The sequence below is a fragment of the Ascidiella aspersa genome, chromosome 3 (genome assembly GCF_963924565.1).
Source record: "Ascidiella aspersa chromosome 3, kaAscAspe10.2, whole genome shotgun sequence".
NCBI classification, from domain to species: Eukaryota; Metazoa; Chordata; class Ascidiacea; order Phlebobranchia; family Ascidiidae; genus Ascidiella; species Ascidiella aspersa.
In genome coordinates, this window is record NC_139449.1 from 28,453,482 (window position 1) to 28,594,857 (window position 141,376).

Genomic DNA, 141,376 nt, shown 5'->3' on the forward strand with positions numbered 1-141,376 from the left:
CTACTGCCTGAAGGTGGTATCCATCGTCCTACGGCTAGGTATTGCCTAACAAGTGATAACGTTTCATAATATCAAGCCCAGAGCTTTGATGAAAATGGAGCGATTTTGAATATGCAGCTCCCTTTAAAATATGAGTGACGTTATGCGGGCCATATAAAAGGCCAAGTACATCTTACAAACCTGAACCCGCCATTATAAGTCCAATACAATTCAAAAAGCTCTTCAGGAGATGAAATCCTCCGAGGGTGACGACAACTGGCAGTTGCCATTCTTTAACTATCTGGATTGCTTTAATCCACAATAGCTGATCGATGTTTATTATTACGCGAATATCATGTGAACAGCTAGATATACATTTTCTGGGTGTAGTATAAAAACTGTTGACATCATTTGGGGTTCATTTGGATCATTAAGAATGATCGGCAGAAACTCGATCGTCGACTTCTCCACCAAACCGGTATGATACATGTGCATAAATCCAGCCCAGTTAGGATGACTTATGGTAGTCTCAAGTGCATTAGGTAATCATACATTCAGCCATATAGCATCTGTTATTTCAAATGAAACTCCGTTTTCATATCTATAAGTTGTTTGATTGGAATATACCTCCTAACTGAAAGTAGTCCATGTTTCACAGCCATATTTAAAGCATAATAAAGGTCAAGCGAAACAACACGTGCATAAAAATACATACTTGTACTGATAATAGTAAATTGAAAACAAATTTGGCCTAAATAGCTAGTTTTAAATACAACTATTACAAACACTGACGATCTGAAATCTAAATAAATAAATAAATATTGAATTCCACCTGGTGGGGGATTCCCGCACACCCACACCCCGTCTATAGTCTTCACGATTAGTAAGGCTTAAAATACTCTATTTGGTTCCTTAACCCTCAAACCATTTACTTTAACACAATAATCTCTTTCATAAATGATGTGGAAGCTGAGATATGAGCAAAAACCTGTATTTATGGCGGCCATTTTGAAAATCCAAAATGGGGACTTTCCCCAGGCCGGATGAGCTGGAACATTTTTTTGGTTGATATGTAGACCACAAAAGATACAAATCCGGTGAGAAACACTTGTTTCTAATTTTTTCCAAGATTGGTCCTTTTTTGCTCGAAAATAAGCATACTATAACGCTGAAAAGATCTTCTTGTGGTGTATGCATTTCGCTATTTACTACCTTTTATTGTATTGCAGGATTATTTCCTGATCATAAGCTAAAAGAGAGGAACCACCAGAAATATGAAACACGAAGCACTTTATCTGTCTGGAACATTGATTTTCAACCGCGGTTCTCAACTGTACATTTTGCAGCTCTCACTTACGGAGTGAAAAAATATGTTTTTTTAAGAATTAATGAAATTGTATCAGCAAGGATCCCGAGTACGAAGTACTAATGTTATCGGATTACTTTCGTCCTGCTGTTTAACATAATTTTCTGGTTTGTGACGTCGTAATATATTTAGTCCTGCTCGACAAGCTATGGCAGGGGTGTCCAACTCAAACATCCCGGCGTGCCAATTTTTATCATATAGCTTCTTCCCGTGCCAAAATTTAGTAATATAATTCTTTCTAATAATAAAAGCGCTTTTAATAAGCAATAAAAGCGTGCAGTTTTAGCAGTGCGCATTACTGCATCTAAATGTCCGTCGGTGAGCTGACTTTTGCTTTTTGTTTCTTCACACCAAACTTTATAGTTATTTGATTACTAGCCTTCACTACAATATAATGTTATAGTATTACAGAGGTGTAGCTAGGGCGGTGCGGTGGGGTACATATGTCCACGGGCGCCAAGGTACAGGGGCGCAAAAATGAGGCTTAAAAATGCCAAAATAAGGCTGCTGCTTCTTTAAATACAATGTTCTATTAAAATTTGAATTGTTTTTTCCGTACAAAGTAAGGTATATACATGGAGAAGGGGCGCCAATTTTATAATTTGTCCCCGGGCGCAAAATAGTCTGGCTACGCCTCTGAAGTATTATAAGTAATTGTTAGTTGTCGTGATTGCCGCGACTGTTTTATATTGTGAATAAACAATGGCAATTTACTGTATAAAAAATTAGGTATTTTTTTTTACAATTGGCTAAATAACAATTTTTTTTGGGGGGGGGGCATTTAGCACGCGTGCCTCATGTTGGACACCCCTGAGCTATGGCAATAAGAAATAGCTATTTCAACAGTGGTAATTAGTTAGCTTAAGCTAGCTAGCGTAATGCGTAATGTATATTTGTTGTTTTCTTGTTGCTTTCTTAATGTTTTTTAATTATATGCCTACTGTTGGTTTTTATGCGGCTCCTTAGGTTTAAAATGCGGCTCTGGCACTAAAAAGTTTGAGAATCACTGCTCTGGAAAGTCTTCCAGAAACAAACTGTGCTGTTTTGACCTTTATAATAAATTTTATTTTATATGTTTTCTATGTAATGTAGCTATGTTCACTTCCAAAACAAATGGTAAAATTAGTAAGTCAAAACGTATTTATGTAATTTATTAAATGCGAGTAAGCTGGTTTTACTTAGGAAATTAAAGGCTCTTGGACGGCAGACCATAATCGACATATTAGTGCCAATTAAGCTGATTTTGGTATTTGTGTTTTATTGTTATTTCATGTGAGGCAGTAGACAAATTTATTTGAGGTGTGTACAGTGTATACTTAAAAACCTAAGTTATTATAACTTGCCTGTGCGTGTAAAGAATGTAATCCTTTTTTAAGGGACCATGAAATTACTATGCTGTAACGCAGTGTTTCCCAACCTTTTTTACACTCCCCCCTTGGGCTCAATATTATTTCATATCGCCCCCTCATCTTGCTTTACAGTAAAGTATTATATTGATCTTTGTCTAACATCATATTGTCTGCACTTTCGTTTCGATAATCTGTCAGTCATATTTTAGGTTGTCTATGGGAATTTGTAGATACATTATTTCACGAGGTTATGTCATTACCAGGAAAAATTCAACTTTCTGAATCAAGACTTTAAATCAGGGGTTGGCAACCTTTTCTAGTCGCGGGCCCAAACCAAACTCTGAAAGGTCTCTGCGGGCCGCACAAAATGTTAACAAGAATTGTGTTATTAAAATGTTAAGACAACTGTTAATCAGGCGGGCCTCGGATTTTTTTCATACTACTAATAAAAAGTGTAATAAAGCTACTTTGAGAAAACGTGATAACCTTAATAGATTTTTAATTCGGGGCGCACCTGGCGAGCGAAGCAAGCGCTATTTCATTGGGGTATACCGGCATTTCTTTTAAATTGCCTGCTAGGTTTTATTACTTTGCCAAAAAAAATAAAAATTGTTAAGAAATATATGTCTAATATTTTTAATACGTTTGCCGTTTGTCCGCGACGCACTTGGCAGCCTTCCCGGCGCAACGGTAAAGAAGTGGTGATCATAGATCTAGTCCAGTGTTTCCCAACCTTTTTGACACTAGCGCCCCCTTGGGCTCAATATTATTTCATAACGCCCCCCTCATCTTGCTTTACAGTTAAGTATTATAATAATGGTTGCCTAACATCATATTGTTTTTACTTTCGTTTCGATAAGCTGTCAGTCTTATTTTAGGTTGTTCATACATTCACTATAGGAAGTTATAAATACATTAATTCACCAGGTTATGTCATTACCAGGAAAAAATTTCTGCACCAAGACTTTAAATCAGGGGTCGGCAACCTTTTCTTGCCACGGGCACTAATCAAAGTCAGAAAGGTCTCTTTGGTCCGCACAAAATGTTAACTAAGAATTGTGTTATTGGAATGTTAGAACAAATGTTAATCAGGTGGGTATCGGATTTTTTTCATCCATACTACTAATGAAAAGTGTAATAAAGCTAGTTTGAGTAAACGCGATAACCTTAGTGTCGATAGATAGTATAATTCAGTGTTTGTTATGCTCTTTAAGTCCTGGTGCACCTGGCAAGCGAAGCGAGCGCGATTTTTTGGGGGGTATACCAACATTTCTTACAAATTTCGTGCTTGGATTCATTACATTGCCCAAAAATAAAAATAAAAAAAATGTTAAAAAATATATTTCTAATATTTTTGAATACGTTTTCCGTTTGTCCTCAACGGTAAAAAACACTAATCTATTCCAAAGAGAGCGTAAGTTGGCGACCCCTGCTTTAAATATACAAACATTTTGCCGCCTATAAAATTGTGAAACGCAACAACAACCAGCAGCTTTACATAAGAAAGTCAATTATTACGTAACAATGGTCCGAAAACTACTACAAGTTCGCAGTACGGAAGTTGTCATTTAAGGTTAAAAGTTACCTACAGTCCTGTTTGATGCTATTTTTATGTGAACTTTTTATAAAATTTAGCCTGTAAGTTATTTTATGTAACGCCCCCTTATGTGCATTCAGCGCCCCCCAAATTAGAAACAGACCCAAAACGCCCCCTTGTAACTCGCCAACGCCCACAAGGGGGCGGTACCGCCCACGTTGGGAACCTCTGATCTAGTCCAAAGACAGCATCAAAACGTAAACAAATCGCATTTATAATAATCTTTCGCGCGAAGCGCGAAAAATTTTTGCCTGTACTAAGTTAAAATAGTAAAAAAGTACTTGAAATGGACTCGTGTCTAGTTGTCAAGAAGCGGCGGGCCGAATCCGGCCTGTGGGCCGTCGGTTGGCGACCCCTGCTTTAAATATACAAACATTTTCCCGGGTATTAATCGGCGAAACGCAACAGCAAGCAACAACTTTACATAAGAAAGCCAAATATTACGTAACAATGGTCAGGAAACTACTACAAGTTTACAGTACGCAAGTTGCCATTTAAGGTTAAAAGTTACAGTGTTGTTTGTTGCTATTTTATGTGAACTTTTTATAAAGTTTTGCCATAAGTACATGCATGTAACACCCCCTTATGCGCGTTCAGCGCCCCCCCAAATGAGAAAAAGACCCAAAACGCCCCCTTGTAACTCGCCAACGCCCACAAGGGGGCGGTACTGCCCACGTTGGGAACCTCTGCTGTAACGGATTGAATTTTAATCCGTCTCGACCCTTAATCTAACCTGCCTGTGAAAGGTGCCTGTAGACGGGCTTTTTGTTATACGTTTACAGAAAGCTTGACATCGTTCAAGGGCAGACCAATTAGGTATTTTAAACAAAAGCAGTGTGTGATCTGCATAAAATTTTTTTCTTTTAATACTGCCTTAACCAAGTTTGTTCAATGAAATAATAGGTCAGAGCAATAACACAAACTTTGTTTGTGCGTGTGGATGCGAACAGCAATAAAAGGCTATTTATTCGAACAAACAAACGATAAACAGTACTTACAGTTACTTTGGCGAATACACACAGCAGCCTGGCGAGGCGACGACACAATTCACCAGACTGGAATGGCCAAGAAGTGACCCAATTATAGTTCCAAAGTCCAAATTGCTACATGCCAAAGCTTGTCTAGATTTTAACACATTTTGTAGATAAGAATGTCAAATAATTTTCAGATTTAAAATTAGACAAATACGGCTAGTCCTATGAACAACTATTTATGGCATGTAAGTCTGTATTTAAAATAATTGTCTTAAAAGAATGCAAATTGACAAAGTGAATTGAAATGAGTGTGTTGTTATTTTCTTTCCTATTTTGTTAATGATAAATACACAGTAAGATCTGTAGTGAATCAAAGTATTTTTGTAACTATATTTTGGGATTAGCGCATTTTTGTATTCGGGCGGCTTCCTTTTCAGTAAAACTGTTTGCTATGATTTGGGTTTGACGTTGATGAATAGGACATTTCCTTGTGGCCTGGTTTTTTGGGGGGGTCATACGATTCTGTTGGTGGTTTGTGTTTTGCAGTAGTTTAACTTTTGCACTTAAAAATGATTGAAAACTAGACGGGGAGGCATATATTTCCAGGGGTTAGTTTGGTATTATTGGTTTTCAGTGTCAGTTATCGGTTTTAAGTGAGATTATTTATATCAGCGCAGAAATTAAAGACCAAGGCATTAAATCACAAAATCATAAAAGGGTAAAAAAAATAACAGGAAAAGTACGATGTTATAGAGCAAGGGTGGCCAACACGCGGCTCTTCACCCAGTTATGTGCGGCTCTTACGTTCCTCTTGCACTTATGATTTTTTTTAATTTTTCGATTTTTATGGATTATTGCCGGTTCCGACTCGGACTGTTTGCCTTAAGGCTATTGTATTTGAGTAACACTTTTTATGCGCAAAAACTATACCCAAATAGTATTGATAAATAACACTATATTGAGAAATGTGTATTTTTTATCCAATGCGTTGCGTCTGCTTTTAAATCAAAATTTTGTCTATTTTAAAGAAACAAATGCACTTTTTTCCCGCTTCGTGCGATCGCTTTGTGGGAGTGAATAAGAAATGGAGTTGTAGGCTATTCGTTACGTTTCATGTGTGTAAAGTGTGGCTCTTTGTGGTTAATCAAGTAACAAATGCGGCTCTTGGTATCTGATTGGTTGGCCATCCCTGTTATAGAGTATATAGACTAAATAACACCACTAGGTGTTAAAAACAATAATGGTGCCAAGTTAGTGTCTACGTTAAACTTCGGTTGAATAAAGAAAGAACAAAGATTCCAGTAAATATATAGCCGATATATCTCATACCATATCACAAATATTTCTAGTATTTTGAAAATAAAGATATGTGTAGGATTGGCAAACAGGTGTAAAAAGTTCGATTTAGGCGAGGACTGATGTAACTTACGCGTAGGCCTAAAGGTTGCGTTGCCGAAACGTTTGTGATCAGCGGAATGTCGATTTTGTCAAACTTTTTGGTTGTAGTATTTTTACTGAAATTGTTAAGAAATCCCGTGTATTGTGCTCCAAAGGTAATTATAAAAGCCATATACAAAATAAATTTATTATATTAATTTTACCGTCAAAGTATTAATTTGCTATTTATTCTATTTTTACTTTGTTTAAAAAAAAAACTCACCCCCTATAGCCCACTATCTTGAGCCGCTAAAGTAATGTCATTACACAAACCTAATTGGCATTACAACACCACCACACATTTTAATGATTATCCCGGCAGCCCGCAAAAAAACCTCTGCCCCAAAATTCAACCTCTTCTTTCGCACCTCTGTTCCAAAATTCAAACCTCCTCTTTTAAATCTTTGTTCCAAAATTCGAACCATTTTTTTGTAAAGTTGTACTTAATGTACATCATCCTACGTCATGTATAAAAAAAACGTATTTAACCCACAGGGTTAATTTTCGATTCACCTTATATAAGGCGCACAGATTTAACTATTCACGTGTTATGGAAACGGCCGAAGGCCTACTGGTGAGTAGCCTAACTCCTGTACGCCGCAAGTGTCGGAAGCTCTTAGTTGAACCGTTTTAAGCAATTAAAACACTAAAAAAATGTCTGTCACAGTTTTAACTGCAATACTCATGCGCTATGGATTACGGCATTGTTACTGTTGTTTAGTTACGGATCTGCTTTTATTATTTAGCTTTTTGCTGTTTAAACCTCCTTTATTCGATCGAATTTATACCAGTAACCTAGTTTCGACATGCTGCGCTATTTCGAGTCGGAGAAGATAACCAAAATGTATGCAAAGTATCGTAGGAGCTACAACAATGAAGTTGTGCAAGTCGTGATGGACTACCTGAAGAAGAAGAACAACACAACCCAGAACCAGTTTGAATCATTGGTGGACGTTGGCTGTGGAAGCGGCCAAGCGACCAAGCTTTTTGCTCCGTACTTTAACAAGGTTGTAGGTTGTGATGTGAGCGTTAATCAACTGCGCGAGGCAAGAAAAGCAAACAAAATGGAGCATGTCACCTACATTGAGGGTGCTGCCGAGAAAAGCAATGCTCCCGACAGTAGTGTGGAATTGGTAATTAGCGCTACGGCGGCGCATTGGTTTAATTTACCGGTGTTTTTCAAAGAGGTTAAACGAGTCTTGAAGAGTAAAGGCTGTTTAGCTATAATTTGCAGTCATGATACTATAATAAGACCTGTGTCAAACGAAAATTCGATTCTAGGGATTGTAAACAAAGACGAGATGGCTATACCTATGATAAACTACATTTATAAGGGAACTTACAATGTGGAAGCATACGGTCATATCATGGACAACTATCGAAAGATTTTTGAAGCGATTCCCTCCGAAGATAAGGAAAGGAATGATAGCGTCAAGAATCACTACGATTGGAACCTAGATCAAATCATTGGGTACCTTTACTCGGTTGACAGTATTCAAAATCACATGGATGAAAAAATTAAGGAATTTCAAAAGAACAACATTCGAATAACGGACGATCTTGTTAAATCGGTTGATCTAGCGCAGAAATTTCGATCCGAGACCAGGAAAAAGTGGAGCATCCCTGAGGACCTGGCCGACTGCGAAATCAAAGTAAAAGGAGAAGCTGGTGTGCATATCCTCATGGCCTGCAACTTATAATAAACTACACTTATTTTAACAGCAGCCTTTAGCAATATCGTTTGTTTTTCTCTCCGATTTCACAATCATTCACAATTAAACTATTACAACACTTTAATCAAGAAAAAATCCAATTGGGTTTTTATTAACTTTACGTACATACGATCAATATTTTGTTTTTGTTGGTTCAGCGTTATTTTTGACTTATATTGACTATCAATGAACGAAATGTTTTGTAAAACCCCAGGTTGCGGCAAGCAATTTGTCTGTAAATACGATTGTGCAATTCGCTGTTCCCTAATTGAGTATATTATTTGGAGGCAAAGGAAAATAAAAGGCAAGGAAAATAAGGTGGTACTCTTAACCACAAATTGTATTAAAATCTTGGCAAGCTCTTGTACGAACGTCGAACGTGCTTTACACAGACTTGGACAACTAGATTTATTTTAGCTTTCGAAAGTTAGATTAGAATTAAAATTAGAGCATTTTAGTTTTTTCCAAAAGAATTAGAATTAGATCGCCTTGAGTTTTCTAAAATTGGATTATTCCTAAAAAATCAATTTTCAATTAAAATTTAAACTAGAATCAAATTTAACTTTTTAGGCCTACAATCAATTTGCTTTAATTGCAATTTATTCTTATAAGAACGTGAATGGTAAATAGGTGTGTGCTAATTTATGTGCCTTTTCATGCTTTTTAGACTGTAAAAATTATATACAAGTCGTTCAAACTAAAGAATTAATTGAGATTCTGTGTTTGAGCTGAGAGACAAAAAATGCTGTTGGACAAAGTAGCATTTTTGGTAAAATCCAAATTAGATTAGAACTAGAATTTGAGCAAACGAGCAATTTACAAATTAGATTAGAATTAGACGCATTTTGGTCCAATTCAATGAATTAGAAAACTTGAATTATCTAGTTGTCCACGTCTGCATGGCTTCACAACGTCAAATTGGAAATTTTGTTTGTGCGAAAGCTTGTCTAGATTTTAATACATTTTGTCGTTAAGAATGTCACATAATTTTCAGATTTAAAATTAGACAAATACGGCTAGTGCTATGAACAACTATTTATGGCATGTTAGTATTTTTTTTACATAATCGTCTTAAATACTTAAAAGAATGCAAATTGGCAAAGTGACTTGAAATGAGTTGGTTGTTATTTTCTTTCCTATTTTATTAATGATAAATACACAATAAAATCTGTAGTGCATCAAAGTGCTTTTGTAATTGTATTTTGGGTTTAGCGCATTTTTGTATTCCAGCGGCTTCCTTTTTAGTATAAAACTGTTTGCTATTATTTGGGTTTGACGTTGATGAATAGGACATTTCCTTGTGGCCTGCTTTTATTTGGGTCAAGTGATACGACCCTGTTGGGATTGTTATTTGCAGTAGTTTGACTTTTGCAATTTGAAAACATTAAAAACTAGACTGGGTGGCTGTTGTTATTTATTTTGTCAGCGCATATATTTTCCGGGGTTAGTACAATAAACACATTGTTACGAAATTGGCGTGTGTATTTCGTTGCTTTATGACCTAAACTACGTCATTCAAAGTAATTAGGCTACACTTAGACGCTGCCGTGTAACGTGCGCGGATTTCGCATCGTATTTTGCTTTTGTCAATATTAACGCTAACAGTCATTGATTTAACGCAACTCGGCCATATATGAGGGCCATTTTTCGGCGGAAATGTGTATAAAGGATACTAACGTCAAACGACAAGAAAAGGTAATAATGCTAAGCGTGGTGTATGGGTCCATGCATTTTCCGCAGAACTAAAATTTTAACCCCCGCGGCTGTCCCGCCGAGCAATTTCTATGATCTTGCTCGAAAATTGACATGGAACATTGATATAGAACAAATGCGGAACGCAACAACTATTAAGGCTTTAATAAAATAATACAGCGTATACAAAACCTGACCATGTTGAGTGCAACGTTAGTATGAAAAGCAGTATTAATGGGACACATTAGCCCAAGCAAGTAATTAGATAGAGAGTAGTCATTAGTTCGCTTAAACTAGTATTAAGATCTTTGAAACCGTAATTCGTTTTTTGTGGTATTTCCGTCGGGGAAATCTTAACACAAAACCAAATTTCAGGGTAGATGGATGTTACCAACTGCCAAGTAGATTGATGCTAGGTGCGTCTTTTCAGTGGAGCTAACCCCGATGAGCGCGCGGTAAAAACGCCGTACAATCTGGTGCTAATGTGAAAGTAAGCTGCAACGGAACGGCGTAAAATATTTCTTTTCTACATATGAGTATCGGTGAAAAACCAGACCATGTACTTTTTCACCAGGCCAGCCAACCATCACTATGAACTTATTTAAACTTGGTGTTCAGCAGTTGTATATTTGTGCAATAAATCGAGCGATGTCCTCAAGTTACTTCTTTTAGACGTTCCATTATGACGTCATTTTGTGAGGTCATCTCTGAAAATTTCCACGCGTTTTGGTAAAAAAATCTTTGTAGATGGTTACATTTGTCCAATTTTCAAATAGAGAAAAAATTGAAACCTCGACAAGCTTTCGCACAAACGTGTTTCATCAGGTCAAAGAGGTCAAAGTTGGCCCGATGAAGCACAGTTGTGCAAAAGCTTGTCGAGAATTCAATACAATTTGTCTTTATATATAGTGACACCAGATTACACGGTAAAAATGTCATCGTTTCCGGTAAGAAAATTATTTCACTTTCACCCCCTGATGGTGTATAACTTATCACTCTGCAATCTGCAAGCTTTCTTTGAATATTTTCCAGCCATGTATTGTGAGTGAATGAATCACTCGACACCTCAATAAATGGATTGCTCAATATCCAAAGTGTTTAGTTAGTAAATTGGCGGAATACAGGCTGCAGAGTCAGGACCGGACTCGGGACTCGGGTTATTTTTAACCAACTCTGCAACCCTGGCTAGAATCGTTCTCAATGTTTGATTTTTTACAAATTAGAGTTTTACTGGATATTGCAGAAACCCATTGTTTAAAATGATTTACGAAACAATAAACACATGTTCGTATAAGTATGGGTTTGGTTTTCAGTTTACATATGTTCCCCGGCGCCCAGGTACAGGGGCGCCAAAATAAGGCTTACAACATTTTCACAATAAAAGGGTTCTTCTTTAAATACAATGTTTTCTTAACATTTGAATTGCTTTTCCGTATAAAGAAAGGTATAATAAGTTAATGTAATAGAAAATGTGATTAAACATGGATAAGGGGCGCCAATTTTATAGTTTGCCCCAAAGCAAAATACCCTGGCTTCCCCTCTGAGGAAGGGCATGGGATGATTGTGGGTATACTGTCTGGTATTGACCGTTATGGTGTCGATGATTGGGCGCCCTAGTTTAAAAAACCCTTTTGTGGGCTCCGCTGTTTTTCGGCTATTAGCTACTGTTTGAAGTCAGTGGTGGGTATTTGGTGGGGTTATAATTTGGATTTGAGTTGAAATTATGAGGGTAGTTATTGATAGCAAGGGGATAGGGCGTTCTTACTACAGAGTGTGTTTAATTTTGACCTACTGTTATTTAAATTTAGGCTTATTGCTGTAATCCGAAAAAAAACGTCACATCAACAGCTTGATTTAGTGTAACCCGGTAGAATTGAACGCTTCGTTGCGACTGGATTCATGTTGTTTGTGCTCTCTGCCAATGTGACAATGTGTAGATTTGCCCTTAAAAAGTTGTTTAAACGTGTTTTTCTTTTATACGTTTTAGTAGAACATCTTATGATCCTGTCTTACAGCAATGTCAAAGTTATTCGCTGACCTTAAACTTGTAATACGATCGGAATTAGGACTTTTCTTCTCCATTTCTATTTGTTTTTAACCTTTAAATTTCAGCTTTTATAAGAGCTATTTTATTAAAAATAGGCACATACGCTATACTGTTTATAGATTGTTTGGTATTTCGTAATCTAAGGGATGTGTAATTTATCGGATTAAATAATTCCTGCTAATGGCTTCAAACCATCAATGTTGTTTTAAAAGTAAACCGAATTATTGGCGCTCTTTCACTATTGTACGTAAAAATTAAAAAAAAAAATTTTTTCTTCAAATGCCGCTTACCACAACTCATATTGTTTGGGTTAGCGTTTGGTTGAGGGTAAGTCAAGTTATTATTAATAATAAACATAATATTACTTGACCCACCCTCAACCAAACGCTAACCCGCACCCTAACCCAAACAATATGCGTTGTGGTAAGCGGTATTATTATTTATTTTTTTTGCATAACTTTTCACGTACAATAGTGAAAGAGCGCCAAATTATTTAGTGTATTAATATGAATAGATGTTGACAAAAATGTTTTGAGTTATCTCCCGTTTTAAAAAAGTGTTTATTGCAACTACCAAACCCAGGTTTGAAAGTTTAGTCTTCTATGACAATGATAAATACGCCAATGGGCTCACCTTACAAGTGGAAACAAAATGATTAAAACTTTTGATTAAAGCTTTTAAAATGCAATAGAAAATAATAATAATTGCTTTATTTCTTATTCAAGTTGTTTTTGTTTTGTTTAAACTCAGATAATAGTAACAATGACCAGGACACATTTATTGACTTTAAATTCAGAACCCAGAAATTGAACTATTTTAAGTATTTTTATGGACCCAAGAGCAATGAGAATGGATTCTGAGTTTGACCAATATTTGGTGGATATGAAGCCATATGTCCTAAGGCTTCCACACAAAACAGGTACAAATACTCTTATAATATTATCAAATAATGAATAAAAAATCCATGGAAAATTTTCTTTATATTTTTATATCTGTGTTTCAGAACGACAAAGATGTGCACTATGGATAAAGAAGTTGTGTGAGCCAGTTGGATCATCAGTGGCAAGGTGGGAAAAATATATTGTTAAACAAAGTATAACAATAATTCAGAGTCAGCCAAAAGTAGGCTTACAGTTATTCCACAGCGTTGGCTTGGAAGAAGAGGTAGCATTGAATGGCCACCACACTCACCCGACCTAACACCAATGGATTTCATTTTTTTTGGGGGGGGGGTTGTAAAGCAGTGGTCTCCAACCTGTGGGTCGCGACCCCAAGTGATTGTTCTGGGGTCGCCATAACTCACCATATTTCTGCTGTTGCCTGTTTTTAGGGATTTATGTATTTTGTTTTCTTTAGAATGACATCATACTAATAAACGTGACTGATTACATAGAAAACATAATCTTATAAAAAAACTGTTTTTAGCTCCTGAGAGATTCTATAGGTTACAAAAAATTTATCAAATTTAACAGACTTTATCCAATTTTGTGAGTTAATTACTCATTCGTTTTCAACCAAATGGCTTTGTTTAATGAAATTCAGCAATTAGCATATTAAAAATGAAACATCGTAAATCGCTTGTAGAGCATTACGTATCCAAAGTGGAGCCGTGTTTTCTGTAACTGGTCGACACTATATGCAGGCGCAACTATCACACTAAATGTTATTTAGTGTTGAAACAAATTGAAATTTTTGTGTTCTTTGTGTGCTAAATTCAAATTCATAATTTGAATAAAATTTTCTAAAATAAATAATTTTGGTGCAATGTAGACACATTTCTCTGGAAATGTGTATAATTTATGCATACTCTCTTGTGTTGCTTAGTTCCAGCAGTATTATATATTAAAACAAAAATGGTGTTGCAATGTTAATTCTGATTTCAATTTATTTAAATTGGGGTCGCTTATTACAAAGGTTGGAGACCACTGTTGTAAAGAACAAGGTCTATTAAAAGACCCCAAAAACAATAATTTACTTTTAGCCCCAAACCCTACTTTTTTAACTGTAAGCCTATTTTTGGCCCACTCTGTACAGTGTACAATGTAGTATACCATAGTAGAACTTACTGTGGTTAACATGTAAAGGCCACCTGTTTTGCTTAAGCTTTATTATCATTTTTGATGTTAAACATGAAATTTCAAAAAAATAAACTTGTGTCTTATTTTACATATTTAAATACTCATAAGCGGAGCAGTGATTAACACAAAAACTAGCTCTGAAAGAGTAAATGTCGTAAAAATACTCGAATCTTGTGAAATTTTGCTGATGTCTTGCAGAAACAACAGGAACATGCATGCCAAACTGTTGCTGCGTATGTTGCAACGCGGTTCTTTAGATGGACCTTTTTCATCAAATCCCGAACCTGGACCATTGTCTGCACTTCCTTCTTACATGGTTGGCAGATACGTTTTGCAAAATAAGTTATAGATATTTTTTGAGTATTATTCTTTAGATCAGTGGTTCTTAAACTGGGGTCCGCGAGACAATTTACTGGGACCGCGAGCACTAACAAAAATCAACTAGACCTCCTGAAGGAGAACATTTTAATTTTAACGTGTTTGCACTTGTCATCAAAAGCTTCGATTAGTTGTTCATTGACATGATTGCATGCTTTGAGCTGAATTGTGCATTGTGACGTCATAATGATGCGTTGAGCTAATAAGAATTACATTTCTACCGCTTGCTGTGCTGCCATTGTGGGTTGTACGGTCGCGGTTTTAAAACTTGTTGTGATTGCTTCACTCAAATAAAGCGATTTTGTTAGCGTTACAATACTAAATACAGCACCAACAAGCCTATATAAGACTGTAAGTGCACCCGTTCCATCCAAACGTGTTATTTTATGTTTATTTGTGTGTATTTTTAGGGGACCGCGAGCAATTGAAAATATTGCTAGGGGACCGTTGCGTAATTTTTTAGAAAAAATTTGAGAACCACTGCTTTAGATACATCGTATAACATCTTTTTACATTTGTTTTATATTTTGTAAATTTACAATTTAATAAATTCAAGTGTTCTAAGTTAAATATATTTATGGCCTCTTTCTGTTTTTTAGAGTATTTTCTTTGACGGTGAAAAGTCATCTCTAGGTGGGATTGGTAAACCTTTACCGACGGTGGTAACACCTGACTGGGCAAGGGAAGAGTTGCAAGATTCAATGTCTTTTTTTGCTACAGGTAGTCACAGACTGTTATTTTTTATCACAAACATTGTTAGTGTGAATGTACAATGTGATATACATTTATTAGTGAAAATTAGTTACAAAGAATACATTCAGTCTTTAGCTGGACAGAAGACTGAATTCAAATAAACATACTTACATTTACCTAAACATTATTAAATAAAGAACCAATTTAAATGCTTTATTAATACTAAAATAGTTTTTTTTTACTTTTAGTATTTATTAATCAACAATAATTTTTAGGCGACAAAGAAAACGATTTTACATCGACCAGCAAACCTTACTCATCCTCCTCACCTTTACAAGTTAAAAACACTGCTTACAAGGTAAGAGGCTATAATAAATTACCCCAGCCATTCAACCAAAATTAGAACAAAATTAACATCAGAATACAGCACCGTTTGGAATAAGACCAAATAATTAATATATAAATAGTCATAAATACCTAAAATAGTTGACTAGTACCTAAAAGTTGTAATACAGTCTAATCAGAATTAGACCTTAAACCTGTTGGAATAAGACCTAAATAAATAAGGTCTATGCAACCTTTTAGCTAAACCTCCTGTGCCAAAACAGACGCACTCCAATGGCGCCGTTCAAACTAGGGCACCCAAATGTGGACACCAAAACAGCCCACATAAGATAGGTGTCCTCCAATTGTTCCACACCCTCTTCCTGTTTCAGGCGTTATTTTTGTCCATTTAGACTTTATTTTGATCAATTTAGGACTTATTCTGATATGTTAAAGTCTTTTCAGATGACTTATATATTATTCCGTCAGGGTTATTAAGTACTCACTGCAAATTTGGCTTTATTTTTGTCATTGGTCTTACGGAATATTCTGATTTGAATATTGTTGCTTTGTAGGTCTAATTAATGTGCTCCTAATGAAATATGTTTTTGCAGACACACATATATGCATAGAGTTATTGCATAATTTGCTTAACATTTAAGATACATATTTACCTTAACTTTGTATGAAAATTTATATTTTGACATGTTTTTGGCAATTTTTAACTTGTTAGAAATCATTCTAATTTCAGATCGAGCAAGTTGACCATGGAGGCCGGTTATCTCCAGTAAGTTTATAATATGTGCAGTGCTTCTGCTTCGTATTTGCAATTGTTTAAAAAAATGTTTTAAAAACCATCATTAAAAAATTGATTCTTGTGGAAGGAAATTGGTAAAATGTCATTTTTGTAAATAATTTTTTAAAAGACAAAGAAAATACCAAAATTAGGTCTGTAAGAAAATTATTGTTTTTTGTTATTGTTTGACAGAAAATTATTGTTTTCTGTCAAAGAAAATGACAAAAATCTTGTTTTAAATATTTGTTTTTATGAAACTTAAAACAAAAGAACAACAACAGAACAATGGTTGCTGTTCATTGTAATGTGTTTAGTGTGTCATAGAAAATATTTGTAATTTGGTAAAATAACAATTTCTTATCAATATTTTCAGATTCGGAAATCAGAATACAGAGATAAAGGTAACACGTTTTTTATTTTCTATGGTCATGTTTTAAGTAGAAAAAAATACATTTTATATGTAAAATTGGCCACTAGAATTGTGTTCAAACATTTTGCATAAAAATTTCAATTTCATTAAAATCATGTTAGCAGAAAAACTTTATCAAACCAGCAATATGTTTATTTTTAAAGATAACAATTAAAAGATAAGGGTGTGAAGTGTGAACTGTAGATACATATTCCAATAATATGAAAACAAGCAAGTAAAAATTTAAAATAAAGAACTGCATAAATAGAAAATTGACTGTCAAAAAAACAGTTTATCACAAAACACTACTTTTAACAAAGAAACATTTAAGGCACTTTATGGTGGAACAAGTTGTTTTGCAAATATAGTGACAGATAGAAACATATTAGGAATAAGGAACCCTAAACCCTAAACTTAACTAATGGGGAAACAATATTACGTTAAAATCAATCAAGCCTTAACAAAAAATGTCATAAATAACATAAAAAAAAATCCTAAAACCATCTTAACAAAATTTATAATTTAATGTTTGATATAACAATATAAAATTACTGTTTGTGATCTAAACAAAAAGTTGTGTAAAATGAATTGTAAACCTTCAAATATTTACACAATTGTTTAATAAGTTTTTAGTAATTTTAACAAAATAAAGTTTAATTGTTGTATAGAATTCCAATTTACTTGACACAAGATTTAAAAATCATTGGACTTGGCACAGAAGTTCAGCAATGTTGATGTTCGTACATAGTTTAAGTAATTAGCTTAGTCATGGTGAATCTCTATTTCACAAAATATGCATCATATCTCTATTTTCACAAAATGTACAGCAAATGCATCATATTTGGAACAAAATCGTTCCGAAGGTTAAAGACAACAGTAGATTGTTAAACCTTCTTACACTTGTGCCTCTTTCCACGTTCTTCCATTCCTTTCCACCATCAGGACTCCCTCCCATTCTCCCTCCTTTTCCTCCACTTGGTTATTATCGAGTTCCTCCTCCGTCAGCTTGCCCACCTTCAGGTCACGCTGGTAATACTGGTCGTCAGTTTCATAGAAAAAGTGGGACAGCAGGTTCTTCATAAACAGACCATAGAACTTGCCGCGAATGATAGCCAGGAAGATGCGCAGAACCTGAACAAGGGCGTGTAAGATCCTTGACTCTCCCACCAAGTCGTCGCTTCCGTCCACCGACGCCAAAGCAGACAGTATGCCAAAGTATAGAGATAGCGAAAAGCTGCGCAACGCAAAGGCGAAAAGACAAAAGTAGTAACAAATCATGTAGAGTTTTCTCCAGAAACCCCTCATGCCCCTGTCATGTTTTATTAGGCGACTTTCGATTGTCTCGACTTTGACGACATGCACAACACACTCCAGCATACCCAAGCACCCATACTCTACAGCTGTTGCTGCAAGGGCGGCGTATGCCAGGTTGCTGTCATGGTACTCAAAATTTCCCTGGGCATACTTTAGATCTCGAAATTTTGCATAGAGTATCGTATAAACCACTGCGGTACAAGTCCAAACCGATCGCATCCAGAATATCCTCATCCTTTAAATAAAAAACAATTAAAAATATAGTCTAGAGATACGTATGAGTTATTTGAGGAAATACACTCTCACCTGAATAACCAAATAATCCATCTACGAATGCTGACTTTTGGTGATAGTGGTCCTATCACAGTGTAAGTGATACTCAAACACATCAAAACTTCAATGCAGGGCAGTGTCAGAAGCAGATAATCTTTTATTGTTATTTCCGGACAGTGAACTAAAAATTATAATTTGTTAAAAAGAGATAAATAAAAAAGAAGAAAATACATTGTGTATACAGAATTTGATCAAAGTTGTTGTAAACCAACAAGGCAAAAATAACGATAGATGTTTTTTAATTAAATTTAAAAACAACTTTTTTTGTTTAAGATGGCAAACCTTTTGAAAAAAAGTTCCTTACCTCCTTTATCCGAAGAACCCCTTTCAAGGTCAGAACAATCGCAAAGCTTGCACATCTTTACTCCTTTTGCCGTTACTCTTGTTATGTTGCGCTTAGCTGTTGGCTGGACCAGAGTCACACTGTTGGGTGCATCTAAATTGCAGTTGCAATATCCACAGCATATGTCAGTGTCATCAAATGCCACCATGGAAGTTTGCTTCAAAAAATTAGGCTAGGTTTAATGACGGAATTAGTTGGTTACAATTTTTTTTTAGATTTTGCAGAAATTATGTTTTCTGGGAATTCATGTTACTTTTCTGAAAGCTTTCCTTTCAACAAACGTAAAAATCAATACCAATAAGAATGAAACGTGTACAGTGCACACACATGCCATGGCTTTTGGTGTACCATTTAGAAGTGTTAATTCCGCCTATTTAAAATTTTATTGACACTTTAAAAATTGTTTTTGATATTTCTATATCTAACAACTGAGTTAATAAAACAGAACAAGCGAAATTGAAAAAAATATTTCAATTTTGTTATTACCTCTGTTATCAGGGAATTATAGATGATAAACATACTGCCAAAAATACCAGCTATTCTTGCCAACTGGATCAGCAACAAAACAAACACCCCAATCTTTTTGGCTGGTCGCAATATGTGTTGCTTTCTGATTATTTTAGTAGGCATTTTAGGATTTTACTTTTACCCAGCTATAAATATCACCTACACCTGAAAAACATTAACATTATTTTTAAGCCATGCTGGTAATACATATGGTATATAATTTATAAACCAAAAAAAAGATTTATTCTAAACAAATATAAAATCAAACAATTTTATTTTTAATTACACAATAAATATAAAGACTTTTCTATTTTAGATTTTTTAATTATTTGAAAATACTTTTATTTCGGAAGTGGTATCTTGTGTTCTTAACAATGAAACACACACTTTAAATTTTTTTTAGTTAGTTGTTATCTAAAATCTGGTATTTTTATTTTTAATTTGTACCATAAAAATGAGAAATTCTTACCAATTTTTTTTTAAAGTACAATTTTAGAACATATTACCACTTTTAAACAATATATGTGTCCATCAAACAGTAAACAAAATTGGCATTTGAAACCCAATATACCAAAAAGAGACAAAACAACAAAAACAATACAGTTTTGGCAAGAAAGCATTAAACAAAAAATATACACATAAATTAAAGATGCCGTGCAGTGTAATGATTTCGAAACGACATAAATTCCAGTCAAGTCATTTGCAAAAAGCACTTAAGTTCAAGTCAAATCTTCAAATAAAGTTATTTTTGCCTAAAAGACATGAAGTAATTTAAAACACTCTCTCTCTGGTGCGCCAAAACACGTCATTAGGTTATGTAATTACAACACTGACAATTATTTTATACATTATATGCAAAGCCACCTCATCTACTGTTGTATTTACATAGCAACATTAATGTAACTCTGTTAATAAAAAATAATGTGAGATATCTTAAATTGTAAAATGAGTAAAATGTTGACAGTATTTTCAACCTAAGATAAAGTGTACATTTTACTACTGTTTTTCATAAATTCAAAGTCTTTGTTTCTAAAATTTCATTAAACCATATGTGTTTTCGAATTTACCATATAAACCTTTCTTAAAACTTGCGACCCGCAAGATTTATAAACCTCTCAATTAAAGCATCACAAAAAGCTACATAAAACGGCACACACAACGCACATATATCACATATTGCTATATATGAGAACTTGTTAAATACAGAATCTTATTTATCAGCATTTTACAATTGGTACTCTTGTTTATATTTTATATTTAAACGTAAATCACATAAGGGTTGTCAACCTCTTTATAATGGTGTCAGCAATAAGACAAGTAATGCTACACATAAACGGCCTTAAATATAAATATGCAACTGATATGATTCTCAGCGTCGACAACGGCACATAAAATATTATAAAATAACATACACTGAACTTCAATTGGAAAAAAATAATTACATTCTAAGACGTCTTCTCCATCTTAAACGGCATCTATCTAAATCGTAAACCGTTTTAAGATAAAAAAACAACAACGGTGACTTGTATTTCATTTTACTAGCAACTGCGTTTTTCGGACTAGTCATAAAAATATTGAAATTTCACGTCGTCGTGCTTCACTTGATCGGGGTAAAAACGCAGCAGTTTATGTTGGCTTGAACAGGTAGTTTTCGCCGTGAGAAGAATGCGTAAAACGAAAACACGCGAACTTGCCGTTACACTTGAGTGAAAGCCAAATACAGCCCTGGGTGCGTAAATCGACTAAATCCCATATCTCCCAGTGTTTAGGGGTAATTTGAGCCGTCTGTATACCGATTGTCCAGGATAAGACAACAAGTTAGTAGCAATACAGCGTTTCCATTTTTTATGAAAGAAATTTACCCACTCGCATTGTGACGAGTGTTGCAAGAATCTTCAACCGCTGGCTTATTTTTTATTATTTTGGGCGGGTTTTGAATTCATAAAAGTCTCCAAAGCTTTGGTGACGTTTTATTTTAAGTATTCATAAAATATTTATCAAGGAAACTGTCCTTCGAGCAGCTGTCATGTTTAATGATACAAAAAAATAACCTATTGGTCTAAAAAACGCAAAAGCATCACTTCAAGCACAAGCCGGGACATAAATCTAGTCCTATGTCTTTACAAAAGCAAACGAGCATTTTCGGCGACAACTCCTGCCAAGCGGCTCACACTTGCGTCTTCCTTGCTTCACCGTTCACTTCCTCCGCTCCCAACGCCACGCACCACTCCCCCTCGTCGCCATGACGACAATCTTCCCCTTCCCCTTCTCTTTCTCCTACTTCTTTGCGCTGAGTGGCGGCGCGGTGCAGAGCGATGTCGTGCTGGTAGAACTGGTCGTCCGCCTCGTAAAAGAAGCCGGCGAGCAGATTGCGCATGAACAGGCTGTAGTACTTGCTGCGTATGATGGCCAGGTAGATCTGCAGCACCTGCACCTGGCCGCTGTAGAAGTTCAGCTCGCGCCCGGCGCCGCCGCCCGCGTCGCCCAGTGACGTCATGACCGACATGAGCCCGAAGTAGAGCGACAGCGAGAAGTTGCGCAGTGCAAAGGCGAACAGACAAAGGTAGTAGCAGAGCATGTAGAGGCGCTTCCACAGGCCGCGGATGGCTTTGTCGTGCTTATGTAGGCGACTTTCCAGAGTTTCCAGCTTGAAGATGGTCACCACCGACTCGAGCATGCCCAGGCACGCGTACTCGACCACGGTGACGGCCAAGGTGGCGTGCACAAGCGGGCTGTCGTGGTACTTTGGATCGGGCACCGCGCGGTACTGCGCCCGTCTGTAGTTGACGTTCACCACCAGGAAGGCGACCGCCATCCCCGTCCACACCGAGCGCATCCAAAATATGCGCATCCTGCGACGGAATAACTACTGTTTACAATTACATCCTGTAACAAAGGAACGGCGTGTCGTTATCTGTCGATTTGGTCAACCATTTGTATATGCCGAAAACAGCTGCGTATATTTTGTAACAATTGCTAGAAAATGCAAACTATATACAAAACCTGTATTAAAGGAGGTAGTTTTTATTTCCTATCAATTTGACATTCATTATTCAATGAAAACAACCGACTATTTGCATCCTACAATTGAAGGTTAATGCGTTATTTTTTTTCTTGTCACAATAAACTTACACTTATGCCCGGAGTACTGAAAACTGGAAATTCTTTCTAATGTTAATCGACAAATCGTTTTGACTACCAGTATCTTCGAAAAACCTATATATTTTGGTTAGATTTTACATTAAATGAACTGTTAAAATCTTGCAGCGAAACCGAAGCTTAGTAGCATTTGGATCACAAATCAGCTTATTCATTATAGAAAAGAGCTAGTGAAACTTTTTGGAAAAATATATTGTGGTATTGGCTTAACTACCAGGCTAGCCATCTATACATCAGCAACATTCCCAGCTGAGTCAACCTAATTTGAGCTAAGTGCTATAAATTCGCGGTTCGAAGACCACGCTGTAAGCGCTTCAAGGCGCGATAAAGTCGATAATCTTTGTAAACATCACCTTGATTGTGGTATAATAAGAAGCATTGCATGGCCGCATACGTGTGTGGTTTAGCCTGCCGTGCACTTGCGACCCGTGTTTTATATACATTGGAAACATACAAAACAATCTATTCTGTTTGGGGAATATATTTTTTGTGGACGTTTACAAGATTTTATCGTTTGATTTAGAACAAGAAAACCAAAAACATTCAGGTTTACAGCGCAGACATACCCTTAAACTGGAACCCCCGACGCTAAATGTTGCATAAAATCTGCTTAGTAAATGTTTCAGTTGACTGTGACGTTGGGGATTAGTATAAACATGATTGAAAATCATGTAGTTTTAAAATCATTTTTTTAGCAAGTATTGTAAATAGATTTAGATGGCCCTGGTTTTCTTCGAAAAACCTAAAAAAATATTATTATTGTTCCTTTTTCAGCACTAAAACATAGATCCCTATCCCCAAACAACTTTTCAATTCCCAGTAAATGCAAGCCATTATTCAATTTAAAAAAATATCTGTTAAAAATTGAGACTGGTCCGAAGTCACCTTAGCAGCCATCCAAACCATCTCTTGATGCTGACGGTGGGCGAGAGAGGTCCCACCACAAAGTAGGTTATGCTAAGCGCGGTCAAGACCTCAACAGTAGTTACGATTAGCATCAGCCACTCTTGCTTTGCGTTCTCTGCAAGTCCATAAACAACAAATTGCGTCAGAGAAAAAGTATTTAAGTTAAACCACAATCGTTTTTTTTTTATCTTTGTATGAGTTGGAAAGAGATCCTTTAGTTACCAGTGACGTGTCGTAAAGTTTAAATTCGTTTTTCCTGAAGTGTTTTCTTATAAAACTTATGTTTTGCTTTCCACGGTTCTCTGTGGCACCAGGAGCACTATTTGATGACGCAAAATTCAACTCAATTAATTGAACGATTCTTATATATGTATACTTTGCTATAATCAGCAGTGAAATGAAGTAAGCGAACGTGGACTTAAAAAAACAGTTGAAAGTCTAGCGTAAATTGTCTGATTTCCTTCTGAATTTAAGAAAGAATCTTCTCGAGTTGGTTTCTGTTTGTCACATAAAAATCGGATAAATAATGTATTCGCGGTGTAAGATGTTAAACGCTGCAATCTGTTTACCGTCAAATCTTTATTTAAAGCCCGAGGCATATTCAATAGCTCTAGATAACAAACCACACTAAACGTGCGAAAGTCTTCCTCTTTGCACACCGACCTGGATAAGCTTCGTTCGTCGTTCCGTCCGACAGCTGAACCGGCTGGGGCCCGCCCATGCTGCAATTGCACCCCTCGCAGCACATTTCTGGGCTCAAACCGTCACCCATGCCTTCGTCGAACATCTGAATCGGCTGGTGCTGTCGAAGAAAGTGGGGAAGTGGGCGTGATTACGAGCTAACGCGACAACAATCAAGATTTCGCCACTTGACGTTCAAGTTTACTAAAAGGACTCATACCAGTTGCCGAATAAACAAGAGTGAATGTTACGTTGCCTGCCATATGCAAACATAATCTAACAGCAGAGTTATGCCGGGCCCAAAACGCGTATCCTAAGTGTGTTTAGCAGTGTTGTAATGACTTAAGTCAATGACTTGACTCCAGACTTGACTTAAGTGGTGCACTCAAGTCAATGTTTTCAAATGACTTGACTTGGAATTAAGTCTTTGGGTCGAATAAGGGTTTATAGTTAATTGTTTATCTAACACTTTGAATCTTTCGAGGCACACAACCCATGTGCTTGTCTATTTGGCGTACAATCCATATTACTGTACTGTACTGTACTCACCTCAACCAGCAACTTCTCGTAGATAAGATGCATGACGCCGATAATTGCCGCTATTCTGGCCAGCTGAACGAGCAGCACCAGAAAAGCGGCCACTTTCTTAGCTGGTCGGAGTATCTTTTGCTTTCGAATTAGTTTTGGTGCCATATTTGCCTAAATTATATGAAACACCGCGTGCTAATCTTCCACCGAAATGGCCCTGTGCAGGTTTCTAAAGGTTGTCTGCAACTAAAGGCGACTATGTTATACTAAACATAATGTGCAAGAGATCATAACAACGTGTTACTTTTTTTGTTCCTTATCTTGCTAGCATAAATCATTTGTGCCCTTGTTTTTAATAAGTTTAAAAACCCTTGCTTTTTTATAATTTGCGGTTTGATTAAATATAAGTTTAAAAGAGGCATCGGCAAAAAACGTGGGATGATAATGATCATATTTCCAATACATATATGTGTTTTTGGACTTACTTTTCGCAATGGCATAAAAATTCCAATTTGGTTTAAATATCGAATATGCGAACCACAAAAGGATAAAAATTAATCGCACAACAGACAACACTGTAACGAATCAGTTAGGACTAAGCCTTAAGGAATGTTTCCGAGCGATATATGTACTTGATAAAATTTGTTTAAAAACACATGAAATTATTTAAAAAACCTGTCCAAAATGTGCACTTTCAACTAATACTTCCAACTGCGGAAATAATTTAGTATCTCACGTGTTCCACCTTACTTTGCTGGTCGTGCTCCTTTAAACGTTTCTTCTGGTTCTAAACCCTTTATCTGTTTACAGCAATTAGTGCTCTTTCACTGACCAACGAAAAACTTCCATGAATAAACTATTGCCACGGTACATATATAGGCGGAGCCGATAAAGTTTTTTTTTTTCTTAAGACGATTTAGACACGGCGCAACAAGGACTTGTGCGCAGCCTAGGGCTATTTTTAATTGCGATTTTCCAAAGAAAGCCTCAACCGAGGAAACATGCTGTCAAAGTGCTTCAATTTTAAAGGCGCCTTCTTTAAGACGGTTTAAAGTCGAATCAGCGTAATCGTTTTATCGATGTCGTAAATTTTTAATTGTTATCAAGGCGGAAAAAGCTTCCGCTAGCATAGCTTCATCCTTGATTGCGGCCATCAATTATGCAGGTTCGATACCTGCGCAGCACACGTACGCCGACCGCACTAATGTACGGGCAGTTTTTTTGTATGTTAAAAAAATAACGCAAGATAAACGCATCGTAGTTTTATTTAAGACGCACAGAAAATCACGTCAATTATGTCATCTTTTAATAGTAGATTTTACGCAAAGCCTGTGGCTGTATTAAACGGAAAACAACCACAAACCAAAGACAATAGCTTCACATGCCATTTCTTCGACTTTCCTTTGCGCTGACATTTAAAATATTTATATTTTGTTGGCTCGGGGCAACGTGCGATTTATGCGGATCGTTGTATAAACATGGCGGTTAAGGATCAACGCAGAAACATCTGCAGATATTTAAGAACTCCTACTCGCTCTACAGGTACTTAGAAGCCCACTTTTAGGATTTTTACCAATCTTGGTGATATCCGGAGTAAAAAAACAGGGAATTTTTCGGTAATTTGATTATATTCAAGATATATTTTCTGGAATATTTTTTTTGGTATTTGTGCTTACTTTAATTAGATTCTTTTCCTTTTTTAAGTCTTATTGCTGCCCTTGTAACTGAAAATGACTTAATCTTGTTTCCTTTTTCAGGGTCAACTTTCAGGGACGAGCAGAGCTTAGTGCGAATTCATGAGAAAGAGGTAAAATCTAGAATTAGATCGTTTCATGTATCCGACATTCCTCACTTACAAAAATGCGAATAATCTTGTATCGGTGTACTAAAATTTACATATGCGCCAACATTGTTTTAATTAAACTCAATGTTCTACTCAGCTATAAACGAATCTAATTTTAAACATGGATTATATTATAATTATACATTAAACTTAAGCCGCCCTATACTGAAGCTTAAACTCGTCGATTTCCCAAAACCAACTCCTGGTATTAAAATGGATAAATGAGATCACACATGACCTTTTTTATTCCTGACATTGACCATAATTTCTGAAGTTATCAGAAATTGTCTGCGTCTCAAAAGTATACGCACGGCGTATCATAATCCGGTACCTGACAAAAACACTAAAGCGCTGTCAATGGAATAAACTTCGTCAAACCACCCGATATTTTTTCTCCTTAATCTCCTATTTTAAGATATTCGATTCAAAAGTAAGTGGTTGCGGGAATTTTATCAGACTTGACCTTCATACGCCCACATAGAACGTTTTCAGTTAACAACCAAACCTGCTCGTGTCAATATGAAATTTAATGTTGGACTTTTAATTCGTAGCTCAGCATATTTTAGCCAACTTTTTTTCAAGGTATAAAATAAAGAAATAATGGTTTTTGCCTTGTCTATACGTAAACCAAAAACCTAAAACTAAACTATTTTCTTGTCATCTGATGAAACTATACTGCTGTAATACTCAACAAATTAACGTTTTTTCACCTTTTAATGGAGATGCTCCCTCCTACTACCTACCCATGTGCGTATTTTTCATCTGACAACACAAAAAAATCAAGATCGGTCCACGGCCTTAAAAATTCCTGTTAAACCTCTTACGTTCAGCTCGAAATGAAGACCAAAGTGCTGGAGGCTCGCTTTCACGAGGAAAAGCTAAAGCTGCAACACAAGCACGACCTCGCTGTGCAAAAGGTGACGCAGGGTTTTACTGTTGTGCGATGCTGGGGTGTGAGAGGGCGACACTTGAACCCCTGCAGATTTTTTGTTTAACTCTTGTTTTTTGAACGTGTTTACTTGTCAGTTTGTTTCCATGCCTTGGTTTTTTTTTCACCCCTTACCTATAAAAAAAAAAAATAAAAAATTGACTTTCTCCCACAATGAACTCCCCCACTGATATTTGTTGTTTTTTTCTTGAAAATTTTACTTTTATTCTTAAAAAAATACGTCGATGTCCCTGCTTCTATGCTTAACTGTACATAGATCGCCGCCAACGATAGTATCAACACGTCAACACAGCCTTGCTCATTCGTTTGGCCCGCGGCCCTATTATACGTCGTATTACGTATATACGTTAGTACGACTTAGCCTTTCATTTTCCCGTCCGTCGGTTCTTTTCTTCTCCAAATAGATTAAATTACCCGTTCCTAAAAAAATCCAAAGGTCCAGGCAGATTTCAAAGAAATGTTAAAATTGGGAGAAACTCGAGAACGACTGTAAACCTCACTATGTAAAGTAAACTTACGTAATACGATAACTTCAATAAAAAAAATCACAAATGACGAAGTGGGGAAACTTATGAACTTTTTGAAAGACGAAAAATTCCCTTAAAAAGGTACTATTGACGTTGGTGCTTTTTTAAGATTCTCGACCGGAAGAACAACGAGATTGAAGAACTAAAAGGCCACTACAAGGGCAAGGAAAAGGAAGGCGAGGACGCTAAACGGAAGCTAGAAAAGAAAGGTAAGCCCCGGCAAACGCCAAGTTCGCGCCCTGACAGTTTCAAGTAAATAAACTATATTTTCTGGAAATCATCTTTTTCCCCTTGTTTGGCCGCCAGTTGAAGTAACACTCAACCACGTTTTGTAATTTCCAAGCCTTTTATCTTTTATAGATTAGATATTGCCTGTATTTTATCGTTATGGTAAAAATGAATAAAGAGTTATTCGAAACGTTTAAAATAATACCTTCTTCTGTTTGGACTTTGATATTCTTATTACGTTTTCCGCTGTGTACTTTCCGCTGCAAATTTCGAAATATTTTCTTAAAATTTTAATAAAACAAAAACTATTCACTTTGTAGAACGTGCGACCTCGCGCTTTTATTGGACGTAAAATGAAGCAGTCCGTCATCTAAAACAAGAAAAGAAACAACACATGTTATAAACTGTAATTAGATTTTCTTTTTCAATTCGGTTTTCGAAAAAAATGCCAAATGATTACGCACGGGGCACATCTCTATCGTAAGTGTTTTCTTTTCCCTATCGTGCCAAGTTTTTCCTAACTCTTCAAATTGGTTCGTGCAGTGCAAGCGATCGTGAAAGACCGGCAAGCTCTAAAGGAAGCCAAAGAGAAGGAGTTGGAAGACCTGCGAAGTCTTCTGGACGAGACCACAGAGACGCTGCGATCTGAGTTCGAAGCAAAGGTATCGGGCTTCTTGTCTTAAAAATCTGGCCAAAATTGTTTGAAAAACACTTTAAATTTAGTCATTTGCAAACTGCCGAAAAATATCAACACTGCAGTCAAGTTTTGTTTGGCAAATAAAGTTATTTTTGCTCTACAATATGTTCAGTTTATTTGCACAAGTAAACAAAACAATTAGTTATTTGGAATATTGCCGGTAACATTGTCGCTGTATAACGAATCCTTGTCTATTTCTGAAAACCTTTCCCTGACCAAAACACCACCAAACTTTTTATTCGTGTGTTTTTACGAGACTTTTGCGCAGATTCACAAGTTGTTTACCGTCAAACTTTTTACACTGTGTTTCCAGTCACGTTAAATAAATGTACTACCTATATTAAGTTACGGCTTGTGAACCACTGATCTCGACAGGACTTTACCGTGTCGACATTTAACCATTCCCATCTTCTTCTTTTCGCGCAGATGCACGACATGGCTGGCGAGATGGAACGCGACAAGTACGAGCTGCAGAAAGCTCACACCAAGAACATCCAGGAGCTGCTCGACGACACCAACGCAAGGCTGGCCAGTATGGAGGACGAGTACAACACGCAGACCCTCGCCACTGTAAGTTGGAACAAAAATAGTTCGTTTTTAGTATTGTCCTTTTTTAGCGTGTTTCTGGATTGGCAAACAAAACGACCGAGTGTATTCGACCCTGTTGCGCCCTAGTTAGTCACCCTTCAAAGAGCAAGGATTTTTTTAGATTTTTTTGTGTTTTAAGCGACTTTTATCATTAACACACGACGTGGTCTGAGCTCAATTACCAGTAAGAAAAATCTAGATGTGTGAAATTAGTTAACGTAAAACATTTTATTCGATGTTTGGTATAATTGGCATTATTTCTTTTTTTTAATAACACACCCTAAATTTGCTCCAATGGTAAAAAACTTACTCCAAATTAGTCTATTCAGTTTGAATTGAATGTTTTCCAGAGAAATCATGCAATGTATTATAGCAAAACTTTATACTTAAAGCGGAATAAATATAGTTCGCACGAGATTTAAAATTACTGGTTACATATGGTGTGAAATTGTTCAGTAAACCCTAAGACCAAGTGGACATAGATTCGTTGCCGGCAGCTCTTTGCTCACAGCAGGATCTGGAATATTTTTTAACAATAAATAAAACCGTCGTTAAAGCGAGTATGTTGACATAGGGGTTGCAAAACAAACTTTTCCACTATCACCATTGTGATGTGCCAACGTTACAGCGAAAAAGACAACAGCGAATCGGAAAGTTTGCTTTGCAAAGTATTCATCAATGCACATACTTAAAAACAGTTTATCTCATTGTGGGCTGTTATGTAGTTCTTTGTTGTTCGTCCCTGTCCAAATCTTAAGCTTATAAAAGTATTATGTTTACATAATGACCACTGAACTTCAGCACATATAATTATGCCAAAAACAAACAAAAAAGTCCCATATAGTATTTATCAATGCACAATTGCTCATACTCAACAAAAGTTTATCTTATTGTGGGATGTTATGCAGTTCCTTTGTCCGTCCGAACCTTGAGTTATTAGTAATATCTTTACAAAATGACCACTGCTTTTGAACTTAAGCAGATACAATTATGTCAAAAATAAAAAGTCGTAGTTATAAGAGCACTATTTCAAGATCCAATGAAAATGTTTTGCCGGGGCGAGCTTTGAAGTATGTCTGCTATACCGTTAAAGGTAAACCGAATTTTTTACTCACTTAAGAAACTAAAACGCCCGAATTTTAATAAAATCTAACTTAAAAACACTTAAAATTTATTGGGTTAAATAAAAGCACTGGTTCTACCATTTCATGAGTCGTGAGCCCTTTCATGGACTCTGAACAACAAGGAGGTATCCGAGGTGATATTAAAAATCACAAATATTGTGTAGTTAACGCATAATTTTATATGCTCGTGGCTATTAAGCTTGTTCGAAAGCCCCCCACCCCCATCACAGTAGGCCGAGACCGTTAAAAACCATGTTTGAAAGACTGCAGTCTAAAAACAGCGGCAACCACCTAAACAGTGACTTGCCGCACTAGACCTTAACGAAAAAAAATTTGACGCGAAACGCCTCTCTTCCTTCCGCAGAAATCGGTGGTGACGGAGCTGGAGAGTAGGGTGAGCCAGCTGAGCCAGGAGATCGATGCGACGAGCAGCGCCAAGCAGCTTCTGTTCGCCGAGAAACAACAGGTTGCAGCCGAACGCGACAAGCTGCAAGCCGAACTGCGCGTCGCAGAGGACAGGTGATAACTTTTCACGATTTATCTTAGATAACTTTTTACGATTTATCTTTTGTATTGAAGCAAATAGGACTCACGACTTTTCAGCTTTCTCGGCACTTAATTTTACACAGAAGTGTTTTTTAAGTGTCTTTACGGTGTTGGACAGTTGTAATGGCAACATTGAAAGCCTGCAATTAAACTGTTTAGGCAAATTTATAAAACGATTCCATAAAAAAACGTTACACAGGGTTTACATAACTCGGCCCGACACGAATTTAATTTTATATAGCTCACGACAAAAATTGATAAATACTTTTAAAATTTTACTTGATTTAATAATAATTATATCAATAAAATCAGCACAACATATACTATGGTTCCGCGATCTTCAGTCCTTAACAGTAATCCGGTACTTACCGTTTGGTGTACCCTGTTCTAAAGTAAGGGTACCTTCATAACCATAACATTTATCTAAAAAAAATGTAGACTGGAAAATTGACAGAACCACTTGCAGGTGCGAAGATTTGCGGAAGGAGCTTCAGATCCAGAAAGCCGACTCGACCAGCGCGAACAAGAGCGCCACCAGCCGACTGGAGGCCAACATCGAGTACCTCCGCCAGGAGTCGTCGATGATGGCGAGCAAGGCGCAAGAGAACATCCGCGACCTCGAAGACCAGCTTCAGAACCTTAAGCACGCGCTACAGGACAGCGAGCAACAGAGGCAGAGGGAGCTAAGGGTCAGTTGTTTGGGCTTTGGATAACAATATTTAACTATACTATCCCGAGTGTATTATTTTTTTGGCTGTCTTGTGCGGCTTTTTTCATTACCTTCTGGTTTTCGCCTTTCTTGACATGACCCATAATGCTGGTCTACACACATTACATATCAATCACGTTTTTGTGCAGCTTTCTCAACACTTGGCCAGTTTATCTGGCCGCTTTCTACCTTGTAAAGTGGTTATATATGCCTTCCTGTTTTAATACCACATTCAGCAGATGCGTGAAATGAGGTTTATCTTTTTGTGTTTTAAAAAATAACAGTTACATTGCTCTTATTTGCCTTTGGTTGCTCGATTTTTAAACAGCGAAAATACTGTTTTAATACGTCCAAGGAGTTAATGCAAAATGTTATGCATGGCTTCGACATCCTAAATGTATCTAAGCCTAAAACTAAATTCCATCGGAACCAACCTCACGGGACATTTAATTTCCTATTTTGTTTTTTATATGTGTTTTATGATCTTTTAAAGTAAAATATTTTAAAACCATGTCATATTTGTGAAATAACGTGAATTATGTTAAGTAAGATGACATGGCTGGACTTTAGGACTTCAGACACTGAGTCAAATCACTGTTGATAAAATATCCTTAATGAATGAAAACCCCACAAGCCAAAGAGCAAACCATTTCTTCCAATGCACAGGAGCGCGACTCTCTTCACCAGCAGGACACGATGAGCATGCAGCACCTTCACGACAAACAAGTGCATGGCATCAAGAGCGAGTGGGAACAGGACAAGGCGCAGGCCAGTCGCACCGTTAAGTCGCTAGAGGAAGTGATAAAGTGAGTCGGGAGCCTTATTTGCTACTGTTGTTTTTGTTTGTTTAATGTGGATTTTTTAAGTTTAGCCAGGGTAGTTGCGCTTCACACGATGATCGCTATACTTTTCAGCATTTTTTTTTTAATTTAAATTAATTTAGTTAGCCTGGAACGCCCACTCTGCTGCTGCTTCTGCTTTTTAAGCAAAGTATGCGGATTTTTGAGTCCAGCCCACGAAGGCACGAGTATCGCCGTTTTGTTGTTACGGGGTAGAGTCGAGTTATTTTGCAAAGCCGAAAGTAAAACGTGATATATGTGCTAATGGGAGTTATGTTTCCATCTAAATTGTAAAGTGTGCTGAGCCCGAACTTAGTTTCGTCCTAAAGCTAGAGAGCTATTCCTTTTCAATCAAAACTAGTATTTCAATGACCTTTATATGTTTATTAAAAAAATTGCCATCTTTAGAAAACACCTGTTTCCGTAATTTTAGATAAGTGTAGCTAAGCAGTCGACGAGAAATTGCGCCATACTTCGTACTTGGCGAGTATCTTTAGAATTTTATTGTTCCGAAAATAAATAGTTACGTGTTTTGTCAACTGTAGAGACACTTGTCATCGATGACAAAGGTGCATTTGCTAACAAACAATAGTTTGGTAGGAAACCCTACACACCAGGGTATGTGTAATCGATATGCCGGTGTCTACGATTGCGCTAAACAAGTTGCTTTGTATTGACGCCACCCTATTGGTAAATGTTGTAATTAGAGATTGACCGATATCACTTTTTGGGACCGATACCGATTCCCGATTTTTTTTTACGTTCCTGAAATATGGTCAAAATTTTATTTAAATGAAAATGAAATCCGAAAAAACTTTCAGTTTATCTACTTATATTTTTTCAAGTCTTATTTCCATTTAACTTGGCCTAGTGCTAAACACAATTGTTTTTGCAAAAAAATAAAACAAAAAATTGTTCGATTTTCAATAAACCCTACATTATATTTTCGTACTAAAATATCTCTCAAATTTACCCCTTTTACTGATTAATATTATCGGTTAAGTATCGGTCTATCTCTAGTTGTAATAAAATATCTCGCTCTGAACATTATCCACAAATTATATCCTGAAGATTTAGCAGAGCTCCATATGAAAAAAGTAAAGACTTATTGTTCGGTAAAAGCACGTATAGTCTTGATCATGTGTTAAATGGTGCAAGTTTTGATAGTTCTGCTATACCGTTCATCTTCTTTTTTACCGCTTTTACTTAACCCGAACTCATTTTAACGCAGGGAGAAGGATGATCAAATCGTTCGAATGACGATCGCTCAAAAGCAGTCAGGCGTCCAAGCCGAACAAGCGATCGAAAACTACAAGAAACAGGTGATCTATTGCTTAAATTATTAAATTCCTCTAACCTGGTTTATTAATCTGCGCCGTTCAACCTATTATCATATAAAAACAATTTTAAAGTGTCCTGCAAAAAATACCACAGTTGCATCGCGTGTCTCATATCTTTTGAGTCACGCTGTTGCAAAACATTTCAGGTTTTGGGGGGATTTGTTTTTAAAATTGTGTGTTAAATGTCGCCCAATGAGTAGTGAGTCATATGTTTTAAACATTTCCGTACAAGTTGTCGTGGCCGAGTGGTTAAGGCGACAGACTCGAAATCTGTTGGGCTATGCCCGCGCAGGTTCGAATCCTGCCGACAACGTTCCTTTTCATTTTAATTTAAGTGAGGGTGTATTCCAGCATGTAGATATTTCTTTACTTGTCGACAATACGTTTTTACTTAGATATATTTAATTAATAAACGCCTTACCTTCGATTATGTCCATTTAAATTAGGTAAATTGAGTAATCTCGTAATAAAGATGTATACATCAACACCTATTTGCGTTTCAGGAAAGTCACCGTTGCAGTTACACTTCAAGTTGTACATGAACAGTTAAATGTCGATAAAGTACTTTTCATTACTTTTTTAGAAGGTTATGTAGTATACCATGATTAAAGACTAAATTGAATGTATTTTTACTGAGCTTATATGTTTTCAGTATCTATGTGGTTAACGTGCAGGTTATTTATTTGGAAACAACAACGGCAAAATCTCTCACTTTCCAGTTATAACTTAAACTAACTAAGCCAGGGTTGGCGGTTAAAGAAAGACGAAGGCTTGGTGTTTGAACAACAGAAAGTGCTTGTGTAAATTCGTCACCCGGATATAAATACACCAATTGTCACATAAACATGTCGTATGAGCAAGGGAAGTGTTCCGATATCGCGCTGGCAGCATCACGGTTGTCGTGGCCGAGTGGTTAAGGCGACAGACTTGAAATCTGTTGGGCTATGCCCGCGTAGGTTCGAATCCTGCCGACAACGCGCTTTTTTAATTGTTGTTTTTGTGGCTGTTTTTTAATTTTTTAATGCTGTTAACTATTTTTTCGTGATAATATGTATAGTTCTATTCTTTCCGGGACTTGAAAAAAAAACACTATTAAAGAAACTCTTTTGGTCTAAACTACTGATCTAACAAAATAAAAAGTGTTTTCAATGTTGAAAATATTTCGTAAGGCTTCCCCTTCCAATAGTTATGCCGTTATGTTTTATCAATCGATAAAATATATAAAAAGAAGCGTTGTCGGCAGGATTCGAACCTACGCGGGCAGAGCCCAACAGATTTCTAGTCTGTCGCCTTAACCACTCGGCCACGACAACTTGTCAATCCAGTTGCGAAAAGCTAGTGCTGTTGGAGCGCGTCGCCGTCTGACTTTCTAAAATTTCATTGTACATGCCCGCTGGCCGTTAAATGTGTAGAACCGTTGCGATTTAAGTATTTTTTAAGTTAAAAACATTTCGTTAGGCTTGTCCTAAAGCAGTAAGCCGTTATGTTTTACTAATCGTTAAATGTAAAACGATGCGTTGTACAAATACAGTTTTGTTACTCCGGCTTAAATCGCTATATTCAGATTTAGAATTGATGGCCATTTTTAAGTTTGTTTATCTTTTAACAAGACACACCCTAGACTGGAGGACATGTTACAGTCTTCGGGGCCATCATCATATAATATATTAAATATAAGCCAGTTAAATTCAAATTTTTTGTTTTATGACCCCAGAGACCTCCTTGGTGACGTTCCGCCACATATGGCGTGAAGTGTTGAGACCTACAGGATGGGTGCCAAAAGCTTTGAAAGAGTGAAAAGCACGGGGTTAGGGTCATTTTTGAAAATATTAGGGGTCCGAGAGTGTGATACTGATGTTTGAAAAGGGGTCCGTCACACAGAAACGGTCGAGATCCACTGTTCTAAGTTATGCTTCTAAGAATTTTATGATTGCAGTGTAAAAATTTCATCTATTCCGAATCGTACAATAACTCGGTGTTTCTAAGTTTTACGGCGGCCCAAGCCAAAGTACAACAGTGAAACTTTTAACAACAATTCATTTCACGGAAAAAATAGGAAATTAGCATTAAAAGTTTCGAATTTTGATTTATGTCTCTGTATTGCTTTAAATACAGCTCAGAAACGAATCTCAATAAATCTTACAATAACTTTTTATAATGATTTATTTGGTTGTATGTTGCGTTTGTTTGTTGTTAATTCTGCATTAATGCTGTCCTATATGCTTTACATCAAAATTACACATGTGTAAATATGTAACTGGAGAAAAATGGTTCATGATTTTGCAATTTACGAACTTTTAGGCTACTATGTTTTAATAGTTTTTCGGTTTTGTGAAATATTTGTTACATATTAAAGTCGACGTATGCCGTGTTTAGTCAGAACGGTATAACATGGTTACCGGATTGATGTATTTCTATTGCTTAAAATATAACTCAGAAACGAATCTTTATAAATCTGACCATATTAAACTTCTGCAGTCGGCGACTCATTTATTGAAAACACTGCACCGTCGAAACATAAACACGCTGAATTCCAAGATTATATTGTTGGCCAGGTGAACGACGCCCAGCAGAAGGTGTACAGCGACATGCGCGCCCAGCTGGACAAGATGGGAGTCGACCTTGAACAGAGCAAGTTGAACAGGGACAAGCTTCAGGAGGAGTTCCGCAAGCAGATGGACGAGCTTAGAGAGAGGCACAGCGATGAGGTGGGTCCCTTACTACGAAACAATGTCCCTTGACGTATTTGCCGGCCGTGAGAAAATGGTTAAATTTGACTGTAATTTGTTAAGGTATAGTAGTAAGATGGGCTCTGTGAGAAGCTCAACAACAAATCAAGGTGTTTTCGGGCATGTCCTCCTTGCGAAACAGCGCGTCTTTGATTACCGGCCATTAAGAAGGAATTGGTTTTGAATACAATTTATTGAGCTTCTTAGGAAGACAAACTGCTTGAAAATTTTCCCAGCCACTTTCTGCTTTAACGGAATAGAACTAATTCTTCTTGTGTTGCAAATTCTAGTCTGATCAAAAACGTTTCAGTTTTACTAAAAATGACCATCGTCCTAAAAATGTCCTATACCTTCCTAACACGCTCCTTAACCTCCGCGATACTCCCAAATCAATAATTCTCCTAACACATCCTAATTCTTCAGTCCAGCTCACCGAAGCTCGCTTGTTCCGACTAAAGTTAAAAAGTTGCGGCGTACTCTAAATTTTGTTTAATTACATTATTTGACGATATTTTTAAAAGGGTTTTCGCCGACCTCTAAAAATTTTCTCACGGCCACAGTTTGAAAACCGCTCAACCAAAATTCCCCAATACTCTTCCCATAAAATTGATCTATCCTTCCTCCATGCCTAGATGACTGAAGCTCGCGTTATGTTCGAGCACGAAAAAGGCGTCCTCGCGCAGCGCTCATCCGCCGAACGCGACCGCATCGTGCGCGAGTACGAGAAGCAGCTCTCCAACTCCGAGTCGCGCCTCCGGGATGCTCTCGAGGAGCAGGAGAAGATCGCCGAAGAACGGAGGATGCAGCATCAGGAGGTAAACCGTTGTAAATGACGCCCCAGCTTGGTATTCGATTTTGCAACCTGAAGTAAGATACATCGAACTGTTCAAAAACAGTGCAGTTTGCTCGCAACTCTAAACAACAATGTTGTACAGTATTATAGGAAGCAAAATGATGGTATCCCAAAAAAAGTATTTTTACTGAAATGTCACTATAAGTGGAACTGAAACAGAATGAACTTGAAACGTGTAGGAAAATGTAATTTAATATCATGATCTCTAATCTACACAAATAGTTGTATTAAAAAACTTAGCGGAGGATGCAACATCGGGAGGTATAGGCCGCTGTGTGTGTAAGGCAGTGATTCGCAACCTTTTATGGCTTACGGCAGTGCTTCTTAAACTTTTTTAGTTTTTTGTTCACCCTTAGCATCTATCTCCAGATTTCATTCACCCTTGTCTCATGATATGATAAAACTATCTCGTCAATATATAACAGAACAAAATGAGTAATAAATTACAAATTCAAAAAGGTCGAGTAGATCGACATCATCTTGATTAAGATCGAAACGTCTTAATCAAGATGATGTCGATCTACTCGACCTTTTTGGCTTTGCAATTTATTATCAAGCTACATTACCGATCCGTGCATAGTGTACCCAAAAAATGACTTGGGTTGTTTCAATTTTTTTTAAGATCAACTCAAACTAAGACGTAATAAGAATATCAAAGCCCATACAAAAGTAGGTATCATTTTAAACGCTTCGAATAACTGTTTATTCTTTTTCAACATCGTTGATGGCCTTTGATATTCTTATTACGTCTTACTACAACTTCCAACCATTATGCTCCAAACTCAAGCTAAGTTTTACCATTGCAAATCTACAATTTCTCGAGTCCAGAGATATAAAGTTACAAACGCACAAAAAACACAGCGTTTCCGCTCTTCTCGCAAGCTATCATCAAATTCTGACGGTTCACTCTTATTCACCCCTTTTGGTTGGTTCACCCCTGCAAAAATTATTCACCCTGGGGTGAACCATTCTCCTGATTAAGAAACACTGGCTTACGGTATCCATCCAAACTAATAAAAATATTTTTAGCACCCCGACTGGAATTTTCGTTGAGTATTTTACTGCAATGTCATTATAAATGGAACTGGAACAACACAATCAACTTAAAACATGTAGGAAAATTTCATTTGATATATTGGTCTCTGTTCGTACACAAATAGTTTTATCAAGAAGCTTACCAATTGAGCAAAAAACAGATTCATGCAATTCTCAGATACCTACCGACACCCAGCATTAGAAATGGCACACCAGGGTGCCGCGGCACCCCGGTTGAGAACCACTGGTGTAAGGGATTTCCTGGTAGTAGGCGTTGTTGAACTGATAGTGTCATTTACGTTTTTAAAGAGCATTTGCTCATGTCAATAGTTAGCTTGGCAAAATTACAATAATATTGGTGCAAAACAAATTTAAAATTGTCGTCGTTTTTTTCTGCCTGCCGCCTTAATATAATTAACCGTTAATTACGGGTTTTGTTATATTATTTTAGTAACAGTATGTGATTTTTGTGTTAGTATAAGATTTTTATAAGAATAAGAAATGAGTTGTGATAAGCTGGATTTTTATTAAGTGTTACTGTAAACAACCTATTTCTGTGTTGTCGATAACTTTTTAATCCCACTAATTGACAAATTAAGAATGAGCCGTCGTTGTTGGCTATAGTCGTATGTTATTTCGTTGCAATAGAATGCGAAACTTTGTTAGTAAATTTTTCTCTGTAATTAATAAAAAAATAAAAGGAACGTTGTCGGCAGGATTCGAACCTACGCGGGCAGAGCCCAACAGATTTCTAGTCTGTCGCCTTAACCACTCGGCCACGACAACCCATACCTGGTTTCGTAAAAATACAAGTTTGTTTAGAATTGATATCCCCCCACAATGCAAACAACTCTCCCCATTCTAAATTATAAGAACAGCGGACCATTTTTAAAAGATCTTTACGAAAACTTGACACGCAAAATAACATTTGAATAATGTAAATAAATTAGGAACAAATAAACCCCGTGCAGTATTTCAGCTGGAATGCTGTGTTGTATACTAAAACAACTTGGCGATATGCCCGAAGGCATGCTTGAGTGTCCATTATTGTATTGTATTGGTCACCAACTGGACTGAATTTGAAAAAGAAGCGTTGTCGGCAGGATTCGAACCTGCGCGGGCAGAGCCCAACAGATTTCTAGTCTGTCGCCTTAACCACTCGGCCACGACAACCTATACCTTGTTTCGTAAAAATACAAGTTTGTTTAGAATTGATATCCCCTCCACAATGCAAACAACTCTCCCCATTCTAAATTATAAGAACAGCCAGGCCATTTTAAAAGATCTTTACGAAAACTTGTCACGCAAAATAACATTTGAATAATGTAAAGAAATTAGGAACAAATACAAATAAACCCCGTGCAGTATTTCAGCTGGAATGCTGTGTTGTATACTAAAACAACTTGGCGATATGCCGGAAGGCATGCTTGAGTGTCCATTATTGTATTGTATTGGTCACCAACTGAACTGAATTTGAAAAAGAAGCGTTGTCGGCAGGATACGAACCTGCGCGGGCAGAGCCCAAAATATTTTCGAGTCTGCTGTATTTTTCTTTTCTCGTTGCAACAGTTTCGAAAACGAAAATCATTTTACCCAATACTTCAATTAATTTCCTCTGCTTCAACGCCCAAAGAGAATTTATGAATGCTTTTTGTTAAACCGCAATTAATCAATATCTTGACACACCATTTCTTATTATCCCGTATTACTCCGAATGTTACTGCATTCCAAACCTGAAATATTTCTTTTGTGATTCCGGCTGCTCCGGAACACAAAATCAAAATTATTTTTAAGACTCGAAAGAAAATCGTACATCAGTTGGGTATACACCAATTTGTTGTGGGATTTTTAATGAAATGGGTTCGTGTAAATGTAAAACATGGTTCAAACTTAAAAAGGGCGTTAAACCAACCGTTGCCACGTTATAATTCACTTCATTTGTACGTCGCTTCGAAAACCGCAATGCGCGTAATATTATACGAAGCCGTCATACTCAAACTGACGTTTAATACCAACTCCCTACTAATTATTAAAGATAACTCGTTCTTTGTCGCCACCAGGCGGTGTCCGGTTTGGAGACGCAGATTCGCGAGATGCGCGAAGAGCTGGTGTCGGCCAACGCACTGCGCCGCCAGCAGCTGGTCGAGCTTGGCTTGTTGCGCGAGGAGGAAAGACAGAAGGCTTCGCGAGACCACGACGCGGCCGTCGCCCGTCTCGAGGCGGAGATTGACCGGCAACGAATGGAAATGCATCAGCAGCATGCCGCCGAGCTCGAGCGACAGACACAGAAGGTATAGGGTTGTTTTGATCGCTTTCCATTCTGTGTCCAAGACGATAATCTTTCAATGCATTTCAGTAATTTAAAGGGATTCGACATGGCCAACATTAGGATTTGGATTTTACGCGAATATCTTCTGATTTTGTAAACTTGGCAATCGGCATAGTCGGGTGTTTTGCGAAACTTACGCCCGAATTCGAATGTGGTTTGTATGCGGATGGAAATATAATATTTACAGAGAGGCAAGAAAATGGTGCTTTAATTTAAGGCAAATCAAACGCCGTATAAATATTTTTTTACCAACCAATATGCTTTAAATGTACGCCATATCAATTACCGTAAAGCACCAAAGATTCAACTGCTTTTTGTAAACTTATATTCACTTCGATTGTCAATTGAAGCCACTGTTAATTCCAGGTCGCTTTAATTAAAATTCTCAAGTTTTTCGTCTCAAAATTTTCAAAATTTTCAAACTCTTTATAGTTTTTTTCCTTTCGCCACTCGCATTTTAATCTTCATTTTTTTTGTTCTTGTCGTTATCTGCTTTCTTATAATCTACTCCCCCAACTCTTTCTTTATCTTCCAAACCTTTCATATCTTTCTATACGCGTTTTATCTTCCCACTTAATCTCCTACTCACTCCATTGGTTTCTCTTCCTCCCAGACAAAGTCCCGCATCGATCAGCTGGAGGAGGATTACCGGCAGCAGCTGGATCGAGCACAGGAGCGTATCGGAGACGCTCAGAGGAAGGAGAACGAGCTCCGGGATCGAGTCGCCAGCGTCCAGAAGGACTCGGAGGAGGAGATGACTCGGCACGCCGCTAGGTTGGATGAGGAGCAAGCGAAGATGTGGGCGCAGATGAACGCAGCTCTTATGGTAAGGAGGACTCGTGATTTAATCGTTTACATTGTAGTTGGGAAAATGTAGGGAGCGACATACTTAGTCGTGATCACGACAAAATACCTACATTCTAAATAAGGCGACTATTTACTCCCTAACTCGAGCCTCACAGTTTTAACGATCCTTCGCATAGCCAGGATTCTCGCTTAGGAGGGAGCGGTATTGCTCTGTCTCGACCGGGCGAACATATCGCAACAATCGTCCGTCGGACAAACAATGCTATTTATTATAAGATATGTATTATATATATTTATATACGTTGGTGAAAGGCAAGTTAAAACTGGGGTAGTCATGGGCTTAGCAAAGCGGTATTCTTGTGTAGTAGAAACCTATATACGTTGATAAAGGCAAGTTAACACCTGTTATTGCATTGGGCTTAGAAAAAGCGATACTCCTGTTTAGCATATAGCTTACTTGTGCCTATCTCAAGAGGAAATGAAACTCTTTCTGGAAAAATTTTACACACAAAAAACGTGTAGCCGTGGTGTAGTGTGTACTGATGATATACAGTAAAACCATAGGTATTCATAGGAAAGCTTGATACATGCTTAGGAACTGGATGCGACCCTCGTTATACATAATTTCAACAACAGTGTATTTGCCTAATGCAAAATTCTGAAACGTCCCTATTATATAAACGGACTTATATTGTCGTATTGGTTTTCAACATTTTTTTAGAAAAACATTTTTCGTCGATTTAAAAAGTATAAGCATAAGTATAACAAGGAAGCTTTGGCGACCCACCTCTGTAAATTGAACATTTTTTAAGTGATCACAATATGAATAACATAAATAAATTCAAATTTAATAATATGCGCCATGTCGTCATTTTCTCCCGCAGGTTTCTCAAATTTTAGAGATGTTTTGACCAGAAGCAATTCTAAAAAGCTAAACATGTGAACAGTCGGGGATCCAACTTAATGAAATGGGGTCGCGACCCATGGGTTGGGAAACACTGATTTACTATATGCGACACAACGCATAAAGCAACGATTTCGTGATCACAATTGAGATACTTAACAAATTTATTGATTTTGGAGCATGTTTTTGTCTTAGCAAAAAAATCTAAAAAGCAATCGTTGTCGGCAGGATTCGAACCTACGCGGGCAGAGCCCAACAGATTTCTAGTCTGTCGCCTTAACCACTCGGCCACGACAACCTAATTATGGGTTTGTAGAAATACAACCTTGTTTAGAATTTACTATAGATTCAAATTTAAATAACTCTCCCCGTCGTAAGTTATAAGAACAACAAGGTCATTTTCAAAAGATCTTAGCGAAAAATTGACGCAGAAAATAACATCTGAATAATGTAAAAATATTTAGTAACAAACAGATCCCCGTGCAGTATTTCAGGTGGAACGCTGTCTAGAATACTAAAACAACTTGGCGATATGCCCGAAGGCATGCTGGAGTGTCCATTGTTGTATTGGTCAGCAACTGGCTGGCATTTAAAAAACAAGCGTTGTCGGCAGGATTCGAACCTGCGCGGGCAGAGCCCAACAGATTTCTAGTCTGTCGCCTTAACCACTCGGCCACGACAACTCTGATTCAACAGAAGTAATTCGGTAGTCTTTTTAAACAGTTATACCGACCTTTAGGTTTGTTACAAGGATATGAACTATCGCCTGACATCTTTCGGCAAAGTTTTTATGCCTAAGTTTGTTTAGTTTGGCGTTCTGTGAAACCTTTGTAACCTTTGTAACCTTTGCCAGATTTTAGTTTTTCATGTTACTTTTTCCCAGAGCGCCCAGTCCGACGTTGAGGTTGAGCGACAGAAGAGCCACTCGCTACAGAGGGAAACACAAACCCTGGAGTACGACTACAAGGACCAGGTGTGGTGGCCAGGGCTTTTGAGTTTTTTGTTTGAAAATGATCATCCTTCAATAATGAATTGCAAAGTCAAAAAGGTCCAGTACGATAACATCATCTTGATTAGGACGTTTTGATACGAACTTCATCATCTCCAGTTAACTGACATTACAGATCCGTGCATGTTGTTCCCAAATCATAGTTCAAATTAATGGGAAAACGTACCTTGGCTCGCTGTTTGCAAGAAGAATTTAACTTTTTTTATTAAGTCGAACATTATAAGCAATGGTTTATCAACCGTTCTATCTGATAAAATCTAGCAACCACGTTAATCAGAAAATTTAGGCCTTGAAATGTTTACTTTCGTTTTGACACAATTTAAACTATGAGTTTTCTTTTAAGGTTTTTTCCCACTTTTTGCAAGATTATTAAAGCGAATTATCCAGGGAACAAGATTATACATGTATAAAAAAGGGGTGTTGCAACAGGTCATGTGTAAAAACTAGTCATGTATAACAAGCTGGTCATTCGCATATCAGAGATATCGTGCCTGAACAATTTTTCTAATAGAACTCGACCAGAAAACGCTTCTGTAACAGGGTGGCTCAAATCGTCACTAAAAATGCTTTGTCGATTGCGCTATAAGAGGTTCGCTTGGCGACAGATTACAATTAACGACACGCACCGGTTGTTGTCTAAGGCTTACTTCCTCTTCCAGCCCTGACAACTGTTTTCTGTTCTTCGCAGCTGAACCGTGTAAAGCTTCAGTACGAGGAACGAATCAACGGTATGTTGCCCAAGTCCATGAAGGCCGACCTCGAAGACACAATATCGTGCCTAAAGTCGCAGGTTTGTTCGTCAGTTTAATCGTGCACTTGATCGTAAGACTTTCGGGTATTTTTGTTGGACCTATAGCCCTATTTTTTGTATGTGACCCTTGCATACAAAACAAAAAGTAAGATCCTATAGAATGGATTTATTGGCAACTCTCGAATGCTGGTTCTGGTCATTTTTGTACTGCGCTTGTATTTGTACCCACATAACTTGTGTTTTTAGGTCAAGTCCCTGCAGCAGAGAGTGGACGTTTTGCAAGAAGAAGTTGATTCCGACCGCTTACGATCTTCTGCACAATCCGTAGATTCTTTAGCAATTTAATTTTTATCTTATGGTTCTTCAAGATTTTTGCTATATTGCGCAGGCTCGTACAGTTATTCAGTTGGTGTGACCAGGTGTTTTTACCGTTTGCAGGTCACAAAAACATCGTTTGGACACGTGGAAGTCGTTTGAAAAAACATGGATGTCTTAATTGCATATGTCACCCAGGAAACACGATTTAAAAAACAAAAAACATTAGATTCAGGAGATAAATAAAACTATTATCAACCCGTCATTTTGCTTTTATTCTATAATGTTTTTCGAATTTTTTTTTCTGTGAAACATACACAAAAGAGATTTTATTTCTTGACTTGTCACCCTGTATTATTTCGCTGTGAGGTTGAGAAATGCATTTTTGCTCTTAGCATATTGTTTATATTCCCGCTGACAAAAAATACCCTTACCACAGGTTTTGGTCAAACTTGGTAATATTTGAAGTTTGTAATTTAACCCTTCGTTTAGGCATAGGCTGAAAAAGTGCAAAAAATACATTTTGCGCTTTAAACACATTCCAAGCTTTTAAAGTTGTCTTGCTGCTACTAGATAAATTTTGCTGTGTGTAAATATTTGTAGTTGTATAAAAATTGGATAAATATTTAACTTTAGCTTTTTTTCTTGTGCTATTTTGACAGTTACTTTTATGTTGTATCTTCCCATTTTATTCGATCATTTGCAAACAACACTTAATAACAAAAATACAAGGATTTTGTTGAGTATATTAGTGAAGTTCTTATAAGAATATAATTTTGAATTTAAACACTTCATTTCGGCTGCTTGCAATGAAAAGAAGTCAAGTCCCAGTTGGTCAAAACACGAGATAGGTATAGGTCAGGGTCATGAAACTTTTTTCTTAAAGAATAATGACGATCGCGGACCATAATAAATACCGTTAGTTATTAAATTAAATACAATCAAAAATATTTCAAAGAAATTTCTCGGAATGACCCAGTAAGCACTCAAGCGAAACCAAATTACTGTAGTGATTGTAGGAAAAAATGTAAGATGAGAATGAGATCATAATGTTGTCAGTTGGCTCGCCGTTTCGAAAGCGTGACGGTTTATTATTCACGTTGCAAAATGTTTCGTTTCGAGTAAGACACTGTTACATTTCTGACTAGCAGAAGGGAGAGCTTAAAAAGTGAAGTGCTTCAACATTTGTTGTATTTTTTCATTTGCAGGAAACATCTTTGAAAAAAAATAGTTTGTTGGCATATTAGTAGTAAGATGCTGCTATTACACAATAAAAAACTATTTGTGATTTTGTGCTTCGCGTTATTGGCTCTTATACAGCTAACTTACTGTGCTGAAAGTGTACAGGAAGCAAATAAAACAATCAAAGATGCAACCACTGCCAGGTTTATAATTTTTTAATTCATAGCTTTACACAACAAATATATTATTACACTTAATTTGGCGCTGGTCTAGAATCTTACCACAACCCACATTATTTGAGTTAACAATGGTAACAATTAAACAATGAATATAATAATGCTTGACCCACGCACACCCAAACGCTAACTTGCACCCTAACCTAAATATTGTGCGTTGATTTAATAATTGTGGTAGGATTCTAGACCAGTGCCCTTAATTTTAATTCCAATCATATACTGCTTTGGCACAGTGTTAAAGCTATATATTCTCCTTGTTGACCAGATTGTATTTATATATTAAAGTTTATTATAATGTCGGCTATAGTACATTGATCAACTTTATTGTCAACATGTTGGAACATTTATTTTGCCTTTTATGATTGTAGCTAATATTTTACATTATGAACATGCTTTGTGCACTATGTCAAATCTCACTCCTATTCAAGAAGTGTGTTGATAGATATTAAAAAGCCATTTGAATTAATAATTTTTGTCTTTTAAGTATATATAAAATACATAATTAACACAATTGTGTAGTACAGATCTTTTAAACATGCGGCCCATTTTGTGCGGCCCGCTACACACTCGTATAATATAACTATATATTGGTTACTATTAAGTGCCTCAATGTGTTTTCCGAAGTCCAAAATCCTCTGTAATATGATTATTGTATCCTAAATTACACCGGTAGAACTTTTCAAACTTGATAAACAATTTTACTTTGCTGCAATAATTATTATGATAAACTTAATTTTATTAAGCAATGTGCTTTTTATGTGTCCAATGGACTAAAGTCTATTTCTAAAATAAAAGCATTGCCAATTTATACCAAATGAATTCAGTTGTTTACGCATTACGCTTGATGTTGCCTACAAACAAGTGTATTGCCAGCTGTTTAATCTGCATGGGTAAATTTGGCCAATTAATCTAGTGTGTTGTGCTTTTGGGTGTGAATTAATCTAGTGTGTTGTGAACCTAATTCCAAATACTTTGAACCACTAGTACAGTGGTTCCCAAACTTTTTTATCCCGTGGCCTGAATTTTTTTTTTTATAAAACAGTTTGTGGCCCACCATGTACCGTAACCTTTTTTGTATGCCCTTTAGCCAATCATCCAAATAAGATATATCAATTTACCACCCTTGCAGCGATGGAACAAAATGAGATTCACCTATATTCTTGCATGTTCTATTTAAAATCTTATTTTGACAGCAACAATGCAACGGAAAGTAATGGCACACAAAAAATAACCTCCAGCGAAAACGCAACAGCAACAACGAATACACCAGAGGAACACAATCCTGTATTTCATCCGATAGAAAATATCCAGACAGGGTCTCAGGCAGAACAGCAGCAACACAGCGAAAGCATGAAGATCTTTTTTATTCTTATTGTGCTTGGTAAGCAAAACTGTTATATGTATACCCCAGTTTTGTTGTCTAAATATTGTGCGTAGGTTTCTGAAATGTTGCACTTAACATAAACCGTCATTAGAATTTATCTACTAACTTGTACCTTTTTTAGTCTCACGAAGCTCGAATAAACTAGCTGTGGTACATATTTGTTAGTACATCACTGAACTAAAATTAGTTTGTCAATTTCTTATTTGCACATAGTTTAAATGGGATAAAACTTGCTAACTTTGTTGGAGTAAAAATCTATTACCATTTACAGAAATAAAAAAACAAATTGTTTTTTTTGTGCTCAATGCAAAAAATGCAATTAGCTTTAGCATTTGCTGCTACTATCGATTAAATGTCTACTAGTAGCCCAGCTGCTTCACCCATAGAAAACAAAAAAAACTATTGGTAATCAAATAAATTCTTGCTTTAGGGTTGAAGCTTTTTACTAATATATATATATATTCAAATCTAACTTATTTTATCTTCTTTAAATCTAATATTTCAACAAATAAAACATCTTGCTGTTTATTATGTTTATCCATTTTACATTTGCAGCATTGTGCATTATGCTAACACACGGTTTGCTGCGCCTCAATTTCCATCTTCTTCCAGAAAGTATCGCAGTTGTATTTTTGGGTAAGAATTGTAATTTGTAAGACAACAAATTAATCTGTTGCCTGGCTGTTTATGTACTGTTTGCTAAACTATTATGTTCAAGTAGTTTATTTCATATTTATTACTAATGATAGTTCATGTTAATTAAACTAAATTGTATATACAATATTGTGTTACTCTGTCCAACAGAAATACATATCAATTTAGCCTTCATAATCAGTCTAATTGTCAGTTGGCCACTATATTTTACCAATTGTATACTGATTTTAGGTGCTGCTATCGGTGGAATTGTGAAAATAATGCAAACAGCACAAGTTGGAAATTGGCTGGTAAGTTTTATTGTTGCTGTGTTGTTGAGAAACAAACAGATCATTTGATAAAATTACTTTTTGCACTTAGGCGGAAGAGATGCTGTCTCCTAACATGTTTTTTCTCCTGCTTTTGCCTCCTATTATATTTGAGGCTGGCTACAATTTGCACAAGGTAAGTTATTACCAGTAACAGTGATGTGTTAAATGCCCAAGGCCCTTAAAATGTTAGCAAAGGTAGCACTGTCTTGGCCTACAGTTTTATTCTCTTGTCTTTACAAATTTTTCTCTGTGTCTTATCACAATTGAATTCATTGTTTTATATTTATGCATTGTAGGGAAACTTTTTCCAAAACATTGGTTCAATCATGGTATTTGCTGTGGTCGGAACCTTTATATCGGCATTGGTAGTCGGAGGTGGAATCTATTTGATGGGCGTAGCAGGCATTGCTTACAACTTAACTTTGACAGATAGGTTTGTAATTAATTGTACAAAATAATTTTGGCTTTGAATAACCACTAAAAAAATGTATAATTGATTTTGTTTAAAATATGCATAATATTTTGTTTATGTTTTCTCGCATCTTAGAGATGTCAAAAATTTAAATGTTTAACTGCACTTCACAGTTGTTTTGCGTTTGCTTGGTATGTATAGTTTTTGATTCACAAGTGGTGTTGGTTGACAGCTGTTTGGTTGACAAGTGCCTTACAATATGTGCTTCAATAGGCACTTGCCTTCGACGCAGTCCCAATCCGAATTAGCTAGCATATATGTGGTTTAAAGTCAGTTTAAAATAAATATAAATTTATTTTCAACACCTTTATTATTTAAGTAGGTAGTATTTTGAACGTTTCAAATAACTTTTTATTTATTATGTTGAAAATAATTATAGAGTTATTTGAAACAGTCCAAATGATACTTACTTCTATATGGACTTTGATATTTCTACTAAGTTTTACCAAAACCTACAACGATTAGGCTCCAAAACTTTTAATATTATTTTTGTATTTATTGAAAATGCTGATAACAATACCTATCAAGCAGACACATTCCGAAGTAATTGCTTAAAACACACAGCATAGCATCAGTCATATGTTATATAAATGTTGTTTATTTTTATTTTACAGTTTTGCTTTTGGATCGTTGGTTTCTGCAGTCGACCCTGTTGCCACAATTGCTATTTTCAAAGCTTTGAATGTCGACCCTACATTAAACATGTTGGTGTTTGGGGAAAGTATTCTGAATGATGCTGTGTCCATTGTCCTCACCAAGTAAGTTTATTAACAACAAACTAGCGACAGAGTTGTCTATTTTTGTGTAATATGTTGTTCAGTTGCTACAATACAGCTATAGTTTATGGTTTACCATAGTGTTACTGTTCATCAACTCTTTTAAGGTGACCAGAATACTAAGCATAAATAGGACAAATAGCCTAAATAGTTGTGTATTTAATTTATATGCGCCATATCTTTGTACGTTGAGAAACACGGGTTTACCAAGTAGGCCATACAGCAGCCACAGCCTTGTGTTTGTATGAATTTGAATATGACAAGTATATGCACTGTGATTCATACTTGAATAAATTAGTATTGTTTTACAGCACGTTTCAAGACTTGGGAGCAGCCGAATCAGACAAGACCAAGTCATCCGCCTTTTTGTTTGCAGTTGGGGATTTCTTTCGAATGATGGTTGGGTCGGCTTTGTTGGGTGTTCTAATTGCCCTCATCAGCTCACTTATATCCTTTACTGCGTAATTAGTAAACGGTCTATTGGACTTGGTGGTTTTGTTTTTAATATCTGCCGTTTTAAATTTATATCTTCTTTTGAAAAACTTTGAAGGCTCTAGAATTGATGCTATTTAAGGCGTTACTACTGAAATCTATGGCATTTGTTTGTCTTTAGAGTTAGGACATTATTTCACAACCGTTTGAAGTTTCAGAATAAGAAGACAAATTAACTTTTAAAAACATATTACCGGTTTAGATATCTGTTAATTAGACACCATATTTTTGTTTAGGCATAACAATTGCGTTTTCGAAAAGGCTGGCCCTGAAGTGTCGAGTGTTGTTGTAATGCTTATTGGAGTCCACCAGTTTCAAAGTACTGTTTTGCCATTTCCATTCTTTCATGCTTGCCTTTGTGACGTTTTTTTAAAGCACATTTTTTTAAACATTTTTTTCTTAACCTGGCTTACACCATGAAGCATATGGATCTGCGCAAGACGCCGTCCTTAGAGTTGGGCATGATGTTCATATTCGCCTATGTTCCGTACGGCCTTGCAGACAGCCTTAACTTGTCAGGTACTGCATTGATAACCACCGGTGTAGGATTTGTTGGGCGTTTAAAAAAAATAACCACTTTTATTTTCAGGCATAATGGCGATTCTATTTGCCGCCATCGTGATGTCGCATTACACCCACAATAACTTGTCCCTGGTCACACAGATTAACATGCAGCAGACGCTTCGTACCCTCAGTTTCTTGGCAGGTAACGTGACTGAGCTGTTTGTCGTGTTTTCCACCGCTTCGGTTGGCTGTTGGAGTTGTAAAACATCCGAATATTAATTTTAGAAGCGGAAATATTGGCAGCGTTACGTCTATCTTTTTGTTTTTTATGTCGGACTATCTTTTATGATTCCATCCTGGCATATGATTCTAGTGCGTTAATGACGTTTTTCTGTCCGACTTGTCAGTAGCTGTTGTTCAACATTAAAAAAAATATTAAAGCCGAAAAATTGCTACGTCACGCCTGTTACTGTAAATATTTTTAATGTTGATAGCTTCCTGTATTGCTACTTTATACACTGGCGTTTTTGTCCTATATGTAGCATTTAATCCCGATAGGATTCAGCTGTTAATATGCGCACAATTCCGTTTTAGAAACCAGCGTGTTTGCCTATCTTGGACTCGCCATTTTCAGTTTCAAGCACAATTTCCAGCCAGCCTTTGTCATCTGGAGCATCGTGAGTTCCACTCCATGTTTGTAACACAACAAATTACAGTTGTTCCATTTAAGTTTATTGTAAACAAATGCAAGCGTAGCGTCCGATTTAAAGTAGTATGTTTTACTTTTTGAAACCAACGTCATTTCGCAAAAAGCATCGCAGTATTGGTTTATTGCATTTATGATCACCAATAGTCGTACTGCGCCTTGCAGCCATGATTAAATTTAACTCAAAAATTTATGTTATATCATGCTGTTATTGGTATCATGTTGTTTGAAATGTTTTGTTTCCCGAGATCTAAACATACATCGCTTGTTTCTTCTTAGATCTTACTGCTGGTCGGTCGAGGATTAAACATTTATCCGCTATCTTGGATTCTCAACTACTTCCGTGAAACGAAAATCACTAAGCGAATGCAGTTTATCATGTGGTTTAGCGGTAAGTTGAGGTTTCGTTTTACTATTGTGCCTATTTTAATTTAAAAAAAGATGAATACACTGTTTCTTTTTAATATACGTTGCCTTTTAGATTGCGAGTTCACCCTTTACTGTCTTGCATTATATTAATTCCTATTCACTTTCTAGTGTCTTAAACTCGTGGGACTGTTTTAAGCGTTTCTCGAGCTGACGCTAGTAAATACCAGATTTTTTTTATTACATTTTTAGAGGGTTTTGTTTAATCAAACCAAGTAGCGTGGTTCAAATCGGAGCTTTCCAAACTGGGTGTCGCGCAACTAGTTTTAGGGTTTGCGAGTAGGGCTACATTAAGTTTACACGATCAAAATTAAATTACCATTTTTCTTTCGATATGCAAACGTCAAAACTGGGGCAAAACTATTAAGATATTCGACGAATGTGTGACAAAGCAGTCAACAAAAACTGTTTATTTCTGTTAAACCCAAAGGTTCACGGAAAGTTTTAATTTATTATTCTTTAAAATATTTTTAGAGCGTAGTTGGAGGTTGTAATTAGACGAAAAAGTAGGTGCATTTTGAAAGCGTTTTGACTAAATCTTTTATTTATTTTCAACATCATTCAAAACGTTTAAAATGCTACCTTCTTCAGTATCGGCTTTACAGGAAGCTATTATATATATAAGTTTGGAAAGCCATGGTTCAAATAAAATTAATTTGATTATCCTGTGGCTGTCTAATCAAATTATGAACAAGGGTCAGTGGAAATTAAACTTTCAACTTTTTTTTAAGCATTTTACATTGCAACAGGTAATTAAGACGCAAACTTCGTCAACTTGTCTTTGAACCACCTGTAAAATAAACCCATACCAAAAAAATGGATTTTTTAAGGGTTGCGTGGCGCCATCTGCTACGTACTCAGCCTTCACTTGGACCTCGATTCGGTCGAGAAGCGCCACGTCATCATCACTACGTCACTCATCATCGTCCTCTTTACGATCCTTGTCTTGGGAGGATCAACCTACCCGGTCGTCAAGGTAAATATTGCTGCAGCCATTTATGAGTGCGAAACTTTTTTGATTTATTTTGCGTTTGTTTAAAATGTAACCTAGAAACAAATAATGGGGATTTGGCAAAATGCGGAAAATCACATTTAGGTTTAGACCGGTTGCCCACAACCTTTTAACATTCACGGACCCCCTTTTAAAACATTTTTAATCTTACTGACCCTAATTTTTAATACTCTTATATTCAGAAATACTAGGTAGCTTTATATGCAATATTGTAGTAAAACTAAAATAAAAACTTTACATTCAATAAATTTTGACTATTAAAAATCTGCTAGTTGTTAGTGGACTTACGGACCCCTGCAACATATTTACGAACCCCTTGGGGTGGAGCCCTTATTGGGAACCACTGGTTTAGATTTTTGGTCATCAGTTTTCGTCTAACCTATTTTACGGAAATCTCCGGCCGACTTACCTGTCGTATTGAACCAAAGCAATAATTTAAACCATATTTTTCTTGATGTTAGACTTTAAATATCTGTCAAAGCTATCTAGCCTTCTGGAGAAATTATAAGTTGCACCCAAAGCGTTGCTTGTAAGCGTCGTTGAAAATAATATATTTAACAATCATCAACGAAGAGTTACTATTGGGGATGTTCAAAGTGGAATCACAGGGGATTCTAGAATATTAATTTCGAATCTAAAATAATGTATCCAGAATATCGAATCCCAATATATTTTTTTGTTAATTTATTTTACTTTCGTTTTGGTTAGGAAGGGGGGAATTGTTCATAATATGCCCTACCTACCCTGCAGTGACAGCATGACATCGCTAAATTTAAAGTGAGCAGTATTTGTTTCGCCGCCGCTACAGGCCGTTATCCTACTTTGCCACTTGCGTATAAACAATTAGGTGCAACCATTCGCGGTAAAACAAAAATTGATGTCGGTTCCAATTTCCGAATAAACGGCAGAATTGAACACGAATCCAATTTGAATTCGAATCGTCTACTTTGAACACCCCTAGTTACTATAAAACTAAACATTTAAAAAAAACAAGCGATATTTATTAAAATCAGCAATTTGAACCACGTCTGTGAGCTTATGTGAGCTTTACGAATGTCGTGAAGTTGCCCTCTAACGATGTTTAGGTAATAAAAAAGATCTTCTTTTCAGTGGTTTGCCGTCGACAAAATGGTGCGCTGGCCTTCCAAGTCGATGCCGGCCACCGAAGCCGATTGTGTAAATACGTGGTTTGCCGAAAACTGGCTTTAGTTTATTACATTACATTAGTTTAGTAGCGGTAACGGTGGTGGTAAAGGTGGTAACGTGGAATTAGTTCCTTGTTTTATTTTAGCTGAGTTGCGGTATAACAATATATATATATATATTTAGGGTAAATTTTATTTTATGAGCCGGCGTCACCAAACTTTCTTCACAATTGGCGTCTAGGTCATAAATCAGTGGTTCCCAAACTTTTTTGGCTCGCGGCACACTAAAAGAATCTTTACTATTTCGCGGCACACTTTTAACAGAACAACATTAGAGTAATTTTACAATCGCCCTTAACACACGAAAAACTATATGTAAATCGCTCAAAACTATTAATTTGTAATGAATACGGCATATTTAGGTCTAAAATGCTTGCGTGTATCCTTATAAGTAATACAAATACTCTTGTTACCGAAATTACAAAAAGATTCGCACCCAGTTTAGGAATCACTTTCATAGATAAACGTTTGCGGACACATGTTGTTCAATTTAACATGGTTAACTGTTTAGCGTTTAGAACTTGTTGCAGATGTACTATTTTGCCTGCCAGTTTATGTATAAAGCTGGCGGGTCGCTTGGGGAGGGCCGACAACTTCCCTGTAATGATCACTGACCAATGACCATATCCGGCCTATCGGTCGCAGTTTGGTGACTCCCGAGTTATACAGTTTGTAGTATGACGTATCAACAAGAGTTTTTGTAAATAATTGGAACGGTTTTAATCTGTAATAAATTAGACAAATATGGCAATTTCCAAAGAATTTGTAATAATACGTCGATTACCTTTAAAAAGGCTAGCAGAAATCTTAAGTTTTTTTGCGCAAGAATCATTGCCTTTTTTTTAAAAGCACTCCATTTAATATATACCTTCTAATAGGTGTACCGTTGTTGTTTTTCCTATTAGAACTATACTAACAAATCCATAAGTTCATTTAAAATTATTTTTGTTATGACGTTTGTTTTTGCTCTATGAATTTGTTTTCAAACTTGATAAACTGAAGCTAAATTAATTGGCAAACCCGCCGGATTTGTCTGACAAAGTAGCAGCAGTAGGCTCGCCGAATCTGTCTGTGTACTATTCGGTGTACTATTGATACGGAAGCCGTAATCGTTGGTCATAAAGCAACTTCCGAGGGGCTAGATCACAGATGTTATTAAACACATATGTTTGTGTGTGTCTTTCATTAGCAGCAGTAGGGTTCGCAAAAAAACGTTCATTTAAAATTCTTTTTGTTATGACGTTTGTTTTTGCTCTCTGAATTTGTTTCCAAACTTGATAAACTGAAGCTAAATTAATTGGCAAACCCGCCGGATTTGTCTGACAAAGTAGCAGCAGTAGGGTCCGCAAAAAAACAAAAAAGTGATGATAAATGGCAAATATTTAAATCCCAAATCAAATACTAATGCAATTTAACGTTACGTTAATATAACAATTGTTACGTGATTTTACACAATCGCAGGCGATGTTTCGTCTGAAAGGACTCAGAAACAAGGTAACCTAATCAAACGTTCCTAAAACAAGGTGTGAAAAGATACTGATTTTTATGTGGCTATCCAAACTAAACTAGTGGTGGACTAAACTGCATGCTGATTGCAGTTTTGGTATCATTTCACGGTGAACAAATCAGTTTCAACGACGAAGATCTAACGTTTTGGGTGACACATTTTCATCGCACCGCTGCTACGCGTTTTCAAATTTGCAAGCCAACAACATTAATCATTTATTGCGTATATTTATTAGCGGTCATCTTCATAACGTTTTAACCTAATCTGGGAGAATATTTTCAGGGTGTGGAATGGAAACTGATTTCCCGCAGTTCTGGTCGCAATGCGATTGACATAGACAGAGATAGCTAGAAAATAAAGTGTCTGAAAAAAGGCATTTTATTTTCGTAATTGCTTAACGATTCGCCTAAAAACGCTACCTATTAAAATTACATAGCGCCGTTAATTTTTTTGTAATTATTTTCAGATTTAAAATGTAAAAAAATCTGTTGTGGCATGATTTTTATTCTCATTTTTTTATGATAATCTTGCCAGTATGACCAGCTAACAATAATTAAATCACATGCACATGGGTAGCTAATGTTTCATGTCATGATTTAAATTCACCGCTTATGTAGTAAACAGCTTACATGAAAACGACATGTCAAGTACGTTTCGACACATGGGACCTGGGTGCAATATTTGCTTAGTAAATATTAGACTACGAACTTTGTGTATAGCTATATAAGCCAAGCGTATTAGTTACACTCGAGCAGTGGTTCTTAACCAGGGTTCGATCGAACCCTTGGGGTTCGACGCATCGGTTTCAAGGGTTCGGCAAGAACGTCCTCTGAAACATAACTGCTGTTATTTCAAGCTAAATTTGAATCTTTTTTATGTGCCAAGGTGTCATGTAACGTTGTAAATTGAAAGTTTGGCCAATATAACTTATATAAATTCAAGTTTATATTTTGAATATGCCCAGTTTGAGCTACTAGGAAGACGAGACGAATACTGAGCAAAAATTTTGGGTTCGACGAACGCTTGCAGAATAACATAGGGGTTCGACAGGTTACCTAAGGTTAAGAACCACTGAATAGTTTCAATGATGAAAGAGTATTACGCAGTTTCTGTACCTGATTTGTGCACCTCTGAGTGCAATAGCCGATCTCTTCAAAGTTTGCTTTTTTAGCTTGTGATAAACCCACGTTATATGCTCATCGCGCTGCTGGAATCGTCCGTAGTGCTGTGAATGTTCAATATCTGCGCGTCTAATGCTCTCTGAAAGCCTCCATACATAAACGATCCGTTTAATTACAATGTCGCCTCGCAGTTCTTGCAGATCGACGACAAACGCTCCTACCGCGGTCTGACCATGAGCAAGACGGAAGAGATGGGCCAGACAATCGAGTCCGACCACATTTCGGAGCTCACCGAGGAGGAGTACGACGACAAGTACCTCCGCGAGGACCTCCGACTCCGCGGATTCGCCTACATCGACGCAAAGTACCTCATCCCGTTCTTCACCCGGCGAATCACGAAAAGGGTGGGTTGTAGTTTGTAGGTTTGGATGTTGTTGACCGTTTAAAGAGTTTATCGAGTAAAAAAAAGTGTGTGAGATATTTACATGGTGCCTTCCGAATGATTAATATCTGTGCCTAATCACAAAATCAGTGAATAATCAGGACTGTAGTGCAAGCAAAATAAGGAGGGCAAACCTGGAACCGTCGTTTTGCCGACCGAGCTACGCAGGATGTGTGTAGGAGAGCAAAAATTGCACGTCCGCAGAAGCAACTGAAAGCAAACCAAAGCCAAAACAATGTGGAAACTGGTTTAATGTTTTTTTGTTGCAACTGTAGACCTCCTTTTTAGCAATTTTCTTTAACAACAAAAAAACGAAAAAATATTTAGCATTAAGCTAACACAGCATTGTTCATAAAAGCCCTCGATCAGACTCTATATTATCTAAATTCGGAATTTTAATCGTGCAACTATAGTTTGACGTTGTTCAAGGGGACGATGTTTTGCAAAATTGTTGGTTGTTAGTTTGGTGGCCATTGACCGTTTAACGAGTTTGTGGAGTGAAAAAAGTGTGTGGGACATTTACCTTGTGCCTCCTGAAAAACTATTTTTGAAATCAGTGACTAATCAGAACGGTGCAAAAACGAGGGGAGAAAATTTAGTTTGCGTTGAGGTCGAACTCACGACTTTGCCAATACTACCGTCGTTTTGCCTACTAAGCTACGCAGGCTGTGGTAGGGGAGCAAATATTGCACGTCCGCAGAATATATTCTCCCAAAATTTGGTACATTAGGCGACTAAAATCGAACTGAGGCCAAAACAGTGTGGAAACTGGTTTAATGTTTTGTGTAGCAGGAGACCTCATTCCTAGCATTATTTGCCGCATATGTACAACAAACTTAAATTTGGAATGCTATACCTGAAAATTTACAACCTGGTTCTTTATTTCTCGAAAAAATAGAAAATCCTGCTAAACAAGTCTTTATTGTTCTTTAAAATATGGGGGGTGTCGTGCGGGCCTAAAACCTTTTCAAATGGCGTCAGGCTCGCAACTAATCTTCCCATCATAAAATCGTGGTTATTTCCAGGAGCTGATCCAGAACAGGAGCGAGATGCAGCGGCTGACGAACAAGTGGTACGAGGAGGTGCGGAGTCGGCCATCACCCTCCGACGACGAAGAAACCGAAATATGAGCGCCAACACAGCTAGCTGCCTTCCCCCATTTGTGCAGATATAATGTACCCTCGAACCAAATCGCATTTCTGTTTACCCCGGATCGGATTTACCCGTGTACGCCCCAAACCCATTCACGGACGTTGAACCTTATATTATAAGGCCAGGTTTATCATGGTCACTTTAAAGCAGTGGTTCTCAACCTTTCTTTATGGACTCTGCACAGTTTGCTCCCTCCCGCTGTTAGCGTTTAATAAAAATACGTGACGAAACCCAACAAAGGACGAATTCTTAATGACAACCGAACACATGAGTTTAACTAGCGAAAAAAATAAAGCATTTTATAGTCGTGCACCCCGGTAGAAAATAAACCTGCTCTAATTCCAGTTTTACCTTTTTCCCCATGTCTTTCTCTTTGCACCCCTTTTCGTGGTCAAAGCATTTCGAGTTGTAAGATCTCTGTAGCGTAAACATAAAGCTGTAAGCGAACTGAATAGCGGGGCACAATATACGGAAGCCGTTTGTTTCTAAAGTGTCTGGCGGACAAGTGACAAATGGATATTTGGCCGAACTAAACGTCACTTGCGCTGTCGCTGCGTTGCACAGCTGCTCAACAATGCTGCCAAGACAAAAAGGTTCCTTAAGCCGCTTCGTTAAGTAGCTGGCACTTCGATTTTTGATGAGAGCTTGGTTAATTTGTGACGTCATGTGTCGAGTATGTTTTTTTGCCGTTTACTACTTTTTGCAATACTGTCTTATACTCAGCTGACTTGAAAGTTTGTATTTATTTATTTGTTTCATGTTCTGTTTTGCTGTATGAATTGGTCGGAAAATTTAAATTTAAACCACTACACCGAGTTTAGGCTAAAATTGGAAATATTCGCGGCCACCGTTTTTGCTAAAATGGTGCTTCGTCAAACTTCTTTATTTATTTGCTAAAAAGACACTTTTTATTATTAAATGTCGAACAGGGACCGCCTTTTAACAAAATTGCCCTATTAAATTTAATGATAATGTCCGTTTTTGTCCCAAGCTAAATAAAGTTATTTGATTGAGATGTAAATAGACTCTGAATGTCAACACAGCCTTCAAGCGTAAAGTTGATTAGGCCTACGATTTGCACTGAAGTGTACAGTGTGTTCATTGTGCTGTGCTAGTAGGACACGCCTGTACTATTTTCGGCCAGTCGATTTTCTTTTAAATCAACGCAATGCGGTCGCCGCACTATGTTAGTGCCTTAACCTAATGCACTCGATGAGAGCATTTATTGTATACAATAGTCTGGTCCATGGTCATCGTCTGTTTTTGTGTTAGTGTTTGTTGCATATTTGTCTCGCGCTAGAGAGTCTATTGCAGGTGCCAGTTGGTAATAGTTTTTGTTGTTGTTCCGTTTTCCCCTTCTAAACATAAATATATATATAATATATAACTATTTGAAGTGTGTTTTATATAAACGATAGTTGGCGGACTACGACAGCGGACTGTGTTTATCGTATTGAACGACAACCATTTGAAATATATTCAAGTTTTAGTTTTTTATTTGAAATACTTAAAAGTAGCATCTAACCAACACATATATATCCACGGGAGTTCAAATCATACGAAGCTATTTAAGTAATAACGGCAACTTCTAAACTTATATTGACACATTTGAGAATAAGCAAGATCGAAATTACCTAGAGATAACAGCTTCATATCGTTAGAATACCGGTTTTAGGTTTGAAGGTCACCTCTCGTGACCGTTGTTTTACGTCCAGTGTTTGGGCTGAGCGAGAGGGAAGTCTTGAAACAAGTATGGTCTGCTGAATCTTGGTTGTAGACGTAGAAAAATCTCCGTCAGTCCCAAATCAAACGATCTCAGTACGATATACGAAGGCCCCAAATGGTTATCTCGACGCAGACTAACTATGTGGCCAATTGATGACAAAAAAACGACGTTAGTCGACGAACGCTAACTTAAATATACGTCAGCTGGATTTTTCTAAAACTATCGGTCTAACTAAAGCATACACATGAACCCTTCTAAGCAAGCGGTTCCTTTCTACTAAATTGTCATACAGCTTTGCGGCACCCAAACATCCCGGTTCCATATCTCTTCTAAAAGTTATACTCCTCAAATATTCCATCTTACTCGCAAACAACTGATCATCCATAATTTATGCGCAAAACCAAAACGCACTATGGGACAAATCCAGAAGGGAATTTTTATTTCACGATTTTACTTGGCAACCGAAACAGGTCAAGAAGGTAACAGAATGGCGTGCTCTCCGACAAATACACCCGGGTCTCGTCGCCAAAGCGGTGTGGGGTGCAGTGGCCGAGAATAGCAGCGACCGGATACAACACAAAGTGCACAAATACACACGTCACCGCCATGCAAGAATAAGGTTGGAACTTAAAGCCACGCTAAGTTTTACGCAAAGGGTCTTCGTTGCCACATGAAGCTAAGTTTTTAACTCTAATTATTGAATACCACTTTCACTGGGATTGATTTTGAAATTGGCCAAGTACAATTGAGGTTGATTTCTAAAACATATTAGTTTCGAGAGTGAAACAATGCAATAGGTTTGGTAGGACTGTTATTAAACTTCGTAAACATCTACCTGCGCAAAACCGTTATGAGCAAATAAAGGACAACAGCCAACTAACATTTTGGGCATTTAGCTGAAAATGGAACACTTACGCACGTAGGACACCAGGTCCCCTTTTTATCAATAGGTTCTCACGGAAAACAATAATATCAGGCAATAAAGATATTTGACAAAACGAGCGTCAAACAAAGTAAGTAGTAGTAGTGGTTGTAGCTAGCAGCTTATTATTCACAGGATTAGCGCGACAAAAACGCCGTGCTGGCTAACTGTAGAGTCGCAGTGGTTTTTTCCTCTTTAAACAAGAAACAGAGCAAGCGTCGACTAGAAGACGTTGGTGGTCGTGAAACAAATTCTCGTTGTGTTGGTGTGCTTTTGTACAGATCCGCGCGACGCTTTAGGGAGCCGTGGCTTCAGAGTTGGACTGCGAAAAAGTTTACAATGGTTTACTACTAGGAAGATTGCCTTGTTAACAATATAACGTTTTACTTTAAACTGCAGTAGTAGTACACCGGAATACCCATTATACCAAACTGCGGGACATTACAAAAAATATATATATAAAATGGGTTTGAAATTTAACATCGAAACTTTACAGGCGGACGAATAATGATTTCAAAGTTATTCTACAGTTAAAAATAGCAGTAGTCCCGCATTAAAGATATTCTTCAAAATTGGCCGTATTTGTCTAATTTTAATAGGGTAATCAGGTGGCACTACATAAAGACATATTGTTTTGAATTTTCAACATGTTTTCGCACAATCCTACTTGCCATAGATATTAAATTCGTGGTATATTTAGGTAGTTTGTTTAAACTTGTTTAAAAATAAACACAATAATTTGTTAAAAGTTTAAATACCTGCTGTTTATTGGGTCCAGCTCGGTCGCGGCTGTGCCACTGGTTTCCACAGCCACGATTGCCCCCTCTTGGGTAGTAGTTTTGCTAAAAAGGAAGAAAATCGTATTTAAAAATAAATTCCATTCCAAATGAGCACCGCAAATCGTTAAAAATGCAGGCAGAATAATTCTAACATACCTGGTAGTATCCCTTGTTGTAGTCATTCCTGTAGTAGCTCCTGTACCCACCGCGCCCCCGGTTCTGGCCCCCGCGTCCTCTGCCCCTGTAACCCCCACGGCCCCGATAATAACCCCGGCCACGACCAAACTGCTGCGCGCCGAACGTCTCCGTGTTCTTCTTTCTCTCTTCTGTCCATGACATTCTCTCTCTACACAGAGCAGCATCATAAAAAAACAGGAAATCAAAGTTAGTTGAAAAATCAAATTTGTTTAACACCGGGCTTCGGCTTTGGTGGAGCCGCGATAACAGACACTTTATTTTGATACCTGACATTTTGGGGCAAAGTACGGCGATCAAACAACAAGTGACGTCATTACCATGCTCAAATAAGAAAATTAGTATAGATATTTTAGAAAAAAAACAGCAGCTTCTCTCGCCTGTTAACTGACTAAATTTTTTTCTCTTTACATTTCAGTGGAAATTTGAAATGCCTTTTTAAAATCGTTTATTTAGCGCAATTTTTGACACAAAAAAGGGTCGACTAGATGTGGTAATGAGGGTCTTTTAGTCACCTAAATCATGCACGAGCTTTTAGTTGCTACCTGTGGACAAACTACTGTTGGGAAAATGGTCTTTATAAGACAGTTAATGAAAATAATTAATCTTTGAGGCAAGCAAAAATTTGGTTACCAACTAAAACTAGCTTACTTTTATGCAGATATCACAACTAGTAACTGGGTGCTTACCCTCTAGGATTGTTAGTTTCACAGGTGATGTTGTCAAAGAAGCTCTTTGTTTTGTCATAGTAAACATTGTCGTCGTCTTGGTCGGATTCGTCGCCGTGTTCTTGCGCTTCATCAGATTCGTCATTGTCGTTTTTCTCATCGTCCTTAACTTTTTCGTCATCCGTCTTATCTGAAAGGAAATGCAGCACGTGGCCGTTTAACAATAACTATAGTTTTGAGTTTACAAGACTACAGAGTTGCCCCACATTTTTATGAAATGAACAATTTTTAAAGAAAATTAATAGGTTTTTAAGACCTGAAATTAAATCACTTCTTGTTTGAGAACCCAATTTTAAACCAAAACAGTATATAAATGGCACAAATAACAAATAGTTTAACAATTTGGTTTTACAACTGCACTTTCCAGACACATAATTTAGCAATACATAAAACAAATTCAAAGCTTATTTAAATACTTTAGGAAAAACATAGGGTTTTTCAAAAAAAACTCTTTAATACACAAATAATTCAAGGACTCTGTGGCAACCCTGAACAGATTAGTGAGAATCAAGTTTCTCTCCTATGTGTAGCACGCCAATTGTTTGCTTATATAAATTTTGTTTGTTGTATTTACTGGGCAGTTAGGTTACCGTCAGTAATTTTCAGTTTCTTCATGAGTTCCTTTGCAATATCTTCTTTGTTGAACAAGGCGTTGGACTCCTCGAAGTTGAAGTCGCCATCAAACTTAAGCGGGTTGTTGCGCGAGTTCTGGTAACGTCGATTGCCTCGTTGCCCTCTGTAGCCTTGACCTAAGTACAAGTTAATGGGAATCGGTTATATCAAAGAAAGTAACCCGATAATGTATTAAGTTTCCCTAGGAAAAATTTGATGGTATTTCATGCTTTAAAATTGATTCAAGTAATCCCCACAAGTTTTTTTTTTCACTCAACAAGCATTTGTATAAACTTAAAAAGACTCTATAATGGCATTATATTCAGCTGTATTCAAATGATATAAACAAAAGCTGTATTCAAATGACATAAATATAAGATCTTTATATTATGATTAAACATATTTCACACTAATAAAATCACCAACCTCCTCGATAGTTGTTGCTTGGGTAGTTTCTCCTTCCACCACCTCGACCACCTCTATCGTTCATTTCTTGATGCGACCGATTGTCATTGTTCTCCCAGTGCCTAGGTCGGTACTCCCTGTTGTCCCGGCCCCGGTCCTCGCCCATCTGGTTACTACGGTAACCACCACGGCCTCTGTTGTTGTCCCGACCCATGTAGGCCTGTCGGTTGTCGCTGCTGTTGTTATGGCGACTGTTGTAGTAGCTATTGCTCTCGTAGGTTTTTCTGTGATAAATTTGTATTACAGTCGATTATCCTATAGATAAAAATAAATTTCTATTTTTTTTAACAAAGGTTTTTTGTTTATTATATTGCCAAGTTAACATGCAAAATAAGACTTTATATATTAAATATAAGTAGATAAAACTATAAAATTATTCTTCTTTATTGTCATTTAATTCAAAACTTGACCTTTTTTTGGAAAACAAAATTGGTAATTGTCTGCTAAAATGTAAAAATCTGTTATCAGTCGGAGAAAGTTATATCTTCTGATCGCTAACTATTTTAATAAATAAAACTAGTACTAAAACACAATGTACATTGTACAACAAAGTTAACAACTTCACAGATACAGCTCACATTACTCATGTCACTGGTCTTTTTCCTCAGTTAATTTAACCGAGGAAAGCTGTCTTTTTCCTCAGTTACTGAGGAAATCCATGTACTCTACTAACCCAAGAATGATAAATCCAATTTACCTTTGGGGTGGCCGATCTTGTCCTGTAGTAACAGGTGACCCTGCCTGTACTCCTTGGTCAGATGTTGGAGATGTTCTTCCCAAAGATGCTGGCGATGAAGGTTTGTCACCTGTTTTACACAAAGTGTTATGTATTGCTATTCCAATGAAATATGTAGCCTACCACTAGGTTAACTAGTTCTCATTTATTACAAGAACAATTAAATAATATTTTTAAGACAAATCATATGTCACCATTCTAATGCAAAGATTAAATTAGAAGGTTTTACAGGATTTTTTCAGTTATTTTAAAGATATATGGGAATATTGGCATACATTTTGCTTCTTCCGACATATCAGTATCGGTAAACTTGGCCAATATTTACTTAAAAATATGATATAATTTTTCTTAAAAATAAATTGCCCAAAACTTTATTTTTTTAGCATCATACCAAGTTAATACACAAAATAAGGTTCAATAAATAGAGGTGACAAACTGAAATGGTATTTAGATTTTTTATTTTCGTTTTTTAAGACTACATGTATATTTAGTATTGGGTATAGTTTTGCAAAACAGTAAAAATTTCCTGGAATAGCCGACTTAAAACCACTTAAAAAAAGTTTTTTTGTTATCAGTTACTTTTAGCAGGAGCTTTGTTGATCTGTTGCATGTGAAGTGCTGTGGGAACACTGTTGTCGACCGAGGCAGGGTGGCCCGGGGCCATCGATTGGTATGGGACTCTGCTGACATAGGTGTTGTAGGCAGGTACTTGGCTCATTGGGGGTGGCCCAGCAAAAAGGGGCATCGGAGGTGGGTGGGAATGTTGGGATGTCACTACGGACTTAACATTAAAGATTTTAATATTAATAGCTACAAAAGTTTTGTAGTTAAGTTTTCAGGCATACATAAAAAAAACGTCATTTGGCGATGGTCTAGAATCCTACCTACCTCGACTCTCATTATTTGGGTTAGACTGCGAATTAACGTTTGGTTTTTATTCAATAATAAATATAATAAGACTTCTCCCACACACAAACGCTAACTCGCACCCTAATCCTAACCAAAATAATAGGCATAATTTAATTAGTTTTTAGGCATATTACATTAAACAACATTACAGCCACTTTTTTTGCTTAAAAAAGAAGTAAAATGTTTTCATTGCAATTAAATTAATGGATATGTTAAGTATTAATGTTCGAAAAAAATTATTATGCGCTGGTCTAGAATCCTACAACAAAGAACACTATTTGGGTTAGCGTTTCGGTTAGGTTAAGCAATATTATTAAATTATAATACTTGACCAACTCTTAGCCAAACACTAACCGAAACCCTAACACAAAGAGACCAGGGCCCTTTTTTTAATTTGGTAACAAATTGACTTTAATCAAATGAGTCTGTATAATAAATGCAGACCTACCTGGACAATAGCAGGGTCTTGTGGAAGACCTGGTGCAATAGGTTGCTGTTTTGGAGGCTCGCAAACAGTCAAGTCCTCGATGTCTGGTCCCCGAAAAATGATGTACTCATAGACCTCATCTCGGGGTCCAACACTTCTTTCGCATTCACGGTCTTCAGTTCCATACGACCTTACTGTTAATACATTAAAGTTGGCTGCGATCTAAGAGAAGGTATTTTCCGTACCATTGATATATTCAACCACGATATAGACGCAATATTTATCATATTTTATTGTTATATTTAAACAAAATAGCAAAGGTAACTTACCTTTGGCAAGAGCAACAGTCGCATTATCTGTATCAATTGTATACAGTATTCCCTCGTATCGAATTTTTGCCTTCGACACCAGGCTAATTTTACTTCCTATGTACGGACTTTCCGACATTCTTTAACTTTCAACGGCAAAGTTTGGCGACGATTAACTCAGATTAAACCATTATCCTAAACAGCATACGAATCAAACAAAGCCTGCACACACAAAAACAACAGCTCGAACGTAGCGTCTAGCGCCACCAAACGACAATTTAAATCCTTAGCAAGTGCGCGCGCACTTTTTATACGTCAGAAAGAAAAAAAGGAAATATTCAGGGATAGTTATGTATTTTAAAGAAAGGAGGTCACCTCATAGAAATCTACGAAAAAAAGTTTTGGCAAAATTAAGCGCGGTTTGTTTACCCTTGACTTTAAATGATTTACGCGTTTAAGTCTATATCGCACAGAATTTGAAAATCGATAGCACAATGATTAATGTGATAGCAAAATGCCTTGTAGTTATTTTACGAATCCAAACACATTAGAATTAATAGGTAGGACATTTGTTGAGTGTCTGATTGTTAAAAATGTCATTTCTCCCCTTGTATAGTTCTATTTGAATTATGAAGGCAATTCAAAATAATAAAACCAGATGAATAATATATGACAACTAACAACTTTTTTAATGCACGTTTGCGCGTATTATTTGCATGAAAATCATCCGTCGCCTGTTTTACTAGCTTCCATTTCAAAGAAACATTTCTTTGTTTTACCTTAAAAAAGATTTTCGCAAATATATTTCACACATAATAATTTTTCAGCTTTTGTGCATGTTTGCAAAAAGTTTGAAAATACAAATTTATGTATCTGGACCCCTCTTTGTCTATCGGGAACGTACCCTGTTAATAGCTTTGCTGCGCATGCGCAGTTCATTTGAGAGTTGCTGCCGCCGAGTAAAGAAGGATGGCGGTGTCAAAATTTTTGCACTGCCCAGTTTTGCGTGATTTGACCGGTGGCGCATAGTAAACGCCTTCTTTGCACACTTTTGAATAAGTGTACCAAAATCTGATTGTCTTAAATTATTGTCAAACACTTCAAAATAGGCTTTAATTACTTGCCATGTAGAAGGTTAATATATTAGCAGGAGATTGAACCGATACAGCGTAATACAATCACGCAACAGTGTAAACTTTAGGTCACATGAAACGATCGCAATACATTTAGCATGAAAAATTCTAGTGAAACAACTAATTAGTTATATTGTGTGACAAATATATTCTACTCGTGATTTTAAGATAGATAACTCAAATATTTGTCAGCTAAAACTTTAGAACTCAGTCATGGGTGCATAACCAGTACAAAGTTACAGTTCAATATGTATTAAAATACTCCTGATTTACTAATTTACAGTACTTTTCAATATCTTACCTGACTGTTTGTTTTTAAATATATTAGTCCAAAAGTAAGTGAGGTTATTTGTCGCCTTCCAGTCATATGGCATGTTAGAGAGATCAGTAAATAAAAAACTGAATTGTTTTTATAATATCTTGTCACACTGACACACTTTTATGTATATACTGCCTAATACTTGGTGTGTTTATATTTAATTCTATATGACATAACTCTTTCATGATTATTAGCAGTTCAATTTTATAATTTACCATTGAATCCGAAAATTACCTCATATTTAACAGAGGTTGTAGGTTTTGCAATTATTTTCCAGATTAAACTAATTTGCTGTCTTACAATACATCCGGATTATATATTTACTATTGCTACCATTTTTATTTTTAAAATTGATCTTTAACCTTTTGTATAACCACTTTCACTAGATCTGTGCAACATTTTTAATGTTATATTTGAGGAATTCAAAAAATATTGCATAGGCATTCAGCAAACTGGGAAAAAAAACATTCCTTAGGAACAACATTTTTTTTTAATTCCCACTTAGCTAAATAATTTTCTTGGTATTTTAATGCAGTCATGAACACGACCATAGTGTGGCAATTATTAGCGCATTGTGGTAGTAGTCGCAAACAGTGTTCCCCTGTTGTGTCAGTAGTGGAGTATGCCTGCACCTTACAGTTCCACTGCTCTGGCATCCGTTAAAGTGACAGTGATGAGCAACGTAAGCAGCATCGGTGGCACTCCAGCTGTTTCCTACACGAATTTGGGCACAACCCACATAAACAACATAACCGCTGCCAATGCCACGATGGCAAACAAGGCCGGCATTTCGACGGGCGCCACAAAGTACATTCAGCTGCAGTCTGTCAGGACTTCTGCGGGGGTGCATGCTGTCGGCAATGCCAACCTGGTAACGAGTCCAGCTGTGGGCCAGCAGCAAATGTTGCAAAATCCTGGAATGGCGCAGCGGCAACAGACAACAGCATCCTCCCCCATGGTAGCACCACCAGGTACAGAAAAATGATTTAATTGAATGATATTTTTACATCATCAGGTAGACTTAAATTAATAGCATTATCATTATGGGGTCTGCCATAGCTTGCAATAAGTACAAGTTTATGTATATAGTTTGACAATCAGTATTATCATGGACAATTTGCAAACAAAAATGGAAAGTAGTATGCTTAAAATGTATGCTTAAAATGGCTTCTCTTTTTCGCTGTAGGGTGCACTATGTAAGTTTTTATCTTGTAAATTGCAGGTATGATCCTTACCAGGATGTCTAATGGCCAACTTGTCCTGGTAAATGGTAATTCTGCCCAAGGTGCAACTCAGCAGCAAACAAGTTCAACACAGGTACAGCCAGTTCGATTTATTGCGATGGTAGAACCCTTTATCAGTCTTGGGTATAACACTCATTTTCAAAGATTTAATACACATGTTTCAACATTGTTAGTATATATTTGCTTGCTTTTGATTTGTTATGAATTAGATGGAACTTGTTTGATTTTTAATGTTAAGGAGTTTATTCAGGGTGTCAAGGTCTTGATACTGGAATTATCCTTTTGCCAATATAAGAACTTCAGTTACCAGCTATTCTTGAGCTTTATCTCCAGATTTTACCAGTTAGTTAGTCTCCAGATTTTACCGTTAGTTTGGCGCTGGCCGAGAATCCTACCACACATCTAATTGTTCATTGCACTATAACATAGATAGAATATTTTGTATTTTTATATGCACAGCCCACTGTGACCCCAGTTACCAGGATAGTAACGGCTGTTGCTGCCTCTTCACCTGCTTCTGTCACCACTGTAGGAAAAGCAGTCCCAGTTTCAACCTCAGTGAGTTGCTATTTTAAAGACATGTTTTTATTGTTCCCTTTTTATAATTATCATTTTTGGTGGTGTGTTAGCTTAAAATGTAAGCAAAAAGTTGTTTTTTTTTCATTCTTTTGCTTTCTAAATTTAAATGTGACTGTTATTTATGTGTATCGAAACAATTGTTGTAAATTGTTTTTCGTGGGTCAAAAGATCAAATTTATAATGCTACTGTAGATTCAAATGCACCTTTAGAAATTCAGTTTGCAGATATATGCTAATCATTGAAGAACTTCACTAAAATTTTAAGTAGCTATTTTGTTTTTGGCAGTGACCTTTATTCAAATCCAAATAATTCTGTGTAAAAAGCAACCAATTTCATTGCAGCTTTCCACTGTAACTGCAAAACCAGCAGAGGCGAAACCGTCAACATCGCAAATAAATCTCTCACAGGTTAGTAGATAGAAAGGGACAGAGCAGAGTATAACGAACAACTTGCATATTTGTAGGCCTTGGAAAACTACAGTAAAACTATTAGTACTTTAATTTGTGGCTTAAAAAAGTAGAAAAACTTTCAGAACTAAAATAATAAGGATGTTTATTGGCATCAACAATCAACGGGATATTTTTAGGAGGATATAGTCAATGTCAACAAGTGCAGGAATTTTTTAACAACACTTATCAAGCTTGCATCGGGTGGTGGTCAACGACAGGTAAAATTTTAAATTAGTTGCTAGATAACTCATATTTTGCCTGCCATTCTTACAAATTTTATCTTCCTTTTATTATAATTATTAGTATATATATATATATATATATAACAATATTCCTATGTTGTTGTTTATAACCCACAGGAAACTGTACGAAACGTCAAGGCTTTAGTTCAAAACCTTATAGACGACAAAATCAACCCGGAAGATTTCACCAAGCGACTTCAGAGTGAGCTAAACTCTTCGCCACAGCCTTATCTTGTTCCCTTCCTTAAGGTAAACATAAAGTTCAGTGTTCCCGCTAAGCACATTTTTTGCTCAAATGCACAAATTTTTGGGCAAGTTGCTTATACCAATAGTTTCCTAGAGCACTATCATCACTATTTTGCAAGTATTTATATATATTAAAATATCCTAAAGTGCCCAATGATTACTTAAAAGTGTTTCCAAATGCCAGCCCTCCTCCCCTATTGACACTTAGTGCACTGTTTTTTGCCTAAGCGCAGATTTTGAGCACCATGGTGATAGAACACTGCAGTACGATAAAATTTTATACTCTTTATTTATAAATGATTAGACAAACACAGATATTTAATATTGGTGTGAAATGGAAAAGTTCAATGTTAACTTATTTCTCCAGAAAAGTTTGCCCCTCCTTCGGCTCACTATGATGCAGCAGAGTCCTGGGCAAGTTCCAACTGCTCTAGCTGCGGCGGCCATTCGAGTGTCAACCTTGTCGGATGCAAAACCGGCATCACCCAAACCTAAGCCGGCCACCCCAAAGGTTCCCAAGTCCAGCTTCAGGGTTGGTGTTATTTGTTCTCAAACAATGCTTAATCGCAAGTGTAAGAATTGACCCCTTTTGTAAAACAAGATTCACTTTTTTTGGGTTTTTTAAGGCATTGTAGTTTACAAGTCATTTTTATGTAATTAAAGTACCAGTCAAGCCATTTGGAGAGGTACACACAGTAAGACCTATGAAGCAACAATATCTAAAGAGGAACTATTTAGACCAGACACATAATTAAGCCAAATACACAGTAATATCTTGGACCGAACAAAACCTAAAATCGTTGGAACAAGACCTAAATCTGTCTTGAGTCCCAAACTCATTGATACAAGATCTAAATGGCCTTAATACCACTTAAACTGTAACGATAGGGGTTTCTGTTTCAGAGTTTTGATGTCCTAATTTAAACGCATCATTGATATGGTGCCGCTGTTTTGGCACTGGACTGTTTGCCCCTGTTTAAAGAGGTGGGTATTGTGTGGGGTAATAATTTTGGTAAGTGTTAAAATTATTACGAGAGTTAGTTATAGAGTTTGGGGTTTGGTAAAATAAGATCTTATTCCATCCGTTTAGGTCTTATTCTGACAGCTTTAGGTCTTATTTCGCTTTAGACCTTATTACCACTATTAAGTATTAGTCCTTTTTGTCTTATTCCAATCTGTGTTTTATTCTGGTGGTAAAACTAATTTCAATAATAGCTAGAGTCTGTTTCAAGATATTAAAGAAACATGTAATTCTCTATTTAATCTAAAAAAAAACAATCTGATATTTTTTTCAGAATACTGTTCCTGACATTCGCTTACCCAGGGTGACGTCATCTTCCGAGCCCCCTCTCACCCATCCCCTCCTCCAAAAACCCTCTCAGCATGGGCCGATCTCACAGGCCCCCCACCCTTCTTCGGTTTCCGGGGCTCACCCATCCTCTCTTACAATGAGGACCCCAGTGTCGGCCCATCAGGCAAGGCACAACCAGAAATGGACGTCGGGGCCAGCTGGGGCCGGAGGGGGTGGTGGTGGTTCTTATAAGTAAGCGATGTTGTTATTATTGGATTATAAATAATTTTCAAATTGTTTGTTATTGTCATCTGTGCTCCTTCTTTCTATTCTTAAAATCGGCAATAAAAATAAAATGCAGCGGTTTTCTAAATTGCCTTCTGGCGAACCGTTAGTTGCCTTTTTAAGTGGTTTTGTTATTTAGGAGAATTCATAATTCCTTGTTTTTTATCTTAGTTTTAACTAAATAACATGATTAGGTCCAAGTATACCAATTAAAAAAGAACACATTGCTATTTTAGCTATATAAGGTATATCAGTGGTTCTCAGCTGCGTGCCGCAGCACCCCGGTGTGCCATTTCTATTGCTCAAGGGTGTCGTTAGGTATTTAAGTTTTTAAAGAATCTGTTTTTTTGCTCAATTGCTAAGTATCAAATTACATTTTTCTTTTTTTCTATACATGTTATATTATTTTAATAGGTGTAAAGTAGTTATTTTTACATGCCGATTTAAAATTGTTAAACGTGCTTTTAAGGAAAAAAAGATGATTAAACTTTACAACTTTATACAGAGACGACGATGACATCAACGACGTGGCGTCGATGGCAGGTGTCAATCTGTCAGAGGAGAGTGCCAGGATTCTTGCCACCAACTCGGAACTGGTCGGAACGCAAACGAGGTCGTGCCAGGACGAAACCGTAGTCAACGCTTCTGTGTTAAGGACAAATATGTCTGTGATTGGTAAGTTAAGTACCAAGCTCATATACTCCTTTAAAGCATATCTAAATCAAGCTTTATTAACTTTACACCGCAGCTGATGTTTATTACAGATATCTCTGTGATTACTAAGTCGAGCTTTATTACCTTTTACATCGCGCCCCACTTTTAATGCGGATATTTAAGGGATTTGTGCTACAGTAAGATGTTATGGCAAAACAATTACCATATATACTATGCAATTCACTTCAGTTTAAGTTTAAAACCGGCCTATCTTTAACTATAATAGTGCTTCTGTGACGCAGAAATTAGTGAACAACAATTGTTTCACCACAAATCACAGCAAAATAATTTCAATAGCCAAACAGGTGGGGTTATATTTGCTGCAGCCAAAATTAAAATCACTCTGTAAAAGTTCACTTCCTTCGGCGCTCATCTAAATGATTCCAGTATTTTCAGTGTTATTTTTATACAGTTTTATTTAACAACGGAATTTTTCATTTAGCGTCAAGAACGCCGAACATTCAAAACATCCATACGGATGCCGTAAAGCTACTCGCTTGCGCCGCCGAGAACAGGTTAAAAGATCTCCTCGAGAAAGTTTCCACCGTGGTTTGCCACAGGATGGTCAACTATCGGGTAATTGACAACCTCTTTGTACTTGCAAGTTGATTAAAACCAGTGGTTTTCAAACTGTTTTATACCAGGAGACTCATATTATACTGTTTTTAATCTAGTTATAGGTTGGCACAATATAGTAAATTGAGCAGGGCCGTTTCTTTTTTTCTCATTTAAAGAACAGAACATGCTCCGAACCAAAAATGAATTAGTTGAGTTTGCACAACTTCGATTCCGGAGTTCCTTTGAAAGAATAGAACCTTTTTGATGGATACTAAGAGATTCCTTTAAACGCTATAGTAGTCTCGAACAACAAACAGGATTCGTGCGAAGCGCCGAAAATTATCGACTATGTGTAACAAAAAAGGAAATAAGTTAGGAAAGCGACCGTGACCTCGTGCAGTTTTATTTAAAATCATGCTGAGAAATGATAGCTTAGATTTTTCTGCAAGCAACATTCTTTCATCCAAAGAGCCATTTGGCGTTACAAAAAGAGCCGAATATGGCTAGCGAGCCATAGGTTCCCGACCCCTGTTAAACCAACTAAAACCTCGTTTACAGTACAATTGGCAGTAAAGGTCGTTATGCAACTCTAACATTGCACGTCATTAGATGTAATGTTAGAAAGACGAAATAGACAACTGCAACAATACGCCTAGATTTAACTTGTCATATCACTTGTAAGCTGCTCGATCACCACTAGCGATTCGCGTGCCACAGATTGAGAACCACTGTAGTTTAAATAGAGTAATCAGGTGGCGCTGTGTAAAGACAAAGTGGATTGAGTTATCGACAACTATAGTTTAAGTAAATCCTCTGAATTAAAAAAAACTTAATACATCAAATGAGTGCATGGCTTCCGTTGTAGGTTATCACATTCTGTTGTGTGTTATTATTCTAATATAAAAGAACTGTTTATTTCAGGAGGACGACCATTATAAGTCTTGCAGTGATTTTAAGACGCAGTTGAAATTCTTGCAAGAACTCGACCAAATCGAAAAGAAAAAGCACGACGAAGCGGAAAGGGACATCCTGATGAGAGCAATCAAGGTAAAACAAACAAACAGACAAGTGGAACGTTTGTGTGGAATTCTTATTTATTGGAATTTATAATTTGCAAAAATTGATTGTTCCTTGCAAAATCGCAAAACAACGAATGACGTTTTTCCACGTCAACAAACAAAAAATTACTTAAAGAGGGTTTTCAAATAACTCCCAACATGTACATTGCAGCACACATGACGTCAAATCAACAAAATAGTGCATTTAGTATTCATACATTTTATCAATTACTTATCTAAAGTTCATGATAGCATGTAAAAAAGCCTTTCTTTCGTAAGAACAACCTAACAACTGTTGTTGAAATGTGTCATTTATTCGATGACTACTTACTTTTCCATTGCAAGCAATGCAAAAAAAGCGAAAAAAATTGTTTCATGGTTAGGACAATTTTTTTTCAAAAATTTTAAATGAAATCTTAATTTTTCCAATTGACGTAGCACGGTTAATACTGAAACAATCGTGCTCAGATTTGGTTTGTGGGTTTTTTAAATGTAACCTAACAATTCCAGGGGGTCCCAACTAGAATTCGAAAAAAGTGTTATTTGGAACAACCCCCCATTGTACAAAAAACAACTCGTGTTCTCAGGAATCACCCACAGCCAACAGAAATACAAACCCCTGTCATTGTGGCCATTTAAGGCACCCCACCCGACTGTCAAAGATCTCTTTATAATTTCAAAGCCGTCATCGCGTTACCGTTTCTCTTTTTGTCGTTTCAGAGCCGATCCAAAAACGACAATCCCGAGCAGCTTCGACTCAAGGAGCGAGCCAAGGAAATGCAGCAGATTGAGCTGGAAAAGATGCAGATAAGGAACGCCGACGAGACGGCCCGTAATGCGATCGGACCACGCAAGAAAAAGCTCAAACTCGACTCGCCACTTCCACCTACCGGCAATTTTGAGGTTCGCCTGACTGCTTGTTGAAATTTTTCGGTTTAAAGCTAATACTCGGCACTCAGTCGAGATACCACCTCAGATATCTTAAAATCGCCGTGCCACTCTGATACCTGTTTAAACAAGGCATTTTAACTCATTATCGGTTCAATTTAGGGTTTGCAATTCAGGTGGATATTTTATGTCCACCACTTAGAAGTTCTCTGATTTCAGATGTTTTTCCTTTTTTCTAAATATGGCTTAACTAAAGTTACCGTGGAATTGTCGTATTTGCGAGACTATTTTTCCGATTTTTGATATAATGAAAACTAACAGTGGACCAATCGAAGTCGTTTATTTTCGGCCATGCATCCAGTTTAGTTTACAGCCTAAAAATATCCTCGGAATGGCGACAGCCGCGACAATCAACTAGTATTTCCTCTACAACTATTGATAGCCTTTTCCCGTTAACATTGTATTTTATTTTTCAGAGTTCATCCACCCCGAGATCCAACGTGAGTTAAATTGATGTTCGTCTTTTTACGTGTAAATTTTCGAGTTTGAGTACTTGACTATTTTTTTTTTCAATTTTCCTTGTTTCACATTTATATCAAAAACGTTAAAAAAACATTTTATAAACTTAAAAAAACATTTTATAACAATTTTATTGAAATATAGTTATTATACCCACTCGGTTTGATGGCTGAAAGGCGCCAATCAGTTTATCTAAATGTAAATGTATACCAACGAAAACACTATCACTGCCAATATAAAAGCAACAGTAAGTGACCGATAAATATTTTTTGTCAGTTTCTAGGCCATTTGACCTTAGTTCTAACTTGACACTAAATATCTTTGTTATTTATGCGGTTGCATCCAACTTCCAGATTTCCCAAAACGCATGTTTTTGTTCCAGCAATCGCGTTCTCGGACAAAACGCGTCAACTTACGCGACCTCATGTTCGTCATGGAGCACGAGAAATCCACCTCCCGGTCCAAGATCCTCTACAAGTCCTTCTTGAAATAACCCGCCGACAGCCACTGCCGTACTGCTCAAGTTGCTGCCGTCGACCCGCACCGATATGGTGATGATCGCCTTTCTCCCGGAGGTTGCCGGTTCGATTCCCGGCAAAGGACATGACTTATCCGAGCGCGATATATTGCGGCTTTGAGATAGTAGATCAATTGCTAGGCAATCGAATTGAAGTTCACGCGGAGTATCACCGAAATGCCCAAGATAGAGAGGCAAAGGGACCCGAGTTTCCTGTGCAACGATGGCTATTAGCGTTATTTCTTCGCTAAAACTATCAACATTATCGTCACACGTTTAAACAGGCCTCTCGTCCCCCCGAATTGGCCTGACAAGTCACAAGGAAAGCGTTATAAAAGTGAAGGAAACCAGTTTCTTTTTAAACCGCTCGGCATTAGAAGCCGCCTCGCGTATACCAACTGTCTCGCATCCTTGTTCGTTCGTTCGTCCAGCACACAGCTTGCACTTCTTGGAACGCCACAAGGCCGATGGACACCTCCAGGCCGCTGACGTCACACCGCCCTTGAGGATGACGTCACAACGGCGCTGACCCTGGACGCCCGCGCGCAACCAACCGCTCATACCTCGCTATTTTGTTTGTCGCACCCCAAACGGCACGCTTTTTACCCATTCGCGCAACAACTGTAAGTTTTCGGTTTGTTCGTTAACTGGTGTCGAACGGAAACCGAGGATTATGCTAAAAACAAAGTTTTTCAGATACATGTGTCATTTAAAACCTAAATTACTGTTGTGTGCCATATAGTATCCCGTCACGTTGTTCTTAAGTGTTTAATTAAATCACAACTGGCATCTCCATCCACTAAGTTCGGTAATTTTTTTTTCATAGATTCATTTAAAAAAATTCTAGTTTTGTGTTTAATGTTTGATTTTATTTTTTCACCATCCCGGAAGTTTGGTCGGTAACAACAGAGAGTTATTTGCGATCCACTTCCGAAAATGTACCCCTTGGAGAACGGTTTCTCAGATATTCCCATGCATACAGCATACCTGAACTTGCTATCGTGAAATTTTGTACCTTTGGCGAGTGAAGTTTGGGAAACTGTTGCTGCTGTCCCTCGGCTGTTGTTAAATACCCCTCAAATTACCCCGACGCTTTTCACCAACGATCATGCCTCGAGAAACACTTTTTTGCGATGCAAGAGTCCTTTGCGGTCGGGTTAGGTTACTTTTCTCCGCTTGTCTTTTTTACGCGAGTTCAGTTCCTTACGGCGAACTACATCGCCCCCGAGTGGCGGGCTATCGCCTATTGGTTGAAATACACGAGAGACGTACGTTGTTCCGAGTCGTAGCCGGCCAGTCGGCATACACGTTTTCCTGTGTTTCGACAAGCACTGAGACAACAAATTATGTTAATGTGGCTTAGCTAATTTAAAAAAAACTACTCTTTCGTATTGTAATTAGAGATAAAAAAACGTGTCGAAAGTTACCTGATATCCAGGGTGTCCATAAAGTCTCAAAATGATGAGATATCGCAGTGAGGTTTGTTTTATGTTAATCAGTAGTACATAAAGTTTTTATTGACACTAAAATTTATTGTTTCAGATCAAATTTTTAAATTAACCGTTTAGATGTGCTTCGTGCAACTGATGGTGCCCATATAGAAGTGTATTAATTAAAGTAATGATATTTTTAATTATTTTTATTTAAAAGTTTGGAAGTGTATTTAATGTGAAGCTTCAACGGACTAATAATTTGGAAGTTTACGCAAAATTACCCAATGCTATACGAATGTATAGCAATACCTGTTTTTATGGGTAGGCTACTTTAATCCAGCCAAAGTCACACCATATGCTACATGCAGTTTTGTAAACTATCTTGAACAATATAACCTATTGCAGGATTTTTAATCGGGATCCTTCAACCAAGGCTATTTGATGGCACCATCAAAGTGCTTTTCTCATCAAGTTGTAATTTTGCTTTTTAGCAACTATTTATTTCCAAAGAAAAGTGGCTGTCCACTTCGTTGTTGGTCGTTAGAGCAAGTAGTAATTTTTTTAAACACGTTTTAAATTTCTCTTGAGGCATATCAAATCTGCTCAAGTCGACGGAAACATATGAATAAGCACGAAGATCGAAAGCCTTCGAACACAAGAGTTGATAAAGCCTATTGAAAGTGTTGTTAACAAGTCATTTTGAAAGACCCAAATTTCAGTTAAAAATCAAAGTAACGTCAATTTTAACAAAAATAGTCACTTCCAAATTATTCCTTATACCCTAATTCCAGTTGAAGTCATTGAAAAAGCAAGGCAAATTATTATTATAGAATACTTTTTTAAACAAGCCAGGCTATTGACGCGTAGTGGCGGCACCATTTCTATAAACCAAACGTTTCCTAACCCTGAGAATTGACCTTAATGTACGGCAAGGCAATATATAAATGTGGTAATATAATCAGTTTTTGATGGATAGTGTGTATTTAAGTATCACATGCTTGGCTGTATGGCTATTTTTAATACAAGCAAGTTATTTTTCAAAATAACGATAGATTGCGGCACACTTGATAATCTCCCGAGGCACACAGTTTGAGAATCACTGTTCTACATCATTAGCAAGCCCTTCTACTGGAATATGCAGTATTAGTGGCTTGTGCAAACTCTTACACTACCAGTCAACGCAGTCGTAGAACGATTTCTTACAGAATTGAATTGCCCCGGGCTGTATTTCGGAAAGCTATGGCGCAGCGTGGCACAACTACAGGTAGGTATACTGAAAGGTAGTCAGGAAGCAGTTGATGTAACTTTGTTTATAATAGAATAAAAGCCGCGTGAGCATACCTTTTAAAAGTATATTTTTTATTGGAACTAACTACCATGTGTGGCCCGCTCGTATTGTAAAAGTTGTTTATTTAACAGGTGTTTTTGGGTTGAGCAAAGTAATAAATGAATAACATGCAGTACTACTTCCTGTGTGTTAGCCTATTCTGTTTATACGTAAGTAAACATATTTTAATTGATATTGATACGTTTTAACGTTATCTAAAATGCTGTTTCAAAAGGCAGTGTCAATTAGGGTTTCTAGAGATAATTATCAACAACATTATAAAACTAAAAATATAAACAATACCGTGAACAACATGTTTATTGTGTCACGAATAACTTAATTTTAAAGTCACTAAGCGTGAGGATGTGCAAAATTTCCTTGATCATGTGAGTTGGCTCTCCATAGTAAGGTGTAGGCCTAGTATTAAATTCAAGCTAAAGTTCCGCAACGAAACATGCCCCGAGCGTTTCATTTAGCGACGAACAAATACCTTCTTCCGAAACTAAAATTATGTCATACGATGTGCAAAACTAACGCTTCGAAAATCCAATTTTTATCAACAATTTTTACCAGGCCAATTATCAGTAATAAACCAAAGTTTAGTCTAATTCTAACTATATATTTATAAACAAATTCTTTTTTGCTAATCACTAAAATTATACTTAATTGCATATTTTCAGTTGCTCAAATGAGCAATATATTTTTATTAAACAAATATAATGTTTTTAAAGTTGAAAACCGGATCTTGTACAATTTAACTTCTAGGTACCGGTACTTTTTTTTCAAGGTGTTAGTTTTTTAGAATGTTTTTCTGCTTTTTTAGGCTTTTTTGCTTACATTTTGTTTGTCAATATATGTTTTAGGTGTCGGTTTTGTGTGAAGAAGCTAAATCCACCCTTGTAAATCCTTGTATATTTGACCAATCCGAAAATAAGACATCATGCAGCAACCCCAATCTAAACGCAATACCGGCCAAAGGTTTCTTATTGGATATATTTTGTTCGACAAATAAAATGTGATTCAGAGTTGTTAATTATCAGTTAATCTGGTCAATACAATTCGTTAAATATTGTGCCTGTAGTGGTTGTGCAGTTTTTAAATATAAAGTGTGACTCACTTGCCTAGTTCAGAGAGAGGTTTAACAGCTGGGTAGACAAAGTAGATGGGATAACGAACCTGTTTTTGCTCTAGGATGCTATGTTGCAAATCTGAATGCAAAATAGTGTACGTGCTCACGATAAATTAATAGACTACTTAAAATAATACGATCCTTAAATAGCCCTATTATTAACTGCTATATGTCTTTCATATCCCTTGTAGCCATTTCCCAGTTGACAACCCATCTGGAAATCCATAACACGTCTATCAACGAGATAGATAACAACGTATTTGAAGAATTACCGACTCTTTTGATCATTAATCTTGCCGGCAACGGCATTTGGAAAATTGATAGCAATGCTTTTGCGTAAGTACGAATGTCGTAAAATAACCTTGGTTATTTTTGTTCGCCATAGAATAACAATTTCACCCTCTTAAAATTAACAATGTCAAATCTAAAATATACGCACTCTAAAATATATGCACGTATAGCTGTACTTTTTTACGTAACGCTTAAAAGTTTAATATTTTAATATTTATAATTATCACAGGAACTTGACTAAGTTGAATGATCTTAAGCTGAGCAGCAACGTGATAGATAGTATTGCTGGGAGTTTTCCACCGAACCTTCGTACACTTCGAAAGCTTAACATCAGTCATAACGAATTGACTATGCTCAACAATGGCGATCTCAGCCACCTGACAGACCTGCTGGTTAGTTGGCAAAATATTAAGCTTCATTTCACAATTAAGCCGTAGGTTAACCGATTTGCTAATCAGTGGGGCATGATAATTCAATCAAAAAGTTTTTTAACATTGAGATTCACTTTATTTTTTGTTAAAGAATGTTTTAAAATGAATTATTCAGCGTGTATTAATGATCTGCACTTGGATATACTCATACAACATGCTTTTCAGACTTCTAGTGTTTATTTTATAGCATTTGGATCTTTCCTGGAATCACATCAAATTTATAGAAAATCGATCTTTCTTCATGCTGACTGCACTTGAAACGTTATATCTAAACGTAAGTAGCTCTCTTTACTTAGTATTGAATATTATTGAAAATATACCCATCAAACAATAAACAAAATGGGTAAATGCTTCTCTCGCATTTCCGCAGCATAATTCCATGAAAACGATCGCCGTGAAGCTCCGAAGTCACTCACTTGACTCTGTTTCGCTCTACGACAATCCCTGGGATTGTAGCTGCTCATCAATATCGGCCATCCACCCCGTCACATTCGACCACGACTCGGTTGTCTGCAGGTTCGTTTATTTTACACTTTGAAACACGCGATGACCGTTAAAAATAATTGCGTTATCTAATGTAAAACAGTACTTAGACACGGCAAATTTACGGGCTTCAATTTGAGACAAGGGGTCATCAAATGAGTTAGTTTAGTTCTGCTTTTGCTTTTAGTTTGCCGCTCAACCTTCCATGCTTCGTTCTTGAGTATCCTCAAAGCTTCTATAGCCAAATAATATAGGTCACAGCTAAAAACATTACGTGACAATAAATGTTTCACACTATGAATAAAAAATACTGCTTTGAAATCGTGCAGTACACCGAAAGAGATGAACAACAAGACACTTTCTGGAGCCAGAAAGGCTCTGTTCTGCGTCAGCCAATCAACAGGTAGCGCATTTTTGTTTACAGCAAGTCGCTTTTTATTTTATTTTTAAACGTACACTTTTCAATTTTGTAGTGGTTTCAGTCTCGCCCAGCAGCAGTAGCGTGACAGCTGAAGGCAGCGGAGCGGTAATTATCCCAACGATGACACCTGAAACCACCAAAACCTCGTCTGTAGCGAAAACGACTGGCTCGTCAACCTCAAGTGCGGCAGTCACAGCAAAAAAGACGACCTCACTGTCGCCTGGAAGTACATCGAAAGCGTCAACTACAAAAGCTTCAGGATCCTCAGTAACGACCAAGACCGACACAGGCGCATCGCCAGGAACGCCAAACGTTTCGTCCTCTGTCGGGCCGACTGGATCTAGTCCCTCGGTCGCTACGTCAACCACACCAAACGCCGCTTCGTTGACACCTGAAATTCACACAGTTCCACGGACGGTTGTCGTGATCGTCGCAGCAGGTAAGCTCTCGAACCCCGCATAAAGGGGAACGTTATTCTAAGTTGCAAATGAAAATCGGTAAAAGCCCGGGTCTGGTAATTCTTTAATTAGTACCTTTGTACATTCAAATTAGTACAAATTTGGTGATCGCCAAACACTGTAGTTTACTGCACCTAGTCGGACCCTGAACGTCACAATACTAAATTTAACTTGGATTGAAAATTGGTTCTGATGTATAATGGGCCATCCGAAAAAACTATAGTTTTGTCGTCTTTTGCACTTAACTCATTTTTTTTAATTTCTACTTATCCAACCACTTGTTCACTTAAAATTCGGTTAATATCTCAAAGGATAAAATATTCTGCATTGAATTTTTCCTATATAGGCCCGAAAGTAGAATTACAGTATATTGTAAACAATCAGTTGGTCGGACTTTACATCTCTTCTCTGGATTTCCTTACTTTTCTAAATCCGATTTTTTTTACCGCTAGGATACGAGACCTATATATACTGTAAGACAACAAGAAACGCTAACCCAGAAGTCGCATGTTTAGGACATCCAGTGAATATAAGTTGCCACAATACGACAGTCGGCGCGAATCTGTCGTGGCACAAAGACCACGTGACTGTAAATAACAAAGCCGGATCGCCGCTCATCAACGACAAGATTGAAATCAAAAGTAAGTGCTGGTTAGTCTTTTGTAAATATGAATCGCAACATTAGGCGAACTTGGGCTATATACCGATACCCGCTTTTAACAAAAAATTATCTGATTGTTAAAGATAGGCCTATTTTGTGTTAGCAATACAATATTTGCGTCAGTTTTTGGCGATAATGGGCGTTTTAAGGTATTAACAACATATTATTGTACAATGGTTGTAACTCTTAATTTGTAAACAATTACAGAATGTAACGTTAATATAAATAATTGTTATTGACATGGGGGTAGCATCTAGTAGTATACAGCTCTGCTCAATTAAAGTATTAAATGTTGAAAAAAATACTCTTCATAGTTAACGATAAATGACAACCTATGAACTTAATATACTTGAGATACAGAAGTAGCAAAATTCGGCTCGAATTCCCAACAGTTGCAATGGACATGGTGTCATTGGCACTGGCGAAGTATTTTGTTTGGATTGGCTAAAGACAGCTCCTGATTCGCCCCTGGTAATAAAATTAGGGATGCAAACTGGCAGTAAAAAAAAGCATCCGAAAACAGACACTTAGCGCCCGGTCTTGGGAAAATCCTAAAAACATGGGGAAAATACTTTGACCAAATGTTAGCCAGGATAATATAATAAAAGGTATGTCCAAGGTAGGATAAGGTACGACGTAATGCTTACTATAGCTATTTATTAGAATTAAGGTGCGAGTTGGCGTTTGAGTTTAGGTGGGTCAAGTATTGTTATATTTATTCTTCTTGGTCAATACTCAATACAAGCCTAAAAAATAAATAAATTATTTTTTATTGTTGCTAGCAGCGTCATAAAGCATTACGTCATACCTTATCCCAGCATGGACTCGCCATACGTTATCCCGTCATGGACATTTTAACGATTTTCCGAAACATAGCTTATCCCATTGGCAATCCTACACTAAATGGGCTTTTTAGATTTACGCTAATTTGGACCTAGAGGTATTTAGGCCTAAAAACTTACCCCCGTTTTAAGGTATAACTTTCTTACCACTGTGCAGGCGCTACAAAGCAGGATGGGGGTACTTACTGCTGTGCAACGGTCAATGAGAACGGACACAGAAACAAGTCGCTCTCTTGTCAGCACTTGCGTGTGAAAGCCGTCCGCTCATCCACTTCGCCTGCCGTCTACGTTGCGGTCATTATCCTGGTGGTGATTGGCGTGTCAGGAGTTGCTGTTCTGCTGTTTAGACGCTACCGCAGAAATTCCGTCGAACGTTACGGACTGCTGAGCAACAGGGTGGGTTTGTGCATTTCGAGTTTATGTTGCTGCCATTTGTACTGCTCGAGCCTATTGGTTACTGCAAATACAATAAATATATAAGGACTAACACTTTACGAGTACTAGGTGTGTCCGATTCTTGACATTTTATTCGGATACCAATACCTAAATCGGATCGGCACTGATACTGCCGTAGTATCAGACCCAGTTGGCATCGGGTATCGGCTGCGATCCGATATTATTGGAAATTCCTAACGATTGTGGTTTGTTTTATTCCTTGTATGACGGTAAACCAGTCTTCAATCGTCATGCACATTGAGAAGAACAGAATAACTATAGCGGCAAAGTTAAACATTTAAGCTCAAAACCTTCCTAACTATAAATGTTTTTATGTCTGTGTTTTCTACGAATATAAAAGTTTTTTTGCATTTTTTGTTCTTCCGCGGGAACAAATTAATATATCGATGAATTAAACAAGTGACAATTTTTTTATATTGTTTCAGAATGCCTTTCGAGCGGATGAAAGTTCGTTTAGACAAGAAAGCGATGATTACCTTTGAAACTCTAACTATATTTTATTTTTTTGTTGCTTAAGACTGCTTTCACTTCGAACAGGTTGCATATAGCCGCTTTATATGTTGCATATAGCCGCTTTAAAATTTGATTTTAATCGAATGACCCACGGGGAGAACTTCTAAAACTGGAGGCCTTGGTTACCCCTTTTAGTTATAACCCGCTCACCGGGTTCAATCAAAAGGCATAAATTTTATTTGTATTGTGTCTGTACATGTATAGCGATCGTATATCCTTTTATGTTATCCGTTTTGCGCTTATTTGAGTAAAGCTTGCGATAAGAAATTGTTGTTTAAAGTAAATGTTCAAAAGTAGCAATAGTCTGTCCGTTAGTAAAAGAAACAGAAGCACTAGTAAAAAATGGCTGACTAAGAAAAGATGTCCATATAGCAACGTTTGTTTTAAATTCCAAAGAAGCAACTCATGCAAAAAGCGTACTGCAGATCTATATTTTTTTGTTTCGAGATTGCATAAACTTTATTCGATACTCAAACTACCAACATCTTAAATTATGGCGGTGTTTGAATTGGTTTTTACAGGGTGCTGAAAAAAATCGGTAAATTGTAAACAGTTTTGAATACGAAACAAGGCAAAAGTAGAAGGCCCAAAACAAATAATATAATTCAACTAAAAAGCTTGCGTTTTTTTAATTCTAGCCCACCAGTTTGAAGTGGTTATAACTGGTAGCTGATGAACCTCTGGAAAATTCAATTTTAAACACTTTTATAAACTGCTTTTAACTGTCTAAGTTCTATAAATTTGCTCTGCATCAAATCTAACCTAACCTATAGCCTACTTTAAAACTGTTCTACCTTCAATTTTATAAATCTTTGTACCCGGAAACAGTCTAGTAAGAAAAGCTTGTGTATTGCAAAAATCGTTGCGATTAACTGGGTGTATAGTAGATCGCTGAAGCAAATGAGTTTCTCAAGAAAACGTGAAGAAATATTCGAAAAGAATTAAAAACAAAAAATTAGCACCACAAACGAAAGGCCGTAAAACTGGGTAGGAATATCCCAATCATAACAGCGACACAATAAAAACTAAATCGAAAACAGGATAAAATACGTTTTAGGATGGTTACAAGAAAGTCGCCGACTAACGAAGAGGTACCAAAAAAAAATACTATTATTGCCCAAAATATGCTTGTAAACGCCTTTCAACGTGCCGACCACAGTAGAATACTATACTTGTCCAAATTTTCTGTTATTAGTGTCGTTTTTAGCGGTATCGTACAGTTATTCGCGGCGAAGCTCAACAAACACACCTAAAACAAAAATAAACGAAGTGGACTGTACAATTGCGCCAATGGCACACCAATACAAAGGAAAACAGTGAGAAACGAAGAGAATCTGTAGACGCAAGATAAAGCATTTGGCGAAATTATGCGCACCTCATTAGGCAAAGCCACATGTGCAAGTGCATTGCCACAGCGAAAAAAAAAGCATCGTACACGAGATTACGCGCTGAATTACTGGCCAAGTGTAGTTAAATTAGTAACTTGCAAACAGAATCGTATTCAGGAAAAAAACGTTTGTGGTTAAACGAAGTCTTTAACGTCTACAAAACTGTCCTGGAAAGTTGGACTTTAACCAAAAACACATACGGCAAGGAAATGTCCTTTTCCGAAGAATGAACTATTTCAACTGTACACCGCTTACAGGAAGTCGTCTGTCCCTCTGTGACCATCCGCACTGGATCGAAACGCACTCTGCAAGACAACAAGAGTGTTGTTTGTTGGTAGCATTGTGCACTCTATATAAACCTGCGCCACTCGGCCAGGACCACTTTGGGTTTTTAACTTTTTACTGATATAGATTTAAATTCGATTAGCTTTTGTTCAGAGGTCTGGCGTCCTTAGAACCCTTGTGACTGGTGATACGTGCATTTTTTAGGGGCTGGGTCTATTATGGAGATTTTTTCAGCAAGTTTTAGCTAAATTAAAAAAAAATATATTCTAACCTACTTTCGACAACCGAAAAGACTAGAATTTCAACTCTTAATAAGATTGCCCCCATCACTGGCCTATTCAACTGACCTGGTCATTGAGCAGTCCGTACGACTCGCCGTCCTTATTGCTTCGCCATCTCTTGTAGACGAACGAGAGCGCTCCGCCAACGATGGCAATGCACAACAGCACGATGACCACAACAGAAGCGGTCGAAATGCCCTTCTTCGGTTTCTTTGTAGGTGGAGACTGAGACTGAGACGGTGGCGCTTCGGGTGCGAGCAGGAACTGAACGCAGTAGGTCGATGACGAGTCGGTCCGGTTCATGCAGCAGTACTGGCCCGCTGTGTCGTTGCTGAAAGCTGTGCACAAAACAAGCGGTGTAAATGCGCGCGGCCGTTGTTTTTTGTTTTGTTTAAATTTGCTCCGTTAGCTGTCGGCAAGCTTTTTAAAGTCGATGATATGTAACGCTGAAATGTAAGCCGCAATCAGTTTAGCAATACAGACCGATTCTACAATGCAACCTTAACCTTAATAAGAAAAGAAAGACCCAAATTAATGATAGAATCGTTATGCTTGCGTTTAGTAGTTCATGTATGAACTGATATGATTTCAGCTTATACTAATAAAGTATATATAATTGACCTCTATTGTTTAAAGGGGGTTTTCTTTTTTATATTAAAGTTTGTGATTAGATCTGTGTAACACAAAAAGTACAAAATCAAAACAAGTCTAAAAATATAGCTTGAGGTGAGGTTCGAACTCAAGACCTCGGCAAACCGCGACGGTCATATTTCTGACGCTGTACTTCAGCGAACAAGTAAAGACATTTGGACACTGCTGAAGCAATTAACATTACGTAATTCACCCGCCAAGGTCAGATAACTCCCGTTTGCCACGTTTTTGTCGGTGATGAGGGTCGCGTTGAAGAACCAAGCGATTTGGTCGCCGTCTGTAATGTTAGGTGCTAGCGGGCAAGTCATCCTCACCAGGGTGCCTGTGCGAGTAAAAACAAGGTTCAGTGAAATTGCTACGCTAGTCTCCCGCAGGATAATTTTTCACAAGAGCATGTACACTACAGGGTTTCCGCATGTTTAAACGAAATTAATGCAACGACAAGACTTTTTAAAAGAAAATTTTATAGGATGTTAATTGTTAAACACCTAAAATTGGATTACGAAAGTAAAATTGATAAGTACTTTAGAATTATTTTGAAAACAAAACAGCATAAAAGCAATGGTCAACACAATAATAAATTTTCAAAAATTGTTATTTTCGGGCACTGCATGCTTGAATCTCTGAACGCATAATGAACGGTACTAGAAATTGACACATTAAATTTGGTTTCTAAGAGAAGCAAATTTTTTTCAACTTCGCCAAAAAGGTTGTCCAACAAATTTGTTAGGTTTTACAAAGGGTTACCTGTAAAAAATAAGTTTTTTCTCTACGGTTTCTATTGTGTATGCATTTAGCAAAGTAAAATCTTAACGTTGGTTACTATGCCTGTTTGCTTTTTAAACAAAAAAGCCAAACCGTTTCTAAATGAAAGTTCACAGAGGGGCACTATTTTGTTTATATACTAATATATGGTTTCAGGAAAATGAGGCATGAAAACAGAATAACAAACTAACATTATGTTGTATCCTCCTTTATGATGAGAGTCAACGGCCAAGTTTAAGAAACGCAAAAGTCAAAAGGTATGATAATTCTTTATGAAACTGACTTAAAAAAAGTATCATTTGCGATTCAGGTTGGATTGAATAAGGGAAGGGCACTATTATACCATTTAATGGATTGGTTGTTTAACTTTTTAGCAAGCGGCACAGTAAAACGGTCAAAAAATATTCGAGGCACATTTTCTACAAAATAACAAGTCAATAACTTGACAGCCATCCTTTATAAATGATAAAATAAGAGAACAATAGGGAAATGCCACAGTTATGAATATTGGCACACAGTTCAACATTCACTGATCCAATGATTGCCAAATTTGTTAGAAAAGAATCTAATCCCAGTTTTACAGGTTGCGCAACTAGCCAAAAAAGTAAATCATCTAGTTTGCGTTAAATATAACAGATGGGAAGGACATGGTTCCATTATACACCTGATACACTTACTCACCAGTTTTTACTGTTCGATTGTGGTCGTTAACGACATCTTCGGACAGCTGCGGAGTCGATGTTGGTGTTAATATTTTTTTGGTTGTTGTTGTTAACATTTTTTTGGTTGTTGTTGTTAACATTTTTTTGGTTGTTGTTGTTAACGGTGGGCTTTCGGTTGTTGTTGTTAACGGTGGGCTTTCGGTTGTTGTTTTTGGGCTTTTTGTTGTTGTTGGTGTCTCAGTTGTTAATGTTGAGGGTGTTGTTGTTGAACAGTTCATTTTCGACAGAGGATTATCGGCAAGAATTGTAGGATACCTACAACATGTAAATCAAAAAATATGCTTGAAAAGATAAATAATGCAGATTAAATAAGCTGGGAACTACAGCAATTGTTTTTTTGTCGTTTTCATGCAGAAAAAAAAAAGAATATCGGCAATTTACTGTCAACAATTGCCGAGAATAAACCAACCTTAAAAATGTAAGGTGCATGTCGAAAAGTAACTTTAGACCGCGTAAAATATTGATGTTTTCAGGTAAGAAAGTCCGTTTTAATTAAGAAGTCCGCCTTTATTACCTTTAAATAGCATTCTAATAGGTTAGTAGTTCTCAGCCGGACTCCAGCCATAAGACCCAAATAAGAGTAACATCAACTTTGGAATAAAACACAGTTCGGAATGAGACCATTTAGGGCAGGGGTCGGCAACCTACGGCCCGCCGATGTAATTCATCCGGCTCGCCGCCTCTTTGACAAATTAACACCGCCGCCTTGACAAATTGACACAAATCAATTTCACATAAATTTTAACTACTTAAGTTCAAAAAATTTTCGCGCTTCGGGCGAATGATCATTTTACATCCGGTTTGTTTACGTTTTGATGCTGTCTTTTGAACTAGATTCCGCGCTTCTTTACCGTTGCACCGCGGAAGGCTGCGAAGTGCGACGCGGACAAACGAAAAACAAAGTCGCGCTCGCTTCGCTCGCCAGATGTGCCCTCGCTTAAAAAGGTTAACAAACACTGAGCTAGGTTAAGTTAAAATGTTATCGCGTTCCCTCAAAGTAGTTTTAGTACACTTTTCATTAGTAGTATGGATGACGACGTGTGAACTCGAATTCCAAACCAAACAAAGTTTTTTTATGCGCTTTGCGTCAACACTTTAGTACCTCCTTAAATATAATTAAACACGTTTTTAAGTGCAAAAAGACCCGAGACCCGCCTGATTTACAGTTGTTCTAACATTTTACTAACACAATTCTTAACATACAGTTTGTACGGCCCACAGAGACATTTCTGAGTTTGGTTTTGGCCCGCGATTAGAAAAAGGTTGCCGACCCCTGATTTAGGGCCTTTTCCGATGGATTTAAACTTATATATATTCCGACAGGTTTAGGTCCTATTCAGACGATTTAACACTTATTCTGTCGTGGATATTACTATGTGTTTGGCTTTATTATTTTGTTGGTCTTAATATTATGGTATTATAGATTATTCTGTGTTAGATATTGTTGCCTTATATAGGTCTAATTATGTGTTCTCTCTCAACGTTTCATAGGTTGTGAGCCCTTATTACAGGCTCCCGGCAATTTATTCCCTCTGTACAAGTTCCAGAACAATTCGTCCGAAAACGTCACAAGGAAGGTCTTTGAAGTCGTAATGAGGAACGCAAGTTTGATTTTAACTGGATTAAAATATAATACCCTCGTGGGCCGTGGCTCTATCAGCCCCATTTTTTGTTGTGCACTAAGAAATTAATTAAAAAATCGCGCCACACTATCCACACTTCAATAAAAATATAACCTGACAAAGACTCTGCTATAAGGTAATAATTTAAAATTAAAATATTGTTAGTTAACCTATTGATAGTGTGCATATAAGTAATACGAACAGGAAACTATACTATTTATACAAAAAAAAAATTGCGGCACACTTGACAGAAAAAATGCGGCACACCAATTTTCACCAAAAAAATGTGCACAAACTGGAGTTCGACAACTACACTGAAAGTTAAACTGCTCAGAAGCTTTAACAATTGTAAAAAGGTTACTAAAATTAGGAGATACGCAACAAAAATGACAAGTTTATATTGTACTAACTTCTCACGGATTTTACGGATGATGTTTACAGTTGAAAAAGATAGCTAAGCTCGTTTTAAGGCGAGTAAACCAGGGATTCCCAACCTCTGGGCCATGGCCCCCTAGGGGGCCTTTTTCAAGGAGGACATAACAAAGATTAAAAAATTATATTTTTTTAGTTTATTATCTACTCCACTAAAACAAAAAATATAAATTAAAATTTAATGAACGCTTGAAGTAACAAGAATAGACGGCAACCCGATTGAGCTTTGAGAAAGATAGTTTGACCACATTTTCGGCGAAACTAAGCATTTCATACCCTAAGCTTAATGAAATAGTCATGCCATTGCTGTTGCCTTTCCCATTAACATATGGCTGTGGATGTGGGTTTTAAACAATGTTACTTCTAAAGACAAATCAGCGCAGTGTCTTGGATATTCAATATGACATGCGGCTGGGTGTTCCCACCACTAAACCAGCAAATAAGACATTGTCAGTGGAAAAACAAGCTCAACTATTACATTAACTGAATATGTAATAACTAATTAATGTACTATCATGTTTATTGTGTGTTGTTTTTATATCATTTGATAATTTTTACTGTTTACTGTATATTCAAAAGGTTGAAAAAAATAGGGGGGGGGGACATCGATTTATAAAAATTTCAAAGGGGGCCACGGTGTAAAAAAGGTTTGGAACTCCTGGAGTAAACAATGCATTTTTTCTCGTCCATGAACAGCAAGAAACTTTACGGGCCGCGGACAATACATAAGCCAAGAAAAAAGCGTTTTATTAAAGACAATAACCTGTTTTGGGTCTTAAAAGTACGTACGACTGTCTGATCCGCATCAAACGCCATAAGTAGAATAGTTAAAACTAGAACGCACAAAGTAGGAATCATGTTATTGACCCATAATTTATTTTGTGCAAGAAAGCTGGCTTCAGTTGTTGACAAACCGCGACAACAACAACAATTTTCTGTTTTCGTACTGATTTACCTATACTCGGGTACAAAGAAAAAAAAAGGAATGCAGTTACAATGGATGAATGAAATACCAATACGAAAATTACTCTTCAAAACCCACAACACACACACACATATTGACACACAAACAAAACACACACACGCAATAATATACGTCCTGTGCATTAGTATTATTCACTTACGTGCATATGATCGTTGTCAGGTTGACACCTAGCTCACTGAAGGTGTCATGCAAAGGGCAGGTGCAGTTCCACTGGTTGTTGGTTGCATTTATGGTTAGCGTTGTGGTGTTGACTGTTGCAAACAAGGAGTCATCCAAGGTATTGAGGCTGTTGTTCTGCAGAAGAAAATGAGATTTTCTGTAAGCGTCGAAGGCTAATTTTGCGTGGTGTCATAATGACTGATTTGTGATTTTACTGTTTATAACTCACCCAAATTTCCTACTGTATTAGGGCCCAAATTACTTGACTTTGACTAAATTAATCATTTTAGAAGTTGACTTTCATGTATGTCTTTTAATATTAGAGTTTAGCTATCCCACTATGTGCTTAATTCAATTAAATTTGGGTTCGGCTTGTTTGTTTAGTGACTTTACATCGACTCTTTTGGTACAGAACTTGACTTGGAATAAAAAAATATTTTTGCTACAAAATACGTTCTAATCAGTTCCATTGGTGCATTGGTCCAGTTTTTTACCGCCTCGCCACATACCTGCAAATCTAAGTAGATCAACTCGGTCGTATTCCGAAAGGCCAGTGCGTCGATTGACGATATACTGTTGTACGAAAGATCCAGGTTCTGCAAAACAAAATATTGACAAACCGTCAATGTTCATAATACATACCTTCGCAAAAATTGAGGTGAGATGTAAAAATTGCTTTTGATTTAAAACAGTGTCACGCGTAATTGTCCAAAACAAATGGAAACTGCGCAAGGTTACGTTTGGCGCTGATGAACTTCCTACAAATATATTTGTGCCTGGCTTTTTTGATCAATGTCAAAGACCGTAAAGAATAAAACCACAAATGGTTAAAACAAACTTAGGTTGCTCTTTTGAGGAACAGATGGCCATGGTTATAAGCGCCTTTGTTAAGGGTGAGGGAAGCATCAAGGTTGGGAATTTTGGCCAAATTCCTAGGCTTAGGAAAAACACGGACGCAAACATATAGTATAATACCTGCAAAGCTTTCAAGTTGTCCAGGTCGCCGGTTCTGATGCCTGTGATGAGGTTGGAACTAGCGGTCAGCATTGTTAGTGCGGCTAGGTCAGTGTCCAGAAAGCCAGCCAGGCTTTCTAACTTGTTGTCGTGGATGTGGAGCATTTCGAGGGCAGTCAGGCCTCTGTGCGTAAGAATGCCTACTTTAAGCATTGCGCCAACAGGAGAATTTAAGCGTGTTTAAATTAGCTTATTTTGCGTTTGTTTACTCCGTACATAAGCACAGTTTCACTAAAATCGTGTAACTAAAAGTTTTTTTCTTAAATGTATTGGATTTTCGTTCTTTTTTTCCATAATTTTAACTTACGAAATTTGTCAAATTTTAATCTTCCGCTTATTTTAGCATATAAAGGTTAACACCTTCTTTTTTCAAACGGGTCTAATTTCTACACAGGGTAGACAGCGTGTTTGTAAGCGCCAGTTAATTAAAACCATAGTTTCTCGGTGTTCACATAAGCGATGACAATTAAGAGCCACAAAACGGGGTTCGTTGTTTTGCAGAAATATTAAGCTACTTACCGCTATCTGGGTAACGCAGCATTGATACATTGTAGTTTCTATCAATGTGTATCACGGAACAGCTGTACTGTGTGTATAGTGTGTGACTAGTCACTATATATCTCGGACCGCATCCAAATCGGGAGGTTTCTTAACCTAGCCATATGGGAGCCCCAGTATCCGGGTAGAAGTGATTGCCCAGGACAAACATTTTGTTTCATCTTCATAGGGCGTGTGTTCAAACACCGTGGGTGAATTTCGCCCGATAGATAACGCGATTTGGCGACAATATTTTGCATCAACTCAGGTCCCGTCAGTCCCGTGTTTCAAACTAAGTCGTTTGTTTGAGTCGCGCGGGGAAACAAACGAAAACGGTAAATGTACATTAAACCAGTGGTTCTCAACCTTTTTTTTACGGTGAAATTTAAAACAAATTTTGCGGACCGGTGGATCTTTAAAAATCAAAATCAACCCAAAATGCGATTACGACAAAAGTATGCAACTTAAAAGCAAAGAATGGAAACTTCAATTAAATTAGCAATTTTCTGCTGTCTTTCTTATAATATACGTGGTATAGTGGTATACGAAAGTTTTTCACATACAACTATCTTAAAGTAGAATATTTCAACGACGTGCCTACTTATAAACAGTTGGGCAAAACACTGAGCATTGTAACCTACAGTAAGTCCAAAGTAGACAATTACCTTTATGTTACGTCACAATGCTGCAAATAACGGAACTGGCGAAGTTCTTAATTTGGTGGACAATCTTTTAACATCTTGCATTTCGCAATTGAGATATAAATTGTAATATATTTGGCGGACCGGCAGAAAAGTTGACGCGAACCGGCACCGGCGGGTTGAGAAACCACTGCATTAAACAACCCTAGAGATTGCATGTCATACAAATGAGGCAGGTTTTTAATGTACGAAAATTCTTTAAAATGGATAATTCCATTACCCTTAATAAAAATAAACAAAATGTGCTTTGTTTAGCAAAAAACGTATCCATGATAACGCATGTAGTGCAGTTTCCGTCGGCAGTTAAAATATGTCGGTTTACGTCAAATCCGAAGCAAGCGTGTGCATAGAAAACACAAGCAATTGCGTAAAAAAAACTAAAAAAAACTTTATTACGTTCGTTCGCAGAAGCAAAAATGTTTTTATGAGTGACTTGAGTGATAGCAGAGTCATATGACGGCGCGATGCGCCTGATGTTATTAGGTATAAACTTGTATATGACGATTCAAATCGACCTTAAACGTTTCGAATAAAGCCCTGGGCTACTGGGCATATAAAATTATTTAAGACTAACCCTGATTGCACTGATCGGAATCACTAGCACACACTTTATGACACTCCACAATACTCTTTAAAGGTTTGAATTGAATTCAGTTATAATGCCGCGCAAGCGACTTAGTGTTGGTTTTATAAGAGCATGATACGTGCGCAGAACATTGTCGAAGCATGGTTTTACGGCAAGCATGAACTGTTTGCTCACGGGCCCATTCGTTTGGCAACTCCGTCATTTGAGCAAACATCTTGGCCCACAACGTCACAAGAAACGATATCGACTCTTGTGAAACGTGTCTGGCTGTCTGGGTTTTTATGCGCTGTGTGCTGCTGATACTTTTGGAGCGATCACATAATCCTTAAGAAACAATACTCAGCAGGTGCATCTGTTCGTAATCGAAGTGGGATATCGCTTTACACTTTAGTCAACTAAAAACCCATTACACAATGCACTTTTTATTTACGTCCGATACAAAATACAGGACTATATATTTTAATTGTGTTTTCGGGCAATATAAGCTTATTTCAAACGAAAGATTTACTTCAAAAGATTGCCATATATAGTCGAACAGTTCGACAATGACGTCCTTTTTACCAATGTTGTACTTTCGACAGAAAAAGTATTGGCTATCACATTATCCAACGAAGCAAAATGTTCTTTGCCTGAGTAAATATCAGTTTAGCTGTTTAGCCGAGTGGTCTACGCTTTACAGACCCATTTCATAACTATAAAAACAACTGTACAAAAGTCTTTCGAATCTATTATACAGACGGGAAGGGGCCACGGACTTCAATTTGGACGCCACTGGTTTAACCAATCGTAGTGCGAAATAAAGGCTGGCCATCGAATTAATAAAAAAAATAACTTTGTAACCACTTTGTATTATTTCAAGTGCAAATGAATCGGAAACAAGGAGCCAGTCGTTACAGGAAATTCCCAAGTCAATTACGGCCTGATAACAGCAAAAGGAAAGCTGCAAATATTCCAACAAGCTTCCCCGCAGGCAATTAATTGCTGGAGCAGAGATAACAAGCATTTTTTTAGATACTCGACACGTAATTTTACAGATTTTTGAAAAAGAGAAAAGTGAATCCATGTCTAGTAATCCTGCAATGGCCTGCTCGTTTGCAGAAAAAGTCCTCATTTATCGCAACGGTTATCCTAACCACTTGGATACCTTTATTAATGGAGTCTATATGCACACCACATATCTAACTAAGCACGTACGAGAATAGAAGCTATTTGCAATTAAGTTAAGTCGAGATCGACTTCGGTTGTTTAAGTCGAGATGGACTTCGGTTGTCGTTGCAGAATGCTAGTCAAATCGATTGTTCTAAGCACAAACAACAGGATCAAGACCGGAACGATTTCGAGCAGTTACTTACTTAAAAGCTTCCGCTTCGATCGTTGTAATGTTATTTCCACTTAAGTCGAGTTCCGTCAGATTTACCAAGGTTGCGAACGAGTTGTTGGAAATGGTGGTCAGATTGTTGCCAGTCAAAACCAATTTTTCAGTGCCAGGATCTAGATCTGAAAACGTTAAAAAACGGAAGTTTAAGGAACGCAAAAGCGCGATCTAGTCCACGGAAAAAACGACATTTAAAGGTGTGTCCTGTTAATGTAGTGCTAGTGGCAGAGGTCCTAAAACTTTTTTTCCAAAGACCTTTTAATTGTTTTGCTTCGCGTGGACCACGGTAGAAAAATAAATTTTCAAAAATGAAGTCATATATTGACGTCACAATCAAACAGACTTCAGAAATATGCTGATTTTGTCATAAATCTATGTCACAATACAAATAGACTTTCAGAAAAAGGCTGATGATTTAGGTAAAATGGAGTTTAAATACATTCGGTGCTAAAACGTTTTTTTTAATTAAACTCTTTTTTAACTTGATTACTTCTTAGATATAGACTAATGTTTCAATTTGGCCTTCATGGACCCCCTAAAATTAGTTCACGGACTCTCAAGGGTTCCATGAACCCCAGTTTAAGAACCCCTGTGCTAATGTAACCAGGCTAAAATGGTATTAATGGTCACTACGTAATGAATATGTTGGTTCCATAAGCAACTGATTTCCCGATGTTAAGGTACTTAACAAAACAGGGTACACGGCAACACCAACGAAAAAAGTGAAATCCAACGTGTTACCTTCGGGAATAGCGTCCAAGTTCTTGTTGCTGCAGTCTGTCACACCCGTGGTTGTGTTCAATGCTTGGCATGAATCGTCGGCCGAGTGCACGACATTTGCATGATGAGCAAGTAAGGCTAGAAGCTGAAACAAGAGGTGGGCGTTTCACGTTGTACGTTCGTTTGTTTAAAAAAACAGTGGCTTCCAACTTATTTGGCTTACGGCACCCTACATAAAAGGCATATAAAGAATCGCACCCTTGCTAGAATTTTCGCCAAGTCGGTAATTATAATTGTACAACTAACGAAATTGAAACAACAGACATCCAATACGCAGAGTGTATATAATTGATTCAGTGCACTTCTTTACATAAAAATTGTATGGAAGTGACAAATTACAATCCTTTAGAATCAAAAATATCTCCAACCACCCTTAAGCATTAGGGAGAAAACCCAGTTTGAAAGCAAATTTTTGAAATTTATTCTACGAGCGTAAAACAACCTAAAGCCACTCAATTCAACATTGTTTGGAAAAAGAACGACGTTAGTTGTATTTTTTATCCGCGCTTGTAGTTATGCGACAAGGGTTTCAAGTTAGGCTACACTTTTCAGTTAAATACTTACCGAACAGAATAGCGTGAGATAACGACGCCCAGGTGCCATGCTTTAGTTTGTTCTTCAAATCCAATGTAGAGCTCGAAGTGAAATCAGTCTCACAGTACGTTTACCTACACAAAGCTGAACAGCTGCGCGAAAACGACATTGTTTCGGTCTCCCTTAACATATTTCTGCTGCATAAAGCCACTACACGTTCAAGAAACACCGCGGGAAAATTGTTTCACCTACTTGCCAAACAGGCTGCGTGTGAACTGCGCGCGCTCTGGTTTAACCTCCAAGGCAGAACAACACACACAGACCACACGTCTACTCGAAAAGCGACTTTTGAACAACGCAGTTCACAATAACGAGCTGAGCGATCGGGCGTGACGTAAAGCGTGCCACCAAGAAAAAATATCACCCCCATGCTGTGCTACGAAGGCCTTCGGTGGTTTCCAAAGGCTGACACAGAACGCGAAGACTTGAAACTTATAGCAGGGCTACCCGACTGGCAGACGGTGCACGTATAACTAACCTTTGAAAAAGTGTGAATGAATGTTGAAAAGTGCTGAATGTTGAACCTCAACAAATATCACGTTTACTGACAAAATATTAGATACTATGCGCTACAGTACTATGACATTTTCGAGAAACTGGAAGAAAGATTCTTTAACGAGGCAACTAGCAGAACAATAACCCCCCTTTGATTCCGCGACATGCTGCTTTCCTATTATTTCACTGCTTTCGGGTCTTGGCCGCAACCCGGTAACTCGTGTTCTTCTGTATCCGGCAAGGCTAAACCAACACGCCGAGGCCAGTTTGCCTGTCTTTTGCTACTTCAATATACGACGTACCCTGAAGGGTTTAGATGGAGTCGAGTGGGGAGAAATGCAGCTTGCCTCGAAGCGCCTTGTGTGTTGCATCACCGGAACACGCCAGTTGTCTGTCGGCCAATCGTTCTCAGCCTTTTAACGTGTTTCTATTGCCGCTGTGTACTAACTAGTTTCAAACCCAAAAAAAATATTTTAGGAGTCGCGATCCAGAATTTGTAATATAGGCCGATTTATTGTGGCAGAGAGAGAAAATAGAATCCGCAATATCATTTTATTACACTTAGAAAATAGTTTTATTATTTACACGGCGTTACGTGTTGTAAACCCCCCAGAAGACCTAAAAACCTTCGCGCACCACTTTAAAATGTGGAAAGGTACCACAGTATGAGAGCCACTGTTTTTTGTAAGTGAACTCGAAGCCAATCTGTAAATATTAGTATTACCCTTTTTGGGATGGCGGGGACTTCCAAAGGCGTGGTATGCGAAAGCGAAAACGTAAAAAATGCCACGTATTTTCGACTTTTTTAACTGTTCTTGTTTGGATCAACTGCGCTAAATATTAATTGAATCAGCGAGGCTTAAAATTGTCATTCTTACTTTTAGTCTATATATATATGGCCAAAATGAAAACCCTCACTTAAAAATATATGAAATAGGAATCCCAACTCCAAAATCGACGGCTTATAACCTTCGAATCCAGATACAACTAATGTGTAAGTTATTAATTATTATGTTGTTCAACATATTCGTATTACACCGAAAACAAAAAATATAATCACGCTTTATACGCCAGGTAAGGAGCTGCAAACATTATGAATTTCAAAACCAAACGACTTTGCTCAAGTAGGCAAGCACGACGTCAAAAACTATTATTAACTTTTTTATACTTATTCTATGACAGTAAATAAAACTCTGCTTCACTATCAACAACGCGTGATTTATTGTCACTTCTAGAGCTTTTCTGTTATATCAAAATGGATGGCTAAGGCCGATGCTGACTAATTTCACTTCCTTCAGAACTAAAGATTCGACTCTGTCAACACGTCTTATTCAACGCTTTGTTCCCATACAATTGCCGATATCGGCTTACTCGCCAACTGTTGTTCAACATTCCAGGGACGGCCGAACATCTAAAGTAAATACTAACCTGGTACAAACCTTCAAAGTACACCAAAGGCCTTCAGCAATCAGCACGAGGTGAAAATATTAATTATTATTTTTGTGGGGTAATACTAATTTACGGAATGATGAATGGTCGGAACACTCACTTATTTAAGTGTTACCCCGTTAAAACAATTATTAAACCAACGCACAATATTTGAGTTAGGGTGGGGGTTAGCGTTTGGGTGAAGGTGGGTCAAGTGTTATTATATTTAATAATAATACTGTGAGCGTTCCGACCATTCCGACCATTCATCATTCCGTAAATTAGTGTTACCCATTTTTGTGAGCCGTCATCGTTGATCAAGTATAATGTATATGATTGGTTCAGCTGCTAGAAAATCAACTTTGAACTTACTGACTAAATAATAAACCTTTATCAGAATATCAAAGACTAATTTTACGTTTTAGCTGCCATGCTTGTTTAATTTTAGATTTCCAAAAGGCAACGTTGTACAGTTCTTGTTTACAGCCTCGCCTTCTCATAGTGACGTAACAATGATATTAGAATATTTTTTTCTGCTACTAGCGGTACATTTTAATTTTTTTGGGTTTAGTCGTGTTTGCAAGTATTTCGATACTATCATGGTGACAAGATACACAAGATGTTTATGATTTTAAATTGTTTTTTAACCCAGCCTAAACACTCGAATTTAAGTTAAATTTAAATATTTTGAATTGCTTGAGTAGCCCTATTTCTCGTTTTTTATCGACATTACGAAGCACCACAAGATAACAAGAACAAATATACACAGCCTAATCGAAGGTTTAATAGAAAAATACGAAAATAGTCATAGGGTAAAATCAAGCTTTAGGAACATAAAAACAAAACATTTTAATATTTCGGCTTTCTAATAGAGTATTTAAATGCCTATGTTTTTTAGCAAATAACAAAATCGGCACAGGTTAGCGCCAACATAATTGACAAGCATAAAAGTACAAACGTAAAACACAATAGGCCTAGTAACTGGAATGGGCGTTAACACGAATGAACAAAACGTTTCGGAATGCTTAAACCAGTTTTAATCAAAGAAAATGTTAACAATGGGAATCACTGAATTAAAGATGTAGCCTACATTGAACAGGCCCAGCATTTTATCCAGATTAAAAAAGATGGTTGAAAAGTATTCGATAAATTCGCATTCTAAAATTTTATTTGGGCAGTGGACCCGTCCCTGATGAAGACTATACAGTGTGCAAAAATTGGCTGAGAGCATACTTTTACCTTGCACGCAAAAATATCAATATAAGCAGTTGAGCACTAAATAAAACAGTGTTTCTGACCCTATCGGTCCAAAAGTGGGTCGCCGACTGCAGTGGTTCGCAGAGCTAGATTTATTAATAGTGAATCTGAGCAAAATATAAAAACAGGGCTCATATTAATTAAGTTCGATTTTCGTAATGCTACCGCCGTATTTGTGCTTTTTTAACTTTAGGCTTACAAAAAGAACAGAAGATAGAATTGGGTCACCTTTGCTGATAAACTTACGTGTAGTGTTTCAGTCGCCGCGAAAAAAGAAAAACGAACGAAAAAAAACATTAAAGTATGAGAAGCATCACACAGACAACAACGTCTTTTTGGAGATTGCCCATACACTTTAAATAAGACTCCTTCTCTTCAACTGTCACTTCAGCTGGGCGACGTATAGCATGCTTTATAAATCAATAAAACACAGTCAAGTAGGCTAAAAGGTAAACTGTAATCTTGACCCCAGTCAGACTTTACCTGGATTCATTTCGATGGGATTGTAAAGCTACATGATATTAGGTTAAAATATAAAATTATTTGATTAAAAAAATTCAGAATCTTTTCGGGAATTTGCTTTATAGCTTAAGCTTCAGGCAAGCAGCGCGCATTCCAACAGGCTTGAGTGCCGATCTTACCGCGGGACTAGCTTTGCCGGTAAGACAATACAGAATCTTATAAGTTGACACACTTTTGGTACGCACCACGAATTAGTAACAGCGTTACTTTGCTACACATTGACCACCACAAAACAAAAATGGGCCTAAATGGATTCCAAGCAGTTCGCCTAATTCCGGTCTCCCACCAAAGAAACAGTTGGAGCCAAAAAAAAATGCGGAAAAGATTTTCCGCAATACGGCGCCCTAGACCTTCTCGCGCGGATAGAAAATGTTCCAGAAGATGGCAAATATCATGAAGGCGACGTAGACGGCCACTGCGATCCAGAAGACCACCTTGTCTCGCAACGACTTCTTGAAGTTGATGAGCGCCATGAGGCCCATCGTCAGGCCCGCGATGGCGCCAGCCACATGGGCTACGAAGGACACACGGGCGCCTGATGACGTGGTCTGGAAACGCCGGTAGATGGAGTAGCCGAAGTCGCCGCACACTGCACAGGAAAAGTTTCGCGGTAATTAGTGTGGAAAATTGGAAACTAATATATCTCCAGGAAGACTTTATGCATTAACGATAATTTATCCAAATTAAAAAGATCCCTGTAAAGGGTTTGATAAATTATCATGCTAAAATTTTATTTGGGTAGTGTACCCAAATAATCTTTAATTTTCAAGTTCGCGTGATTATTGAACTGAAAAAAAAAAAAAAAAAAAATAACACGCGACCTCTTGAGACTAGTGGTATGTTTGTGAATTTTACTGCACTGTCCAACACACATTTAAATTTGTGATAATGCTCTGATGTGGAGTGTGCAAAAATTGGCTGAGAACATACTTTAAAATGACATTTTCATTCTTTACCTTAAGGTTAACAGAAACCTGAATAGTTTGAAAAAATTTTTCTAGTAAAATAAACAAGTACTTTAACCTTTAAAGTTAGGTGTTGTAAATCTAATAAAATTCGTTTTGACGGCCTACCCATTATTTTCTGCAGGATTAGTTGTACCGACAAACATTGTAAATTAAGGTACAGATAAGGTTTTTTCAAATACTTACAGACGAGAATTACGAATATCGCGCGAATCAAACTTGATAGCTTGTGCATGACGTCACCGTTCTGAAAAAGAATAAATTGATTTGCCTTAATAATTATATCATACCAGGTTCGTAAAATCTTTAAATATGACAAAATCAGATTCAAATTTTATGTTTTCAAGTAATTAAAATACATATTTATTTCGCTAATCTCAACAGATAAGACATATTTTTGGAAAAGGTTGGCCATTTTATAATATAGGTAGTTTTAACGAGAACAATTAAAAAAATGTTGTGCGCCTATATACAGTACATATTATTGCGCTGGTAAAGCATACACGTATGGTTAATTTTGAACGATTATGACGTACCAGGATGACGTTTGCCAGCTGGGCGCTTAAAAGCGCGTAAACTCCACCACTAGCGCCCACCAGCGGCGTGTAGGGATCGAACACGGAGCTGGCAAGAGAACCTGTGGATTGGAAAATAGAGAAATGTTTTGAAATTGAAAGTCAGAGACTAATATTATTCCATTTTTTTGCCATTTTTTTAACTACAGCTGTTCATTGAAAAGCTGAGACTCATGGGATTAACCTTTATAGGGGTTTTAAACAAAAATCAATTTTGTCGTACAAAAAAGCTACCATCGAAATTTTAGATTTCACAATTATTGTAAAATAAAAAAGGAAAAAAAACGATCATGAAAACACACAAAATTCAAATCTAAAAAAAGGCAAGTAAAATTTTATTTTCGAAAAAAAGATTTTAAAGTTTAAGTCAACAAATGGACACGTGAATGTATGTCCTCGACAGTAAGTCAAATAATAATTTAATCAGCTCGTACTATATATGGAACAGCTCGTTTTTTAGTAGCAGTTAAAAAGGATACTAAACTTTTTGGAGGAGAGTAATAAAAAAGTAAACACCGGGAAACAAACAGAAATTCACCACAAAGCAAATGATATAATGCACAGGCAAATTCCCAAGCCCCTCCCTACTATTAGAGTTGTTGCTTACAGAGCTATGTACCATATTTTCCTTTGGTGGATCAAAGGAATTCCTCGTTATTCTCGTGGGGATGCAACAAAGTCACACTTAACATCGCTACTAGCCTGCATAGCTCAGTTGGTAGAGCGACGGTCCCGGCTTGACCGGAGGTCGTGAGTTCGAACCTCACTGCAGGCCAGTTGTTTTTCTGGCTTGCTCTGCTTGCATCATAGATCGACAGATTCGGCGAGTCTGCGATGGCTTTTCGGTGTACTATTGATACGGAAGCCGTAATCGTTGGTCATAAAGCAACTTCCGAGGGGCTTGATCACAGATGTTATTAAACACATATGTTTGTGTGTGTCTTTCATTGATTGATACGGACTGATGATCCCCCAGTGTGAAGTTGCTTGTACTAACAAAATGTGCAAGTATTGGCGCATGGTTGTTTCTCGACTCGCTCCTCTCTGAGCCTGCATAGCTCAGTTGGTAGAGCGACGGTCCCGGCTTGACCGGAGGTCGTGAGTTCGAACCTCACTGCAGGCCAGTTGTTTTTCTGGCTTGCTCTGCTTGCATCATAGATCGACAGATTCGGCGAGTCTGCGATGGCTTTTCGGTGTACTATTGATACGGAAGCCGTAATCGTTGGTCATAAAGCAACTTCCGAGGGGCTTGATCACAGATGTTATTAAACACATATGTTTGTGTGTGTCTTTCATTGATTGATACGGACTGATGATCCCCCAGTGTGAAGTTGCTTGTACTAACAAAATGTGCAAGTATTGGCGCATGGTTGTTTCTCGACTCGCTCCTCTCTGAGCCTGCATAGCTCAGTTGGTAGAGCGACGGTCCCGGCTTGACCGGAGGTCGTGAGTTCGAACCTCACTGCAGGCCAGTTGTTTTTCTGGCTTGCTCTGCTTGCATCATAGATCGACAGATTCGGCGAGTCTGCGATGGCTTTTCGGTGTACTATTGATACGGAAGCCGTAATCGTTGGTCATAAAGCAACTTCCGAGGGGCTTGATCACAGATGTTATTAAACACATATGTTTGTGTGTGTCTTTCATTGATTGATACGGACTGATGATCCCCCAGTGTGAAGTTGCTTGTACTAACAAAATGTGCAAGTATTGGCGCATGGTTGTTTCTCGACTCGCTCCTCTCTGAGCCTGCATAGCTCAGTTGGTAGAGCGACGGTCCCGGCTTGACCGGAGGTCGTGAGTTCGAACCTCACTGCAGGCCAGTTGTTTTTCTGGCTTGCTCTGCTTGCATCATAGATCGACAGATTCGGCGAGTCTGCGATGGCTTTTCGGTGTACTATTGATACGGAAGCCGTAATCGTTGGTCATAAAGCAACTTCCGAGGGGCTTGATCACAGATGTTATTAAACACATATGTTTGTGTGTGTCTTTCATTGATTGATACGGACTGATGATCCCCCAGTGTGAAGTTGCTTGTACTAACAAAATGTGCAAGTATTGGCGCATGGTGACGGTCCCGGCTTGACCGGAGGTCGTGAGTTCGAACCTCACTGCAGGCCAGTTGTTTTTCTGGCTTGCTCTGCTTGCATCATAGATCGACAGATTCGGCGAGTCTGCGATGGCTTTTCGGTGTACTATTGATACGGAAGCCGTAATCGTTGGTCATAAAGCAACTTCCGAGGGGCTTGATCACAGATGTTATTAAACACATATGTTTGTGTGTGTCTTTCATTAACATCGCTAGTTAGACCTAAACGAATTTAAGCTGCGCAGAATGCAAGGGTTTGAAAAGTCACAGAAGGCAAGCATTTGTGCTAATTAGATCAGGGCGGTAGGGTGGTTGAAAACTTTGAGCCAACTTTTGGAGGTACAACTGACAATGAACACGCTAAGATATACATCAAATTGTTGACTGTGTACTAAGTTAGGCTGGGGACTTTTTTTAACTTTTCTATAACATAATGTAAAAATACCACTATATTTTTGGACAACGCCAATGGGCATGAAACGAAAGACCCATAGTCAGAAAAAACGTGCTTTTTAATTACTGGCACTTAAACTGGCTAAATTACTGTAAAATAAACCGGCAAGAAAGAAAACAAACCTCCGAGAACTCCGGCCATGTAAATCGCCCCGACTCGCAATCCGCCGTGTACCATCTCGAGGGGAATCCCCAACAGCAGCTGGATGAGTACGTTGAAGAGGATGTGCTCCAAGCTGGAAAAGGAACGCGGACAGCGCATGGTTAAACGAGGTTTCATAGACCGACGTATGTTTTGTAAACAGGTTTGTTGGGCCTCGTTTCGCGCCGCGACGCCTTTGTTCGCTGTCTATTGTTCGCTTACGTCGCCTAAATGCAAATCTTCCTTCTCGAGAATAGTTTATTTTTATTTTTAGTTGGTCGAGGTGTAATCGAGAGGTTAGAGGGAAAAGTACAGAGGTTCAAATGAAAGGACAGAGGAACCTGACAGTGGTTGTTTTTTTCCAAGGTGGTTGAAACATTTGCATTCATAGAACCGCCTAACAAGTAGCGGCCTTAGTATGGCCGAGATTGGTAGAAAATCCTATACACATATTTTGTTATAAAGGAGTCCGCAACAAGTCCAAATCAGATTATTATTCCTCCCTTATTCAGGTAGCAGTACTGTATCGTCTTATAAGAGTTCAACGCAATATTTTTTCGTTGCCTTTGAAATAAATATAATCTATCCCCCGTTGTTACTAGTTAAAAGCAACGTTTACATATTTTACAATTAATAAACACGTGAGATACCATTTAGCAGACGCTAATTTCAAATTACCCGGTCATTGTTTTTTTTTATAAATGCTACAGACCAACATACGTACGGATTTTCGGCATTTTTGGCCTTATTTATGCATCTAAATATGAACTTACCCGGCGTGAAGCAGCATGTAGGTGAAGAAGCGCCACACCTCTTCACGCTTTTCGGGGTCAAAGATCAAAGGTGAGTAGAGCAGGTTACGGTGGTAGGTCATCCACTCGCCCAGCGTCACTCCGTAGTAGATGTAGGTTACAAGCTGGAAGCAAATAAGCATGTATACATATTTAGATTAATCTTCGTCTGGTCCAGTGGTCCTTTTAACCGAGGGTTTTAAATGAGGCGATTTTTAGTAATATTCGGTCTTAACGAAATATTTCGCCGCCTTGTACCACATTCGTATATCAGATAATAAAAGGGTTTTAATTTTGACATCAATATCGGCCTAAAGCTTTGTGGTTTATTCGGTTATGTGATACTGTACGTCAGTTTCCCTGGAGTGCGCGCATTTAGAAGGTCAGTGGTCAAATACCGGGAAAATGTTCTCAGTAAAAGCATATCAGTAGTTACGAGAATGGATAATTCATTTTGAAAGCAAGAGGTCTTTGGTGGGAGGGGTTGGGCAAAACGTCCAATACGTGTGCTATTAACATGCGTTCAGCAATAATATTTTTTTGAGACAATAACCCAATGTTGCTGAACAAAGCTCTTACTTCGATTTCACCGGTTCTGCCAAGTTCTTTAACATATAACATGGCCATTACCAACAACGAGGCTTAAAAGGTGACAAAGAAGTTAACAAATCGCAAAAACCAACAAACATGTACAGCACATATACCGATGTAAAGAATTTAAGGGTGTGTTTAAAATGGCAGAAGTTACCATTAGGTAAAAACACATATCATTAAGTGTATAAATAATACGATATTAACAAGAATACCAATAAAACGATATTTTGACACGATGTGACTGCACTGGTCACCAGCGATTGCAGGGAAGAATCAGAGCGTTGTGCTTAAGTATACACAAAAACGACAAAGCAAGAAGGGTACCTCGGCCACAGTGACGAGGATCATAAAGATGGGTGGAGGTTTGCAGTTGTAGCGCTCGTAGTAGAGCTTCTTGTCGTCCTCGTTGGTGAGAACGAAGTTTCCCACAAAGTTGACTCCCTTCTTGAATTTACCCAAGTCATCCGCTCTGACCCCAGTGTTCCTAGTGATCACTTCCGGGTCCTCGTTGTTCTGAGGGAATGAATAAACGAATTTTGCTTGGAAAACACATTGATTTGTTGAGTTGCTTTTTTACCATGAAAACTTCTATATCGGGGGTCAATTGAACAATAGGTGGTTTATACAAGGGCATACAGAAAATTTTGCAAGACATCGCACCAGATAAAAAGTAAGGCGTAAAAGGAGCAAATATCCCTGCTAAACTTTGAAATAATGTTATTGGCCGCCGCTGTAAGGATTTATATTTACGTAAAGTTTGAATCATTTTGGGCATGAATTGTTACTACGTTTATCGATTAGTAAGTAAAGTAAACAGGTGTAAACGTGGCACGAGACTTGCAAGTAAAATAAGGCAGTTTAAACACTTACTGTGTAACTGCGAAAAAAGGTCGGGTGTCCTGTTATAATAGGTTAAATATATACTGTTTTCCTTCAGTAAATCGTACAGTTTTTTTTTATAAAACTGTCACAGCTTTGGCGTGGGCGGCTGTTATGTTCAGTGGAGCATAAAGTGAACAACTAAGCGTGAACAAACGATGCCACAACTAATAAACCTATCCCTTGACATAAAACGCTTGCCCTTATATCGTCGTAAGGCGATAAAAGTCTTGAAAAATCTAAGAGGGTCTTGAAAAGGTCTTGAATAATACAAACAAAACGTATTACTGAAAAGGTGTACTCCGGATACACAGATACTTTGCATACGGCTAATTTTAAACACCCAATTGCCATTCCGGATGCCAGCTAAAGTTCAAGTAAAGGTAACAGTCGCACAAATTCATTAATGGATGTCTCTTAAAGTTAGCCTTCTATTGACCGACAATAAGGCTCGCGAACAATAGCGTAAAGCTTGCCTTGTTCTCGATCAACAGATTTTACAAAGAAGATACATTCCTGTATCGAAAGTAGCGTCGTTTTAGCGTACACTTTGGTTACAGTTTAACTAACCAGTGCGACAGTGCGTGGGCTTCGCTTGGGCTGTGGCCACGTTGTTTGCTAAAGGTTGTTTGGTAAATAACCCCGTCATTTATATTTCTCTTGCTAATCTTTTTTGGTGACAAGTAGCTTGGCTAAGAAAAATGTGAAGCAGGCATACGCATGCGTCACAGTACAAAACCCAATTTCAACTTAAAATAAAACATTTATTGGAACCAGGGCCTTCAAAGCGGCTGTGGAAACTATAGTTACACAAAAAGCGATTAAGTTAATAGACTTGACAAGTGTTTCATTAATTTAGTTGTATTTTAGTTACTTGGTTGAATTTGAAGGACGTAGCTATTTGTTCCGCCACTCTTGATGGGATTTAATACAAATTTAAAATTTAGAAACATTTTCTTTAAAACACATTGTGACGACACAGGCGTGTATAAAAAAGTCTCATGACTTGTCCGTATCGTTAAATGATTGCCGCCCACTATGAAAAAGAGGTGTAATCGATACGAGTTAGTAATCAACAACCCTTGAAACTTCATCACAGTCGAGTCAACAGTACGTGACGTAATTGTGTCGCAACCGTGTACAGTTCGTGGCGAAAATCACGTGAAACGCGATTGAGTCGTAAACCCCAACACAACAACTCAAATAAAACAGGACGAATACGCTAAAAAAGAAAGAAGACGTAACTTTTAAATAAAAAATATAAAAAATAAAAGTTTCGCAGCGCCTTTTACGTGTTTGACAAAAAGATTTATTTCAGGAGAAACCCCCCGTCGTTGTTCAAGGCAGCCCGGGGTTAGGGGATTTGTAACATTTTAGGTTGAGGGAGTAGTTTTGGGGTATGGCGTTTCGCCAAACCGTGACTTGATTACCCAAGACCTTTGGGTTCACTAACACTCCTAGGTAATACTGACTTCCAGGTTAATTACCGAATAGGTGCTACAATGTAACAACAAAGAAAACTAGTTTTTTTTTTTTTTTTAAGCGTGATTTATTTTTAGGCCAGTAAACGCTGTGAATTAAACATTGAATTTTGGGGTTGTAAAAACGACTTGATTTGATTGCAAACAAAATTTAAGTACAGACGAGCTTAAGAGTGGCTTTTATCAAACACTTTGATTCAAAACTTACTTTATTAAAGCTTTCGATAAAATAAAACTAAACAAGACACAATAAACTAAAACTTTAGAAACCCTATAAATTCTGCTTATAAACGCTTTTTATTGGACGGCTTTACATATGTTTTGTAAACAATTTAAAATCAAGCATTTCCATATTTTACACTTACGACCTTAAAAAAATTTACTTTAAATAATATTAAAATAAGAAAAAAGCAAAAAATCGGAAGAATTTTAGTACCAATCTGACGAGTTCCTCCTTGTTGATGTAGCCGTCCTGGTTTTTGTCGGCGTACTGCAGCAGTTTGCGGATGGTTGCTTCCGACAAAGTGGTCCGGTACTGTTCCACGATGTCCTCGAACTGCTGGACCGGGATGCGTCCACTGTCGCTGGCGTACTGGAAATGTGTGAGGCATAATAAAACAACACTATAATGATATCGAACTAAGTACATCAGAGCCCATATATCCAGGTTGTACAATATAACTACTTAATTCTTTTGAACAAATTACTTGGCCTAAGTCTTTTGCCAAATCACTTGAATTGAAATATGTGTTTTTCATAAAGCAATTTGTAGAGTTGTTGTTGTTTTTGAATTAAGTTATTGCCAATAGTCGGACGAGGGTACCAATTTAAATAGTTTAAGGTTTTATTTTATGACATAGACTTGACTTGGAGTTGACTTGCGCTATTTACGACTAGACTTGGGTAACTAATGACTTGGACTGGGACTTGACTTGTTATTTATTTCAAAAGACTTAAATTGGACTCAGGGTTTTTTTTAAGGTTTGGTTTGGGTGACCGCTAAGTAGTTTTAAGAGACCGCAAGTGTTTCATTTAAATACCAAAAAGATGCAAGTCCAAAATTTGGTAAACCGCTGGAGAAATTTGAACACCTTAAAAAAAACACTGCTTGGACTTATTTGCGTTATTCTACAGTTGACTCGCTTGGAACTTAAATCATTTCACAATGAGTTGTTTACAAAAGTGTTTAAAGTGACAATAATTTCTTGCATCGGACAAAAATTTATTGTGAACCCGACCAGGTTGAGATATCCATTGCACCATACAATCCTGGAGGAACCAGCCAGGTAGCCCACACAATGGCGAATTCTAGGAATTGATCACGGACCTCAGACCTATATCCCACAATCACGTGCGATTTTCCCTTGTGGTAAGTATTGTGCAATGAAGCATCCTTATGTTTATACTTTGTAATAGGCCATGAAGACCGAAATAAATAATATTTAAAGGATTCCTTGTAAAACGGAAAATTACCGAAGGTTTTCGTCTCGTTTATCGATCGATTTTATTTTTGATATGTAGTTTTGTTTGCAATTTGGGTCATTTCAATGTATGTTTTTTTTCCACTATTACAAAAGCAAAGTGACTTGGGTGCACTATAGTTTAAAAAATGTAAGTATTAGAAAGCGTTTTTTTTATTGAATGTGTTCGATTCAAGGACTTCGTTTACTAAAATGTAGGTACGCTACAATTAGGCAGGATGCACACAATCGACTACTAGACGACAGCTTCCCTTGCAAACATGTATTGCAACGTTGCGTCAAACATGGAACGAATTGTTACGCCAGTTTGGTTTGCAAATCACAAATGTGACAAAATGCTACCAGATATGAATCACGCTCGAAGTCGTAACGATTGGCGTGGAATTGTTGGTCTGCATAGAGTGTACGATGTAATTCAGCAGAACGCGTGTTTACTACCGCCACCAGCTCGCATAAATAATTGAAGCCGGCTTTAAATATTTCATATTTCGACTTTCATGCTACTAAGTTTAGCGAAGGCGGTTGCCGTCAACCTAAACAAACCTGCTTCACAATTATTTCGATTGTACAAAATGTCGCCCAAGAAACAGGCCACCAGACCATAAATAATTAGTAAGTAACGAGCCGTTTGCAAATCTTGCCTTGCGGCTAGAAAGCTGTTTACGGGGTATTTACAGCTCACACAATGAATCGTGGCTTCAGTTTCTGGCGCCGGTTGTTAGTTAACGTTTTAACATTTTGATTATATCTAGAAAAGTGTCTTATTATGTAATCCAAAATTTGTCTTACCTTGTCAAATATCTCTGTGATGTCCTGCAACAAAACAAATTCGTTAAACATTTTGTCATACTAATTATTAAGTAGCTGTATTGGGAAACATTGTAAATTATAGCCCATTGACGCGTACAACGCTTTACTGCCTGTCACACCCATATTTTCAAACAATTTCAGTCCTTCTGGAACAAGACAATAAAACAAAACACTAGCATTGGTGATTATTAGCATTTAAAAACGGGACGTCTTGTCCTTATCATAAATATCTAAAATTTCAAAAGGGTCTTATTTTTTTGATTTTATAATAAAAGGCTGATTGTTTGTTGAAAGTTATTTTGGCCACGACTGGTTGGTTTTTAGTTAATCAAAAAGTTTTAAGATATATCGACGATGAAAATGCGAAACATCGACCCTAAAAATTATGAAACTTACCGGCTGAGCGTTCATCTCGATGTCAGTCGACATGTTGAACAATAAGCGTCTTATCTTTAACGAGAAATTATTCAAGTTATCAAATCAGCAAGTTTTTATGTTAATTTTGGCCAGATATTGTCACTGATTCAACTAAAACAAAACAAGCACTATTAAAGCGAGTAAACTGGGTGAGGCGAAATCAATCACAATACTGCTGAACAGTCACTATACTTGCCAAACGGTGTCTATTTTTAGCACTACAAACTTGGAAACTGTACTAAGACAAAAACTACGCGGTGAAGAGAATCGCACTCATTTCGCCGACGAAATATACCTATTATTATTTATAGTAACGTCTTAAACAGGAACTAATTCCATGTCATAAAGCTAACGACTTCCTATCTTGCCTCTTTCAACAGAATAGCCCAACTATTGTGAGGCGATTGTTGTAAGCCAACTCTATGTTTCTAATTTTACGATAAATTACGTGGATTTTCAATACTTTTTACTCTGCTGTGAGGCAGCTGTTGTACCACCTAAAGCTACAAAGCTGTATTACTACGTTACAGATTGTAACAAAACGGTGATAACCGCCCGACTTTCAAACCGCTGCACAATTTTCAAACAGCACTGACAGCGTGAAAGAAGGCTGACTGGTTATTCAGTAACTACCCTGTCGGCGGCGTAAATGTTAAGCGCCTACGAACTGTTAAAAGTGCAAATAGCACGCCTGCAAAAAACGAACACACGGCGACATTGATTGACTTTCGATCGGACTGTTTGGGCTGGCTTTGAAAAATCGAGGCGACAGAACAAAATTACCTAGTACTTGGAAACCGCTCAGGCGTAACCACTCGCTTTGTGATGATTTCCTCGCTCTAGCGCTATTCTTTTTTACTCTTGCGTTGCCGATTCAGTCGGCGCCCTATTCGCCCAAACGCTGATTATGCCTCTCTGCTGCCACCAATAACACCTGTACGTTACGTTTCGTGCAATAGTTGGCAACCTTTCCTAGTCATGGGCCACAATAAATTTAGCACAATCTCGACTGGTCGTAACAAATTCGCAACGATTTTGTTATTAAAACGTGTGGTTTTAAGGCCTATTATTACAATTTATTTGATTTTGATGGCTTGTGATAAAAACAAAATACAAGAAAAGATTTACTGATAATAATAAACATTTCTTAACATTAATGAGATATTTAATGACATTTTCCGCATGAAAGTTTGTTAAGGTTCAGTTACATCATGTCATTTTTGCATAGTTTAAGCCTTTTCTGCGAATATCGCAAACTGCTGCAGGACTGCACAGTTTGCAAAACGGAATGGTTTTCGGCTATCGTAGTTTACCGGCCCCCGGTCCCAGGTTACCGACACCCCTGGTCCCATTTCTTAGAATTCTACAATCTTCTCGTGTAAACTTCATTGTGCGATAATCACAAGAGGACCACCGCAGTACGTGATATATAAATCTTTCTAGATTTCTCATATTATCTCTACCCATTTGTTTAGTGTGCGCCACACTTTGTGTAACAGGGTAAACATCGTTGGGACGTAAGGCGTTACAAAGCATATTCACAAATAGCCTGTAACTCAAGGTCGTATATCGTTGGTTGCATTGGCAATTTTGGTTTATCAAGAATTCCAGACTGATCGTTTCCCTGTAGGTATTTGTAAATTAATGGTTAGACATTAATCGATAGAAAGGCGGCAGTTCGACTACGTGACAAAAGGCATGTACTCAGGGTAGCACGACGCGCCAGCCAGCCACATTTGTCGCTCATTTGTGTTTAAGGGTCGAATGTGATATAACTGATGTTTGAAGTTACGCCAGAGACATGGTAGGTTATAGGTGTAGGCTGGAATGTGTCATTTTAGGTAGCCGTTAGACAGAAAGGTTAAACACCTCAACGTCGTGTATATGAAACTTTGTGCTTCAGCGTATGTTTCGATTAATAGGCTACGTCCTATCAATACTAATAACCACTTCTTCAAATGTGCGCTGTGTAAGAATACAGCTAAGTTATAAAGGAACGCGGTTTCGTGGGTGTATAAAATCACAGAAAAACTAAAATTTGTTTAGATGTGAGCAGATTTAAAAAGGGAACGCGTCATTGAACCTAAAATATAAAGCACAGCAACATCTGTAGTGTCTATCTATAACCGCAGGAGTTGTTTGACATGTGCTTTGCAATCTAATTTAATTCCGTACACGAGTAACATTAGAAAATTGCATAGGGCCATCAGGCGGGCAAAAGTTCCATAGCATTATGTTGCTAACGGGGTCCACAACATTAACTCAAATAACAGTTGCTATCGGCGCGTATCGCTTTAACGCTGCAACAGTTGTGACTATAGGTTACCGCAGGGTTGCACAATTAGTGCCCGTAAAATATCACGTTAGCGGTTTGCAAACGAACTTATAACTTTATGTATACAGCTGCCCTACGCCGTCGACAACCTGACTGTTGCACTACGAACAGGTTAGAGCAGCGTTCCACGATTACTGCTTATCGCGTTCTATCACGTTAGTTAGTGGTTTGCCTGCGAATTTGAAACTATATATAAATATGTATTCAGCTGCCCTACGCCGTCGATAACTTGAGTGGGGAAGACCTCGGCGCGCTGCTCGGCGAGCTGGTCGACAAGCGCTGGAGCAACGGCGCCGTGCACCAGTTCTCTGTCCACGATCAGCTCATTTTCGAAGTCCGCGTGTCGCGCACAGACCAGCAGCCGGGCAACGGTAGGGTCCTTTTCGCCGGAAAATCACCGGCCTGGACAGTGCTGCTCGAGAGCATATTGCGCCGGGGTTTTCGCGCCTCGTACGCGGAGCTGTCGCGCGGCAAGCTGCGCGACACTTACGACGCGACGCCGCCGCAGGTGTTCGCCGCCTTCGTCATGATACAGTTCGAGGTGGTGCGACGAGTGACGAGGGAGGATCGATTCAGGTGGGTTACTGTGTTGGTCAGTGCTAGATTAACAGTATATAATGTGCTTCGTGCGAACTTTCTGTTTTTAGTATTACTGTGCTTGTAAAACAATCTATTCAGCCCAAACGGCTCATGCATATTATACATTTACTCTGTAGTATAACGTTTTTTTTATAATACTACTTTTAACGTTTTTAAGAGGTATCTAGATAAACATGAGTTCTGACGTTATTGTTCTGCTCAGCTAAAGCTATGTCTAATCTCTAACATAATGTGAAACTGTATTATAAATTGGTATATTTTACGGCCAACGAAACGGGTTAGCGAACACGCTACATGTAGTGTAAATCGTTTGGTGTTTTTTAAGACAACTGGCCTTACGTGGGCTTTACGCATTTTAAACTTCCCATTACGAAACCTGCGTTGTTTTTGTCCGGTTGTTATTGTGCTACCTGTCTAAACTTTTCTACATATACTGTACATACTATTACAAAATGATGGACGCTTCGTCAAAAACAAAACATTTAAAAAATGAAATGGAATCCAAATGTGAATGTCTGATCGCTAACTAATAGCCAACTGATTACCGAGGCTTTCAGTACAGTCAGAGACAACGCAGTATTCGAGATGTATAAGTTCGTAAGGTATTTTCGAATTCCTATAGTTTACATTTTATTCCGATAACGCTTCTCGATATTTTAATTAAACCGTTTTGCAACCCGATCCGATACCAAATGACGTCACCACTATGGACTAGTAAAACTTAGCTGTGCAAACGTAATGTTTTTAGAGTCGTTAAACCAAAAGTTGCTTTAGTGCTAGAGAACCTTGTTACCTTTGGTTCGTAATATATTATTAACAAAAAATAATTTAAGGAGAAAAAGTTGCATTTGATTCTAAACCGTGGCTAAAATGTACCGTTCAATAAGTAGCGGATCGATACCGATATCAGACGCGAACCGATTGGTCGTACTTGTTATTTTATTCACCACCTGAACTTTGTATTACCTCTAGTGTTTTTTCAAGAGTCGCCTGTATTAAAACTGTAGCAGTGATCCGGGCTTGTTGTAAAAACGCGTTTATCAAATTCCCTGCAAATCAACCTGAAATATGTTTGCGTCAATGGCCCACTTCCGCTTTCTCATATGGCGTAGCTTCGTTTTGCAAAAGTGTAAGGCGTTTACATTTTGGCCGAATTGTGTTTGACTTCTACTGTCTGTCTTATGTAAAGAGAAACACATATGTATTCTACAACTTTTACGCTGCATTAAACGGATACTGGGTACAACTTACGCTGTGTTTGGTGGCTGCTGTGGCTCTGCGCGGCCAGGCTTATTTGAAGTCATTTAAGCTAATTTAAGAAAATTTAACTTGCCGTCCCGCAAAACTAATACACATTTGGTCTTCACAAGCTCAATGACTCAGTCAAACAAATGCAACAGCCAACTGATTAATTAATTATTTTGGCGCCTTTGTTCACGCCAGTAGCCTATTCACGAAGTTACCTAATCAGGCTTCTTAATATAATTTGTTAAACAGCATACAAACGTTTACCATATAATTTTTATGTACTCTCTAACTGAATACGTGCAGCTGCAATTCAAGCACGCTCTTTGCCTTTAAGGTTTCCGTCTCGAGCCCAAGTAAGTGAAGCGGTGAGAAGAGCCCTCCAGGTCGATCGCAAGGACGTCTACAAAAACCTGATTGGAGTTTTCGAGGGCAATCAAAGAGTCGAAAGCTGCCAGATGATACAGGCATCGTTATACTGACGCTCGATTGTAGCAAGCAGCCTACACACATTTTAGTATATTGCGCACGCGACCTGAAGCAGTGACACGACCTCAGAGAAGTTCATTGAAGAGTTTCTTTTGTAAACAAAACCATTGAGGATTATTTTACTTGTATAGCCTGTTGCATTAACTGGCAACACTAAAATTGGTATAGACCGATGTATCACTATGGGTGTAATAGGTTCTCAAATTTGTATATTTTTTCAAGTTTGCGGTATATTTGAAGTATTCAGCTCTGTGTCTATTTACTGTGTCTGCTTTACTCTGTGCCTCTGTGCTTTGCGCTGTATGTCGCAATTTATGAGAATAACACCTTGCAATGTAACTTTTCGTTGGCCTACTGTTTATCTAATGTGCTCCTTTACCCGAATATACACAATAGTAAAGTCGATGAATATTCCAAAAGCGATAAATACCCTACACTACAGCCTCGGCAGAGTCGTGCGTTTTATCTCAATAAATCATATAATAAATCACTGCTCCGATGTGTGATTACTATTTGTAATAAATAAAACAAAAGCGCAACGAAATCGCGAAATAAGTACAAACAACGCAAACAAAAACAACAATTTGGCAAGAAATATTGTAAGTGCATTTTCTGACCACCGATGTTTTTATCCATGCCTAAAATACGCTTATTCATATCTCTTTTGTAAGCGAAAATAAAGTATTACAGTTTTCTTCAAGTTTTTGTGTTTTTGTCCGCAATAAAAATCGCTTGGCAACTTTAATGAAAATGCTGTCAGTGATGTAACGCAAGTCAAACGCTGTTAACGACGTCATTCGTAATAAGGGGGTGGCGATGGCATCCTTTGCTGTGCGAAATGGGGGGGCATTATTCCGTTCGGTCCACCGGGTCTCATTCCGTTTGGCATCATATACCTGTGAAACAGAAAAAAATAATTTAAACTTCGCGTTGTAAAACGTTTCACGAAGGACTTTCGAAGAAAAATTGTGAAAGTGTACAACAAGGCGTCGTCTCCTAGGTTGTACATTGTACGTATGTTACATTGGTTCCATGGTCGCAAACAATAAGATCAACACGTTCAAATCGGTAAAAATTCAGAATATATTAGTGTTTAACTTGATATGGCAAACGTGTGGCTCTTTGATGGGTATCATGTTTAACGCTCGTCCGTATTCCTGTTTGGCTTATGTTTGCTTGATAAAAATACAAGATAGGCAACAGTTTCACGATTTGACCAGTTCACATTATTTTACTCGGAAAAGCGAGAGGATCAACCTTAATATGTTTTCCAAGACCGCATAGATCAGTGATTATATTTTTTAGCAGTACAATGGTTATAATTCTTACCTCGGTCCCATCGACCTTGGCATTGTCCTCATTTGCATTGGTGGCCTCATCTTGTTGTCGTTTCCTGGGCACAAAAAAAAATAACACATTAGTTTTACAGAAGTTAGCAAGACAAACAGAGGTTATGTAAGTAGTTGGTTCACTGAATACGACCATAACTTACTTCTGTCCCATTCGCTAGGCCCGTCGTAAGCCGAGTTCCAATATCCGTTACGCCCCGGAGCGCCTTGTACAGGAAGAGAAGTTTGAAATTAGAAAGTAGCGTTAAAGAACAAATTATATGTTTTATCTCATTATACCCTAACATCAGATTAAAAACATATTAAAATTAATAAATTTAGACTAGAAGTTAGATTTTCTTTATGCTTTTACAATTTTGAAATGTTATTTTCTTTTAATTTATTTTTTTCGTTATTGTTATTAGTTCATTTATAACTTTTTTATATTTTTTTATTTTTTTATTCTATACCGATTAACAATTAAACAGTTTAACTGTAGTCTTACCTTGCGGCAGAGTCATGTAGGGGTTTCGAATCTGGTTGGGGTTGAACGGGGGTCTATTGCCTTGCGGTGGGGGCATTCCCCTGGGGGCGAACGCCCCGTAAAGCGGGGTCCGGCGACGGACCGGTTGGGCCATAATTGGCAGACTTCCTGGCGGCATACCCATGGGCGGCCCACCCTGGGGGTGCGGCTGCATCATCATGGGTCCGTTTGGGTGGGGCATCAACCTGGGGTCGAACCCAGGACCCGGGGGACCCCGCTCCATGCTGATGGTTCGCTGCATCGGCATTCCATGTACTACGAGAAATAGCAAAAAAATATTTTTTATCGACAGTTTTATTATGGTTCTCTCTGTTAACAATGGAAGTATGGAGGATTTGGCTTAGAAAGCGTGATTCGTTGCAAGTTTTTAACGAAATTATAAGGACGGATTGGCATCTTTTAAATTCTCTTATTATTAAACTATCAAAATGTGAATATTACGAGATAAGTATGAAGCACATGATTCCAATCTGCATAAGTATGCACGGTAAAGAAAAACAGACCTAGATTTATTTTAAACGAAGGTTTGCAGCAGTCAAACAAATACCATTAATCTGCCATTAAGGCAAGTCAAAACAAAGCAGCATATAAATCAAACCTGTGTCCAACAGTACAAACCTGGCAGCGACTGTGGCCCACCATCAGGCAGAAACCTGCTGGGTGAAACGCTCTCCGGTCGTCGCATGCTCACGGCCCTCCTGGCCCCCCTGGGGTGTCGCATCGAGTCGCGACCCCCCAAGTCCGCGTCGAGCGATGTGGGTCGCTGATTTTGCTGCATCTGTACGAAAAAATACCATGATTGTCAGGCGTGGATAATTTTTTGCCTGGCCTTGCAGGTGTAATTCCTTTGACCGTTTATCACTTGTGCAAGTTGGACATTTACCAGTGGTAATCTACATTTTCGTGTATGTGTCAAAATGGTCTATGAATACATTTTGTTGAGAGTACAGCTAAAATTTTATCATCTAATTTATTAGATTTAGCATGATTAAAAAACAAAAGAAAGGCAAAGAAAGGAGTCACTTTTTAACCGGCCAAAAATGTGTATTAGAAGTATAAATTACTTTTAACCAACACTGTCCTTAAAGCCGAAAACCGACTAGTAATTAACCCAATTAACGTATACAACACCAGACGTTTTGAACCGAGTGTTTAGCAAGCCAAATCCCACTGCCAATGGTTTCTTACAAAAAAACGTCCCCCATCGTAGCCAAAGCAAACGAAAACAATCAATCTAAACGTATAGGCTCACCCTTTTCACCCTTCCCACTGAGATGGTGGAGGCCGAGATAACAGTCGAGGCGTCGTCCTCAAGAAAGCTGGGCGGCGGTCGCGGCTTTCGCTTCTTAAGGGCGCTCTTCAGCGGCGGCATCTCGCTGGATACGACGCTCACCGAGTCACTGGCGCCGCCGTCCGTGAAGATGGCGCTTTCGGCGCCGGCCGACTTGGCATCGTCGTCGTCGAACGTCTTTACCGAGCTTGCGTCCGTCTGCGTGACTATGTCCGTGTCGACGCGCGAAATCGTGTCGAGGTCGTCCGTCGTCGCTTCGGACGGAGCCGGCGCCCCGGCGGCCGATTGCTGTTTCTGTTGCTGTTGCGTCCGGGGTCGGGCGCCGCTGATCACTGCCACAGTTGGCTCTTTACCCTCTGTGAAAACAGATTTGGTTATAGACTGGCGCCTATAGGTTTATGGTTTAAGTATGGCCTAGAATCGAGATTAGGTTTACACACAACAGCGTGCGAATTGGGCTTTGATGCATATAGTGAATCTAAAAAAAGTCGCGTTTTCAAATTGATTTAATTTCATTCTCTTTAACTAGAAAACTGTCATTACATTACGGTAGATGGCAAACTATATAATTGTTTTTGTAGTATGTCTCGTAATTTTATCGGATTTTCTTACCAGACATAACAGAATTTGGTAAATGTGTACGTTAAACATACGAAATTAAATCCGCTACTTCCAAGTGTGATTTAATATAATATTATATTTCTTTTTTAAAATATTTCCAACAATTATACCTTTCGAAGTGTTCCTTGATTCCGGCTTTTGTCGGTCGCTGTCCACTGACGTTCTCACGCTTTTATTCGCATTGCCGTCCGTGGACCCGCTTCTTTCCGCGGTTCCGTCTTTGTCCGACGATCCGCCTTTCGCTTTCTGGGCCTTGCGCCGACGACGCTCCTTCGCCTGTAGACGAGTTACTTGGGCGTTTAATAATGCATGTTCCAACGGCCCAACTACATTGTTGAGTGATGACAAGTCAAGACTGACCTAACGTTCGTGGCAAGACTAAATGACCGAAAATGGTGGCGTACTTAAAAACACTGGACATTTTAGTGTAGACAAGCTTTCGCAAACCGTGCTTCATCAGACCAAAGAAGGAAGCACAAAAATACAAATAGTAAAAATATATAGTACCATACAATTTTTACTTTTTAAGTAAGACGAATATTAAGCAAAACTAACCACCCCTTGAATTTCCAAATATGGCGGCACAAGCTCATAGCTTATAAGACACATACAATAATATTCAAATACATTTACAAACTAGCACAAAAAAATTGGGCATATTTATAGACTGAGTTTGCCATCTTTGCACAATTCTTTCAATAAATATTTCTTCAGTCAAGCGGCCTATGTGTTAAGCTTCCGAAGAGTTAATCCCTATGCGGAGCAGCACACGGTAAAAGGGTCGACTTTATCACTTACCATTTTCTGTCGTTGCTTGCGCTCCATCTCTTTCTTGAACTTGTTGTTCTTGCGCCTCTTGTGGACGAATCCTATGATGAAGAGCACAGCAAGGAGGAAGAGAACTCCTCCCACCACACCCCCGATCACGATGTTGTTGCTGCTTCCTCCCAAAAGGTGCGGTTTCACCTTGCCTTCAAAGAGAAAGTATAATTTGAAGTATGGTTCTTCAGTCTTGTATAGCTGCTTAACTCAAGAGCAAATTTTACCTCTTTTATTTATGCAAAATTGTTTCGATAACAAAACTAAACTAGCCATAGAAATCAAAAAGTAGCATAACTTGTTCCGACGGATTGAATAAACCTAAATACACCGAAAAGGTGATTAACGGATTTCGTTTTCATTTTTACTTGTTTCTTGTTTTTATTGCTTATAGTAATTGCATATCTAGTACTTGTTTACTGTTTTTATTGCTTATAATAGACTAATTGCATATCTAGTATATCTTTATTTCTATTTGCTATAAAACTATTTATTTATTTGCCTAGATAAACTATATATATACCAAATAGCTATATGTTTGCATATCGTATCGGAGAATTTCTTCTATTGGTCGCACTTACAATACAGAACGTTCATTGTGCCGTAGGTGGCTGTACCCTTTCCTTTGGGACACTTGTAGCATTTATCCTTTCCCGCCTCGTGTTGGTAATAATCGATCGGACAGAAGTGGCAGATATTATCCTTCCAGAATGTTCCCATTGGACATTTTGCTACAAAACAAAATATAAAGTAGTGTTACCGACGAAAAATCTTGTAGCTTGGAACTCAGGCATTCTTTGTCACGTGATAAGTTAGTTTTATAAAAATGAGGCCGGATAAATAACTCATCACGCAGTTAACGAAGGTCGCATTCGAGCAAAAATGGGGTTTACCGCTCTGTCTAATTTGTTCTTTCGAAATTACTAGGCATTATATTTTGTTAAGTAAGTCAAGCTATAAGAGCAAACCAAAAAAGATTGTTTCTTACTGATGACCGCAATACTAATAAACTATAGGCCCAACAACCTCGCAATTAAGTAATGGAGTGTTGGATACATGTCTATGTATCAGTGTTGTAATGACTTGTCATTGACTTGACTTAAGTGCACTTAAGTCACTTTTTTCAAAAGACTTGACTTGACCCGAATAACTTGACTTGACTTAAGTCTTTTGGACAAATGACTTGACGTGGACTTAGGTCATTTGTCAAATATCTTGGGAATAAATTAAGGGTTTTTCAATAAAACGTATCTCAAGTTTTGAAAATTAAACAATTTTATTGCTGTTTATTGCGTCTGTGTTATTTTTTAGGTAAATTGTTGCTTATATTCGGACGAGTTTACCAAGTTTAATGGTTTAACAGTTTATTTTTATGTCAGTGACAATTGACTTGATCTCATAATGGCTTGAATGAGACTTGGGCAACCGATGACTTGGACTGGGACTTTACTTGTTATTTTTGCAAAAGGCTTCACTTGGACTTAAGTCATTTTGAAATGACTTGTTTACAAAACTGCTATGTATATCGTTCGCTTTGATCAGTCCCTTCTTAACAAACGTACAAAGACGAAACCTTACCACAGCCCTTTTCGTCAGTGATGTAACCCGGCTCGCAAATCACAAGCGGTTTCGAGATGCTGTTGGCGTCGTCCAGAGCCGCTGCCTTGTACTCCTTCTCATCTGTGCCCAGCGCCTGCAGCTTGCCTTGAGCGACCATGTCCACAACTTCAATGGACCCCCGCTTGACCAGGCGTCTCGCATCCTTCGTCGACGTGAGGCTTTTCAGGTCGGCCAGGTCGACCTAAAATCGCCCCAAAAGCCATTACTGACAGGATTCGATTTAAGGGTTCGCTTTGGTAAGATTTTTTATAAAACTTTTTTAATGACCGGTAAGAATTTGTAGAATAATTTTTAGAAAGTGTTAAAAAAATAACCGTGGTTCCTAAAACTGCTGTATTACATAAATTGGCTATATTTCGAGAGACCGTTGGCCCTTAAAACGCCGAAAAAAAAACACGGATTTTATCATACATTTTGCTCTCGTTATTGATGAGGTATGTAAAAAAACATGATATAGTTTTTAAACAAACAAAAGGTTTAAAAAATACAAATTTGCGGCAATTGCCGATTTTAATTTACTTATTTTTCATTTTGACAGTAAATTCGTAAAAAAGGTGTTAAAAATTGCTTATTTGACAGCTTGGAAGACTTGCTGATTTTCGTTTCGCAGCTTAAACAAATTCATTTCGCAAATAAAAATGTTCTTCTGGAACACAATTTTACAGAAACATTAAAAAATAACCCACATTTATAACATCGACTCACCGTGACGGTGACGTTCAGCTCTTTCTGCTCGGTGCACTCCAGGTAGATCTTGCTCTTGTGGTTGTTGCAGAAACTCAGTCGCTCGAGGCGCCGCTTGCAGCTGGAATGCTTTTTGAGCGCAACGCCGAACGACTCCCTCCTGGTGTCGTAGAACTTGGCCGAAGGTTGACAGGGACAAGGGTAGCTGAGGTGCACGTCCTGTCGTACGTTGCCCACGATCGGCCCTGGTCAGAAAAAGAAGCGTTGGGTTAGGCCAGCGGTTCCCAAACTGGGGCCGTACAGCAGTTTTTGGGGTTCGCAAGGAGAATTAATGGGCTTCAGCGAATGGTTTTAAACATTAGACTGTCTTAAACATTATTAGTCTTTAATTATGCTTTATTATTCGATAATATAGTGCATTTTATGATGTCAATTCGTAAAGGATATAATATGCTGTACTACCTGCTATCAGCGAATCGTTCGCATTAGTTAGAAAGCTGTTACATTCGAAAGAATTGTGGAAAGCACTAGTCTACTACAAGAAACATGGGTCAACTGACCCTTGAACTTTTGTAGGGCCGCGAAATATCAAAATAATTGCAAAGGGTCCACCAGGCGAAATTTTTAGAAAAGTTTGGGAACCGCTGGGTTAGGCAGAGGTTTATTGGTCCGGCCGACTATTATCATCACACTCCAGACAAGGGGAGTGCGACAATATCGGTTCGGAACCGATATCCGATGCCAACTGGTATTATCGGAATCGTGCGATGCTATAGGGTGGTAAAGCAAATTTTGGGATAACAACGTAAAACAAATAATTCTTCTATTTGCTTGTTTGAGCTTGGTTAGGACGTCATTTCGTATCGGATCTTTCGTGATACTTTTTGTCCAAAATATCGGGTATCGGTATCGGAATAAATCGTCAAGTATCGGGCATTCCTACTTCCGGCCCTCAAAAAAACGAACATGCAAACATTACTTGGCTGCTAATTTTGTGCGTGCCCTACCCTTACGATTCTATGAGTTATATACGCCTGAAAAAACAATGTTTAAGTTTTAAACCGAAAAATTCACAAAAATGTCCTTGAGACAAAATTTTACTGGAAAGTTCTTCACTCAATTCTCCCCAAAAAATACCAGCAAATTTATTTAAAAAAACTCATTTGACGCGTATACACCTGGACAAATCAGTTCAGATATAAAGTCATTTAACATCCCCGGACAAACCATAATTGGAGATTTCCCATTCATTTTAAAAATGCTTAAGACCTTTTAAAAAATCACTTGAAATTTTTTGAGCGGATACACTAAACATTTACAATCGAATGTCGCGCACTGCTTACTCTGGCAAACTTGGTCGTTGATGAAGGGCAGCCACTCGGCAACGTCGGTGAACTTATTGTGTAGACACTTAATGTAGGGGTCGGCCAACGTGAGCATAAAGCCCTTGTTGCAGGTGATCAGGCACTTCTGCACACCTTCCAGCTGGTCCGTGGTACACACCAGCTTGCTGTTGGTGGGCTGGTACGGCATATTGCACTGAGTGGCTGCGACAGAAAGATATAGAATATCCCAGCTTTTTCATGTAGTCTAAGTCAATGAGTGTTAAAATCCGGACAGATAACGGTGTAATACATCCTTAACTTAAGTCAGGGTATTTGAAAGCTATACGACTACGAAGAAAAACACAAACAGCGCCGTACCGAAATATACATTTTATATGTCTAAAATCGAATAGATAAACAATGGAAATTGCGTTACAAAGAAATCTAACCACATATAGCTACATTAAATTTATATTTCTTTTTAAACATGGGTAAAATGTATCAGAACGCTAAGTTGCATGTAAAGGGTTTTAAGTGCATTTCATCTAGAATTTTCATTGTTCTTTTCTATTTTATATGTAACTTATTTAGACTGATTCCATTTTAAACAAAATTAGAAAACCCATAACCTTGTAAAATTAACCACATTTTTTCGCATGGCTTGGGTAATAACTTATGCCACCAATTTTCTTTGTTTTTCTCTGACAACCCTTTTGAAATGGTTATTGCCAAAGTGGACACGAGGCAGCGTCTTCGGGACAACAATTCGTGTCCTTTAAACCAGTGTTTCTTAATCAGGTGAATCGATCACCCCAGGGTGAATACAATTTTTGCAGGGGTAGACCAACCAAAAGGGGTGAGAATAAGGGTGAACCGTCAGAAATGGATAATAGAGCGAGCAGGGCGGATATTCCGGGTGTGCTGTTATATATATACACGAGATAGTTTTATCATATCATGAGACAACGGTAAGCCAAATATGGAGATTATGTTACTAGGGGTGAACAAAACTAAAAAAGTTTAAGAAGCACTGCTTTAAACAAAACCTAATCACTGTTTTCCAATGCCACAGAACATCGAAAAGTAAAGACATCACGTACTGTTCTCGACGACTGCTACGGTGAAAGCACAGACGGCGGAGTTGCCTGATTTGTCGGTGCCCAAGTACTTGACCTCGTAGATGCCGTTCATCAACTGCCCGGGCTCGTGTGTTTTCGTTATATCCACTGGCTGGCCGGAGTTGTCCTCGAACACGGGATTTTCCCAGTAGACGAAAACAGACTTCTCGCTGTAGGCTTCAACGTTGATGTCGCGCGGACACTTGATCAGCTTTGGCGGCGTTATGTCTGAGGTAAAAACATTTGAAATTACAGAGAAACATGCCATAGCAAACCAAAAAAGAATGCGAGGAAAAACAAGATATGTCCCGAAAATCAATTCTCGACCCATATAATTACAGAGTCGGATTTTTGGAGTTGAGATTGCACCAATAATAGCCTTTCGATTGTACTTTGATAGATTAGTTTTTTTTTGTTATAGATTTCAGTTAGTTATTGTGTCAGTTTTACATATACGAATAGATAAAGCTAAGACGAATGTAAAAAAAAAAAAAACAGACAAATGACAACTAAAAATTTACATACCTATGAATAATTACGCCAACGTTTAAAAATGCTTTTTTTCTATTTTACGTTGTTTTATTAGCTATTTTCCTTTCAGGCACCCCTAAGCGCGATAGAACTGGATATTCGTTCAATGTTCTGTACATTGAGGCTAAGAAACGGCGATTTAAAAAAAAGACTTCCTGAACAACTCAATAGAGTTACTGGTTAATCAAGTCAGATTAATAAAACACCAGCAACAAGCCAGTAAACTCACCCTTAACCACAAGCGATATCACGCAGGTGGCGGTCTTTCCGAAGAAGTCCGTAGCTTGAAAGTGGATGATGTGGTTTCCCAGCTTTGCCTTGACGTAGGCGACCGGCTTGTTGTCGTCATCGACAGCTGTGACGTTGAGTGGCTTCCCCGCGCCGTCGACCGCTTTCAGGTTCAGTTTGGGGAGGGAGGGCACGACCTTGAGAAACGAACTGTCGTCTGGAAGTTGTGCTTGGAAGGCGGTTGTCGTCGCTGGTGGACAGTTGGTGAACTTGGGCAACGGGAGGCCTGACAGAGTAAAGTTATTTCTTAATTTCCTCATATGGTAAAACTTGAAACAGACAATTATTTAACCATTGCTTTTTTTACAACGTTCTTTTTTGTTCCATGTGTCATAGTTACGTGAAACAATTTGGCTTTAATCTTGAGTTTCTCGCTTAAGTATCTGTGTAAACCAACGAAAAACTGGAAAATAGCTTTAAAGAAAAAGCAAGACGTAACATGTTTGACCACAATTTTATTTTTGAGCATAACGGTTTTTTATTTTATTTTTTGTCCTTAAAAACTGTTCTACTCTTTTTGACTCATTGAAGCTTACAGGTCGCCGTCTGGCCAAAATCAACATTGACGTCATTTGTTCGGTTCGCATTTCAGCGCAGCCTGCTTTTTATCCCCTCTCGCGTAATACATTCATCTTTCTCCGCCAACTTTCGATCAAACTTACCCTCTACGATGAGCGAAACGACACACTTGGCCGATTGACCGAACTGGTCAGTTGCTCGAAAGTGGACGATGTGCTTTCCCTCTACCGCCTCCACGTGGTCGACCGCGTTCTCCCCGTCGTCCACAGCCGTGACGTTGATGGGCCGACCTTCGGCGTCCACAGCGGTCAGGTTCAGGGTCCGGACCACCAGGAACGAGCTGTCCCGAGGAAGGCGCCGGGTGATGGTTTCGGTGGCGGGAGGACAATTGGTGAACTCCGGGCTGGGCATTGCTGAGAGAAGAGGACATTGAAATTTGGTTTAAAAGCAAGTTGTATGATAATACGAAATTTACAACCAAGCTCATACACGACTAACAAAAACGACAACCAAGCCCAAATTATTATAATACGATATACAACCAGGCTCTTACACTATAAATACAACTAAAGCCATTTAACGTTAAAGCTTAACTACATTAACTAGGGGTGTCTCACGATTCGTTCCGATGACAAACGACGTCATTGCTATGCTTAACCAAGTAAACTGGATGAAATTGAGATTGTAAAATGTCATTTGTATTTTGGTTTTACGGTAAACTCTACTCTCAGCAGCTTGTATCATCTATAGTTAATGTAAAGATCATATTAACTGAAAATGATACAATCTCGTATCGAAACGTCTTAATCAGGATGATGTCGATCGACTTGACCTTTTTTGACCTTGTAATTAATTATCAAACTTCATTACAGATCCGTGCATAGTGTACCCAAAATTAACTTTGATAGCTTGATACCTGTGGTTGTTTCAACGACAGCCGTGGTGGTAGTGGCGGTGGAAGTGGTGGTTTCTTGAATGGTAGCGGTTGTCGCATTTGTAGTTGCCTAAAAATGCAAATAAATTACCAAATATTTAAAACATGTTGTTTTTTTGTGAGTGGAGAACAGTTAAGTGCCGCAATTATTTTAAACTTAGTCGTACGAAGATTCGGCATTTTTCATTGGTTTCCAATTGAATAAACAATAAATTGTTCTCCAAGCTGTTGCAGGCTTGGTACTGAGTATGTTAAAGTTCTATTAAGTCCAGGTGAAGTGAAGGAAGCTGGACTGTTAGAACAAAAAATAACTTTGTTCAGCACACTTCGCCTGGGAGCTATTTAATCCTTTTAGGTTTATTGTAGCACACGCAACGTACAGGAGCTACGGTTGAAACAGTCGTTGTGATTTTGTCCGCCCACGGTTGAGTGGTGCTCGCCGTTGTCGTGGCAACCGTTGTCGAAACGATGGTGGAAGTGAAACGCGCCGCTTCCTCCTCTGAAAATAAAAAATAATAATGAATAAAGATGTAGTATACATATGAAGGCCTAGATCATTTACGTGAAAATCATAAAAAAGGCAACTGATTTTTTTCTGTTTAAGCCACGCTGTACGCTTGGTCACAATAGTGACTCGATTAAAACATTGGATTAAATAGATATTACTGAATGACCAGTCTCGTGGTAAATAGTGCAGTGGTGATTTAAAAGACAATGCGGAATACATTGTTGTGTTTTGGTGCAACCACCTATATTAACTTTGTCGCGGAATCTTGTTTTTCCCAACAAAAAAAATATATGGTAGTTTTGCAATGCCTCACCCGTAACGCATCTCCTGAGGTCGTTGGCCAGCACAAGGTTGTCCGGACACAAGCAAACGTAGTCGCCGTCGTTGGGAATGCATATGTGACTACATCCGTGGATCCGGGGCTGACAGGGACTCACGTGACCTGCGTCGGTTAAGAAAAAGGTTATCACCATTATCCTTCACTGAAACTATGCGACCAGACAGACTCTTTAAAATTTACTATATTTCACACGCATCTTGTGAACAATGTAGGTCGCTAAATAAAATTTAGAGAATAAAAGTTGAATTCAAATTATTAGATTTTGTAAATTATTATCTATATCGCTATAGAGCTAGAATGGTAATATTACGAAAAAAAGTTGTCGTCTATTGACAGTATAAACCAGCCGTTCCCAAACTGGGGTCCGTACAGAAGTTTGGCAATTACAAGCTTTAAATGTACAGCAATGATTGTAATTCGATAATAAAGCTTTCTTGGGTTTATAGTATTCTTTTATTTTTATGATTCGCGAAATATCAAAATAATTGCAAAGGCTCCACAGCGCAATTTTTTTAAAAAAGTTTTGGGAACCGCTGGTATAAACCAATACACTCTAAAGCAGTTTGATTTTTTTAAAGTTAGGTCAAACAAGTGACGCGAGTACACCATTTTGCCATATCCTTATTGGTGGCTATCGCAACATTATGCATAGGGAAAAAATATTTGATGAAAATAAAAGTATTTTTGGTCCACCTAACAGACTTTAATCGAACATCCCAACTTTTTGACCTTATACCTAGAAACTTGTATTCGTTTTGTACGTAGAGCTGCGAGGGTTTGATGAGTCCCTTCATCAGCACTTCAGTCGTGTCCTCAAGGCTGTCATAACCACGGATCTGCATCACTGTACCGTTCCTCCAATCGCTGAACACCAGCGATTTGCTGGCGTCGATTTTCCCGAGTCCGTACAGGTAGCCTGCTGTTCCTGTGAGGTCAATCTGGTCGAGCAGTCCGGCGTCATCTGAAAGGAAGGGGAGCGCTGGTTAATTTTTTGTCCTGCTGAAATGCGGCGTTTGCCTCACGTAAAAAAGAACTTTCGGAATAATAAGATGGAAAAAGATATTAGAAATGTAAGTAAAGCAAAAATCCGTATAATGCAGACAAAGCAAGTTATTTCAATTGCTGAATGGTTTACCAATGTTAATGTTAAGGTTAGACACTTCATAAAGATGTTGAAAATGTATAATAAATTCATTCGAATTAAGATATACTGACGATGACTTTGTTGGTGAAATATGTATATTTATCTTTTTAACATCTTTAAGCGTCGGTCCTGAATACCAGCATTGCTAGATTATTCTGCTGTTACTTAGCAGGAGTTGAGGTCGAAAGTTGTTTTGCAAGTGTTAAGGTAATTTCAAATATCACATACTCAGTGCAACAACTTAATTTAACACAGTATTTTGATATAAATGGTAAAGTCGATTTCCAAGTTTACAAAAAAGTAAAATATAACGGCGTTACTCACTTCCAGATGTAGCCGATCGGATGCTCATAGTTCCGTTATCGGCGATGTAAAGCTTTCTGGACTTTTGGTCCATGAAGAGTCCGTTGGGAATCAAGAGGTCGTTATAGATGAGCGGGCGTGGGTCTTGTCCGCCCATTTTTGCCCCGGCCAGCATCGGCAGTTTTCCCCACTCGGTCCAGTACATCATCCTAAAGGCCAAATAGTTTAAGGTTACAGTTCGGACTTGTTTTTAACAAGACAGTTATGAAGAAATATTTTCTACAGCACATATATTTGCACCATACTATCATAATATATATTTAGAGTCTCATAGAAAGAGAAAAACAAACCTTTAAATCCGTGTCTGAATTATTTTTATAGATAGGAAGGATTAAGGTCTTAATTTCTCAAATTGATGGAAGATTTGACTTCAATTCTTTCCAAAAAATGGAAATGTTAACTGCGCTATCGCCAAAAGAACAGAGTTGGGGGACGTGAACTCTTGGATTTTGGTGAAAAAAGGTAAGAGTATCAATTCTACGCGAACAAGATAAAACTACACACTTTCTTTATGCTTAGCTTAGTCAGTTTTGTATACAAACAAATGTCTGTCTCACCCCGTGGGTGGGTCCAGTGTAATGGCTCTTGGTCTGTCCAACTGGGTGAGGACGGTGGCGTGTAGCATCGACTTAAGGTCCATGACCTCTATCGTGCCCTTTATGACGTCAGTCCAGTAAAGAAGGCGGTTGTCGGGGTCAAGGGTCATGCTGTCCACCTGGCCTGAAGAACGAGGTTGGACACTATTATTTTTAGTCACGTAGGTCTGCATTGAGAAAAGTTAGTTGTCGCTTGGCGGGCATATAAATAACGAGGACTGTTGTGTTAATCTTGTTTATGAATTTATTTTATTTTTTTAGTAGGGGATTGTTTCTCGTAATTTAAATAGGCATTTGTAAAACTAATATGAGGAAATCAGTATGTTGCTTGCTAAAATTCGTGCCTAACCTATAGATAAGAAGCACCAATCGTATATGATTTAAATTGTATTGCATATGAATGGTCCTTATTAAAAACGTATTTGAATATAGCACTAAAATAGGCTGATTAAAATGTGACAGTTTAATTTCCTAAGAGGGAAATGTAAAATGACGAAATACTTTCAAAATTTATAACCTTTATCAGCTGACTTTCATCCACAAAAGCCTAGAGCCTAAAAAAATTTAGTTGAACCAAAAACTATACAGTTACCACAAAGGTGTGCCTTTAGTTTGAACTTACCGATATCCTTGTAAACGCTTTCGATGCGATTCGGGTTCGCGGTGCCCAGCGCTCTCCTGCTCACGTGACCTCTGCCGTTGTCGGCCCAGTAAATGTAGCGGGCCAGGGGGTCAAAGGTCACGGCCACTATGTCGCTGAGCTGATCGAAGGTCTTCATCACAACGTAGATCTTCTCCATGGGGTCCGGAGGAGAGAGACTCTTCATGACGATGCGGTTGCCATCAGCAACGAGAATGAACGAGTCAGGAGCTGTGCGAAAAAAAGATGAAGCAAACCAAGGTATGCGATATGTTTAGTGTATGCTAAATACATTCAATTTATTGTTTTTTCTCATACAAACAGTTTTGCGAAAATATTAACTTCCGAAGGCAAATCTCTATCGTATTGGCAATTTTATAACACTGAAGTACTACCGATAATAGAAAATAAAAATACGGATTTCAAACAGTAATTAAAATATGTTTAAGATTAATGCTTTTACGTTTAACAAACTTCACAACATCCACCGGGTTATACAATTGCGTAACACTTCAATTTTTAAAACTCTTTGGCATTTTTGCTTATAGTTACGTCACTAGAATAGTGTAATAATAAGATGCTGTTTTAGAAAAAAAAAGGTTTTCGAAACTTCTATACGTTAGCGCAGTTCTGTTTCGGACTAATGTATGAGCTACACTTACGGACGCAGTTCCAGTTGTTGTTTTCCGACTGTACGGTTCCACTCTGATCCGAGCAGAGGCAAATGTAGTCGGTGGCGTCGGTCGAAACGCAAATGTCGTTGCACTGGTTCTCCTTCATGCAAGCCGTGGACGCTGCTCGACAAACGAATCGATTAATGGATATCCAAGGCTTCGAGTACAAAACTCGGAAAGTGGCATAATTTGGGATGTTCAGGAAGTTTATAGGCTTCAAATTAAGCAGTATAATAAATTGAATCGTTTAAATATTGTGCTGTACTTTTGTTCTGTGGTGCCTAAACATACAAGTTGTACAAATTCAGGTTTATTTTATTTTGTGCTACTTAATAACATAAAAAGTGAAAAGTAACTTTACCTAATTACCAATTTCAATTTCTATTCGACCGTATTACGAAAATCAAACTGATTAGACGACTGAAAGTAAATTATAAGACGTTGCCAAATGCGACTACGGTAAAAAGATTACATACTATACGAGCAAACGGACAAGAAACAAGCACATACCAATATCTGGTACAATGGTCGAGGCGTACGCGATGCCGGTCGGTTTCTGAACTCCCACGATAACAGCAGAAGCGTCCTGACCTCTCGTTCCCACCTCGTAGATGCCGCCCAGCTCCCAGTCGGTCATGTACAGTTTGTTCTGGTTTATCGTAAGACCGAAGGGAAGCTGAAGGTAAGATAGAAATAGTTGATTGAAACGTAAACCTTATTAAAACATTTTTGATTCCGAAAAGTTTTCGAAAAGCACTGCTTTTTGTTTACATCGAATATTGATTTATTTTTTCAAGAATTCGCATTTTTTGTTTAAAAAGCTTTCTACCCGAATCTGCTTCTATATTTATTCAAGAGTTAAACGTTTCAATTTTAGGTTAAAATTTTTTCGTTATCGTTATAGTTAGCTATGGCGAAAAAGGTAAACACGAGTGAAATTATGAAACCACAGCTGCAGGTAGTTTTTATTCACAAATTACAGTTTAAAGATGATCATTGATGTTACTGAACACGTTTCAAAATCTCAAAATTGATCAAACTTCTTTAAAAAGTAGCAAACCTACATCAGCATCCAAACTCAAAGGCGACAAACCAAATAGTTACCTCCAATTCTACGTCTACCAACTCCAGCTCCTCGCTGGTCTCCATCAAAGTGTCGTAGGCGGTCAGTGTCGGGCTCTGCTGGTACACGATGGTGCCGTTGGCCTGCAGTAGCGCCCCCTTGCGGTGCGCGTCGGTGATGTAGAGGTAGCGGTTGCGGAACGCCAAGCCGTTCGGGTTCTCGACTGCGATGTCCAGCTTCTTCGCGTTCTGTCCGTCCAAATCGAGACGGACGATCTTCGGATGGCTTCCCCAATCCGACACGTACAGGTTTCTGACCAACATAAGCTGGTTAATCGTTTATACTTTGTGTGGGAGATAAACAAGAGTTTAGGGTTAAAATCCTGAGTTCTAATGTATATACAAGGCGATTGGCATGGGTGTCTACTTGTCCGGCAGGGGTAATCCAGAAGTTTTGCTTGTGGTGTGTGTGAGGAGAGAAGAGGACGTCAAAATTTTGCTTTAAAACTTAATGTTAAAAAGTTATGTCTACGTGACGTAAAACAGTAAACTTATGACCACCATACAGTGAGTTTATTTTGTTTATGGTCTCGCCCACCGTAAATCCGCCCTGTTGGCCGGGGCCTTACTAAACCTATTTGACATTTTATAATGGCAATAAGGTACTAATACAAATATTTTAAAACTCTGATGAGTCTCGCCCTCGAGTGTTGTTAAAGCGAAGTTGATGTTTACGTTTTGATTTGATGAGTTTTTTTTTAATATAGCAAGAATTTAGTGCGTTGTGTTGTCCACGTATTGTTATCACATATTGGTTATCACAAAATGTAAATGCAGAACTTTAAAAAGCTTAAATTGTATTGCTTATAATCTGATATTCACCCGGCTACTAAGTCTATCACTATGTCACGTGGCTTGCTGAATCCAGATGACGTCAGAATCTTTCGCTTGGTGACGTCACGAAGGTCGACGAGTTCGATGCGATGGTAGGCGACTCCTCCGGGCGCGTAGCCAATGTTGGTAAAGTACAGGTGCCGGTTGATCCAGTCAATACAAATACCTGAAAGCATGAGTATGTTATATACGTTCTACTGCTCGTATTATAGTTATCATGAACTGAAACCAACTTGCACACTTACGTATGACGTCGCATTATTGTCTCACACAATGTTTGTAAATTCATTTAATTTTGAGGTAAAGCGAATAAACAAAATTACACTTTCCATTGCATTATAAGTCGGTTAGAGACAGCAAAGACATTTTTACAAGCATTTGCTTTTATAAACGATAATATTCTTTTTTAAGCGATAAAATCTAAGTTTAAGCTTAACTTTTATTTTATACAGGGAAAGGCTAAACTTTATTCAAATTTAGAGTTGCAACCAATATTGGAATGAATGTATTGTTGAACAAATCAAAGCACTTTTGGTATACAGACATCGGCCATAAAACATATGCTAGGGACAAAATCTATTGTTGTGTGGCAAAAATGAAACTTCAAGCCAAGACTTCAAAGACGCCACACGTTACGGAATTCAGGTGGGCAGGAGCTATATGCGGCGCCGCTTCTCGCACATAAAACGCGACACGAAGCCCTAATTCGAGCGTGTACTTTTACGAGGCCGTCGTCACACGGCCGTACGACAAGTTATCGTCGTTGTACGACATATGTGACAGCACACTGTAACGGGAAAACCGCTCTCGTATACCCACATCAGGCCGCCATTAGGGGCTAAATCGGCGAAATTGGCCGGCTTTAATTGTTATTTACGCGGGGGATGCGCCGTGACTGGGGTAATTACCCTGAACTGCGCCGCTCCGCTTGTTTATCAAGCAGGCACGTCACGAGATATGGCTTCGGCTTTGGCCTGCTGTAACGCGTATGTATACGTATGCGCGCAGTGCAACCCGATCAACCGGTTTTTCGATTTTCTCAGGCGACGCCGCGGTGGCCGCGGGCCAATTGCGTCCGATCGAGTATTTTAGGCGTTTGATAAAATTGCTGTTTAATTCGTTTCACTTACTTTTTGAACTTTTCGAAACTAAACAGTACACCAATTTAATGTTAATACTGATAAGCAGAAAACACGACAAAGCAGATCGGTATAACTGCAAATATGAATTACATATAGACTAGAGCAGAGAGTTGAAAAATTGTTGGAAAATATTGTAACATAACGGTGCTGCATTTTATGTTCGGCGGGAATTATCTTGAGTTTAATGTAGTTTGACTATTTTGGGGGGACTTTGATAGAAAGCATTAAAGTCGCGAGAAACTGATATTAGTAAGCTAGGTTGGAAGACCACTATAAGCAGTGCGGAACACAACAACCTTTGAAATGAATTCTACCACCCACCATCTACTGTTCCGATCCCGTTCTGCAGAAAAATCGCCGACGGTGAGCTGTTCATCGGCTTTCGGTAGATCGCGTTAACCGCCACATCGCTCCAGTAAACAACCTTCACGAAATCGAGGCATGCTTTAATAAACAATGTTTCGTAACGCCTGCTGCTGTTCGCCTGAGGTGACACTTTGCTTAAGCAGAAAAATTGGAAATGCCAACAGGCTGAGTATTCAAACGTTCACGTTTAGCTGAATAGGCTACATTTTCCCAGCACTTGGCAAAAATTCAACAACGTGGCACTGGTAATTAAACTAAGTTGTCAGTATCTTGCGGTTGGAAATGCTGTGTTCGATGATTGGTAATCAACGGCTATTTGAGGAGCTTTTGTGCTCGATGTTGTACTTGATGATGGGATATGTGGATAGTTGTAGTGTAGAAACTATACATACCGTTTACAAAAGTGCGATGGCGGTACAATGGTGGAAATATTTTACCTGTAAGTTGGTTGGATTGAAAAGTACACTTAAATAGTAATTTAGCTCTAAAAAAATCTTTACATAGGCTACCAGCAATCAAAAATGGACCTATAGTTCACTGCTGAAATATTTTTTAATAATAAACAACATATAGCGTGGTTCATGTTCAAGTGCATTTAAAAACGAAAATTAAGCAATACTTAACATAGGATTCTAGATAGTGGTTTAAATATCGAAGCAATAGTTACTTTTTCGATAGGGTCGAACTCGACAGCTGACGGTTGATGGGATTGAGCGAACATAGTCGGTATCCTTGACCCGCGTTCAGTCATCGACATCATCATCACGGTACCGTCGCCCAATGACGTGTACAGCAGAAAGTCTTCGGGTACTGTTGGGAAAAATACAGGCGCTTAAGTGTGCTTCGTATTTATTGCCATATAGAAGTAATTCGCAAACGGTGGGCATCGAGAAATTCCGAAGTGTGTCGAGTAACCTTTCTTTCCTTTGGAAATTAACCAGTTTATATTAATGTGCAACACGAAATTTAAAGTCGCACCATCCATTTGAAATACAAATGTTAAAATATTTGCATTTTACCTTTCCATGTGTTAAGGGCGATATTCAGGTTATGAATTGTTGATTTACACAAAGTGTGTCGCAAAATATTTTTGATTTCACTGTACCGCAAGCTAAAAAGGTTTTAAATCAGTGTTATATATAGGATTTATTGCATCCGATTTGGTTAGCTTTGGACGCTTCTCAAGAATTTTATTTTTAATTTCTAAATATTTCTTTCTTAATTTTACTTGTTGTAGAACATCTACACGATTATTAAAAAATGTTTTGTTGTCGCCTCAAGGTATGAGCCAAAATATTTCCGAAAATTATTGGTAATAACCTATATTTTAAATGACATTTTCGAAACTTCTAACCAGTATTTTAGGCAATAATTGTAGCAGTTAGTTCCTTTGACAATACGACTCCTAATTAAAAAGGCTAAACGATCAGCAGGTTAACCAAAGATAGATACAATTTAAGAGAAAATTGAGAACGCCGTAATAGGTAATGTTGAACCAAAATATTATTTTACCCAAACCGAAATATTAATTCAAAGAAACAAACGTTTGCGTGGGCAAATTAAGCATGGTCAAATTGTGTTGATTAGTCGTCGGATTAGAAAACATAAGGGCCCAAGGTGGAACAAGAAAGTCTAATAACGGGGGTCGTATGTTAATGGAACGTCCCTATTCTATTTTTGATTTGTAGATTACCGGCATCAGTGTAAAGCTGCGCAGAGAGGCTGGTTCATCCGTAGTGGTAATTTTTAACTTTGCGATATGCTTTTTACTAAACTTATATGCTTTAAGTAACTTTGGCGGTGACTCACTTTTATCGTAATGTTAAACAATTTCTTGTAAACCGACAACGTTTAGCCGCTAAGATTGGTCAATACTCGAAATGCGTTATACAGAGGAAGCTTAAGCTACTTACAGATGCAGGTTCTCCGGTCGCTTGCAAGTACAAGGCCGCTATTTGAGGGGCAGGCGCATCGGTGTTCTGTACGTGAGGTGGGAAGGCACAGGTGACTGCAATATCGCTCACCCGTCCAGCAAGCATTCGTGGCTAATCAACAGAAAAAGTCAGTCATGGACGTGGTAAAACACGACTTATCCTAAAGCACTATACAGCAGACCACTAAGCTGTAAAATTTTACACAAACCTATAAAAAAGTGGCTGCGACGTTTCAACAGTATAGAGGTAAAGATAGCGAAAGATAACCTTGGAAATGTTTTTTTCGTAATATATACGTAATTTTGATTACAGAAAGTCAGTTTATGGAGGTAAAGATAGCTGAAGATAACCTTGACAATGTTTTTTCTCGTAACATATACGTAAGATTGATTATACGTATTTTTGATTACAGAAGGTCAGCAAACTAAACGTTGAAAAGTAAGAGTCGCGTTATTATGTAGGATTACAAGAAATTTTCTGAAAAACCTGTCAGTTATAGCGATCGGCGGGCAGAAATAGTACGCTGTGCGTCAAGAAAAACCAACAAACTTACTGTCGGTGTGGTTTTGTATCTTGCCGTTCGTGATGGTTATTCCCATTGGCTTCATGCCCAGGTCCCTCACGGTCGGCCTGATGTCCTGGCCGATTTTTGTGATCGAATAAACAGTCGTGGTGTTCCATATTCTAAATGTGGGTCACCGTGGTGTTATAATAGGTGGGAAATTATTTGGTTGGCAACTTATTTAGAATTAGTTGATATACTACGCAAAGTACGACTTACCTTTCTGGCGTAATTAAAAAATGACAAAACAAACGATTTACTTGGTAAGCGGGTATATCATTATATGAAGTTAGGGTTATATTATCAGAAACCGTTTTGCAAGCTTTACATTGTTTGAAACCGGTTTTTAAGCTTTATTTTACGAAAAGTTTTGTGAACATTTTGACAAACCGTGTCAACAACTGTGAATAATTGTACAGTATCGAAGGGCCTTGAACAACACAGTACGGTTATTGTGGGCGTAAATAAAAAGTACAATAAATTTACCCGAAGTAAAGCCTGTCATCGTAGAGAGCAAGTCCGAAGGCGGGCGCCTTGAAAAACATGTGAAAGTCGTAAACGACCGAGTGGTCATTTCCGTTGTAATCACAGCTCTCAATGGTTCTTCTGTAGCCATCAACCCAGTAAATCATCCTAACAACACAAGAAGTTAAAATTGGCAAGAGCATATTTGTAAAAATGCAAAAACCAACACGGATTTACATTATGATATCAATGCTACAACCAGCCAATAAAAATCTGGTGTTTGAGAAAAAAAGAAATCCGATGGCTTAACGTTGCTACCATCCTGCCAAAAGACACATTAAAAGTGTGCTTACTAATTTAATCTACATAAATACTGGTATTAAAAGACCGCATTTTCACTGTGTCGTATTATGAAAAACTTAATCTTATTTTCGTTTGAGAAACAGATGGTTTTCAACAACGACATGCATTGCTCCTAACCTTAATTTGGCCATCACAATCAAATTATCCTTTATTGCAATCTTAAAACTGTACTTATTTGCAATACGAACCCTTACAAAAAAGTTACTTATTAGTTTAGACAAGCCACCACAGCACAAAAGCGGAAAGGCGCATAAGCCAATTGATGAAACATAAACACATTGTTTGTACCGGGAGGTAAATATTTGTTTAAACTTGAAACCCGAGAGCCCATCTCTTAACGAACAATAACAATCAACTGGGAACTAATCCAAGTATAGCAATACTGACACCGTGGGATAGTTAATATAATCAAACCACCAAGTTTCGTTTTCTTCATTTATATGAGTTTTAAAAGAATGTATGTGAATCAAGTTTAAATCCATATACCGCCACATTGTAATTAGAAGTTCCTATTCGGTTAAAAGAATATATGGCATTATAGCTAATTCCGAACGTTTTCTTCTTGGTATGCCGTTTTAATAGCTAACTTTTTGTCACAAAGTTACGGTCGAGGAAGTCAAACTTTATATAATTTTTCTCACCTTTCTGCTTGGTCCGCAACAATCTCATTTGGCCAGGCAAGGTCGACAACTATGACACGATGGTTGCTGCCGTCCATCGAAGCACGCTCAATTGTTCCCTTGGTCTGGTCGCCCCAGAACATGATCCTGGAATAAGTATGTTAGTTTTAGGCTTAATATTATAGGTCTGATTGCATTTGTTACGAAAACTTTGTAGTGAAATACACCTCCGCGTTGTGAAATACACTCTTGTGAGTTCCGTGGTTTTTTGATATAGAACGACATGATATTAAACAATCCTATTGTAAATACTGTCGTGTTGTTTTACAATAGCCTACAGTTTTTACAAAACGCGTTACTAATTTGCTAAAAATGCTCTTTCAACACCTGTTTAGGGTTTTCCTAAATAATGACATTTTCGACGCTCTTAGAACTTTATGGCACACCCTCTTGCTTGTACTAGGTAATAAACCTCGCTTAACCATCGTATATTACTTCAAGGTTTGCTAAAGAAACAGCTGTCTCCAGCGTTGTAGTGACTTAAAGTCAATAACTTTTATTTTGGGAAAAATGACATGACTGAGACTTAGGTCATTTCAAAATGACTTGTTTAGGCCTACAAAACTGACTGTCACTCACCCGTCCTGTGGCACCACCACGATGCCCCTAGGTTCCGACAGGCCCCCGATCAGGCGCGCCACATTCTCCCCTGTGTAGCTGGCCACCGAGATTGACCCGAGCTGGGCGTCGGTCCAGTAAAGATTGTGGGACAACCAGTCCACGGCAAGACCGTTTGGCTCGTATATATCTGCACAAAAGCGACCGTGACAGTTTATCTTTTATAATAATTAAACAGAACAACCGCCGTTGAACTAATCCGCTTAGTGGGCGTTTAAGAAGAGCCTTCTGGGAATGTTTTAGTTTTTAACTGCTAAGTCTAGACCTTTGATTCCAAAGCGATAAAGTGTATAATATTCAATCTGTGTCTCTTCAAATTTTGTATTCTAAAGAGGTTGCTCTATTAAAGCCATTTTAGGTCATAAGAAAACTGATCGTTATACGTCGAAGGTCAGTGCTGACACCCAGTTAAACTTCTCTTACCTTTGGATACGATGTTAGTGATTCTTCCGATGTCGGACAGACTGGCCCTGTAAATTCCTCTTCCACGACTGCTGACGTCAGACCAGAAGACGTAGTTTCTGTTGTAGTCGACTCCGATCGAAACTGCGATGCCTTGTAAACCCTGCGAACAAGTTGTGGTTAACAATGCTGCTTCATAGCCCTATATGTTGTTTTATGTGCGTCATTAGGTGTTCGGAATATTCCTATACATTAAACTTTTGGATTTTCGTTTGTAAAATTTACCAATTCAAACAGAAATTACCCAAAACACAGTCAATCAAGCAACCCTGTTTTAACGTTTAAATAAACTGATTTATTTTTACAGAGAAGTAAAATGCTTTTATGCTGATTTAGCTTTTGACAATGTGTCGAAAACTGAATACAAACCACGACAATCAGAAACGAATTTCTCGATTTACCGGTTACATGGCGTACG

The 141,376-nt window shown here is 37.9% G+C and overlaps 10 protein-coding genes and 7 non-coding genes across 18 annotated transcripts in view; 6 read left to right on the forward strand and 11 right to left on the reverse strand.

Annotated features, from left to right (window-relative positions):
- The first annotated feature begins 12,913 nt into the window (after positions 1-12,913).
- LOC146161356 (centrosomal protein of 112 kDa-like) lies at positions 12,914-45,452 on the forward strand. The gene is made up of 23 exons (XM_083383978.1): positions 12,914-13,072; positions 13,157-13,220; positions 14,430-14,547; positions 15,209-15,329; positions 15,578-15,660; positions 16,378-16,413; positions 16,796-16,823; positions 26,360-26,409; positions 27,276-27,362; positions 28,031-28,130; positions 28,693-28,811; positions 29,273-29,416; positions 30,923-31,077; positions 31,571-31,793; positions 32,480-32,619; positions 33,884-33,974; positions 36,548-36,700; positions 37,354-37,536; positions 40,670-40,900; positions 41,552-41,764; positions 43,533-43,622; positions 44,347-44,448; positions 44,656-45,452. The coding sequence occupies exons 1-23, from the start codon at positions 12,982-12,984 to the stop codon at positions 44,752-44,754; spliced, it is 2,721 nt and encodes a 906-aa protein (XP_083240104.1). The 5' UTR covers positions 12,914-12,981; the 3' UTR covers positions 44,755-45,452.
- Positions 17,699-19,501, reverse strand: LOC146161357 (uncharacterized). Its single transcript, XM_083383979.1, has 4 exons — positions 19,308-19,501; positions 18,783-18,978; positions 18,452-18,599; positions 17,699-18,380 (listed from the first exon to the last, which is right to left on the reverse strand). Exons 1-4 carry the CDS (start codon positions 19,449-19,451, stop codon positions 17,726-17,728), a joined length of 1,143 nt encoding a protein of 380 aa, XP_083240105.1. The 5' UTR covers positions 19,452-19,501; the 3' UTR covers positions 17,699-17,725.
- On the reverse strand, positions 21,489-24,866 carry LOC146161358 (uncharacterized). The gene is made up of 4 exons (XM_083383980.1): positions 24,624-24,866; positions 24,057-24,195; positions 23,373-23,508; positions 21,489-22,180 (listed from the first exon to the last, which is right to left on the reverse strand). The coding sequence occupies exons 1-4, from the start codon at positions 24,765-24,767 to the stop codon at positions 21,496-21,498; spliced, it is 1,104 nt and encodes a 367-aa protein (XP_083240106.1). The 5' UTR covers positions 24,768-24,866; the 3' UTR covers positions 21,489-21,495.
- Positions 34,224-34,305, forward strand: Trnas-cga (transfer RNA serine (anticodon CGA)). The gene has a single exon. It is a non-coding gene; the product is annotated as a tRNA-Ser (tRNA).
- Trnas-uga (transfer RNA serine (anticodon UGA)) lies at positions 34,888-34,969 on the forward strand. The gene has a single exon. It is a non-coding gene; the product is annotated as a tRNA-Ser (tRNA).
- Trnas-aga (transfer RNA serine (anticodon AGA)) lies at positions 35,224-35,305 on the reverse strand. Its single transcript has one exon. It is a non-coding gene; the product is annotated as a tRNA-Ser (tRNA).
- On the reverse strand, positions 39,314-39,395 carry Trnas-aga (transfer RNA serine (anticodon AGA)). Its single transcript has one exon. It is a non-coding gene; the product is annotated as a tRNA-Ser (tRNA).
- Positions 39,701-39,782, reverse strand: Trnas-aga (transfer RNA serine (anticodon AGA)). The gene has a single exon. It is a non-coding gene; the product is annotated as a tRNA-Ser (tRNA).
- Positions 42,866-42,947, reverse strand: Trnas-aga (transfer RNA serine (anticodon AGA)). Its single transcript has one exon. It is a non-coding gene; the product is annotated as a tRNA-Ser (tRNA).
- Positions 43,251-43,332, reverse strand: Trnas-aga (transfer RNA serine (anticodon AGA)). The gene has a single exon. It is a non-coding gene; the product is annotated as a tRNA-Ser (tRNA).
- A 484-nt stretch (positions 45,453-45,936) lies between the features above and the next one.
- On the forward strand, positions 45,937-59,655 carry LOC146161366 (sodium/hydrogen exchanger 8-like). The gene is made up of 15 exons (XM_083383498.1): positions 45,937-46,109; positions 47,336-47,523; positions 48,082-48,162; positions 48,412-48,470; positions 48,541-48,624; positions 48,788-48,924; positions 49,578-49,721; positions 50,051-50,186; positions 50,645-50,750; positions 50,821-50,937; positions 51,330-51,412; positions 51,721-51,832; positions 52,698-52,843; positions 56,904-57,116; positions 58,180-59,655. The coding sequence occupies exons 1-15, from the start codon at positions 45,979-45,981 to the stop codon at positions 58,282-58,284; spliced, it is 1,842 nt and encodes a 613-aa protein (XP_083239624.1). The 5' UTR covers positions 45,937-45,978; the 3' UTR covers positions 58,285-59,655.
- A 799-nt stretch (positions 59,656-60,454) lies between these two features.
- LOC146161367 (protein LSM14 homolog B-like) lies at positions 60,455-66,373 on the reverse strand. Its single transcript, XM_083383683.1, has 10 exons — positions 66,135-66,373; positions 65,827-65,999; positions 65,049-65,250; positions 64,431-64,539; positions 63,695-63,957; positions 63,247-63,405; positions 62,618-62,786; positions 61,890-62,079; positions 61,713-61,796; positions 60,455-61,276 (listed from the first exon to the last, which is right to left on the reverse strand). Exons 1-10 carry the CDS (start codon positions 66,250-66,252, stop codon positions 61,250-61,252), a joined length of 1,494 nt encoding a protein of 497 aa, XP_083239809.1. The 5' UTR covers positions 66,253-66,373; the 3' UTR covers positions 60,455-61,249.
- Positions 66,374-68,041: 1,668 nt separating this feature from the next.
- LOC146161368 (transcription initiation factor TFIID subunit 4-like) lies at positions 68,042-77,426 on the forward strand. Of its 2 annotated transcripts, none has more exons than XM_083384358.1 (14): positions 68,042-68,536; positions 68,788-68,882; positions 69,269-69,367; positions 69,731-69,796; positions 69,976-70,056; positions 70,198-70,329; positions 70,694-70,864; positions 71,622-71,869; positions 72,408-72,577; positions 73,059-73,192; positions 74,096-74,221; positions 74,953-75,135; positions 75,597-75,620; positions 76,022-77,426. In XM_083384358.1, the coding sequence occupies exons 1-14, from the start codon at positions 68,188-68,190 to the stop codon at positions 76,130-76,132; spliced, it is 1,989 nt and encodes a 662-aa protein (XP_083240484.1). In that variant the 5' UTR covers positions 68,042-68,187; the 3' UTR covers positions 76,133-77,426. The 2 variants fall into 2 exon arrangements, with proteins under 2 accessions (XP_083240484.1, XP_083240483.1); XM_083384357.1 differs by having other exon boundaries at positions 70,694-70,858.
- A 1,580-nt stretch (positions 77,427-79,006) lies between these two features.
- Positions 79,007-84,861, forward strand: LOC146161369 (uncharacterized). Its single transcript, XM_083385449.1, has 11 exons — positions 79,007-79,086; positions 79,780-79,894; positions 80,237-80,381; positions 80,566-80,728; positions 80,955-81,041; positions 81,138-81,283; positions 81,580-81,653; positions 81,724-82,110; positions 82,645-82,770; positions 83,790-84,028; positions 84,514-84,861. Exons 1-11 carry the CDS (start codon positions 79,036-79,038, stop codon positions 84,568-84,570), a joined length of 1,590 nt encoding a protein of 529 aa, XP_083241575.1. The 5' UTR covers positions 79,007-79,035; the 3' UTR covers positions 84,571-84,861.
- Positions 84,862-85,429: 568 nt separating this feature from the next.
- LOC146161370 (uncharacterized) lies at positions 85,430-97,649 on the reverse strand. The gene is made up of 11 exons (XM_083383678.1): positions 97,449-97,649; positions 96,846-96,969; positions 96,082-96,226; positions 92,867-93,029; positions 92,401-92,487; positions 91,872-92,026; positions 88,845-88,948; positions 88,653-88,814; positions 87,400-87,528; positions 86,622-86,893; positions 85,430-86,294 (listed from the first exon to the last, which is right to left on the reverse strand). Exons 1-11 carry the CDS (start codon positions 97,485-97,487, stop codon positions 86,241-86,243), a joined length of 1,434 nt encoding a protein of 477 aa, XP_083239804.1. The 5' UTR covers positions 97,488-97,649; the 3' UTR covers positions 85,430-86,240.
- A 2,512-nt stretch (positions 97,650-100,161) lies between these two features.
- Positions 100,162-111,970, reverse strand: LOC146161371 (rhomboid-related protein 2-like). Its single transcript, XM_083383679.1, has 9 exons — positions 111,834-111,970; positions 111,417-111,440; positions 109,583-109,738; positions 107,111-107,299; positions 106,175-106,317; positions 105,383-105,495; positions 102,682-102,782; positions 102,332-102,392; positions 100,162-101,769 (listed from the first exon to the last, which is right to left on the reverse strand). The coding sequence occupies exons 1-9, from the start codon at positions 111,864-111,866 to the stop codon at positions 101,525-101,527; spliced, it is 1,065 nt and encodes a 354-aa protein (XP_083239805.1). The 5' UTR covers positions 111,867-111,970; the 3' UTR covers positions 100,162-101,524.
- Positions 111,971-117,030: 5,060 nt separating this feature from the next.
- Positions 117,031-141,376, reverse strand: part of LOC146161372 (uncharacterized) — a 28,067-nt gene continuing 3,721 nt past the window's right edge. Inside the window, exons 4-37 of the mRNA XM_083383687.1 lie at positions 140,920-141,061; positions 140,458-140,626; positions 139,840-139,965; positions 138,857-139,003; positions 138,362-138,492; positions 137,788-137,919; positions 136,542-136,684; positions 135,830-135,932; positions 134,355-134,532; positions 133,515-133,785; positions 132,921-133,086; positions 132,399-132,530; positions 131,719-131,967; positions 131,058-131,220; positions 130,462-130,649; positions 129,730-129,954; positions 128,967-129,095; positions 128,526-128,644; positions 128,128-128,215; positions 127,355-127,624; positions 126,634-126,918; positions 125,856-126,101; positions 124,774-124,977; positions 123,452-123,675; positions 122,705-122,927; positions 121,708-121,857; positions 121,106-121,278; positions 120,418-120,583; positions 119,648-120,042; positions 119,014-119,173; positions 118,357-118,650; positions 118,016-118,078; positions 117,853-117,916; positions 117,031-117,419 (exon numbers count right to left, since the gene is read on the reverse strand). Of these exons, the coding sequence (XP_083239813.1) occupies positions 117,317-117,419; positions 117,853-117,916; positions 118,016-118,078; positions 118,357-118,650; positions 119,014-119,173; positions 119,648-120,042; positions 120,418-120,583; positions 121,106-121,278; positions 121,708-121,857; positions 122,705-122,927; positions 123,452-123,675; positions 124,774-124,977; positions 125,856-126,101; positions 126,634-126,918; positions 127,355-127,624; positions 128,128-128,215; positions 128,526-128,644; positions 128,967-129,095; positions 129,730-129,954; positions 130,462-130,649; positions 131,058-131,220; positions 131,719-131,967; positions 132,399-132,530; positions 132,921-133,086; positions 133,515-133,785; positions 134,355-134,532; positions 135,830-135,932; positions 136,542-136,684; positions 137,788-137,919; positions 138,362-138,492; positions 138,857-139,003; positions 139,840-139,965; positions 140,458-140,626; positions 140,920-141,061 (6,021 nt within the window). The 3' untranslated portion in view covers positions 117,031-117,316. The remainder of the gene's footprint in view (positions 117,420-117,852; positions 117,917-118,015; positions 118,079-118,356; positions 118,651-119,013; positions 119,174-119,647; positions 120,043-120,417; positions 120,584-121,105; positions 121,279-121,707; positions 121,858-122,704; positions 122,928-123,451; positions 123,676-124,773; positions 124,978-125,855; positions 126,102-126,633; positions 126,919-127,354; positions 127,625-128,127; positions 128,216-128,525; positions 128,645-128,966; positions 129,096-129,729; positions 129,955-130,461; positions 130,650-131,057; positions 131,221-131,718; positions 131,968-132,398; positions 132,531-132,920; positions 133,087-133,514; positions 133,786-134,354; positions 134,533-135,829; positions 135,933-136,541; positions 136,685-137,787; positions 137,920-138,361; positions 138,493-138,856; positions 139,004-139,839; positions 139,966-140,457; positions 140,627-140,919; positions 141,062-141,376) is intronic.

Excerpts from the sequence above, each read along its gene's own strand:
- LOC146161368 (XM_083384358.1), top strand. The coding sequence starts at position 68,188 with ATGCCTGCACCTTACAGTTCCACTGCTCTGGCATCCGTTAAAGTGACA. Across the intron at positions 71,870-72,407 it reads GGTGGTGGTGGTTCTTATAA|AGACGACGATGACATCAACG; the intron begins GTAAGCGATGTT and ends AACTTTATACAG. Across the intron at positions 72,578-73,058 it reads GACAAATATGTCTGTGATTG|CGTCAAGAACGCCGAACATT; the intron begins GTAAGTTAAGTA and ends TTTTTCATTTAG.
- LOC146161371 (XM_083383679.1), bottom strand. The coding sequence starts at position 111,866 with ATGTCGACTGACATCGAGATGAACGCTCAGCCG. Across the intron at positions 106,318-107,110 it reads TCCTCGTCACTGTGGCCGAG|CTTGTAACCTACATCTACTA; the intron begins GTACCCTTCTTG and ends ATTTGCTTCCAG. Across the intron at positions 102,393-102,681 it reads AGCTGGCAAACGTCATCCTG|AACGGTGACGTCATGCACAA; the intron begins GTACGTCATAAT and ends ATTCTTTTTCAG.
- LOC146161366 (XM_083383498.1), top strand. The coding sequence starts at position 45,979 with ATGCTGCTATTACACAATAAAAAACTATTTGTGATTTTGTGCTTCGCG. Across the intron at positions 48,925-49,577 it reads AACTTAACTTTGACAGATAG|TTTTGCTTTTGGATCGTTGG; the intron begins GTTTGTAATTAA and ends TTTATTTTACAG. Across the intron at positions 51,833-52,697 it reads GTTTATCATGTGGTTTAGCG|GGTTGCGTGGCGCCATCTGC; the intron begins GTAAGTTGAGGT and ends GGATTTTTTAAG.
- LOC146161357 (XM_083383979.1), bottom strand. The coding sequence starts at position 19,451 with ATGCCTACTAAAATAATCAGAAAGCAACACATATTGCGACCAGCCAAA. Across the intron at positions 18,600-18,782 it reads GGGTTCTTCGGATAAAGGAG|TTCACTGTCCGGAAATAACA; the intron begins GTAAGGAACTTT and ends TATAATTTTTAG. Across the intron at positions 18,381-18,451 it reads TGGATTATTTGGTTATTCAG|GATGAGGATATTCTGGATGC; the intron begins GTGAGAGTGTAT and ends TTTTATTTAAAG.
- LOC146161370 (XM_083383678.1), bottom strand. The coding sequence starts at position 97,487 with ATGGCACCTGGGCGTCGTTATCTCACGCTATTCTGTTCG. Across the intron at positions 86,894-87,399 it reads GAGTTATCTGACCTTGGCGG|CTTTCAGCAACGACACAGCG; the intron begins GTGAATTACGTA and ends TTTTGTGCACAG. Across the intron at positions 86,295-86,621 it reads ACGGACTGCTCAATGACCAG|AGTGCGTTTCGATCCAGTGC; the intron begins GTCAGTTGAATA and ends GTTGTCTTGCAG.
- LOC146161358 (XM_083383980.1), bottom strand. The coding sequence starts at position 24,767 with ATGGCACCAAAACTAATTCGAAAGCAAAAGATACTCCGACCAGCTAAG. Across the intron at positions 24,196-24,623 it reads ACGAGAAGTTGCTGGTTGAG|CACCAGCCGATTCAGATGTT; the intron begins GTGAGTACAGTA and ends TTTCTTCGACAG. Across the intron at positions 23,509-24,056 it reads GACGAACGAAGCTTATCCAG|AGAACGCAAAGCAAGAGTGG; the intron begins GTCGGTGTGCAA and ends ATGGACTTGCAG.
- LOC146161356 (XM_083383978.1), top strand. The coding sequence starts at position 12,982 with ATGGACCCAAGAGCAATGAGAATGGATTCTGAGTTTGACCAATATTTG. Across the intron at positions 26,410-27,275 it reads TGCGAATTCATGAGAAAGAG|CTCGAAATGAAGACCAAAGT; the intron begins GTAAAATCTAGA and ends TCTTACGTTCAG. Across the intron at positions 28,812-29,272 it reads GATCTGAGTTCGAAGCAAAG|ATGCACGACATGGCTGGCGA; the intron begins GTATCGGGCTTC and ends CTTTTCGCGCAG.
- LOC146161367 (XM_083383683.1), bottom strand. The coding sequence starts at position 66,252 with ATGTCGGAAAGTCCGTACATAGGAAGTAAAATTAGCCTGGTGTCGAAG. Across the intron at positions 62,787-63,246 it reads GAAACTGAAAATTACTGACG|ATAAGACGGATGACGAAAAA; the intron begins GTAACCTAACTG and ends ATTTCCTTTCAG. Across the intron at positions 61,277-61,712 it reads CTGGACCCAATAAACAGCAG|TCCAACTCTGAAGCCACGGC; the intron begins GTATTTAAACTT and ends ACTTTTTCGCAG.
- LOC146161369 (XM_083385449.1), top strand. The coding sequence starts at position 79,036 with ATGAATAACATGCAGTACTACTTCCTGTGTGTTAGCCTATTCTGTTTA. Across the intron at positions 79,895-80,236 it reads AAACGCAATACCGGCCAAAG|CCATTTCCCAGTTGACAACC; the intron begins GTTTCTTATTGG and ends TATCCCTTGTAG. Across the intron at positions 81,042-81,137 it reads TTGAAACGTTATATCTAAAC|CATAATTCCATGAAAACGAT; the intron begins GTAAGTAGCTCT and ends GCATTTCCGCAG.